Source organism: Lissotriton vulgaris, chromosome 7 (genome assembly GCF_964263255.1).
Source record: "Lissotriton vulgaris chromosome 7, aLisVul1.2, whole genome shotgun sequence".
Lineage (NCBI taxonomy): Eukaryota > Metazoa > Chordata > Amphibia > Caudata > Salamandridae > Lissotriton > Lissotriton vulgaris.
In genome coordinates this window covers 1,397,701,117-1,397,812,369 of record NC_141695.1, presented here as the reverse complement: position 1 = coordinate 1,397,812,369, position 111,253 = coordinate 1,397,701,117, and the positions used below count along the sequence as shown (strand labels likewise).

Genomic DNA, 111,253 nt, shown 5'->3' with positions numbered 1-111,253 from the left:
TTCTTGTTAGATATTCTTACTCTTAGTAGGAACGCCATTGACAAGAATAACTAAATGTTCATCCTCTACATTTTCTATACCAATTGTCTGTGTTTTAAGTAAATCAAGATTGTATTGAATGTTCTCTGTAGTGCTAGCGCTCTTGGTATCTAGTTGTGAACTGTATTTAGCGGAGAATTAATTAAAGGCACTTCTCAGGACACATAATGAAGTGAAATTTATATTAAAAGCTGAATTGAAGTTGTGAACTCCGCTGTCCATAATGTAGATCAAAAGTACTAATCGATACAAAGATTGATGAATGCTATTTTGTGTAGTTAACAGAATCTGAGGATAGAGTACAATTGTCTGTGCCTTAAATAAAGCAAGGTTAGATCCAATGGTGTCCTTAATGTAGGAGGAAAGCTGAATTGAAGTTGTGAACCCAGCTGTCTGCAACGTACATTTAAGGGTGGATTGTATCATCTGTAATCACGATTGAAATGAAAGATAGAAGATGTATGGAATACATTGTCAAAATATATATGTTTCAGAGACATAATAGTTCAAATTGTCACCTGTGCTATCTGCAGTGTAGAGTGCCATTCAGTGTTCTTTTGGACTTACAAGACAGATTTTGTCATTGTACTAAACCTATAACTGATATAAAACAAGTTCATGAAATTCAAGAATAATTGATAAGCCCAGCCAAGAAAGGCAACAAGTGTGCAAATTATTCACTGCCTTCGGCGAGAGTAGTGGTTAGTATATGAAATGATTTTTAACAATTTTAATGTATTAATATCTTTATTCTAGAATAATTGCTGAAATATTTGCTATCTTAAAAATAAGATTTTGTATAATTTTATGATGATGTATCTGTGCATTTATGATCATTTTTAACTTGATCGAATAAAGATTGAAATTGAATTAAATTGAATTGTTTCTCAGATGTTGCCGGTATCCCTGTTCATGTTGCGGCAAATCAAAATGATGGTGCTCTTTTACAGCTCTACTACCCACATTACAGTAGAGATTATGGCAACAGTCAAAGCCAGACCAAGGATGCAGATTGTACAACTGTTGCACATTGTCGCAGCGATCTCCTTCTTCTTAGGCGAGCTCATTTTCATCAGCAAACAGCAAAATAGATGATGCCCTAAGGTCCTGGGCAGGCGTTGGTTTCTTCACTAACGTTGAGATGAGTAGTCACTAATAGGCTACCCCTTGTTGTAGTCAGTCTTTAACCACCCAGGACAGTGGCTCAAACTGTCAAACAGTCTCTTTCTGCAATGAAATGTCTTTCTTCATGGAATGAAGCGGATATCTAGATGTACCAGGGATGGTGTGGTCTGGAAAGACTTCTTCAGGTAATTCAGGTGACGCAGTTCGCCCTTTCTCAGTAATCAGAATGTTGTGGTGATCAGTCAATGCAGCTGGGCTTATGAGGGCATGCAGCATGGAATCGCCAGGCCGCAGATCATGGCCTTCACCCTGCAACCTGTCTGGATGAACTTCCTGTACCTGCTGATAAATAGAAGGCAAGCTGTCAGTTAACTGGGACAGATAGTCACTCATCAGCACATGAGGTACATAATGTATAGGGTGAGGCTTAGTGATTCCCCAAATATTCATAGGCCTACCAAACACAACCTCATATAGGGTAAGGCCAGATCATGTATGTGGTATTAATCTGATAAAAACTAGAGCTAGGGGCAGGGCATCAGGCCATTTCAAAGATGTGGAAGCCTGTATTTTAGACAATTTCAATTTCACGATGGAGTTGTGACGCTCCACCAGGCCTGTTGATTGTGGATGAAAAGCGGCATGAAATTTCTGTTTAATCCCCAACCCTTTCATGACATATTCTACAACTTCCCAATGAGATGAGGTCCGTGGACCATTAGCAGGACCTCAAAAGGTGCAGTTGGTGTCGCAAACCCTCCTGTTGGAGTTTCCGTTCACTTTCCAGGATTATACTGGAGACAGACTATGTTTTTAGCAGTGCTGGCAATAACAGGATGATCCCAAATTTGCATAAGTTGTTTTGCTATTGAGGATGCACCAACATGTGCCATGTGAATCAAGGGATATAAATCGGCTGTGGGTAGCATCCATTTGGTCATATCTTTATTACCCCAACAGCCCTCATCATCCAGTGTTCCCTCCTAAGACCATTGATCTAGTTCATCAGCAGAGATTGTTTCATGTCCAGCACTTCCTGCCTGGCATCATGCCAACGTTCAGCTTGTGACTTCACCACATACATGGAGGTGGTACTTCGCTGCATTACAGTCTCACGGGCTGTGTGGTCTGCAAATGCATTTACTTGCTCCTATTTTATCAGTCACTTTCTTGTGTGCACTACATTTAACAATTGCTACTCTCTTAAGATATGTTAAGGCAATAAGAAGATGATTCACTAATTCTCCATGCACTATCTGTGTCCCATGTGAGGAGAGAAAACCCCTTTCTTTCCTCTCCTCACAGGTAGCCCCTGTATCAACCAGAAACCAATCAGTAGATCCCAAGACATTTGCATCAATATAAGGACCCATTTGATCTACTGGCACCTCAACCGGTTTCTTACCCCGTCCTATGCATCCCTATGCGTATTCGGAATCTGCAAGGGAATCAGCAGAATAATCAGACATTTGATATTTATTTTGGTTATCAAAAGTATTAGAGTAATTTGGTCCTTGTTCAACTGCTTCAAGTTTGGGGCGAGCTCCTGTACCTCCCCTATTTCCTAAATTCCCTGGGCGTCTTCTCCTACTACCCCTTCCCCGTTGGTACTGCTGACTTTCCAAAAGAGGGCACTCAGAACACCAATGCCCAGTCTTTTTACAATAAGCACACTGATCAGGGGACAAATTTGCTTGAGGGAGAGGGGGCACCCCAGGTGTATACATTGCATGTCCGCCTCTTCCACCCCCCTAAATGGTGGACCATATACTTAAGCCAACATAACTTTTGTCTTTAATTCTTTAACCTCCTTATCCTCCCTACCTTTCGCTTCCTGTTCCTGTTGCTCATAATATTGGTCCATAGTCAAAAGTGAAACTGGGGAAGACGTGGTTCAAGAACTCTCGCTGGCCTTTGAGCGACTAGCTATTTCCGGTAACATAGTAGCAACAAATTTATCAACAAAAAAATGCCTACCCGTATTATCGGCCAAGGACTAACCACTAAAATCATGGAATGTCTCTTCAAATCTTGAAAAGAAATCAGAAACTAACTCATCATTTTTCTGTTTACAGGACGCTAACGTAGTCCAATCTATTTTCTTAGGGGGTATGAGAGTCTTTAACTTAGTCACAATAGCTTTAGGAAGATCTAATATCTCCTTCTCTGGTTTCTTCGCAGGCTCCCTTTCTGCATCTATTTGTTCTAAATGTTCCCAGGTATCACCATATGCTACATTATCATCTATTTTACATATTGTTCTCCACATATCAGGGGGCAAAATAAGCCTAAAGAACTTATCAATATCTGGCAAGGTCATAGTGCAGGAGCTAATGGTCCCTTTCACCTCCTCAACAAAGGTGGCAGGATTTTTCCCGGGGGTCGGACAAAGCAGATTTAAGAGCCATCACATCAGCTCTTCTCCAAGGAGTGTAAACCCAATTATATATGAAATATCACTTTGCATCATCTGATGTTTTATCAACATGTGTTCCCGCACCCTTAGGAAGAACATAAAGGAGTGCAGCTTTACGCATAGGTTTTATAGCAACTGTACTACTAACAGGTGCAATCTCATCCACCGGAGCATCTACTTTCTGTTCTGGGGATTGAACTGTTTCTACACCTTTCTGTTTTCTAGCTAATTCTTGCTCCTTTCATAAACGTAATGTTGCATCTCGTAGTTTAAGCACTCGTCTAATCATATCAGATAAGGCCGAAAAAGGGAAAGTCCCATCTGTTAATCGTTTACAATCAGTATTTATATCCCTTGGCTCTAATTCCTGAGAAATTTGTCTATAGTCAAATATTACCTCCCCAACAATTTTTTTTCTTCAAAATAAAACTGTAGTTTTTCCACGGTTGAACCATAGTTACAATGAGCTATGCAGCCTGAGGCCAGCGAGCCGCCTCCCTAGCAGCAGTTTTTAATTTATCTTTTTCTATTCTAGTCAAAGTAGAGCAAGTCTGCCTACCGCCTGGCGTATCTTGATATTTATCCTCTGAAGAAGAATGCTTCTCGTCAGAAGCCTCATCCTCAGGGGCACTTGGAGTGGGAAATTTATACGGGATGGGGCGTTCTAATAGGATGCAGTCATCCTGAGCTTATTAAGAGGTCCATTAGGATGGCGGACGGACAGTCCGTCCGCCATCCTGTCAGAGGCCGGTACCGTCCGCCACAAGGGCGGAGAACCTGTGCCCCCAATTAGGATGCACCCGCCACAGTGGCGGGTTCATCCCGCAATTTTAACATTGCGGCGGACGGTGCTTAAAGCACCGGCCGCCGCAATGTGAAAAATGCTTGTTGTTGACAGGCACCGCGCGGTGCCTGCCAGGTTGTGCTGTGAAACACAGGGGGGTACCATAGGTACCCCCCATGTGCAACCCCCCTTTACCCTGGGGGCCCGCGACAGGCCCCCAAAGCAGGAACCGTATGCCTTTTTGTGGCGGCATTGCCGCCACGGAAAGCCATTCCTCCCAGGCCATCCTAATATGGCTGGAGGTGTATGATAGACACCGCCACCATATCAGGCCTTTTCCGCCGCGTACGCAAGGCAACTGCGGCGGAAAAGCGGCGGACGGTCTTCCCCTCCGCGACGGTCCCCTCGCCATTGTAATATGGTGGGGGGAAGAAAGGTGGCGGACGGGCAAGGATGGCGGACGGATCGCCACCGCCTGCATGGCGGTGGCGATCCATCCGCCATCCTAATGGACCCCTAAGTATGGGATAAAGAGGCCGCCTAATAGGGTACTGGCCATTTACCTCTAATCGACGTTCCCTTTCTTCTTTTTCTATTTTTTTTCCTTCTTTTTTTTTATTCTAGCGCTTTTTGATATATCGTTTTTCGTTGTTCTTTTTCTGCTATAGATTCCGCTCTTTTAACTCTCTCTCGCACTTCTTTCTCCTACATACGCACACAATCAAACATATCCTGTCTCCTTTTTCTTTTAAATAAACACTGCTCTACATATTGAACCTTTTTAAAATCAAATGACCCATTCACTGGCCATTATAGATCAGAATCTTTTTTGTGTATTTGTTCCACAGTGGACCGTACATTTTGGAAGAATTACCATATTTGACATACAATGTCTCTAATAGGTGTCCCCTCTGGGGAAGCTGGCTGAATTTTTTCGAAATGTTGTTTTGGTACCACCAGCAACAGCAACACCACCTATGGAGTGTGCTGTGAACAGGCATGCTTCAAAAATATATGTAAAATATTACTACTTCAAAATATTTCAAAAGGAGAAAAATCTCCACATTACCTGCCTTCAATCTTTGCAGCGATTAAATAACAAATTCAAACAAAAAACCCAGGCTTAACAAGTCAAGAGTGCCGCTTTAGCGACCTTACCAGACAGAAGACTCCAACTCCCACCTGCTGATCTCTGGTCGACCTAATGGTAACTCCAAAAGTGCACCAAAGAACACCCCAGTCGAGACCGGCCCCACCTGGAGGGTCAAATCAGGAAAAACTGAAAAGTCCCGTCGGCCTGCAAAGACAAAGGTCTCCTCATGCAGTGCGCTTCCTCAGTGAAATTCCAATCCACTGTCAAGACCCCTCCTTCGGGCGGCCGTGTCTCCGATGGGGTCCCACGACGGGCGCTAACTGTGGAAATGTACCCCTTTTTTGATGGTACACTGGTGCAGGGTCACTCTTTTGTCCACGGGTTCAAAAACCAACAAAGTAGCGATCAGCAGTGGAGTAGGAATAAATAACAAGTTTATTATTCACTAATGAGTGGGACCGCCACACAGCACTCTCAAGTGCTGCCTGAGGTAGTACACTGGCTTTCACAAACCAGTGCCCTCTTTATACAGATTTTGTACAGTGTAAGCACGTGAACAGAAATGGAAAGAACAGTTTTAGAAATAGTTACCAACAAACATGGGCAGATAAAAACTACATGGTCAGCAAAATGGGAGGGGAACAGAAATGTTTATGGCAGCAATAGATGATTGACAGTTAGCAGATGTATGGCAGCAACAACTCTCAGCACATACATTGCTTTTAGCTGAGTCAGAGTGTCAACTAAAATAGATAGCACAAGCTGAGGGAAAGGACGAAAGGATTATGAAGGAAACCTAAATGGATACCACAGCCAAAATGGCTGCAGCTTATGCCAAGTAAAATATTCCACGTTTTCCACAAGCATACCGCCAGTGCCTGTAGAAGCAAGGTCCTACATCCCCAAAGAAGTATTTAAGGATTTCCACAAAAATGAGGATATTGGTCAATGGTTTAGGGCTTATGAAGCAGATTGGGCGGCGCTGTTGTGGGGTCGCTTTGTTAGTGATGGGAGGGATACTTTGTTGGATTTGCCTACAGAGGAGCAGGTGTCCTATGCTCATATGAAGGGAGCCCCAATGTCCAGATATGGTTTGACCCCAGAGTTGTACAGGCAAAGGTTTAGAAATTGCAATAAACTGGAGTCTACCACGTGGGCAGAATATGAGTCTTTATTTTGCAGAGCATTGTATGGTTGGGTGAAGGGTAGCAAAGTAGATCATTTTGAGGCACTCTATGATTTGCTTGCATGGGAGCACTTGTACAATAATTGTTTTCCGAGCTACACCAGCACCTGATTGATAGTAAGCTGAGTAACCCTAGGAAGCTTGCTGAGGAGGCCGACCTCTCGGTGAGCACCTGGGTCCACAACGGTCATGTGGGAGACTTCGCCAAAGGTGGGCAGGGTCCCCAGCAGAGGGGTGGGGGGCAAGGGTAAACAGAGGGGGTTCTAGAAAGGGTCCCAAAGTAATCCCCAAGGGAACCAAGGGAAAGGTTCCCAGCCTCTCCCTGAGAAGAAGGCAGGGGCCGACAGATAAGCCTGTTCACAGGGAGCCCAAGACCTGTTTTAAGTGTGGTCCTGTGGGCCACTGTTCTTATGATGCTAGATGTCCCTTGTATGGGAAGACAGCATCCACTGGTGCACATCCCCGTCAGATGGCTAGTGTAGTCCTGGGGGAGGAGATGGGTGTCTGCCCAAAGTGTATTGGGTCCCTCAGAGATGTCCCTTGTCTCTTTAGGAGACTGTGAGGTGGTCCCCAGGACCCAGCTGCCTGATAACACTAAGAAGTACAGGCAGTGGGTGACCATCAACGGCCATAGGGTGGAAGCTCTTAGAGACACCGGAGCCAGTGTGACAGCTGTCAGTTATCGTCTGGTGTCTGAACAGCAGGTAATCCCCAATGTATTTCATCCAGTTGTTGCCGCTGACAACACAGAGCCACTGCAATGTTGCTCAGGTTCCCTCTGAGTGGGGGGGGGGGGTTCTCAGGGAATCTTCAAGTAACTGTGAGGCCATCCACGCCTTTTGATTGTCTGTTGGGTAACGATTTTGAGAGCTCCCCTTGGGATAAGGTGAAGTGAAGTGCTCATTTGGAGATGTTGGGTTTGCCATAGTGCGCATGCATGACCACTCAGTCTATGCTATGGCAGCCAGTAAGGGTGTTCAAGAGGACCTGGAGCCTGAAAGAGTGGCCCAGGAGCCTGCTTTAAAGAAATGAAGCGCGGAGATACTCCCCCGGGAGTGATTCTAGCGCTATATAAACACGCAAATTAAATTAAATGAGGCAGGGGGTGCAGGAAACCCACCACCCACAGTTCCCATGGTCTAGGAGGAGGCAGACCTTGAGGGGGATGCCCTGGAACCTACAGGGGAACAGGTAGCTGAACTGGGGGACATGCCTGAGCTGACCCAGTGGCAGCAGGAAGGAGGACACTCCAGGTAAGAGTTCTGTGAGGAGCAGAAGAAGTGCCCTTCTCTTGTGGGTTTGCGGCAACAGGCCACCAACCAGGCAACAGGTGATCAGTCTGGATCACATTGGATCTACTGATAAAATGGACTCCTGTATAGTGAGCCGAAGGTTGCTGAGCCTGGGTCAGCCAGTGAGCTGGTTGTACCCCAGCGCTTCAGAGCCTTCCTACTGGGGCTGGCTCATGATGTGCCTTTAGCAGGACATTTGGGGCAGGACAAGACCTTTGAAAGGCTTGTCACCCACCTTTAGTGGCCAAAAATGCTCAAGAGTTCAGGCACTCATTGCAGGACCTGTCAGACTTGCCAGGCAAGTGGAAAGAGTGGGAGAAAGCACACGGCTCCTCTCCAGCCATTCCCTGTGGTCAGCACCCCCTATGAGATGGTGGGCAATGACACTGTGGGGTCTCTGGATCCTGGGACAGCCATGGGCAACAGGTTCATCTTGGTCTTGGTGGACCATGCCACCCGGCCCCATGGTGGAACGTGCACTGATGGGGTTTTTCTCCTGCGTGGGGTTCCCCAGAGATGTGGTTTCAGACCAAGGTACAAACTTTATTTCCAAGTATATGAAGTCCCTGTGGCAGGAAGGTGGTGTAAAGTACAAGTTCATCACTCCATATCCCCCCCAAGGTAATGGGCTGGTTGAGAGATTTAACCGGACCCTCAGATGCATGATTATGGGTCTTGAGGAACCTATAAGGTGTAAGGGGGATGTCCTCTTACCATGCCTTCTCTTTGCTTAACGTGAGGTGCCACAGAAGTCCCTAATGTTCAGCCCATTTGAACTTCTCAGTGAGAGGACCTCTGAGTTTAGTCAAGGAAGGCTGGGTGCAATCTCCAAGGAAACCTCCCCAGGATGTATATAGCTACATGATGGCCTTCAGGAACCAGACTTGGTGATTCAGACAACTTGCTCAGGCGAATCTGGAAGCCAGACAGGAGGAGATGAAGGGGTGGTATGACCAGAATGCCACTCTAGTTGAGCTTTAGCCTGGTCAGAAAGTGTGGGTCATGGCCCAAGTGGAGCCCTGTGCGCTCCAGGATAAGCGGACTGGACCATTTGAGGTGGTGGTGCGCAAGAGTCCTGTTACCTACTTGATGGACTTGCAGTCTCCAAGGAACCCTTTGCGGGTCCTACATGTCAACCACCTGGTCCCACTTAGAGAGGTCCGAAGTGGACATGCTCCGAGCAACAGTTGCTGTAATGGAGGAGGAGACTGAGCCTCTTTCTGACCTCCTGGCTTCAACAGAGCAAGATGGGTCCGTGCACGGTGTGAACCTTTCTTCCACCCTGACCCCTGAGCAACAGAATGACTGTCACCAGTTGCTGGTACAGTTTTATGACCTGTTCTACCTGATTCCCAGTGTCACTGATTTGTGCGTCCATAAAGTAGACACTGGCAACAGTGCTTATGTTAAGCACAAAACTTACAGGGTGACTGACAGGGTGCTTGCATCAAGGAGGAGGTATCCCGGATGCTTGTGTTGGGGGCGATTGAGTCCTCTAATAGTCCTTGGGCCAGCCCAGTGGTCTTGGTCCCAATGGCTGCCGCAACTGGTGGCACGCTAGAACTGCGGTTCTGTGTGGACTACCGAGGACTCAATTCAGATACCAGAAATGATGCGCACCCCATCCACAGAGCTGATGAGCTCATTGATCAGTTAGGGGCTGCCCGGTACCTCAGCACTTTGATTTGACTTCTGGGTACTGGTAGATCGCTTTGACTGATGGGGCAAAGGAGAGGTCAGCATTCTCCACACCAGATGGGCACTAACAATTCCGGGTTATGCCCTTTGGGATGAGGAATGCCCCTGCCACCTTTCAGAGGTTGGTCAACCAGGTGTTGACTGTACTTGAAGAGTTCAGTGCCGCCTACCTGGATGATATTTCAGTGTTCAGCGGCAGTCGGGAAGAACATCTGTGCCACTTCTGGGAAGTGTTGATGACGCTGCAGAGAGCAGGCCTCGCGATCAAGGTGAGGAAGTGCCAGATCGGGCAGGGTTCCGTTGTGTACTAGGGACACCAGGTTGGGAGCGGCAAGGTGGTGCCGCTACTGCCCAAGATTGAAACCATCCTGGCTTTGGAACCCCCCAAGACCCAGACAGAAGTGAGAGCCTTTTTTAGGACTCAATAGCTACTACAAGAGGTTTGTCAAGGGGTATGGCAGCATTGTTGCACCCTTGAGAGAGCTGACTTCTAGGAAGCAGCCCAAGAAAGTGAACTGGACTGACACCTGCCAGAAAGCTTTTGATGCCCTGAAGACTGCCATGTGCACGGAGCCCGTGCTCCTGGCACCCAACTTCTCAAAAGAGTTTATTGTCCAAACAGACGCTTCAGAGCATGGTGTGGAGGCTGTTCTGTCACAGATGGATGAGGAGGGCCTAGGCCAACCTGTAGCCTTCATTAGTAGGAGGTTACTTCCTCGGGAACAGAGGTGGAGTGCGTTTGACCTTGAGTCATTTGCTGTGGTCAGGGCACTGAAGAAGTTGAGACCATACTTGTTTGGGACTCACCTCCGGGTTCAGACCACAGGCCCCTCAGATGGTTGATGCAGATAAGGGGTAAGAATCCAAAGCTGTTGATGTGGTCCATTTCCCTACAGGGGATGGACTTCACTGTGGAACACCGCCCTGGTACAGAACACACTAATGCTGATGGTCTGTCCAGATTTTTCCACCTTAGTGATGTGAACTCCCAAGAGGTAGGGTAGTTCTCCCCACATTTCACCTGGAGGGGACACGTGTAAGACCTGGCAACATTGGCGTGGGTCTCCCTTCCATTTTTTTGTTGTTGCCTCTTATGTTTTTGCTGGTTTAGAAAGATGCTTAGGGCACTGTGCCATTGCTATCCAGTGCCACAGTGCATTGCTCCACATGTTAAATTGATGTATGGATTAGTGACTCCATGATTGGCTTATTTGGTTTACTTGTCAGGCCCTAGTACAGTGCACTTCGGGTGCCCAGGGCTTGTAAATCAAATGCTGCTGGTGGACTTGCAGCACTGATTGTGCCACCCACCGGAGCAGCTTGTAAAGTGTGTCTCTGGCCTGCCATTGCAGAGCCTGCGTGCAGTCTGGTACTGCCATGTTGACTTGGCAGGTGCACTCACTTGTCAGTACCCAAACCTTCCCTTTTCCACATATCAGACACACCTAAGGTAGGCCCAAGGGCAGGGTGCATTGTAGGTAAAAGGTAGGACATGCCCTGATGTGTGTGCCATGTCCTAATAGTGAATTACAGCCATTTGTGTTTTTCACTATTGCAGGGCTAACTGCTCCCATAGGCCAGAATGGGCAGTTTGATTATAACAGCCTATAATCCTAACTGGAGGTTAAAATTAAAATAAGAAATACACCCTTACTTGGACTTCAGCAGTAGCTGCAGGTTAGAGCACAGCACGGAATAAACAAGAGCTTGCTGTCGACTGGCATCCTAAATAAAGCTGTCCACCTTAAGGGGTATAGCATGTGGTGCCCCAGCTGGTCGCTGCCACTCAAAACATATCACCCGAGCATGCACTAACCCTACCAATAACTAGCAAACTCTAAGAACATCTGCCCACTTAGAAAACGGACTCAGAATGTGCGACAAGCGATTCTAGTTAGATTCGTGCTTTTATTAGGCTCCACAAGGTACACAAATTCGGAATTGGGCCTTATTATCCAAGGATTTGGGTCTTCCTGTCCCAGTATGCAAGTTATTGTCTTTATGTATTAGCATTGGTGCTCATGTCTCTAGATCCCAGTCTTGAGCCAACAAATGTACCCGACATTAGAACTGTGTACTGAAGGGTGTCTGTAGAGTTTTGTCCCAGAGTCACTTTGTTTCCTGAAGCCTTGTTGGTGTATTCCCCATCCCTGAGTATGTTTTAATTTAAGACAGAATGCTGTGGGCGAATAAGTTATTGGTCACAAGCAATTTGAATGTCCGTCGATCGGGGTTATTACTGAAAGTGCCTTTTCTGTTAGTGGTGAGTCTAGGCACTCAGATTACTGATTGTGCATGCACTCATCCTTGTACTTCAAATGTATCCCCCTCGAACAGCGAAAGACAGTCACTCACGCCCTGGTTACCAGCAGACTCGACTACGGCAACGCACTCTACGCCGGAATAAACAAAAACCTCATCCGCAAGCTACAGAACATCCAGAACGCCGCCGCAAGACTGGTCCTCAACCTGCCAAAACACTGCCACATCTCCCAGCACCAGCGCACACTCCACTGGCTCCCCGTCGAGGCGAGAATCACCTTTAAGATGCTCACCCACGTACATAAGGCCCTCCACGGCACCGGACCAGCATACCTGAACAGCCGACTCAAATTCCACGCACCCCAAAGGACCCTACGATCAGTCCAGCTTTCCTACGCCGTGTTCCCCGCACCAGAAAGACCAGATCGGGAGGCCGCTCCTTCTCCTTCCTCGCGGCCAAAGCATGGAATGCCCTTCCGCTCCACCTGAGACAGACAGCATCGCTCCCCATCTTCGCAAGAAACCTCAAAACCTGGCTCTTCGACAGACCCCCTCCTTGATGAAATGAAACCTTCACCCCCCCCCCCACCCCTAGCGCCTTGAGACCCTTACGGGTGAGTAGTCGCGCTTTAACAAACTCCTGATTGATTGATTGTACTACTTCATCGCGCGCACTCAGACTCATTCTTCCATTTCCCCATGAACCCACCCACAGCAAAGCACACACACAGACTCAACAAACGTGCAAAATAAATTAAATGAATAAAAGTATAAACAAGCAATACATATTGCCGCTTGACTGAGGCAGGCATATGCTTGCAATAAGGTCAAGTAAAATAAAAAATTAAACAGCAGACGACAATCTTAAAATAGCGACGTGCATGGTGTACACGAGATTTAATGATAATCCACCCTTAAACACCTATGGGCTCTAATGCCTTTCACAATAAGTACTCCGGACTGCTGCATTTTGCATACATTTTCATAATAAACAGACAAGACGTACATCATCTACATACCTTTTACCAATCAGACCTATCACCATAACCAACTAGGTGCACCAGTACAGTTGGCAAAACAATACAGAACCTTGACCAGGACTAGCACAGCGCATATGAGGGTGGAGCCTAAAGCCCTCTCTCAGAACTGCTTCGTAAAGCTCTCATTTGTGTTTACAGTCCGGAGAGAGCTGTGCTGTCAAGCCAGAACTAATAACAAGCATTGGCATAGCCAATAGGTCTCGCCTTTGGGACCTGCTGCATAACTACATGCTTATAAGGTCCCAAAGGTGGGCGCTATTGGCTATGCCAATGCTTGTTTTGTTAGATTTTAGCTAAAGGTTTTGTTCTGCAGTGCCTGCCCAGCAGTGGATGTGTCTCCCCCAGATTCGCTTTCATTTCTTCAAAAAGACATGGGGCCTCATTTATGACTTTTTGCCGTAGGGAAGCGCAGCAGGCCTTCCTGCTGCGCTTCCCTACGGCAAAAGAAAAGGGCAGAAATGCGCCGTATCTATAAGATACGGCGCATTCCTGTCCTTTTCCCCTTCGCCGGCGCACAATGGGCTGCCTGCGCCAGCGCAGGCACCCTTGCACAATGGTGCAAGGGTGCCTGCGTTGCGGGGAAGATTTTTTTTGTACAGGAAGGGAAACCTTTCTGTACAAAAATAATCACAAGAGGCTTTTCCTCTTTCTATGTGTGCTATAGAATGCAGCACACATAGAAAAAGGAAATACGAGGAGAAATAAAGACATTTCTCCCTGTTGTGCCTCCCTTACGCCTCCCCTGGGGAGGCGTAAGCTTTTGGCACTGCTTCAGAGTTACGATTTCTCGTAAATCTGGGGCAGTGTCAAAAGGCCATGGATGTTGCTAGGAACGCCCCCAGCAACACCCATTGCACTCCCCTTTAACGCAGTACACTGCGTTAAAGGGACTGATATTTATCAGGCAGCAGTACGCCACAAAAACTGGCGTACTGCTGCCTGATAAATACCACGCTGACTTCTGCGCCACGGAATTTCATGAAAAGTGAAGTTCCGATGGCGCAAGGGGCCTCATAAATGAGGCCCATGGCGTTTGTGAAAGCGTTGGCTGTATTCATTTCTGTATTTCTGTAGTGTTACTTTTTACTGCATCCTCGAAATGTGATACTCTTTCTGTATGACATAAAAAACAGAGGCAGGAGAGTCAGTTGTGTGACCTTGTAGGCTTACACGATAGAAGACTTTAAAATAATGCTCTGGCCGCCCTGCTGCTATAAAGGCCATTTTTCTGGGTGGGATTGGTCTGCTGGTGTTGGGCGTTGCTTTCTGATATGGCTCCGACCTTTGTTCGTTTTACAGTTGGAGAGGTGCCAGGAAGGGATCGAAGTCAAAGTTCTCTGCTTCAACAAACCTGAATAAGGTGCAGAGACCGCTCAAGTCCCTGGCCTCCCTTTTAGCTCCTGGGATTCAGACTCCATCGTTGTGAAGGGGCAAGTAACCTAGTGTTAGGCGGCTGACCACCAACAGAGTATTTGGCCGAACAATTGGAGGACAATCTGCGGTGAAGCACACACTTCAGAGGTAGGTGTTGTTTTTTATCCCTGTGCCATAGTTGCTGCTTGCTGAAGTAAGCACCTCGAGACAGCATTCATTCCTTTCTTTCCTCATTTGACTTTTCCATCTTTCTGTGGTGGGCTGCAGCTGTCAGGCTGTGTGGACCTCCTGGTGGTTCCACTGATGGCACCTTTTAAAGGTGATCTCAGTACCTGATTTGTCTAGGGTTTTGAGAGACCTGTGAGGTGATGGAATGGACTATTGGCATGGATTCTTCAATGTCCATTTTGTGTTCTTGGCTGACAAGTGTTTGCATCTTGATTTGCAGTATGGAGAACATCGACCACTTATTGCGCCGGAAGCTGGTGCTGGTGCAGGGGGTGCCTATGCTTAGTTTTACAGCAGACAACTGGCCTGAGATAGAAGCAACCCAGGCCAGGACTGATGACCTGATCATCGCCACCTACCCCAAGGCAGGTGAGTCTCTATTGGGTCCCAAACTCTAAGAGGAGGGCAGCGTTGGCCATCTATTTCATAGCATGTAAGATTCACTTGTGCCGTCAAAGTCCACACAGTTATGCACTAAATGCTGCAGTGAGTCAAAAAACATCATTCTAGCTCCCAAAGCAGGACACACCAGAATCATTACAATAGCACCAACTCTGAGATTCAGCGGTACCGGTTAGCTATCCCATGGGCCATGCCTTGTCCTTACTGATCTGAAACACAACCCATTAGAAGTGAGTCCTGATAAGGGTATTTTTTTTTTGTTCCTAAGGGACTACCTGGATCAGTGAAATTGTGGACATGATCTACAACAACGGTGATACTGAAAAATGCAAACGCGGCTCCACCCATGTCCGTGTAGCCTTCATTGAAGCCACCTTTCCGGGACTCCCAACAGGTGAGGTTGCACGTGTATAGATCAGCTGGCGGAAGGAAGATGGCGGGGGATCTATGAAGATCCACAGTCTCAAAGAAAGGGCAATAGATGAGGTGTGGGAGTGTCCCAGATAACAAGTTGTACAGAAGCACTGGTTTTACATTACTTAAAGGGGAAGGGGTGGAAGAGATTGAAAGCATTTGGCAAGTTATTATGCCCCATCACCTGTTTCTATGCAGCAGGCCTCGCTTATTCTACCTGTTAGTCAGGGACTTACTTGTACATCTGGATGCATCTTCTCAACATCTTTTAAAATGGTCTTGTCTTAAATGGGAATACCCAAGCTGGATTTGGCTCGGAGATAAACTGTGGATCAACAGATGTTTAGTGTGAATTGCAGTTAGGAGTGCCTACACTCATGGCTGACAATGGCAGACCTAAATACAATTAAACTCGGTACAGCCCTGGGGTACCGTCCTTGCCTTCACATTTTCAGACTCTTAAGAAAACAAACTTTAGGATGACGTGGGGGTTAATGACAGGATTAAGGACATTGCCAGTGAATCCATGATTCTGTTTGAATTCAAGAATTTCAGCACTGACGTTTTCTTACGTGACCACATTTTTATTTTAGGGGTGCAGCAATTGAATGTTATGAAACCGCCACGCCTGGGGAAGACTCATCTTCCAGCCCAGCTCCTGCCAAAGTCCTTCTGGGACAAAAAGAGCAAGGTAACCCATGCCAGGGGTCAACAGTAGAATAGCAGAGCAAAAGTCAACAAGATGGGGTAACTGCTGGACAAGAGAGCAACATGGGTGGGCAGTGACTTAGATATTAGCATCACCCACAGAAAAAGAGCAGTGATAAAGTAGGCAACCAAGGGGGCATTTAGTGTGTTGGAGATAGGTATGGCCTGGCTAGATGGACCTAGGTGATAATTAAGCGTAGTAAAATAGGCTGGTGTGATATGTCTATTGTTCTTATCTGTAAAAAACTGGTCAGACTAGTTATTTGTAAAAAAAAAAAAAAAAAATGATGGGCACACTGAGTTGCGGTCTTGTAGCCTTATGTGCAAATAATTCGGCCGAATGAATGGTCCGGGATATTTTATCTCCTAGATAATGGGCAGATTGAATGACCTTTTCATGGGTAAGTGAATTCATTCTTTCCCTTCTCATCGGTAAATGGGGAGAGTGCAAGTGCCCCGTGGCGACTAATAAACAAAGTATTTGGTATATCATTTTCTATATGTAGAGGTTGATCACATGACATGAGATGGTATTTAATGTACAAGCTGGTCTTAACCATCTGTTCTACAAAAGGAGAGCGACTAGGAGGCTGGAATTTCTTATTGCTGGAAGTTGGGAGACCTAATTTGCGTAGTAATTTTGCAAACAAGCAGCATGCTATTTATGTAGTGATTGTAGTACATAGAATACGAAAAGATTTCTATTGAAGGGGCTGCAGGCGTGGCAGTATGAGCTATGTTTCAGCAGTTCTCCCTTACCGGCTTCTACTCCACATGCTCCTTCATTAAAGATATTATCTCTGTGCAGTGAGCTGCCAGCCTCACCACAAGGAACCCTTCCCTTCCCCGCAGAATGGCGATAATCAGGTAATCTGGGCCGCACAGGGTTTGTATAAATAGAGATTACAAAAAACAGTCAGTACAGCTAAATGATGATCTTGAATAAAGTTCCCCATTTTTTCTCAAATTGTCTAAATGTTGCCAGTGCTTAATTTGTGCTGGTGCTTTCCCGTGCTTAGCACCGGCTCTTAGTTATCAGGGCCAGGTCTACATAACACCACTTGTCTGCAATTCTGCACGTCATATGGTAATGTGAATGTGGCGTACGCGTAGCCGTATACTAGACAGTATATAATTAAATTACTTCACTGACTCGGCACATCACATACTGGTCCAGACCGTCCGACTTCTAATTTATTTATTGAATGAATGAATCCAATATGCAGATCAGATCAGATTGATTCAGTCATGAGTGACGGTCACGAGGTGCATTTTGAATTTGCTTCCTTTAGTTAGGCGGCGGCCCTTGCCTGTGGGCAGAACACTGATTTGGCAGGTGGCTGGATTTGGTTCTGCGGGTAAGGGCTGTGCTGCAGGAAGCACAAGTAGATTTTTTTCAAAATGCCACGCCCGGCACACCCGCACACACCGGTACCCGGCACAAGTCATCAGAGGTTGAGGCAGCACTGGATTGAGGGGGATAGCCCAGCCCGATGGCGTTGTAGTGCAGGCAGCAGTTGCAGCAGCCTGGCTAGGCCACCTATTGCATATAAAGGCAGGCAGGCCAGTACCCGGCCGCTCACCACCACCAGGGCAGTAACTGTAAGTAACAGCCATAATATAATAAGCCATTACCAACGCAGTTATTTTTTTGGTGGGTCGTGGTCTTGTGGGTGGGGTGAAGTGATGGTCACCGGCGTTGGCGTGATAACTCGGGTTCCTGCTCGGCTCCACATGAAATCCGGGTGTTAAGTAGGTTAAAGTGGCCGGGTGGCCCAGCAGGGCACCGAACCCTGCCCTCCTTCTTACGGCCTTCTCCTGTCCTGGCCCAGGCTGGGCAGTGGCATTGTACTGGTCAGATGCCCAGTGCTCGGTGCCGCAGGCATGATTTGCTCAGGGCAGGTCTTGGACTCGTCACTAACCCTGGGCAAAGCACTACGCTATGCTCGCTTAGTTTGCGAAGTTCCTGCTACTTCACAGTACGTGAACTGCACGTAGCACAGTGCAAACACGCGTAGCGTAGTGCAACTGTCATTTTTTGCTTGCTCGCGGTCCTCAACATCAAGTTTGTGACCGCGAGCAAGCAAAATGACATCCCGGCGAGACTTTTTCCTCGTTCGCGATCAGCAACATCAAGTTAGAGAAAATAAACCTCCCAGCGCGATTCTCAATGCAGGGCGGTCAGGTTTCTCATTGCGTGTGGTCGCGTATATTCACAACCGCTCGCAATGAGAAACTACCAGTCCGCGTTGAGAAAGCTGCCGCTCGCGTAAAAATCTACTCGAGTGGCAGAAAACTACAGCTCTCACTGTGCAAGATGCCATTTTCAATTATTGCACACTGCCGAATGCTTGTCCCCACTGTGCAATCATTGAAAACGGCATCTTGCACAGTGCGAACAGGGTACTACGCAGTTCGTGTAGTGCTACGCGTAGCTCGCATAGTGCGAAGTGTACTTTGTGTAGCTACGCGTAGCGCTACTTCGCGAACTATGCCCAGGGTTACTCGTCATTCGGTGGTTCACACACTTCACAGTTCACTTCATGTGCATGTAGTGAACTGTGAAGTGAGTGAACCACTAAGTGAGGAGTCCAAGGCCTGCCTTGAGCAATCATGCCTCCGGCGCCTGGCACCGTGTGCCAGTACATGCCACTGCCCGGCCCGGGCCAGAAGGAGAGGACTGTATGAAGGGTCAGTTTTCAATCTGTACCTCTTGTGTTTCCGGCCATCTCCAGGGTCTTTGACATAAATCCAACGTTTGGTTTTAAAGTAATGATCTTTTTGGAGTTACTCACTGGTCCAATGTCTGTGATTCTCCTATCCCGGATCGTCCAATGTCATTTAATCTCTCTTGGTTCCTTGTGGTTCATCTGCCCCAATTTCTAATTTGGTGCATTACATATATTGACCCTGTCCAACAATGCGCACCAGTAACATACGTAGCAGCTGACAGTGGCGGCTGGTGACATTTGAAAGTGGTGAGGTGTAACATTATTGTCGTACTGCACTGCGGACAATCTACAGGGGGTTTGGGGGTTCGCTGCCTCAATAAAATTTGGAAAAAAGAGTGGAAAAACAGTGCATTTTTAAGCACATTTGAGGAAGCAGTAAGGTTAATAAAGCAATTAGTGCTGGGCCTAATAAACATAAATCAGTCACTGCACCTCCCCTCCCCTCACTTCACACAGCTTTGCTCTTGTACCTTCACCCAGCGCCAAAGAGACCCTTGCTCACTCACAGGTGTACACACACTTCTCTACAGGGGATTGCCAAGTAGACAGACAAAATACACAACTAACAAGCAGACACATCTCAGTCTTGAAACTGTAAAGCAGAGACACCCAAACGGATCTAATAATATGAATTATAATACAGACAAATAGTCAGACACTCAGCCTCCTCCCCCCTTCCATCTCAAATGTTCAAGCTTGTACCTCTAAAACACCACGCTGCATTCTAAAAGTCAGGAAGTAGTCAGGGGTATGAGGCATTAAAATATGTTTAAATAAAAACAACCATTACTTTTCCATCAACATATTTCACTATTTATAAAATGGTGCACTGTTAAACAGTCAATACAGGTACAACCCCTTAAGTCTGCCTATTTCCTGCCCATTCTCTGCTACAGGGGTATACCAAATCACTCCACAAACACTGGCAAATATGAAACATTATGCGATTGTATCAGGATCACACCTTGTATCAATGGGGAACTGAGATGGTGTTGATGTACAACTTGTCAAAAATAGCAAACGTACTTTGTACAACAACACAGGTGCACAAAGTAAAAATCCTCTCACGGAACAAGGTTAGAGATTTTATAAGGGTAAGTACTGCAATGCTAAACCAGTTTAAAGCAGTGCAAGATAAAAGTGATAAAATAGGTGTTGTTAAACTGGTTTACTGAACAATCAATCACGACAGAATGGAAACCGAATGCGCAGAGCTCAAGCATGAGCACAGCAAAAACCCTCATCAATAATACATTAGCAAATATTTCACAGACCCTGGAACAAGACATTTGTTAAATGCCCTCATAAGGCAGCCTGCCTTTTATGAAGTGTTGCTTTTAAGTTAAAGAATCACGACTGCTCTGATTAGGTTAAAATGTCCGAGGCAGATGTGGAAATACAGACTCTGACCTCAGCACACCAGCTTGCATAAATCAATACCATCGGCGCAACGGATTGAAACCACAGGCAGCCGCTTTCAGGTACCAGTAGAAAAGGCAGCAGTACAATCTGTGCGACTGGTTTGTCTGAGTGTAAGCTGTGATCGCTCACTGATGCATTAGTGCACCCAACCCATTCTTACAGTCTGTGGAAGCAAACTTCACATGTCCAACCAAAAGAAAGGTAAGACGTAAGAGAAACTGATGCAAATGAAACTCTGCACATTGTTCATTCAAATATATATGATATGTATTTGGTAAGCGGTTGTGTGAGGGAGACACTGCTCCATCAGTGTGAGAATCAGTGTGAGAGTAAACGTTATGGGTATCTTTCACTCACTGGTCATATCTGTCTGCCCAGGCAGTCTGCCTACTTACCAACTCACACACCAGCATGGTCACTCCTCTGTTTATCCATCCATCCAACTACGCATCCATCCTTCAACCTAATCCCACAAACCCAACTATCTATCCTGCCACTCGCACCCTGTCCCTTCACCCACCCATCCATCTATAAGTCCGTCCACCCACCCATCCATCCACCAAGTAACCCCGTCCGTCCATCCATCCATCCATTAATCACCCATCCAGTAACCTCATCCGTTCGGACATCCGTTCGCCGGTCTATCCATCCATCCATCAACTCCATCCATTCGTCCGTCCAGCAACCCCGTCATCCACCCCTCCATCCAGCCATCCATCCATCCAGCAACACCGTCTATCAATTCATGCATCCAGTAAAACGATAAATCCATCCACTTGTATACATTAACCAGCCTGCCCTCCTTACTCAGTGACGATAATCTCAGCGGCATGCTTTGCAGAAAGTGGAAAGTGTAACTTTGAACGAAGTTTCACAGAGAATTCTCCTATCAGGGGGTCACCCTAACAACAAGCGGGCTAAAAAACAAAGGGGCATATTATCAAGGGGGTTTATCTCCGCTTTTTTGGCTTTAAAAGCCAAGAAAGCGGAGATAAAATTATCTCCCTATTACCTAGCTGCCGCTAACACCAGTTAGTGACAGCTAGTAGGAGATAGCGACCATCTTGGGCCCCACTTTGCATGTCAGTGATATTTATCACTAATGAGATGCAAAGTGGGCGTGCCAAGATGTTAGAGACTGAAAACAGTCGCTAACATCGCTATCTCCTATTACCAACTTTTGGAGATATTCGCGCTAAGCGGGAATATCTCCAAAAGCTAACACCTGCCCTGAGCAGTTCTTAGCCATGTTATCCAATGGGAGGTGGATAACATGGCTAAGAGCATTAGCTCGCTAATGCATGAATATCGCTAACTTTTCAGCGATATTCATGCTTTGCGTCGATTTTTACCGCATTTGCGTTAAACCTTGGTAATACCAAGGTTTATTTGCGGTAAAAATCGCCGCAGCGCTGCAGTAAATTTTTGTCTCTAACCAAGCAATAGCGATAATTATCGCTATTGCTTGGTAATATGCCCCATAGCTCCTCAAAACACCAGCACACTCCGTTGCTTCCATTTGTGACTTAATACAATCTATCTCAAAGTACACCAACAGTGTTTAATAAGCATGCAGCGCTGGCGTTCCTTTCACACTCCTCAATGTCCATCGCCGAAGGAGTATGTTACTGACACTCAGTGGCGTCACTAGGGGGGTGCGGGGGGGGGGTGCGGACCGCACCGGGTGACACCCTCACATGGGGTGACACCATCTGGTTACGCTGTGTATGAAACACAGCTCTGCAGCCTCGCCTCTGCTCTGATTTGCTTTATCATCAGGAGGAACCCTGGGCCTAATGAAACATTGTGCCTCTCTGACAAGCGCAGAGGCTGCTCTCCCAGGCTCCTTGACGTCATCAGGGAGTATCACCCACGCCCCTCTGCTGGTTAGATTAGCGCAGCCGCAGTCAGTTCCTGCAGCCACCAGCACGCAGTACACACTGTCACAGGTCAGGGTCAAAGGAAGTTGCCCGACTAGGCCTCAGAAGGACGCTTTAAGTGGATTTCTTCATGTGAGCCCCGTGCTGCGGCCTCTGGTTGAACTGTGAAGTGGAACAATAAAAGGGGTTCAGTGGGCCCCTCGGGCCTCTGGGCGCCCTCTGTTGTCTTAACTTTACCCCAGCACTTGCCAAAGACTTGTGTGCCGGTGGCTTTCGGCAGGTAAGAGCCAGTTGCCCCCCTGTCTCCGTGCCTGCCCCGCTCCATGCCTCAGATTGTGCCAGTCATGCCAGCTGTCGTCATCGAAAATGGCCTGTATGGGCAGCAGCTGTCACATGCCAGTGTACAAAGACCTGGCCGTGGCGTGGCACACTGCTGGACAAAACATCACCCCTGAATATGTTTGCCATCCCAGGCCTTCACATTCGGTGTCCGGTACCCACTGCACTCTGAGCCGGAGGAGAGAGAGGTCTGTACCCGGCATGGAGCTTCTCACGAGGCAGGTAAGGGCAGCTGGGTGGGGTCTGATTCTGAATGCTTGGACCCAGCTCTCGGTTGGACTCTTTGAAGTTTCACTTTCATTTTCTGCATCGTCCATTGGAATGCAAGTTTTCGGAGGTTATCCGAAATTTACAATAACCAACCATATTCCTTATGATCAAAGCGACTGGAAAATGTATTTGTGTATTAAGAAATTGGAAACATCTGTCCGTAGTTTGGATCTGCTGAGATCAGCCAAAATCAGTGGATTCTGAATTCTGGTAACAGCAGATCTGAGCTCGGTCTGTAATGTATAGGTTGGGTCAGGCTGGTTCAGAGGCCAGTCTGACAAGGTCAGAAGGGCTGGTGTGACAGGTCAGTGTGTGGGACGATGTTTGGGCTGCTTGTTGTGCTGTGTTGTGGTCTGGCGGGCTAGTGTATGCTAATAATATCCCAGATATTGCTACAAACGGTCTGCAGGAAGTGCTAACGCATACAGCCCCCCATGCAATACAAAACACCTGTACAACTTGTGTTTGTAATTCCCACACTGCCCGGATTTGCTATGAGATGTGCAGACGAGGCAACTTGATTTACTCATCTGGGTCGGTAATGCTGGCCACTTTTATTGTCGGTGTCCGGGCGGGCCTATTGTCAGGCGCAGACCGAACCTGGTTGGGGTAGTGTCGTTTAGAGCCCCCCCTGGAGACACAGGTGATAGAGACCCCCCCCTGTTGAAGATGTGCAAAGGTCACTGTTAGGTACCCTCAGGAGCATCAGTAAAGTTGCGCTTCTGGTCACTTTTCTGGCCAGATGGTCCTCAAAAATATAATAATCGTTGTACTTCTGGGGAAGTCGAGACTTGTCGGGGTTTGCACTGTTGCATGATTAAGCCGCATGTTGTACTTGGCGTGTGGTGATGTTTGTTGACAGTGCTGAGCCAACATGCATTTTAGTAATGCTCTGTAGTGCCTAATACGCCCTCAAGAGTATCTAGACACTTTACAAAGTTTGTAAAAAAACTGTTTTCCATACCAGATTTGGCATTGGTTCCATCGATCTCTGCGTCACGATAGGAGCCTCTTCTATTACAATTTAAATGTATGGCCTGACGAAAATGTCTGGCACCGGTGCAGTAACATACCAGACGATTTGACTGGCTTTCCAGTGCCCAATTACCGTAATTATATTTTTGTGTTCAAGGCTGCACGCCTCGCCAGGAGCTGCTTGTGCTTTTAAGCGCGCATCCAAATCCGTTGTGTAACACTGTAGATTTACGGTCCTAGGGCTTGTGCCACGCGCCTCTCTGTGATATGCAGAACATGAGTTAGGTTTAAGACATGGTCTGTCTGTCTCCCGGCCTTCCTCCTCGGAGTCCCCACAGTGGTCCGTAAAGGTAGCCCGCGCTCGACTCTCGGCCATGCTTATGTTACATTTCACGAGTGGGAGCCCCGTGCTGTCTGCCCACCCTGGACTCGGAGCCCCTCTAGCATGCTCGACAGACAACAAATGTCGCCGCAGAGCAAGCTTGTCGTTCCTGAGGTGAGAGCCGAGTGAGCAGCAATGCAAACACCTTACTCAGAATTATAATGCAAACTAAGTTTGACTTTTGGTTATTTAATAGGCTTCTCCTGTGTTTATATCCACTGCAAGGCGCACTATGTTTTTTGGTCAAGTTTTCTCTGTAAACCCCTCATTTTAGACGTTTTCTGCAAGCCCATCCTACTGGCTAGCCCCCCCCCCCCTGCTGCGCTCGAAGGTGAGGGCGAGTGTGTCTTCTGTGTCTATTTAAACTTATCCTTAGTGTCGCGTGCACGAATTCTAAGCACATTTTATGAGTTTATTTCAGTCACTTTGAGAAAAGCCGAGAACTGTGAGGGAGAAACCATGGGGGGGGGGAGAAGGCGACGAGGAAAGGGTGAAAAGAGCAGCAGGCGGGGGAGGGGGTGCAGGCGGAGTGGGGAGAAATGGTGCAGGCAGAGAGGGAGATGGTGCAGGCAGAGGGGGAGATGGTGCAGGCGGAGGGGGAGATGGTGCAGGCAGAGGGAGAGATGGTGCAGGCTGAGGGAGAGATGGTGCAGGCAGAGGAGAGATGGTGCAGGCAGAGGAGAGATGGTGCAGGCGGAGGGGAGATGGTGTGGACAAAGGGAGAGATGGTGCAGGCAGAGGGGAGATGGTGCAGACAGAGGGAGAGATGGTGCAGGCAGGGGGTGAGATGGTGCAGGCGGATGGGAGATGGTGCAGACAGAGGGAGAGATGGGGGGGTGGAGAAGGCGATGAGGAAATGATTAAAAGAGCAGCATGCGGGGGAGGGGTGCAGGCGGAGGGGGAGGAATGGTGCAGGCAGAGAGGGAGATGGTGCAGGCAGAGGGAGAGATGGTGCAGGTGGAGGGAGAGATGGTGCAGGCGGAGGGGAGATGGTGTGGACAAAGGGAGAGATGGTGTGGACAAAGGGAGAGATGTGCAGGCAGAGGGGAGATGGTGCAGGCAGAGGGGAGATGGTGCAGGCAGAGGGTGAGATGGTGCAGGCTGAGGGAGAGATGGTGCAGGCAGAGGGAGAGATGGTGCAGGCGGAGGGGAGATGGTGTGGACAAAGGGAGAGATGGTGTGGACAAAGGGAGAGATGTGCAGGCAGAGGGGAGATGGTGCAGGCAGAGGGGAGATGGTGCAGGCAGAGGGTGAGATGGTGCAGGCTGAGGGAGAGAGGCTGCGGACAGAGGGAGAGATGGTGCAGGCAGAGGGGACATGGTGCAGGCAGATGGTGAGTTGGTATATCCGGTAAGTTGTGAGGGGGTGACACCATGAGTTACCCGCACCGGGTGACACCAACCCTAGTGACGCCACTGCTGACACTACGCTGTACCCAGGCATTTTGGAAGGTCATGCTGCAAATAACAATCGCCTCAGCGTGTCTAGGACTCACCGGCCAAATCTCCAGTCAGAGCACGATACAAGCCAAGACGGACCCGAGCAGAAAGACTCTGCATCCTGCTGCGAAATGAGATTAATAAAAACAATTAGCTCCGAAGCACCAACACCGAAAACTGACCTGAAGGTGGAGAAACGCAAACTCCAGTTGTGGTTTCAAAAGCCTGCAATTGATACACAACCATGCTTTCTTTCGTAACACCCTCACCCCCCTTCCCCACCCACCTCCGCTTCATACGGGGTCAGTGCATTATCCCGCCTCTTCAAAATCAATTTAACACCCAAAGTGGTGTGTTGAAGTGGCTGTTTCGCATCAAACAATTCCATTGAAAACTTGAAGCATTTTGACAAATTGAGGCACATTTATAATTACTTGCACACTCCCAATTAACACCATATGACCTTTAACCCGATTATGTCACTAAGGGCCAGATGTAGGTAATTCCGATTTACCTACTCTAAAATACCGAATCATACTGATTCGGTATTTAAGACGGTACATTGGAAGTAAGCAGATGTAGGTAATTTTACTTTTTCAATTTACCGAATCGGTAAATACCGAATCGGTATTTCCCATTGATTCCTAAGGGCCTTGAAGCCCATAGGAATCTATGGGAAATATAGAATCGGTATTTACTGATTCAATAAATACCGAATCCTGGCAGGAGGAACGGGGTGTCACTTTGACACCCTGTAGCACCCCAATTGCAGGCTTGTGTGCCATGTGGCAAACATACATGCCCTAAGGGCATGTCTGTGTGTCACATGGCATAGGTGTACATGCACAGATGTGCATGTACACTGGAATTCGGTATTTTACCACCCAATAGGATTGGGTGGTAAATTAAGAATTCTTAAGGGCCTGTGGCACTGCAAACTGTGCCACCTACATATGGATTTACAGAATCGGTATATTTACCGATTCGGAAAAACACCGAAGCAGTAAATTTACTGAATCGGTAAATATACCGATTCTGTAAATTCAGACACCTACATGTCAAAAGCCAAATACCAGTCGGTAACGGCCGAAATAGGCCGTTACCGACTGGTATATTGGGTGACCTACATCGGGCCCATCGAGTTGAAATCATGTAACCTTTTACCATGCGGAAACCAGGCCAGGAAACAACACAGTGATGGCTGAAAAGTTACTGATAAAATCGCTAAACTAAGCAGGGGAAAAAAAAATGTTAAACTCCATACATAAATTGCTTCCCAAATCGTAAAACAACTCCTCTTACATCTGTTGCTTCTACCTGGCATTACAATTCGGTATAGGCCTGAAGGTAAACTACAGCTTTTAATATTGTTTCTACTGTTTACATGGTGTGAAGATTTATCAAATATCTACAGAAGCCTTCAGTGACAAGTGCAATGGCAAACAACCTGACACGCATGCCATCTTTGACAGGTCCTTACATAACACGTTCAGACATGCCCACCATCTCCTTGGGTAAACACTGGCAACTGTCATGAAGAAGCTGAAAAGTTGAACAAGTTTACTTAGTCCTTGGCAAGATTGTGGTGCTTCGTTGCAACATCAACTGAAGAGTTACATAACTCAGGCAGAAGTTAATACTGGGACTGGACTACACTGTGCACCAATTTGTTCAAATAAGTAGTTGTGCGAATTAGCAAGGCTGTTGCATTGATTCCTGAACTTGAGAACTGGAATTGCTCTTTGTGTCACCAGCAATCTATAGCTAACCACTGAATGTATATCTTTCGATTTCAATAGTAGGGACTGATGTCTTCATTTCATTTCAGTGAAAAGATCTGATTCAGTAGGTGCATCAATGTATTAATGTGAAATGGCTGCACTAAGGAACAAGGTCAAAGCAGAACTTTGCATTTCTGCTACACTTCCACTGTTAATATGAAAGAGAGAGCTAGTGTTGGCTGAATAAATTTTCAAGACTCTCATTATATAACTCACACAAATATACCCTCTGTCAGTCTCTTTTGTAGGGTACATGTCCCTAACACATTCATCTTGTTCAACTTCATCTTTAATTGGAATCAAAATACAACTTTTGTGCAGAGCATAATAAGGTGCGTGAACTACTGAAGGCTCGATCCGGTTCCTGGCTCTAGCTCAGCCTGAGGGCAGTTCTGGCTCACAATACTCGTGTGGGGGAGGGAGGGGTCACGCGGGGGTGGGGTCCGGGGTAAGTTTTAAAATAAACATTTTTAAAACTTACCGGGTCCGCGTCGCCTCTGCTCCGGGGTCCCGTTGCACCTACAGGAACTGTCGCGTCACTGCTGGCAACCCCTCTCAGCCAATACTGGCGCTGCTCCAGCAGTGCCAGGATTGGCTTAGCGGAGATACTCACCTCCCGCCTGTCCATTAGAAGACCGAGGTTTGAGCCTTTGATCAACCCTGGATCTCCTAATGCGCAGCAGCCAGCCTGAACAGACACCAGTGCGCATGACTGGGCTGGTCAGAAAAATTAGCCGAGCTTCAGCAGTCATGCGCACTTATGCTGCTGCCTGCCCCTGTTCTTCACTCTGACAATGCATGTCAGTCAACATGACACTGGACAGCCCACCTACTTCACCCTCTGAAAGGGGTGGGCGGTCCGATTTCATGCTGACTGACACGATTGTCAGTTCTCCCTCAGCGTCTCTGAACTTGAGTAAACAGAGTTTACTTAAATTTAGAGACGGAGAGGGAGCTGCGGGCGCAGGCGGCTTGTGAGGCAATGCCCCAGCGCCCTAATGGACACACCGCCACTGGCAGCTGATTCTATATGTGCTGCCTCACCACTCCAAGAGCATTCTTTAGCCATACTTGTAAAGATTATATGTATGGGGCATCCTCACCCAGCATATATTCTCCTGCCCTCATCTAGTTATTCCAAGATTACTTTTGGTAATCCTAGTTACTCCTAGCTCCGTAGCCCTTATCTCAGTTTTTTCGAATGAGTATTATCATTAAGCAATCTAGCCATTCCCAAGGCCTCTTACCCGTCGTTACTATCGGGCCTTGTCAAAAGACCCCACATTGACCCCACATTCTGACAGACCAAGGATCACACACAGCTGCAAATACTAGCGAATTCATTCCAGACACAAACGGAATTCTCCCAAGAAACTGCAAAGGACGGCAACACAAAGTCTAGAGACGAACGCCTCCCTTATCCAGAACCCGTACAGTTTAGAAGAATTGAGAATCGCCCATGTCGCTGCCATGCACATGTCAATGAAGGAAACTTCTTGCACGTTTTCTCTAGAAGCAAGATGCTCTTCCTTGAATTACCCCTCGTTAGGCAGGAGGGGGTGCAAGCCCAGCAGGAACCACCACGGCAGCACAGTTCCTGTCTGTCAAAGACATGAAGAATCCAGTAGGGATTGTAGATGGATGGATGAGCCACGTTCCCTACCCCCTTGGGGGGGAGGGGGCGGGGGAGGGGGGGAGGCAGGCCGAGCCTTTTTTTTCATAAGCAACCATGGCTCCTGTCCCGAAGATGTTCTAGGTCATTAGGAAGCTCTGCCAAGAGGAAAGGGGACTTAGGAGGTGGGAGGGGGAATTCCCTTCACCCAAATGACATTCACAGGTGGAAGGCTCTGCACCCACTTTATTCAGTGGACTCAATGTGTACACCCTTGTCTATCACACGACGTTACAATCAATCCTGCTCAAAGTAAAAACTGCAAATTCGAGAAACTGGGAAAACATGACCACGATCACACTCCAATGAAGAAATGTATTTTCCTAAAAGAAATTATGAACAAAAGGAGGCAATTCTTGATTTAATCCAAATACCTGCTAAGTATTCTGTACGTGTTTCATTCATGTTCTTTTGCTGTCTGTTTAGTGGTAGAACAATCGCACTCCTGGTTCAATTGAAGGATGAAATTTTGCTTAGATTCGGTAGGTGCTATTTGGTAATCCTTTGAGGGCTGAAGGAACAATTAATGCGTTGTGCAGCGCTATCCCAGACGTGGGTAACGTCACCAAATGCACTCAATAAATGAAATTTCAAAAACGTTGTTATGCGTTTGGTATCAATAAAGATTTATTGAAAAAAAGTTTTTGGGGTCTTGACTTTATATTCACATCATTAAGTTCATGGAAAAAGTCATTATTCAATTCTTATAATTCATTTGTGGTTTCCCAATGCATTTCGGGCCAAAGGCCCTTCATCAGGGGGTAACTGTACTGTTGATAAAGGATAATACACAAAAATTAATATATGTAGTAATTCATTCTAAAAGACTGTCATAATTAGCTATATCATCATGGTCTATGCATTTCTTGAAATCATTGCACAAAAGAAGTAAACATTTGAACTGAACATTATGACCCACGTGGTGGAACATTTTTCGAATCATTTCACACATTTAGCAATGCTCAAGAAAAAAGTGTAGGAGCTGGAAAGCGTCTCAAAGGTGTAAATTGGGAGGGTGCCCAGAGCGGTAATGTTAACGGGGGTAGCACGAATCATAAGAACAACGTGTAACAAAATTCAAATAAGTACCCATGATTTAATTGAAGTAGAGTGCGTCCTACCTTTAAGACGGTTGTGGGTAAGCTAAGAATTCCCCTTTTCAAATGATCGAGTCCTACGGAGCGAAAATGTAAAATTAATCTGGGGCGTGATGCGGCGCAAAGCGTGATCAGGGTATCAAGCCCCTGCTACTTAGCTGGTATTGAAAAGATCGTACCTTATTAACGTGGATCACACTCGATTTCACAGTATCAGATGCTTCTGTAAGGGAAAAAAATGTATACAATGTAACCGTCAGCGCTTTTAAAGCGTGTTGCCTAGCTAGTCTGGATCCTAGCCTAGGAGTGCTTCAGAGTTACTCACCGCGTTCATTGCGAGCGCTCAGCTCAAAGCGTTCGTTAGTGCTTAGTGCCTCGATTTCACTCTTTTTCGACCCACGCACGTTTGACTCAAAAAATGCTTTGAATCCCGCATTCCTTCCCGGGTGTGGATTGATCCACGTTTTTTTCTTATTTTTTCTTATCTTTTCAAACACACTCATTGCAATATACCATTCCCAGAACGTTCTGACCAGCTCGAGTCTGTCTTTCGTCCCACGCTAGGAGCGTGAAAATTTTTCTTCTCTATCTAAAGTCACGTGACGTTTTCTGTCATGTGACCTTTACTTCATACAGTCAGCCGGGAATTCCGTATTCCATCCCGCCACCGTACTGGGAACACTTTGAGCTGAGCGCTCACAATGAACGCGGTGAGTAACTCTGAAGCACTCCTAGGCTAGGATCCAGACCAGCTAGGCAACACGGTTTAAAAGCGCTGACGGTTACATTGTATACATTTTCTTCCCTTACCGAAGCATCTGATACCGTGGAATCGAGCGTGATCCACGTTAATAAGGTATGATCTTTTCAATACCACCTAAGTAGCAGGGGCTTGATACCCCGATCACGCTTTGCGCCGCATCACGCCCCAGATTAATTTTACATTTTCGCTCCGTAGGACTCGATCATTTGAAAAGGGTAATTCTTAGCTTACCCACAACCGTCTTAAAGGTAGGACGCACTCTACTTTACTTAAATCTTGGGTACTTATTTGAATTTTGTTACACGTTGTTCTTATGATTCGTGCTACCCCCGTTAACATTACCGCTCTGTGCACCCTCCCAATTTACACCTTTGAGACGCTTTCCAGCTCCTACACTTTTTTCTTGAGCATTGCTAAATGTGTGAAATGATTTGAAAAATGTTCCACCACGTGGGTCATAATGTTCAGTTAAAATGTTTACTTCTCTTGTGCAATGATTTCAAGAAATGCATAGACCATGATGATATTGCTAACTATGACAGTCTTTTAGAATGAATTACTACATATATTAATTTTTGTGTATTATCCTTTATCAACAGTACAGTTTATCCCCTGAGGAAGGGCCTTTGGCCCGAAATGCATTGGGAAACCACAAATGAATTATAAGAATTGAATAATGACTTTTTCCATGAACTTAATGATGTGAATATAACGTCAAGACCCCAAAAACTTTTTTTCAATAAATCTTTATTGATACCAAACGCATAACAACGTTTTTGAAATTTCATTTATTGAGTGCATTTGGTGACGTTATCCACGTCTGGGAAAGCGCTACACAACGCTTTTGCTGTCTGTGCCATTACTGAAGAGTGCTGACCATATGCAAATCAGTCTCATTACCACCCCAAGATATGACAGTCCGCTTCTAAATGAGAACACAAATATTCAAACATTTCATCCAGCATAGCCTTTCTAAGAGTCACGCTGAGGGGCAAGGGTGTGGCCCACACATGGACCCAAGCAACATCTCATCAATGTGGCCCAAAAGGGCGAAAATACGTTTGGGACTCCTTGATCTTTTCTAGAGGAGATGAGGCCTAGCAGCAGTGCTTAATTTGAACCAGTGGCTTCTGGTGCTCAGTCCTAGCACCAGTGCTTTTCACGAGCACCAGTTAAGGACACATTCATTTACAGGAGATTAGGTGGTCCCCCAGCTCTGAAGTCAGCAGCTCTGGCCATCACGGCACATCCTCTCCCCATTTTCTTGGTTAGTTGTTGTTTCTGTTTTAGGCAGCACTAACAGAAGAAATGGACTGGGGCTAGCTGCCTCCTGACGACAGCCCTGGTACTTATTTTTGTGCAAATTAACCACTGGTTGGCACGGATGCTATCAGTAATCCAGCGGGCCATGAGCCTCTCTGGTCTGATGGTCCCTTAACCTGTCAAGGTACCTTACAGACTCTGCTGATCATCAGCTCGCTACTAAGATCTAAGTGCAGGGGACTTTGCCTCATTTGACACACCTGCGGTAGAAGTGAGGCTGCAATGCACACCGCACAGTCAGCTCAGTTAAAGAGATTAGCAGTCAAAAGTCTAAAATAAGATGAAGGTTCTTACCCTCGAGAGTAAGTTTATTATTTCTTGCAGTAAAAAACAAATTAAAATTAGCAAAGCTAATGGGTTTTGTATTTGTAAGGTTTATACACACAGTGCAAACATCAAAGCTATTGTGTTTACCAATGCTTGTGTACCCAGCAGCTCTGTGGAGCAAGCGCAGAGAACGGGCGTGCATATCCAAATTGCATTTTTCAATGAACTTCATTTTGCTAACTTTAGTTGCCTCAAGGTGCCTCACAGTGCCTCAAAGTATTCGAATCAACATTGTCGGAGTCAGCCTTCTCTTAATGGTCACACTAGACCTTTTGCCTTTACCCTTCCTTTTTTGCTGAATTTCTTTTTGTTTTTGACATTAGATCCTTGTGCACTTAAATACTGCTAACCAGTGCTAAAGTGCTTGTACTCTCTCGTTTAAATAGGGTAAAACTGGCTTACAACCAATGGGCACATTTAATTTACTTAAAAGCCCCTAGTAAAAGAGTACTACATGTACCCTGGGCTTGAAAATGAAATGCTACTCGAGGGCCTGCAGCATTTATTGTGACATTCACTTAAGTTTAAACACGCCTCAAGCTCCCCCACTGCACCCTATCTGCAGTTTTTTTAATCTGCATATTAGACACAGCAAAATAACCCTTTTGCCAAGCTGAAAACTCTCTTTTTAAACAAATTAGGTCACCCTTAGTTTAGACCCTAAACAGCCCATAGGACCGGGTGCATGGTATTTAACACCTTCAGCGCGGCGCGAATTTTCGCTCGGTGCTGAAGTGCTCAATAACGGGCGTGGCCGTGACAGAACGGTTCCGTCATAAGCACAGCCCAACCGGCGCTCATGATGGAACCGTTCCGTCACAAGCATCGAAGGGGTTAAAAAAGTTGAAAATGTACTTTTAAGTTTTACTGCTGTGATGCCTACATCTTGAATAGGATAACATTGGGCTATCTTATTACATTTAAAAAGTGATAACTTTTGTTTAGGAGCACGAGGAAAGTACATGTTTGGTGCCCAAGGATTTATTTTACATCGTCTTTAATGGTAAAGTTAGATTTTAAGTCTCAATTCTGAAAATGCTACTTTTAGAGACTTGACATTTTCTTGTACTAACCATTTGGGGAGTGCAGTCTGTTTCCTGGGGCACATAACTAGGTGCAATTGGCCTGTGGGTATGCCTCCCGGGCAGTCACACAATAAATAGGCTAGGTGTTGACAGGATGGGCCATCCAAGCAGAATGACGGAGTGGAACTGTGCACAATCTCGCTTCAAAGACACTGCCTAAGCTCATACACAAAGAACTTCATATTAGCCTATTGTGATTGCAGACAGTCTGTGATCAGGGTAGGGAGGCAGGAAATTTTACGCACTTCTTTGGGGGTAAAAACTTCAGAAGTTACTTTTACTTTAACACAGGCATCGGGAATAAAATTAGGACCCTCTGACCCAATCTTCAGTTCACTTCTGGACCTTTGGAAGGACTCTCAAGGGACTGCCCTCCTGCCTGTGGCTTGTTATGTATGTCAAAGAACTGCCCTACTGCACCAATAGAACTGCCCTGTGGCCTGAAGCCTGTCCTGTACCCTTGGAGGCATGACCAGCTGCTTGAAACCAGTTTTACTGCTTGATCCCAAGATTTCTAGAGTGACTCCAAAGGGGAGTTGGCTAGCTTTCTGATCAGAGCCTCAGGAACAGAAAAGGCTCGAAGTGTCCTGAATCTGCAATGGACCAAGACGTGCCCTCCAGTCCAGGACCCTTGGAAGTGGTTCTGAAAGGTGCCCAGATAACCTAAATCCAAAACTTGAGCTTTAAAAAATGTTCAGCTAAAAAGTGCTATGAGAACCGAGAGGAGACAGGGACCCTAGCTGTTTGCCAATCCACCCAAGGTGCATCACTGCTTGTCATGACATCTTGGTAGTTCCCTCTATGTTCTTCTGCACAGCAGCAATTCCAGTTCAGCAGTTCCTCACATAAAGGGTATATGGCCTCATGGAGCCCTCATTATCCACAGCCTGCAGTTGTGTCCTATTGGAAATTTTTGACTTCCATAAAAAAAACAAGATATAGGGGTCTATATAAGCAAGTCATACAGCGCCTTGCTATACTGCGCTGCTTGACAGGGAAAGGGCAGGAATGTGGAATATTTAAAAGAATATAGCACATTCCTGCCTTTTCACTTGCTCTGGCACCATTTTAGCTGCCTAGTGCCAATGCAGGCACCCATGCAAAACAGTGGAAGGGTCCCTGCATTGTAATGAGGATTGTTTTTGTGCAGGAAGGGGCACCTTCCCACACTAAAACAATACTATGAGGCATTTTCCAAATGCAGCACACATAGAGGAAGTAATAAGCAGAAATAAAGATATTTCTCCATGTTACACCGCACCTTGGAGGGTGTAGTATTTTGGCACATTCCCACATTTACCACATTTTGTAAGTCTGTGAATGTGTCAAAATACATGGCTGTTACATGGGAACACCCTTGCAACACCCATGGAGAGCCTCCCTGGCACCGAGTAATCCAATGCAGTGATTTTTGCTGCACTGCATCACCCTGGATTTATAAAGTCCCTCAGGGCCATGCAAGTTAGCCTTGCATGGCTTCATATATCGCATTTTGAGCTTGGGTTGCGCATGCCCCTCGTTATGTGGTGCAAGCACAACACAACTCCACTCATAAATATGCCCCTAAGTCTAAACCTAGAATTCTTCACTGCAATGTCTTCCTGCAGCTACTCCACGATGATCCCTCCTCCTTGGACATAGGCAGCTGTCTTGACCCACTAAACTTTACCTTCACAGTCATTTTTATTGAAAAATTCTATTACGTCTAAAAGCAAATGGAGACCAAGCCCAGTCCACTTTGTGTATTTGAATTGCGCTCCATCACGGTCGACCATAACATTCGACTTTGCCCCGGTCTCCTGCTACTAACTGTCCGCAGTCGGTGATTTGATCTTTTAGGTGCTATTTTTACCTTTAGATTTTAAAAACGCATAAAGCTCTACTGATTGGAGTTATGTCATTTTGGTGTCAGATAATTTATTAAAATTTACTATATCTTTCTGAATTTGTGTCTGATTTTCTTGTCCCACTTCATTACTGTTTAAGTGCTACATAAATACTTTACACATAGCCATTTGAAATGTCATCAGTGATGTTATAAGTTATACATTTTTGTTATAAGTTTTTGAATTGGTGAAAATTACACAGTGACAAAAAGAAAATAACTTTTAAATAAGATAAGATTGACTATTTTGAAGCGGCGCCAATATAGGAGTGCCCTTATACATCAAACAGAATGGCCTTGAGGAAGCCCGAATAGGGCGAAACGCGCGTCGACTGTGGATCTTGGGCATTTGTGAAATAAAGTTGTTGATATGTCAACTTAACACGACTATTGGAATTGACTGAATTCATCCTCGAAAAAGAAGATTGATGGACACAAAGTGTATATTGGCACAAAGGATAAAAGAGACTGCATAGGATGTGCACTGGTGTATAAATTGTTTAGTATTGTGACATACTGCCTAAAAGTTATTTTGGGCAGGAGGTCTTTGTGGATGCATTAGGTGGATGGGCATCAATACACCATCGTTGCACTCAGAATCAAATGTGTTAAATGTCATTCATGGACAAAGGGAACTCGATAAGAGAACATTGATTGATGTGCAGATTACCATATAGCAAATCCACCCTTCCTTTTTTAGGTCTCGCTGAACCAACCCGCATGCGTTGTTCTGCAAGAGTATAGTAGGCAAAACAAACTTTTGAAACCAGAGCGGATTGTCCCCAATGCATGTGAGGTACTCAAGTGCGACGCTTCCAAAGCGCGCGCTTGGCCTCACTTCTCAATCACACCCCATATGGTGTTCCCTCCCACTCGCTCGCACATCAAAGGCTGTTGCTCCCCCGCCAATGCGCTCCTGCGCCGCTCCCCTACAGCAATGCCAAGAGCTTGTTTTGTGCCCTCGGCTTCAGGTTTCATTATTCAAGCCCCTTGAGCATTTAGGTCGAGCCAAAAGCTGAAACCTGACCCTCTCCGCCTTTAGAAAAGCCAGGACCGAGCTCCGACCTGCATGCTTATCAGCAACACAGCCACAGCCTGAACAAGCACTCTCTTGTGCTCGTGGTCACTTGTGCCCACTGCAAAGCTGTGTATCTTCCTCCATACCATCCATTTGTTCGCTTTTATGAACTAATATTCTGACTCTTTTACTTAAAAAAAAAATGTATAGGGCTTTTTTTGGACTGCGAATAACTCTACAGGACGCAAAGATATTCCTACCTAAACCTATTTTGGGCTCTGCTTAGCTTTACCATAACTGCCACGTTGCCTCTTGCTATGTCCGACACCCTCTGTTTGCCAGGTTGTTTTAGCCACGGAAGTTGCATTCTGGGAATTGTAGTTTCATTTATTTACGCTGTAAAAAAACAGTTTTCTCAAAAGTCCCAAAATGTGGTACGGGAATACAATACTGCCATTGACCCCAGAGCGAAGCACATAGAGGCAGCCTGATGTCATGGCCATTGTTTAAAACACTTTACTCTTACTGGCTGGCGCCAGGCCGTCACATGACCAGATTCCTCTGGCTTGCTCCAGCTGCTCTGTAACCGAGGAACGGGTCACAACCATTGGGCACGTTGCCCAAAACACAATTGGAGCCTCAGTTCGAGCATCTGCTGGCACAGGAAGGCTCCTAGGGCAGTGTGTCCCAGTACTGGGCTCCACGCAACGAGGGTTCTTCTGGGACAGAACAGGCTACCTCCGCAAAACAAACACAGACAAGGTTGATCAATATTCTGGTTTACTCTTCGTGTTTTTTTTAAGCTCAGTCATTCGCTCAGACTGTAAAAATGTCACCATTTATTTCATGTTCTTGGTGCTCCCAGACACAAAGATTGTAAATACAAAACTATTTGTATTGTGTGCACACCGGAGACCAGTCAGCCAGTAAACACAGCCCTGGTTGTATCATGCACGTCAGCAAAGCCACAGACGAGAGAAGGCGGTGCTACGCCCATGGACTTCCTGTTATGATAAAGGTTGCCTTTCAGGATTTCATGTTATCTAGCAAACTACCTTTCTTGCGAGAATATATCATATTTAAGTATTCGGTGATCAGGCCTGGTATAGATGATGAAGGGGAAGCCAGATCAGTGGGCAATCAAGAGCCCAGGAAGGGCTTTTAATTTCATTTCGCGGCCGCTTTTTTTTCTTCATGTTTCTCTCCCAGCCCTCCATTGACAACATTTCACGCTCTTATACTACACTACGGGCAATGCCGAGAGCATTTCCCAGCTGCTTTTAATTTCAATTCGCGGCTGCTTTTTTTTTCATGTTTCTCTCCCAGCCCTCCATTGACTATATTTCACGCACTTATACTACCGTAACCAGGCTATTTTGACACCTCTCTTACCAGCCTGCGGCATCTCTTTTATTCCCAGTCATCTTCTGCTAGGCATCACAGCATCACTCAGCACCACCACAGCACCACTCAGCACCACCACAGCATCACTCAGCACCACCACACCATCACTCAGCGCCACCCCAGCATCACTCAGTACCACCACAGCATCACTCAGCACCACCACAACTTCACTCAGCACCACCACAGCACCACTCAGCACCACCACAGCGTCACTCAGCACCACCACAGCATCACTCAGCACCACCACAGCACCACTCGGCACCACATCAGCATCACTCAGCACCACCACAGCACCACTCAGTGCCACCACAGCGTCACTCAGCACCACCACAGCATCACTCAGCACTGCCACATTATCACTCAGCACCACCACAGCACCACTCAGCACCACCACAGCATCACTCAGCACCACCACAGCATCACTCAGCACCACCACAGCACCACTCAGCACCACCAAAGCATCACTCAGCACCACCACAGCACCACTCAGCACCACCACATTATAACTCAGCACCACCACATCACCACTCAGCACCACCACAACATCAGTCAGCACACCCACAGCACCACTCAGCACCACCACAGCACCACTCAGCACCACCAAAGCACCACTCAGCACCACCACAGCAACACTCAGCACCACCACAGCATCACTCAGAACCACCACATTATCACTCAGCACAGCACCACTCAACACCACCACAGCACCACTCAGCACCATCACATTATCACTCTGCACCACCACATTATCACTCAGCACCACCACAGCACCACTCAGCACCACCACAGCATCACTCAGCACACCCACAGCACCACTCAGCACCACCACAGCACCACTCAGCACCACCACAACACCACTCAGCACCACCCCATTATCACTCAGCACCACTACAGCACCACTCAGCACCACCACAGCACCACTCAGCACCACCACAACACCACTCAGCACCACCACAGCAACACTCAGCACCACCACAGCATCACTCAGAACCACCACATTATCACTCAGCACCACCACATTATCACTCAGCACCACCACAGCACCACTCAGCACCACCACAGCACCACTCAGCATCACCACATTATCACTCAGCACCACCACAGCACCACTCAGCACCACCACAGCATCACTCAGCGCCACCTCAGCATCACTCAGCACCACCACAGCACAACTTGCACCACCACAGCACCACTCAACACAACCACAGCACCACTCAGCACCATCACATTATCACTCTGCACCACCACATTATCACTCAGCACCACCACAGCATCACTCAGCACCACCAACGCACCTTTCAGCACCACCACAGCAACACTCAGCACCACCACAGCATCACTCAGCACCACCACAGCACCACTCAGCACCCCCACATTATCACTCAGCACCACCACATTATCACTCAGCACCACCATAGCACCACTCAGCATCACCACAGCACCACTCAGCATCACCACAGCATCACTCAGCACCACCACAGCACCTCCACAGCACCACTCAGCACCACCACATTATCACTCAGCACCACCACATTATCACTCAGCACCACCACAGCACCACTCAGCACCACCACAGTATCACTCAGCACCACCACAGCACCATTCGGCACTACCACAGCACCAGTCAGCACGACCACATTATCACTCAGCACCACCGCATTATCACTCAGCACCACCACAGCACCACTCAGCACCACCACAACATCACTCAGCAGTGCACCACCACAGCCCCACTAAGCACCACCACAGCACCACTCAGCACCACCACATTCTCACTCAGCACCACCACATCACCACTCAGCACCACCACAGCATCACTCAGCACACCCACAGCACCACTCTGCACCACCACAACACCACTCAGCACCACCACAACATCACTCAGCACCACCACAGCACTACTCAGCACCACCACAGCACCACTCAGCACCACCACATTATCACTCAGCACCACCACATCACCACTCAGCACCATCACAGCATCAGTGGCCACACCCACAGCACCACTCAGCACCACCACAGCACCACTCAGCACCACCACAGCACCACTCAGCACCACCACAGCAACACTCAGCACCACCACAGCATCACTCAGCACCACCACATTATAACTCAGCACCACCACATCACCACTCAGCACCACCACAACATCAGTCAGCACACCCACAGCACCACTCAGCACCACCACAGCACCACTCAGCACCACCAAAGCACCACTCAGCACCACCACAGCAACACTCAGCACCACCACAGCATCACTCAGAACCACCACATTATCACTCAGCACCACCACATTATCACTCAGCACCATCACAGCACAACTCAGCACCACCACAGCACCACTCAGCATCACCACATTATCACTCAGCACCACCGCAGCACCACTCAGCACCACCACAGCATCACTCACCACCACCCCAGCATCACTCAGCACCACCACAGCACAACTCAGCACCACCACAGCACCACTCAACACCACCACAGCACCACTCAGTACCATCACATTATCACTCTGCACCACCACATTATCACTCAGCACCACCACAGCATCACTCAGCACCACCAACGCACCTTTCAGCACCACCACAGCAACACTCAGCACCACCACAGCATCACTCAGCACCACCACAGCACCACTCAGCACCACCACATTATCACTCAGCACCACCACATTATCACTCAGCACCACCACAGCACCACTCAGCACCACCACAGCATCACTCAGCACCACCACAGCACCACTCAGCACCTCCACAGCACCACTCAGCACCGCCACATTATCAGTCAGCACCACCCCATTATCACTCAGCACCACTACAGCACCACTCAGCAAAACCACAGCACCACTCTGCACCACCACAACACCACTCAGCACCACCACAGCAACACTCAGCACCACCACAGCATCACTCAGAACCACCACATTATCACTCAGCACCACCACATTATCACTCAGCACCACCACAGCACCACTCAGCACCACCACAGCACCACTCAGCATCACCACATTATCACTCAGCACCACCACAGCACCACTCAGCACCACCACAGCATCACTCAGCGCCACCTCAGCATCACTCAGCACCACCACAGCACAACTTGCACCACCACAGCACCACTCAACACGACCACAGCACCACTCAGCACCATCACATTATCACTCTGCACCACCACATTATCACTCAGCACCACCACAGCATCACTCAGCACCACCAACGCACCTTTCAGCACCACCACAGCAACACTCAGCACCACCACAGCATCACTCAGCACCACCTCAGCACCACTCAGCACCCCCACATTATCACTCAGCACCACCACATTATCACTCAGCACCACCAGAGCACCACTCAGCACCACCACAGCATCACTCAGCACCACCACAGCACCACTCAGCACCTCCACAGCACCACTCAGCACCACCACATTATCACTCAGCACCACCACATTATCACTCAGCACCACCACAGCACCACTCAGCACCACCACAGTATCACTCAGCACCACCACAGCACCATTCGGCACTACCACAGCACCAGTCAGCACGACCACATTATCACTCAGCACCACCGCATTATCACTCAGCACCACCACAGCACCACTCAGCACCACCACAACATCACTCAGCAGTGCACCACCACAGCCCCACTCAGCACCACCACAGCACCACTCAGCCCCACCACATTATCACTCAGCACCACCACATCACCACTCAGCACCACCACAGCATCACTCAGCACACCCACAGCACCACTCGGCACCACCACAGCACCACTCAGCACCACCACAACACCACTCAGCACCACCACAACATCACTCAGCAGTGCACCACCACAGCCCCACTCAGCACCACCACAGCACCACTCAGCCCCACCACATTATCACTCAGCACCACCACATCACCACTCAGCACCACCACAGCATCACTCAGCACACCCACAGCACCACTCGGCACCACCACAGCACCACTCAGCACCACCACAACACCACTCAGCACCACCGCAACATCACTCAGCAGTGCACCACCACAGCCCCACTCAGCACCACCACAGCACCACTCAGCACCACCACATTATCACTCAGCACCACCACATCACCACTCAGCACCACCACAGCATCACTCAGCACACCCACAGCACCACTCGGCACCACCACAGCACCACTCAGCACCTCCACAGCACCACTCAGCACCACCACAGCATCAGTCAGCACACCCACAGCACCACTCAGCACCACCACAGCACCACCACAGCACCACTCAGCACCACCACAGCAACACTCAGCACCACCACAGCATCACTCAGAACCACCACATTATCACTCAGCACCACCACAGCACCACTCAGCACCACCACAGCACCACTCAGCACCACCACATTATCACTCAGCACCACCACATCACCACTCAGCACCACCACAGCATCAGTCAGCACACCCACAGCACCACTCAGCACCACCACAGCACCACTCAGCACCACCACAGCATCACTCACCACCACCCCAGCATCACTCAGCACCACCACAGCACAACTCAGCACCACCACATCACCACTCAGCACCACCACAGCATCCCTCAGGGGCATCACAAAATCACTATGCGCTACCACAGCATCACTGAATGCCACAGCATCACTCGTCGCCACCACAACATCACTCTGCGCCATCACAGCATCAATCTGTGCAACCATTCAACAACAACTGGTTCAAATATGATCTCTCAATGTTTCAAGCTTTATTACAAATGTCACAAAAAGATGTTAATATTTCACTTCTTTTCTTGGATTTTCGTCACAATAAAATACACTGAACATAATCTTCACAAAAGTTATTTACAAAAGTTTAAGCTATTGCCATTATAAATTACAATCACTTTTAGTTTAAGTATTAATTATTTAAAAAAATTAAAAGCCATTGTTATTTGTAATATCAATACATCTAAGTCAGGTAAATACTATACATGTTGCATTACAAATGCTATAGGTGTCACTTTTGCGAAAGTTATAACTATTGGCATTGTAAATGACAAAGCTATTAATTTAGCTATTTTCAAAACCAACACATAAATAAAAAAAATTCATTTACAAGACCAATAGCTCAAAGTTTCCTAATGCAAGACCTATTGCATTGCAAATGCTTGTTTTTTATAGTTACATGTACAGTCGAGACAAAACAAAAAGACATATACGTAAGTAAAAAAGCAGGCAAGGGGAGAGATTCAGGGGAGGGGGTAGGAGCAGGGGAAGAAGACAGAGAATGGAGGAGGAAAGAGGAGGGGAGGGTGAGAGACACAGCATGGAAAGAGGAAGGGGAGGGTGATGGGAACACAAACCGGTGGACGAGTCAAAGCTGCGTCTAAAGTTCAGTAAGCTGTGATCCCTGGGGAGGTGGTATCATTTTCCCATTCCTGTTGCGAGAGGTTCCCTATAGGCAGTGGACTCTCTCAGAGGGGTCTCTGAGACTCCAAAGCCTACATACAGGATCCTTCCCCAAAAAGGGGAGAGGGAGTGCTTTGGCAAGGGGTGCCATACCATCCCTTTAATGTGAACGGGTCCCTTGGCTCTTTGGACTCTCTCAGAGTATAAATATTGGATCTTTCCCCAACAAGGGAAGAAGGAGTGCTTAGTCAAAGGGCAAAGAAGGACAGGGGGCTAGACGGTGTGGCGGGCAAGGGGAAAGACTCAGGTGAGAGGGGATAGGAGCAGAGGAAGTAGACAAAGAAAGAAAGAGTGCTAAATGGGAACAGACAGCATCAGTTAGGGGGCTCTTGCACTATTTACATGCTCAAAAGTTCTAGTTGCTGGGGATTTTATAAACCTCTTCAGAATAATCCCAGGATGGCGCTAATTGAGGAAATAAGAACAAACATTGAGATTGCACCAAGTCTCTGTAGCAAGAGCTCAACTCACTGGCCTACCTTACTAATACTTGCTGATGATTGTAGGCTCCCGCCAAAAGTAGGTTGTGTCGGGCACCCCCAGGGGTCAGAGACCGCAAATATGAAACAGGGGGCGGACGATGCCTCCCCCCCTCCGATCCCCGATTGCTTCTGGGTGGTGGAAGACTGCTAGTGCCTAGGTCCAGCGTGGGTCACCATTTTAAGGCGAGGCATAGTCTAGGGTTTATGGAGCATCTGGGTGCATGTACGGATGCGTCGGCACCTCTCTGGCAGCCTACCTCCTCAGGGTTATCAGAGTGCTCCGGTCGAGGGCTGCAACATTCCACTCTCTCAGAATCAGCCGCGAAGTCCAGCAGGTGCCATTTTGGAGTCAGGTATCTGTGAGCAATCAATGGCGCCAGAAACCAGGTTAGTGGTATCACCAGTTCCCCTTGCCCGCTGATCTCAGGCGGGAAGATGGCTCCACAATGCCGCGCCGTCAGGCTATAGGGGCCAATTTACGGAAGCCAGTCCGGCTCTGCTCTTACCCGTAGGCATTGTGACTCGCTCCGTAATTGCTGACGGTAGGTCCGCTCCCTCACCGGTCGATCCATTACCTCACCGCTTCTCAGGGGAGAGTCTTTCTCCCCATAAAGTGTGCTGTGGGAGCCTTGCGATTAGTCGCGGGCTCCGCAGATCGGGACCAGGCTCTGGTGATGGACAGCTGCCATCTTGTTTCTAGGGCCGTGACCGATAGCCATGAATGGCGAGTTAAATACACCCATGCCCCAGGCCCATCCTCCTATGCCACCAGCTCCCATGTGCAGCTGCTCCTCAGGGCGTCTTTTTCTCCTAACTCGCTGATCCTCAGCCACTTAACGCATCGGTGGGAAATGGGTCCCAATCTTAGACGGCCATCATAGCTACGAACGACCCCATTCCTGGGTGCACCCAGCCGTCGGCCCGGCACGCACCCCGGGTCTCCTCTCTCCTCAGGCCACTGTTTGGGGGCAGTGAGTTCCGCCCAGGGCTAAATCACGGGCCCGCCAGCAATCACCGTAGGCTCCAGTTTTCTGGCTGAAGTAGAGGGGCCGAGTGCCCCCTCCCCTAAAAAAAAAGCCAAAGGAGATGAGGTACAAAGGGCCCTAAGTGGCAAGGGAAGAGGGCCGTGCCCCACCTTTACGTATTAAAAAAATAGGCTCCCCTTTCCAATAACTAAAATAAGACGAATGTTCCCGTTGGGCACCAGGACAACAAAATGAATAATTAATGAGCGGCAGGAGCAACTCATTTATTATTCACTGATTTTTCTTGAACCACCCTATAATGCCTTATAACAGCTTTTTTGTTTATTATTTGTTAAGCTTAGTGGGGCCCCTTGACTAGGGAGAGCACTAATTTGTGTTTCTTTAATGTTGTGGGGGGCTGCAGGCAGTAAAGCAGCCCCCCAGCAACATAAAAAAAACAGTAAGTCTCCTGGGTCTTTAAGCCATGACCTCATGAGAGCTTACCATATTCTTTTAAATCACTCCTAGTTGGATCTTTATGCTCTCTAGATGGATTGCAGAGCCCTCTTGTGGTAGTTTTTTTGATTGCATTTTATGGGCTAAAAAATGTTAAAAGAAAGACTTAGAGACATGTTGATTTTTTTTTTAAACCAAAAAACAATATGTACACAATAAGTTTATAACACACATCCAAGGTTCAAGCTTGTTACCAAAACCTATTACTCATTGGTCGCATCTCACCCCACACTCAGCTGACCATGACCTACAAATGGAGTCGCTACTTACTCGGCCATCAGAAACTGCTTTGGGCATTGCAAGTGTTTGGAAAGCATTATGTAATTTGATCTCACAAACCAAACATCTTTTAAAGAGGTATCATACATCAGTGATAGGGTTTAAGGCCTTCTTGAAGTCTTACAGGCCCTGGTATGTCAGGAAAAGTCTCCAACCCCACTATTCTAGCAATCCCTGTGTTTTACTAATCAAGGGGCATATTAATAAGGGTTGGTGTTAGAAATGGGACCCTGGCTGGCCAAGACTCGCGTCGAGGTCAGTCAGGGATCACCATTCCTAAGGTCAGGGCAAGGGAGTTACACGCCAAGATAACCCCTACTCGCCCTCTAGGTAACGTGGCGCGAGCAGCAAGGCTAAACTTGGAGGCGATATGAGTTAAGTATTTGCGCACGCACCCCAGCAACAACACCCAAAGGCCCACCACAAAGGAAACTCCACACAAGGTTATATAAAAAATAGCCTTTGTATTACACCAAAACACATTAGATAAAACACACACTTTACAATGTGCCAGAGGCACGGGCAGAATTTACAAGGGATATGTACAAGACAGGGCCACCTGGACCACTGTCAGGAATCAGAAGTAGCACTTTCAGAAATAGCACTTAGAAGGTAAAATATAAATTTACTTTAGCACAAAATAGCACACAACCAGTAACTACTGGTAACAGGACCTCACTAGCACCACCTGCACTAGGGAGAAAACAACCACCTATGTATCACAATACCTGTAGGGGTGTAAGAACATACACATGATGCAATGCATGACATTCATTCAGAGGTGTAAAAACAATATCAATTGCGCCAATCTCACAAGTCACCACCTGTGACTGTCCATGTGTCCCCAATGTCAGGGCCTAAACGTGGCAGTTGCCCACAAAGTGCTGGGCAACTGGGTAGCACAATGATGGGGCCAATGTTGGAGCCTTGCAGGCTCTGCAGAAATCACTTGTGCCCCCTAAGCCCCTCCGGGTTCCAAAGCAACAATGGGGCCAATGTGGGAGCCTCGCTGGGCTCTCAAGAAATAAATTGGCCCTCTGAGCCTCTCAGGGCTCCAAGTAAATCAATGCAACCCCTCTGGGCTCTGAAAGCACAGATGCAGCCTCACTGGGCTGTGGGGGTCCATTACGGGGGACCCGGGAACACTGGGGGTGCCTCGAGCCTCTCACTAGGTTCAACGAACAACCAAATGTCCTTCTTGAGCCTCTCTGGGCTCAAACCACAATAGTGGGGCTCACGAGCCTCTCTGGGCTCTTCACAACAAGTGATGCCCCCGGGGCACCTCGTGGCTCCAAGGAAAATACCCCTGAGCCTCGCAGGCTCCAACAACCAAATGCCGCCTTTTCGAGCCTCTCTGGGCTCTGGGACACTGGGGGTGCTGTAAGCGGGAGTCCCCCTCCCGGGGACTCCCAAGGCAATGGTGCGCCCTGAGCCTCTTGGGGCTCAAGACACAAAGCGCGAGGTCGCGCTACCGAGGGGGGGGGGGGGCGGACACCGACAGTGTGTCCCGGCGCCCCTCCCGTGTCTGGTGCACTCACCGGCTTCTTTATATGCTCCCTCGGTCTGGGGAGTAGCGCGTTTCCTCTGCCCGGCGGCTCCTCTTCTCCCCGGGGCTCTCCCTGCAGGTAGCAGCTTCCGCCTGCCTCTCTCCTGCTCCCGGCCTGCCTGACTTCCAGGTCGCGGCTGCGGGGCGGGACTTCCGCTCAGGCCGCTCACTGATTGGCCGGCCGGAAAACCACATCCGGGTCGCACTTGGCAGCGGCCCGGCAACGTTTTAAAAACACTCCGGGCTGCGGCGGTGACTCCACATGAAAATGCGGCGTGGGCAGCCGCTCAACGGGGAAAATAAACAATAACTCGAGGTGGGCACTCGAGGGGCTCAGCACTCCTGAGCAAATGCCGGGTGGGCACCGGCTGGGCAATTACGCGCTCCCAAGCGCTCCAGCCAGAATAAAGCGCTGTTAGGCGCTAGAAGGAAAACGAAGCGCTCCCAGGCGCTAGGAACCTCAGAAAGCGCTCACCAGCGCTAGCAATAGATAAAGGTCCACAAAATCTCCTTCAGCAAGGCAGGGGGGGGCAAGGCTGGGCCCAGAGCCAGCACACTGGGTCTCCAGGCAGGGAGACACCCCAAGTGGCGGTCCTCTGGCCCAGCAGCAGCAACAGCCCCCTCAGGATCCTGGAAGAGAACAACCTCAGTGGGGACACAGCCCCATTTTTATACACCATTTCCCTTTGTCTGAGGGTGCAGAGTGGGGGCGGAACCAGTCGCAGCTGGTTCTTGAGTACTCTGTTTACCTCAACCACCCTCTCTATTCACTGGCAGGGCTTGGGTCATTAGACGCACCACAGGGGGGCGGAGCCAGCATTGTGTGGGGAAAACCCAGCCCCTCCAGGACACAGGTACACTCCTCCCACACATCACTCATGCTAATCTCCCACTCACCACCGGGCAGACCCATCCAGACTTCCTGGAGCCTGGCATGCCGGCCAGCTCCAGCCAATCACACGCCAGCACCCTCACAGCACACGTACAGCCATGTCTAGAAATGGCGCTTCCCTACTAGACACATACATGCCGCAGACACCATCTCGCAGCATTCACTCTCACGAGTTTATACATACTAAACTCGAGCCTGTACTTCCCACGCATCAGGAACTACCAGGGACACACACATTCCCCATGCATTCCTATGGGAGGGCAGGCCAGCCATACTTCACGCACGCACTTTCACTCTGGGACCCAGGGAAAAGTGCGCAGAGACCCAAAAATCACTAACACATGGTCACAAATAAGGCAAAAAGTCTAGGGGTGAACCTGCCCTGCGGGCCAAGTCCAACACAACCCCCTTCCAGCCAAAACGCAGGGGAGAACAATCACCACCGTGATGGACTTCCCTGCTTGGGGCGATAGAACACGGACGCAGGCCCGCCACTGCCGGGACACCCTCCTGTTCTATGCCACGGTGAACCCCTAGGGTTCCTTCTAAAGCTACTGTAAGGACCAACTGAGCTACCCCACTGGTACTCCTCAGCTGTCCGCGGCCAGGACCAGGCCCTGGGCCACCCAGGTGCCACCGGTCCTTGCCAATTCGCAGAGCGGGGGGTAGTAACCCCTTGCACATAGTATCCATTCTCCACTCTCCCTGTCTGCAAGACAGGACTAGACTGCCACTGGTTCACCAGCCTTTGGTCTACAACCTCAGGCGGACCAGGAGTCTCAGGGAAGGCTCTCCTCCCCCTACCTCTTCTTCTAGGGTTCCTCCTCCTCCTGCGAGGGGTACCCTTACAACGCCACTCCAACCCAGGGTTTAACCCCTCAGGCTGCACCGGGGTCAGAGGTGGGCTCTCCCACCCTCTGCACCCCCTTCCAGAGGTCTGCCCTCTCCCAACTGGAGAAGTTCCTCTGGAAGAAGAACCGGTCAGGACACTGGTTACAGTCGTCCTACCCTTCAGGTCAGGCTGATCCTGAACCTGGCCTTCCAACCGCTGGTCTAAAACCTTCGGTGGAACAATTGCCTGGCACTCCAGGACTTCTGGGGATTCACACACCATCCCCCTGAGGCTAACAAATGACACATATGTTGTGTGACTGTCTGCCTGGCGCAGATCTCCCGCCTCCTGTCCACCTGACAGTGCGCAAAGATCCCCCAGCACAGAAGTGGTGTCACCATGGTCACTACACGGGATCCTAGCCCAACTGGGTAGTCCCTGACCCACTGGTTCTTCCACTGGGGAATTCCCCCAATCACTCCTCACGCTGGACTCCTGTACCCTCCCTACCGGAGCGGTACTGCCAGACTCTAGAACCACAGGAGCTCTGGTTACAGACGCTCCAGGTCCTCTACTCACTAGGAGATCTTCCTCAAATGGACTAACAGGACAGCCTAGGTCCCCAACCTGGTGTTCCCTACAGAAACCATCCAAGTCCTGAGGCAGGGCTTCGGGCGTCTGGGGAACCTCGGTCTCCCCCTCACTCCTGCTCCACTGAGCCAGGCAGTGAGCCCCTACACTCTCCTCGCTATCCTGGGACCTAGCTGGGCTACACTGAGCCTCCTCCACCACGCTGGGCTGGAGGATACCTGAACCACTACTTTTGGAGTCACTCACCAATGACTCTAGAGAACCTCTAGCACTTTCCCAGCGCTCTGCTTCCTCAGCAAGCGCCCAAGGACTAAAGTGCTCAGACTTCAACAGGTGCTGGCGCAACTCTGGACAAACAACACTGAGCAACTGCTCTTTGAGGAACATATTCAGTACTCCGTCCCTCTCCTCATCCGAGCTAGCCTCCAGCCACTCCCACATTGCATCAGAACAGTCATCCACAAAATACTTCCACTCCTGGTGGGGTGGTTTCCTAAGGTTCCTGAACTTCAACCTGTTCTCCTCCTCTTGGGAACAAGGTACCTTACGTTGGGGACGTGGACTGGGACTTCCTGCACTGAAGTCTATATAGCTGCCACCACTGGACTCAACCCTCCCTGGGGAATCCAGACAATCAACACTGCGCGCAGTGGATAGTCTACCTCCCAGAGCTACTTTGCCTCTGGTGGAGGCCCTCTCAGCCTCCTCCATCCTTTCCTGCGCTAAGACCCTCTCAGTCTCTAGCTGTTGCTTCTTAAGCTCCAGCTGCGCCATAGCCTGGGCATGCTCTAACCTGAGCTTCTCTAAGGCCAGCTGGTGCTCCCTTTCTCTCCTCCTATCTTCCAGCTCCTCTGGGGACAGGGAAAGGGATGAGGCGCTGCCTCCTGCGCTGGACCCAGCAAGGGACTCCCTATCTATGGGGTCCTCACTATCTGCTGGCGTCCCTGTGCTATCATTTTCTTCCTCCTCTTCTGAATCTTCAGGGCTCCCCACAGACCCACCACCCTCCTGGTGTGAGGCCCGGGCCCTTTCCTCACTGCGCTCAAGATCCCTTTGTTCCTTACACCATCGGACCAGGTAGCTCCTAAGTTCGTACTTAGTATCTGACCCATCCACCCCTATGTCTCTCTCTCTACAGAACCCTTCCAACTCCTGCGTATTATACCAAACTAGATCACTGAGATCAAACACAAGCTCCATCTTGGCAGGACGTTCTAGAGACAAGATCACACAGCGAACCTAAGGGTCTGAGCTTAAGACAGGAGTACAAAATTCACAAAGGTTCAGCAAGTTCCCTCTCCCAGAGAACTCACACTCACTTGCCTAGTGCCACACACCATTCATTCACACACAACTCCCCCCTCGGACTGGTAAGGCAGTTTCTACCACCTCTGATTCCTCAACCTGACCACACGTGACACAGGTACCAAACTCTGGGCGCGGGGCAGGGGAACAAATGTACTGGACACAATTGCACAATGATACCTTCCGGAGAAGAAAATAATGGAACTTCAAAAACAATAATCCCCTAAATGTGGTCATCTAAAATGCAGAGTTTTGTAGTGTGGCCAGTTGCCACTGTGGTACAACGCAAGCACAAATTCTCATCCTCACCGCTTGCCGCCAATGTTAGAAATGGGACCCTGGCTGGCCAAGACTCGCGTCGAGGTCAGTCAGGGATCACCATTCCTAAGGTCAGGGCAAGGGAGTTACACGCCAAGATAACCCCTACTCGCCCTCTAGGTAACGTGGCGCGAGCAGCAAGGCTAAACTTGGAGGCGATATGAGTTAAGTATTTGCGCACGCACCCCAGCAACAACACCCAAAGGCCCACCACAAAGGAAACTCCACACAAGGTTATATAAAAAATAGCCTTTGTATTACACCAAAACACATTAGATAAAACACACACTTTACAATGTGCCAGAGGCACGGGCAGAATTTACAAGGGATATGTACAAGACAGGGCCACCTGGACCACTGTCAGGAATCAGAAGTAGCACTTTCAGAAATAGCACTTAGAAGGTAAAATATAAATTTACTTTAGCACAAAATAGCACACAACCAGTAACTACTGGTAACAGGACCTCACTAGCACCACCTGCACTAGGGAGAAAACAACCACCTATGTATCACAATACCTGTAGGGGTGTAAGAACATACACATGATGCAATGCATGACATTCATTCAGAGGTGTAAAAACAATATCAATTGCGCCAATCTCACAAGTCACCACCTGTGACTGTCCATGTGTCCCCAATGTCAGGGCCTAAACGTGGCAGTTGCCCACAAAGTGCTGGGCAACTGGGTAGCACAATGATGGGGCCAATGTTGGAGCCTTGCAGGCTCTGCAGAAATCACTTGTGCCCCCTAAGCCCCTCCGGGCTCCAAAGCAACAATGGGGCCAATGTGGGAGCCTCGCTGGGCTCTCAAGAAATAAATTGGCCCTCTGAGCCTCTCAGGGCTCCAAGTAAATCAATGCAACCCCTCTGGGCTCTGAAAGCACAGATGCAGCCTCACTGGGCTGTGGGGGTCCATTACGGGGGACCCGGGAACACTGGGGGTGCCTCGAGCCTCTCACTAGGTTCAACGAACAACCAAATGTCCTTCTTGAGCCTCTCTGGGCTCAAAACACAATAGTGGGGCTCACGAGCCTCTCTGGGCTCTTCACAACAAGTGATGCCCCCGGGGCACCTCGTGGCTCCAAGGAAAATACCCCTGAGCCTCGCAGGCTCCAACAACCAAATGCCGCCTTTTCGAGCCTCTCTGGGCTCTGGGACACTGGGGGTGCTGTAAGCGGGAGTCCCCCTCCCGGGGACTCCCAAGGCAATGGTGCGCCCTGAGCCTCTTGGGGCTCAAGACACAAAGCGCGAGGTCGCGCTACCGAGGGGGGGCGGACACCGACAGTGTGTCCCGGCGCCCCTCCCGTGTCTGGTACACTCACCGGCTTCTTTAGATGCTCCCTCGGTCTGGGGAATAGCGCGTTTCCTCTGCCCGGCGGCTCCTCTTCTCCCCGGGGCTCTCCCTGCAGGTAGCAGCTTCCGCCTGCCTCTCTCCTGCTCCCGGCCTGCCTGACTTCCAGGTCGCGGCTGCGGGGCGGGACTTCCGCTCAGGCCGCTCACTGATTGGCCGGCCGGAAAACCACATCCGGGTCGCACTTGGCAGCGGCCCGGCAACGTTTTAAAAACACTCCGGGCTGCGGCGGTGACTCCACATGAAAATGCGGCGTGGGCAGCCGCTCAACGGGGAAAATAAACAATAACTCGAGGTGGGCACTCGAGGGGCTCAGCACTCCTGAGCAAATGCCGGGTGGGCACCGGCTGGGCAATTACGCGCTCCCAAGCGCTCCAGCCAGAATAAAGCGCTGTTAGGCGCTAGAAGGAAAACGAAGCGCTCCCAGGCGCTAGGAACCTCAGAAAGCGCTCACCAGCGCTAGCAATAGATAAAGGTCCACAAAATCTCCTTCAGCAAGGCAGGGGGGGGCAAGGCTGGGCCCAGAGCCAGCACACTGGGTCTCCAGGCAGGGAGACACCCCAAGTGGCGGTCCTCTGGCCCAGCAGCAGCAACAGCCCCCTCAGGATCCTGGAAGAGAACAACCTCAGTGGGGACACAGCCCCATTTTTATACACCATTTCCCTTTGTCTGAGGGTGCAGAGTGGGGGCGGAACCAGTCGCAGCTGGTTCTTGAGTACTCTGTTTACCTCAACCACCCTCTCTATTCACTGGCAGGGCTTGGGTCATTAGACGCACCACAGGGGGGCGGAGCCAGCATTGTGTGGGGAAAACCCAGCCCCTCCAGGACACAGGTACACTCCTCCCACACATCACTCATGCTAATCTCCCACTCACCACCGGGCAGACCCATCCAGACTTCCTGGAGCCTGGCATGCCAGCCAGCTCCAGCCAATCACACGCCAGCACCCTCACAGCACACGTACAGCCATGTCTAGAAATGGCGCTTCCCTACTAGACACATACATGCCGCAGACACCATCTCGCAGCATTCACTCTCACGAGTTTATACATACTAAACGCGAGCCTGTACTCCCCACGCATCAGGAACTACCAGGGACACACACATTCCCCATGCATTCCTATGGGAGGGCAGGCCAGCCATACTTCACGCACGCACTTTCACTCTGGGACCCAGGGAAAAGTGCGCAGAGACCCAAAAATCACTAACACATGGTCACAATAAGGCAAAAAGTCTAGGGGTGAACCTGCCCTGCGGGCCAAGTCCAACAGTTGGCAATATAATTATCGCCGCTTTAGTGTCCGTTTTCGGGCGATAAACGGAGATAATTATATCGCAATATCATCAAGGGCACGCTAGTGCATGTTTCTTTGATGTAGAGCCCGTTTTTTCACAGCCTCGCATCGCTAATGAGATGCAACGAAGGCGTGGCTGTGAAAACAACACATGAAAATATCACGAAGGCAGCTTTGTGATATTAACAAGGAGGTAAAGCGATAAAAAAGATTGCGCTACATCGGCCTTAAGGCTGGCATTTAACGTCTGTTAAATTCCAGACTAAGGTATAGTAATAATGGTAGGTGTATTATGCTGATACAACCACAGGGTCGTATCAGCAATGTTATCGCTGTTTTCCATGGAACATAGATGGAAAACCAGCGATGTTCAATGGTAAACACCGCTATTGCTGAAATATTATCGCCTTAGCGTTATGTATTGTTAATATAGCGTTATCATGGTGATCATTTTCAGCGATAGCCGGCGATAATATTTCTACCGCTGTTTGGGGCCAGCAATATTTATCGCTGGCCCTTGTTAATATGCCCCCATATGCTTACTCTAGTTCCTAGGACTAAGCATTACAAACTAGCAGGTCACTCCTACTCTTACCTTGATTTCAAGATTTGGAATCTTCTGCCTAGTTCTATTCATCTATTCACCTACTTTCAGAACTTCCAAAAACACCTTAAAAAGTGCTCCTTCAACAGTGATAGACATTCTTTAACTCTTTTCTGCAGGATTCATCAGGACTGTTTGTACTCAAAATAAAACACAAATTCAATAAAATGAATAAAAAAATACAATTCATAATGGTTGAGCTATAGGCCAGCAAATAATGGTAGTTATAATGAAAATGATCCCTACCTTCCAGTATGGGAAACAACATTAATGGAAGTATTAAATAACAGACAGGACACAATCACTTCAACCTGTCTTCAGAGTCTCTTTCATATGCGACAAGAAGATAATACACTTCTACATGCTTTTAGATTAGATCAGTGGTTCTTATCCTGTATTCACACAATACAATAGACAAGAGTGTGAGCCTTCACTAGCTCTCCCTAATAAGACTGTAGACCTCACAATAATAGATGCAAAGTGAACAGCTGCTTGTTGAAGACAGCTAGAAAAAAGGATACTGTCCAGTTAAGTATAAAATGAGTAAAAAAGGGAAATAACAGAAGGAAAGCAAATACCAATAAACCCCCAAACCTTTTGAAAATGTCCTAGAGGTTTCTTAAGACTGCCCTCACCCACTAGGCAGTGGCATGCTTCATCACTGGGCAGCTGATAACACCCTGGTGCAGACCAACACTCAGGGTGGAGCGCTTGTTCCAAAGGAGGGATCCCTAATACAGAAAGTATTTTTTTTATTAAAACTGCCTATGTGGGTAAGTACCTGTATACTTATTTATTAATGATCCTACTTGACAGGGTTAATAGTAAGTAACTCTACTCTGTACCACTATATGCCAATGCACTCTATGCCACTCTAATCTACTATGCACCAATTCACTCAATGCTTCTCTACTCTACTCGGAACCACTCAACTCTATACCTGTGCACTCCACACCACTCTACTATGCACCACTGCACTCTACATCACTGCATTCAAAACCACTCCACACAACTCCACTCTGCAACACTGCACTCTACACCAATGCACTCTATGCCTCTACTCTATACCGCACCACTCTACCCCACTCTATGCCACTTAACTCTACTCTGAAACAATCTACTCTATGCCACTGCACTGTGTCACTGCACTTTATGCCACAGCGCCACTCCATTCTACGCCATTGAAATCAGTGCTGTGCCATTCTACTCGATGCCCCTCTATTCAATGCTACTGTACTATATGCCGCTGTGCTCTATGCCACTACTATATGCTACTGCACTTTACCCTTCACAACTATACTATGCCCTGCCCCACTCCACTTCAATATAGTCTGAAACAATCTACTCTACACCACTCCACTCTATTCCACTGCAGTCAATGCCACTCTGCATCACTCCACTCTACTCAACTTTATTGCACTGTATGCCACTAAACTCTAAGCTGTGCCACACTATGTCACTGTACTACATGCTAAGCTACTCTACTCTAAACCACTGCACTCTACGCCAATTCACTCTACACTTTACTCAAAACCAATGCGTCCTATACCACTGTACTTATGCCAACTATTTTGCACCACTGCATTTTACATCACTATATTGTACAACATTCTACTCTATGCCACTGCACTCTATGTCACTGCATGTTAGATCACTCTAATCTACTCTGCACCACTGTACTCTATGTCACTGCTCTCTGCACCACTCTACTCTGCACCACTCTTGACACCACACTCTGTGAGGCTCACCTCTGCATGACTACGCTCTACACCACTACACGTTATGCCACTGAGCCACTCAACTTTGTGCCAATGCACTCTACACCACTCTACTCTGCATCATTCCACTCTTATGCTACTGCATTCTCATTCTACCTTGCACCACTGCGCTCTAGCCTGCACCACTGCACTCTATGCCACTTCACTCGACCCTGCGTCACTCAATGTCATTCTACTCTGCAACACTGATCTCACTCCCACTGAACTCCACGCCACTCTACTCTGCATCTCTCCACTCTACTCCACTGTAAACCAATTTACTCTAAGCCACTCTAACCTACTCTGCACTGTACGCCACTCTATTTCTCTCTGTGCCAATCCCATCTAGGCCACTCTCCTCTGCACCCTTCAATTTTATACTGCTGTACTCTATGCCACTGCACTCTACACTAATGCTCTCTACAGCACTTTACTTAAAACCAGTATACTCGATGCCACTGCACTGTATACCAATCTACTCTGCACCACTGCACTGCACTGCACTCTATGACACTGCACTCAATTCAATTCAATTCAAATGATCTTTATTCGGATTTTTAGTACATCCATAGAAGTACATACAGAATGAAAATACATTTAAAACAGATTAAAAACATGTATAAAAGATTAAAAACAGATTATCCAGTAGGGTTTAAGCAGCATGTATAACGTAAAGTGCAATAGACATAGTATAAAGTGCAAAATACAAAATAGAGGGAGAAACATTAATCTATTAGTGTACTTAATCACAGAATTCAATTTATATACTCCCGCAATGATTGTTTAAATCAAAACACATATACAATTAAATCTGTAATCAATTTGTAACGGAATAATAAAGTGCACAATATGCATAGAATGGCATAGTACTATTATCCATTATCCATGTTCCATGCTTGCCCTCGATCTCACACAAACCTTTATGAAGCAGCTTACAGTATATATAACTTCATCTATGTGCAGCATTTGCAGAAATTTTAATGCAAGATTGAAGTCTCTAAGGTTGTATTTACGAAGAATCGGCCTTAAATATTGACAGGTGTACAGTTTGTAATGGCCACAAAAGAACAAATAGTGCAATAAACCTTGTTTTCCGCCCTGAGAACAGGGACAGTCCAACTCTTCAAGTTTTTTATTATAGCCAAGGGGGAAGCTAAGCAAATTAACTATGCTTCCATCCCGAAACCTGAATAAGAGGCTCCGATTCCATCTTCCTATAGGGATTGACAGATATCTTAAAAGATTGTTCAAATTATCGCTGCCTGGGTCAATAATGCGCAGATATCTGATAACAACAGGTTTAGTGGATTCAGATCTCATCCGTTCCTCTTTATATGAGTCAAGCAGTGCCCGTTTAATAATATTCTTATGAGCGGGTACAATAGAATTAGGGGAACTAAATAAAGAACCGTGGACCCAGGCTCTGCAGACTATTCTTGACTGCATTTAACCACGGTATGTGATGAGATCTATCACTTAACAGACAGTCAGATATTATACTGCGCGTTAAGGATGCTGCTGGATTTAACCATATTTTAATCCAGAAAAGCGCAGGCCTAGACCTGATAAAATCAACAATGTATGGCAGCCTTAGTTCATTGTGACAAATAAATGTAGGGGCACAGAGAACTCCCCCCAGCACCCTCCTACAGAATCTATTTTCCTCCAACTGGAGAGCCATGCTGTTACCGTAACCCCACACTTCAGCTCCATATGTCCCAGTTGGCTGGCATTGAGTGCGATAGATGTTAAGAAGGGGGGTAACGACATCAGCCAATTTTGGTTGTCGGAGAGATAAAATTGAATTGATTGACTTGCCAATTTTATTTCTCGCATAGGCGGCGTGTGGCTGCCATGAGCCTGAGTTGGAAAATAACAACCCTAAGTAGGGGAAAGTGCTGGTGCATTTTAAAGTGTTGTTACCGGATTTAATTGATGCAATATTGTACTTTTTTGGTCCGCAATTCATAATAAAAGATTTTTTAAAATTGGTATTTAGACCAAGATCGGACATAAAAGCAACAAACCCAGAGATTAAAATGCGTAAAGCATTCGGTGTATGCCCCATTAATACTGCGTCGTCCGCATAAAGTAGGGTAGTAATGGGGGAACCATTTATAGTTGGAACGTCCTTAGTGATCTTACTCAGAGTGCTACTCAACCCGTTGATATATAAGATAAAAAGCAGTGGGGCGAGTACGCAGCCCTGTCTGACTCCTCTGCTAATAGGGACGTCATTGGATAAATCACCATCATTATTAATTCGTACTCTTGCTTTTAAGTCCCTATGTAAATAAGAAAGAAAATACACCAGTGAGTCATCCAAACCATAATCAAGCAAAAGTGACCACAACCTAGAACGATTAACAAAATCAAACGCGGAACTCAGATCCATGAAACCTAAATAAAGAGGGGATTTTTTAACAATGATGTATTTGGCCATAATCAAATTTAAATTTAGACATTGTTCGACAGTGCCTACTTGGCTTCTAAAACCCAGTTGACTACAATGAAGAACATTGTTGTCCTCAGCCCAATTCCTTATACGTTTGAAGATTACCCTTCCAAGGATTTTTAACGTATTATCGATCAGTGAGATCGGGCGGTAACAGGCGGGGTCCGACCTGTCACCTTTTTTGAATATCGGTACGATGACACTGTTCGACCAGGATTTGGGAATTGAGCTGTCACTCAGGTTATTAAATAAGTTGCATAGTAGAGGGGCCCAAAAATTAATTTCTGATTTAATCTGGTCAATTGAAAGACCGTCCGGGCCGGGGGCTTTATTGCTAGCGCTATCAGATATAGCATCCTCGACCTCCAATAATGAAAACGTAAGAGGTTCAGCGCTATTAGGTAGAGAAACAGTATCTAGGGGAGTGGCTGATATGGCATAAATTTGGGAGAAGTGCTCTACCCACGCCTCACCCGTTATATTACTATTAATTGGATTGATGTTGGAACCAAAAGATCTTAAATACTTAACTTCTCTCCAGAAACCTGTTGTGTCCTTTAATGTGGCAGTGCATGTGAGAGATTCCCAGTGATTAATCACTAAAGCCTCGGATCTAGTTCGAAGGGCAATTTTATATTTTGATCTTAAATCTCTCACGAGTGGAGCATCCCTTGGGTTGGTGTTTAAGGCTCCCCTCAGGTCCCTATTGGCCTTAGAGCAAGAAGAATCAAACCAGCGGGGACCCTGAGATATATTCTGCCTAGCTGGTTTGGAGGATTCTATTTTAATGGCCCCACATAAATTGCCAAAGGCATCAACCACATCACTACCAGGACTTGTATATGACAGGCAAATCTCTACTGTCTCAGGATGTTTTTTAATTACTCTGGCTAGGATGTCTTTGTTGTCCACTCCTTTCCATACCAGTCTTAATCTATCTGTGGATAGTGCCAGATTTTGTGGCCCAGTCTCTAACTTTGCTGCAACCTTCACGGTCTGTGGATTGTGTAAATATATTCTAAGCGGATAGTGGTCACTGTAAGCGGAACAGATGACTTCTGCTTTTAAAATTATATCGCTTAAAATTGGGCATGTAAATATGTAATCTATCGTAGAGGCACAGCCCTGACCTATAAAAGTAGAGGTTGTTATATTATTTGCACTAGTACCTGCAGTTTCCATTACATTTACTAGGTCACAGGAGGCTAGATGGTTTTTCAGCTCCTCACCGTTTTTACATAGGGGGCTATTGCGATACATATGGGCATTAAAGTCCCCTCCAATGCAAATGCCATCAAAGGACCCAAACTTTTGCCCTCCCATAATTTCATCAATAAAAGTAAACAATAACATAAAATTACCATTAGGACGGGTAACAAAATCATTTTATATAAAAATTAATAACGCATAATTTCATTCTGTTGGTGTACTTAATAGCCATAAAACAATTACCCGGTGTGGGGATCAATTAAGTTTGCATCCCGGATTTTATTTTGGACCAGATAAATAGACCCCCACTGGGCCGTCCCATATGAGAAGGTGAAGCCTTCAGATTATAACAACAAAAACCCTCCATTGTTAGTGACATTGTGCACCAAGTTTCTTGTAGCATCAATATATCGCAGTTATTATCAACCCAATTTAGCCATTCTTTAATTTTCAGTTTGGATTTTAGTCCTGCTATATTCCAGCTAACAAGAGATAATTCGGAATCCAGGGGCAATTGGTTGTGGATCGGGGGTTTTTGACTCAAAACATTCTGAGGCAGAGGCTGTGAGACAATCTGGGGTTCAGGTATTGGTGTCAAGGATGATTCAACAGAGATAGTCAGAGGTGGTCAATCTTGCATATCCAGGTCCGAAAGAGGTGCAAATCTATTGAACATCTTAAATGGGAATGGGGGAGGTTGGAATTGCATAGGTGGTGGCCGAAAATGCATAGGTGGTGGTTGGAAATGCATTAATGGTGGTTGGAATTGCATAAAAGGAGGACGAGGTTGTATTGCCATTTGTCTGTAGAAATAGCTTAAAGGTAACATAGTTGCAACAGTAGAAATGGTAGAACAGTTGCTATTTCTGTTCAGGAGGTTTCTTACAGTCCCTGGGTCTTTAAAATTAAGAACTATGCAGTCACCTTCCTTGTCTTTGAATAAGGGCCCGACCCACGATACCCTGCGGGCCGATAGGATCTCTCTTGAAATATCAAAACCAACGCCTTTGTGCTTAGTCAGCCAGTCTATGCATTTATTCCGCAATTGCACCCATGATTCCCCCTGGTCCTCCCTCAACACCGGTACACCTGCTAGGACCAGGACAAAAGGACAAGCATCCGGTGGCAAATGTAAAGCGGGCCCTTGATGTTTAAAAGGTTTTCTTGTCCCTTGTGGGCCAGTACCATCATTGTTGTTAGCAGCAGTTGGTCTTGATGCTGTTGTGGGTTGGGTTGGACCATTGTTGCGGTTAGAAACAGAATTGTTAATGGTAGGGGGGGTGGTAGATTTCCTAGGGGCAGGTGTGGGGGTCAGTTTGGTAGGTAAATTGGATTTTGTCAAATTTGACCCTCCATTGGTGGATCGGGGTCGAATTGTAGGTGGTACAATAGGTGGAGGAAATGATCCAGAGTTGCTCAAAGCCCCACCCAAAGAGATAGTAGTTTCCTGTTTCTTTGATGACAATGTGTTATTTGCAGTTTCCAATTCTTTTAAAAGGCGGTCAGCTCTGATTTGGTCCAGGATGACAGACCCCTTCCTTTTTATTTCTCCATTCTTGACCAGGTTATCTAATCTATCCAGTCTTTTAAAAACATTATTAAACTGATTGATCATTTGCTTTTCTAGACGGTGAAAAATAGTGTCCACTATGGTTTCTATGAGGTTCCCATTCTGTTTTGAGAGATTATAATTATCTCCCATTAATGCTGTTTGGGTCCAAATAGTATTAGAGTTCCCACTAGAGTGAGTAGTAGTTGCGACAGAAATGCTGTCCATGTCTGCTAAATCTTTGTCTTCCGTAAGGACAATTGGTACCCCTGAAGATTTATTTTTGTTCCACAAACTTTGGGGTGTGGGCTGATTCTTGTGGATTAAAGGTTGTTTCCTTTTATTAGCACTTTGCTTAGTTGTGCCTCTTTTGCGTTTTTCCCCTCCTGGTTTATTACTACTAGAATCAATACTATCCAGGGTAATGGCATCGTCCTGGGAAGCTATTGTAATAGTAGATACACTTTCTGTCAGCAGGGGTACTGGGGGTGTTGGTATCAGTACCGGCTTAGAGATGACAACAGCTGGTATTGAAGAGGCGAAGTCAGGTGCTACATAAGTGACAGCATTTTCATCATCCAGTATAATGGGCACATTAACAGGAGGAAGTGATGGTTTCACCACAGTAACTTCAGGGGTTATATGTGTATTTCCTTTTGTAGAACTTGTACTACATTTGACACTCGATTTGTTATTGGCGGTAAGGGAACCCATGGAGAACCTCCTCTCAGTCTCCACAATCTCATTAAAAGCAGTTTCTATCAGTGTCTCAAACGATGTGATGAGGGCGACGGAGGTATCAGCGCCCTGGGTTAATACATCGATATTGTTACTGGTAGCCGTACCATCACCCATTTTGTTATCCAAGTAAGATGCTCACCTTTGAGAAGAATGTTAGGGGGGTGGCCCGCCCGACCACTGACGGCCACAGACGGCCCGCCCTCTGCCCGGGCTCCGCCCGGCGCTGCCCGCGCACGTCCCGCGACGCGGGAGGAAGGGCTCGATGAAATACGCCTCCCGGCGGAAGCCCCAGCTGGCAGTCGGCGTCCCCGCAGAGCAGGGGACGCTGGGAGTGTAGTTTTCGCCTGCTCGCCCCTCTCGGCGGCCGCGTGTGTCCTGCGGCGGCAGAGGCAAGCAGGGAGGCTGGAAGTGCGGCGTGCAGCAAGCGTGCAGCAAGCGATGCCCCTGGCGCGGTGATTCAGATCCCAGACACTCTATACTACTGTTCACCATTTCACTCTGCCACGTTACTCTGCACCATCTCACCCACTTAACTCTACACCAATGCATTCTTTGCCACTCTACTCTACACTACTGCACTCTACAACACTCTACTCTGCAGCACTGCACTCTTTGCCACTGAACTCTATGCCACTCTACTCTGCGCCACTTTACTCTACTCTGCACCACTCTATGCTACTCTACTGCGCTCTATGACAATGGACTCCAATCCACTCTAATTTACTGTACTCAATGACACTGCACTCCTCACCACTACAGTCTAGGACACTCCACTCTGCAACACTGCACTGTATGCTAATGCACTCTAGACCACTACTCCACTATACCCTGCACAACGTCAGAGCTATCCAGCATCACTCCACTCCTTCACTGTACTATGAAACAATCTGTGTGACTGAACTCTATGCCACTGCACTCTACTCCACTCTACGCCACTGCGGTCAATGCTATGCATCTGTACTCGTAACCATGCAACTCAACACCAAAGCTCTCTACACCACTTTACTCAAGACTAAGGGTGGGCATCAAATTGCGTTCCGCTCATGGAATTTGGGATATTTTTACATTTCCGCATTCCGGGGAGACTGCGGAAATGTCAAAATTTCAGCGATCCACGGCTTAGCGAAGATTTTTTTCATGTTTGCGCTTTGAAAATGCATGCTCGCGTGTGCGCTCCCCTTACCGGGATCCCTGCATTCACCAGCAAGTTTTCTGATCCGTTTGCGTGCTCCACGAGATGTTGGTAGCCAGTCGCGCTATCCCGCGAGAGATCGCGATCACGTCATTCGCCTCACCATCAGACACTGCGAGAGTCTGAGATCGCGAACACATCATTCTCCACTTCTAGAGGCAGCTTGAGATCGTGAACACGTCATTTTCCACCGCGAGTGAAAAACAACATGGCCGCTCCCATTAGCGACCGCATGGGCAAGTTGTTGACACATTGCCAACGCGATCACGCAAAACACATCGGGAACAGGCGGGGCAAGTAATTTCACATCTTCGTGGTATTTACGCATGTTTGCAGAGATTTTTGGCGCTTTCGCAGAGATTTGCGTAACGGAATTACGTAAATTCTGCCCACCGCTACTCAAGAACAATGCACCATATGCCACTGCACCTGCATCAACTACTTTGCAGCACTGCACTTTAAGCCACAATACTCTACAACCAACATTCTACTCTATGCCACTGCATGCTACGTCACTCTAGACCACTGCGGTCTACACCACTCTATTCTACTCTGCATCACTGTACTCTACATAACCGCTCTCTGCACTACTCTACTCTGTAACAATCTATGGACATGCACTCTATTACCCTGCACTCAATGACCCTGCCCTTCATGACCCTTCACTCTACAACCCTGAACTCTGATACTCTACTCTGCATGACTGCACTCTATGCCACTGTACTCTACTCTGCAACACTCAACTCCTCGCTACTACATTGAACTCAACACCACTGCACTCTATGCCACTGCACCCTACGTCACTGAACTCTGCACTACTGCACTCTACACCACTCTACTCTACTCTGTGCCATTCTATGACACTACTCCACTCTACAAATGGCTACCCAACTTCCTCAATATCACTGCATGCCACTTTACTGTACTCTATTTTGTGATACACTACTCCACTCTATGCCATTCCACTCTATGTCAATCTACTCTGCTGTATGCCTCTCTACAACACTCTACTTCACTCTATGCAGTTCCCACTATGCCACTCCACTCTGCTCTACACTGGTTGTATGACGGTACCATGCATGCAATTAGCATGCAAGCCTTTACCATGCTGTCTATACTACACATGTATCAGTACCACGCATGCTTTTACAACTAATATTTTGAGAACGCATGTGTCTTTACCATGAAAAGTTTGGTGTTAAGGCATGGTTGTTCAAGACATGTGCATGGTCAAAATGTAAAATTGGTAAGTATAATCACCATATTGTTTACCTCCTCTCTAACGTTCGATTGTATGATTGTATGGGCTGTGGTACAATGGTACTGAGTGAGTTTCTCGTATATAAAGTATATCCTATATTCGGTCCTGGTATCTGCTATGAACATTATTTTTTTTTCTTATACAATTTTATTGGCCCTTTGTTGGATGTTTTAGTCTTTAACCAATGTTTAAATAGAGTATATTAGTTAATTATGTATGCCATGTTTGCATTTTTCCTTTCCAACCCGAGTACTGTGGATTTTCCTACCTCATCATTTGCCTGTGACCGTTCTTTAGCTTTGTCATTTCTCTATCTAGTGGCTGTTTTTTCAATAGTTGCTATGAGATAATTTTACATATTTTCAAAACCCGTTAAAGATACATTTCTTCTAATCGAAAAACACCCATACCTACCCTTTTCCCTAAAAAAAACATTTTTATTTATAAAACCACCCCCAAACTCTAAATCATGCTGCCAATCCTAAACGCTAAACACCAAAGCATAGCACGAGCACACCATGGAAAACCAACCCTAAACATTAAAGCATAGCGGCAACTCTAAACACTATCATAGGGCGATCACGCCATCGAAAACCAACCCTAAACACTAAAGCATAGCACCAACCCTAAAGACCAAAGCATAGAGCGAGCAGGCCTTTACACCACATGTGCCTCCATCATTCATTCCTTTACCACAACATTTGTTGTAATGGCTGTTTCCCCTCGACACCACTCCACGACACTCTGTGCCACTCCACTCTACAACACTCTACTCAACTCTGACTCTTTATGCCACTCACATCTACGCCTTCCACTCTATGACACTATACTCACTCCACGAGACTCCACAACACTGTGAGGTATTCCATGACACTCTTCTTCACTCCTCTCCTCACCACTTCTCTCTTCTCCACTCAACCCCACTGTACATCACTCCATTCCACTCTACACTACTCCATAGCACTGCATTCCACTGCACTATATGACACTCCACTGCACACAATTCTCCTTTACGGTACTAACTTCTAGTTGTGCTGAACAGCAGCCCCTTTGGTGTACAACATTGCTAAAAACGTATTAGCAAAGCCAATATCCCTTAGATGAGCAAGACCTATTGGCTTTGCCAATGCCTGCTATATCTACCACTGCATACATTTGAGGGGATTGGAATCACAAAGCTACATAGAGATGCAAAATGTAGACTTTGCCATATTGCACAGGAAATATTAGAGAATGTCGGGCAAATGTACGATCCTTTCAGTTAGCGCCTCGCAATTTGCGACTCATTGCGAGTCTCAAATCAGGGAAATTTTGCAGATGCACATCTGCTTTCGACTACCACTAAATGGTAAAAAAAATCTAGCTCTTCTCCAGGTGCCTATTATGATAGTTTGGCTGCCTCAGCACAGAGCTGGGTGCTTTCAGTGCGGAAACTTAATTCCTTTAACCTAATTTTTTTCAGAGTTAGGCCTTGCCTCTCTCTGTTTCAGAGCTGTGCATCTAAAAAAGTGCACCCACTCAGAGGAATACTGGGTTAAATTAACTAGCTTTATGAACTGCAAGAGCAGAAAAATAGGTGATGTACCCTCCACTGAGCCAGCGGATACCATCATGATATGGCCCCATGTCCTTGCACTCTGTATTCCTTTAGCCATTTCCCATTCTCCTGCCTCCTCCACTTCATCACTCTGCACTCTTTGGAAGATGGCGCAGTCCATCTGCGTCATAGCAATGAAATAGAATAGTAGCTAATTCTGCCAGAGCTAGGAATGCCTCTGGAGGACATGCTAAGCAGGTTTACTAAGAACTCTTGAATTCACAAGTTGCTGAGGCGTTTGCTAGGCAGGGCTTGGCTCTTTCTGTTTCTTAGCTGTGCTGTCCAAAAAAGTGCACTAACTCTGAGAAATATTGGGTTAAATTAATTCACTTTATGCACTGCAGAAGCATACAAACAGGCACTCTACTCTGCACTGGGCCTACAGATGCCATCATAATATGGCCCCCAGGTCCTTGAACACTGAATTTCTTTAGCCACTCCCGGCCACATACTGGCTTCTTATGTGAAAAAGGCAACATTATTGAAGACAGATGAAAATCACATAAAATTCTCCCTTTGGCTTCGCCTCACAAAACTAGACCTCACTATATAGTACTTCCTTTAATTCCCCCTACTCCAACCTCCAAATTGTCCACCCCCTTGACATCCTTATCTTGCAACTGCAACTCCTACCCTTGTATTGGCTATCAATCTTTACATCAATAAACACTTTAACCTACATCTATTATTATATGACTAAGTATCCTAACACTTAACTTTTCCTTTCTTTCCTCCAGGTTTAGCTTTATTACCAACCCCCACTGTCCTGCTTCCCCTATTTTCACAATCGTCATCTTAATGAAAAACCTTGGCAACCGAAATTCCCACAGTTTGCACCTGGTCCAAGCGACAAACAAGTACAAAATCCCCTTTTTCGTACCTGCGTTCAACCAAAACTGCCTAACACTCTTCCAAATACTACCCCCCCTTAACTAACCCAGAAACGTTTTTTTCCTTGGGAAAGGTGGATGGGAAAAATGCTACTAACTAAGTACTTACGGGCACTGTGTCACCTACAAAATGGTGATTAGCCCTATAAATTGGGCTGTTATATAGTTGGCAACTGAACTGTACACCATCACTCAGAAAAGGCCTACCCTCCCACCTCCTGTAAAGGCCTTAAGATACCAATAAATAATTTTCACCTAAATAGAACACTTGAATGTCAGAACATCTGTGCCTCCTCAGTAGCTGATTCAAGCAATGCAAAAGTTCTTGCCATCTCATACCACATTTTCCATGCCACTTAACTGTAAAAAGCTGCTCATCCAGTCCGAGGTTACAGCCTTCTCCCTTAGAGATTTCATCACTTTTGGCCCATTTAATAAATGAATGTCCCATGATCCAAATCAACAAATCAATTGCGCTGCTCGAGTACAGGACGCAGGCGCTTTTTGACCTGTAGATACATCGGGAATCTTAGGTAGAGCTTACCTGCACTATAATTGTTGGGCACCCGCCCTTTGCGGGACAGAGGGATATCTAGGGCGGGCTGGGTCCGCTTCGCGCCGTTTCGGCCGCCATATTGGGTGTGGGTTTCCAGGAGGTGACAACTCCTAGGCGCCATCTTGGCTGAGGGGCCAGCGGCTTGCCCTCACAGGACTTCCGCGATCTACGGTACTTAAGATGGGCACCTCCCAAGCGCGCAGCGTAGGCGCGCAGCGGGCGCGACGTAGGCGCGCCAGAGGTAAGCCCGTTTGCGCCCGTTCGCGCACAGGGTGCGCCCGGCGCGGGGAATGATGCCTCACGGCCACTTACTCATTTTACTTACTCGAGAGATGAGCTCATAAGTATGGACCCCCGTTCTATACCGAGTGGTCAGCCTCACACCATTGCTAGCCGTCGGGAGCCCCTGTCCTGTGGCTTGCTCAACGTCAGATCTCTTAGCAAGCAGCACGTGGAAATTGCATTACTCATTGAGTCTTACGAGTTAGATGTGCTTTTCATGACAGAGACATGGACCAGAGCGGATAGTGCTGTGGAAATGGGCCTTGCCTGCCCCCGGGCTACAAAATTAGACACAACCCGCGTGTAGGGACTAGAGGAGGTGGCTTAGGTTTCATTTTTAGGGAAGCATTGGATATCTCCCAGCTGGAGACTAAGGAAATCCCGGGTTGTGAACTAATGGGTTTCTCCTTAAAAGGACAAGGAGGCGTCTTGTATTCCGGGCTGTTGTGCTATAGACCCCGGCTAATGCTCTGTCAGCCGTGCCTGAGCTGGTAGATCTGATTTACGATCTTTACAACTCCCATGCCAGGACTATGGTTCTGGGAGACTTTAATCTGTGGCCGGATGGGTCTACAGACCTAGCTTACAAAGATCTGGTCCAGGCCTGTTGCAATATCCATCTGCAGCAGCTGGTACTCTCCCAGACTCATTTAAAGGGTCACGTCCTGGACTTGATCTTTGCAGACGCTAGTCGGGTGACTGTACGGAATATCATTCCTCAATGCTGGATGGACCATGCTCTTGTCCACTTCTCTCTCCTACTCCTACTCCTACTCTCCTTCTCTCTCCTACAGGATAGGGACCCTGCTCGCACTTCTGATTATTTTTCCATATATAATTAATACAGGAAGACCTGCAACCTGAAGTAAAAACGGGCCAAAGAAAGATAACTACCAACGAGAGTGATGTAGGTCAGAGGGAGTCTTTAAAGTTGACCTAGGGCAGCTTCAGAATTTAGGAAGGAATGTCTGGGTTTGTAATTTTCTGGCTTCTATTAATGCACTGGAGAATTTTTCAGAGTCTGCTCCTAACCTTATGCTCTTTTCCTCTCTCATAATGCCACAGATAATCTATGTGGCACGCAACGCCAAGGATTCAGCTGTGTCCTACTTCCATTTCTACAAGATGGCGAAGGCGCATCCAGAGCCTGGCACATGGCCAGAGTACCTGGAAACGTTTATGGCTGGAGATGGTGAGAAGCGAAGCAAGGGACAGTGTGGCAGGATCTTAGCTTTCGCACATATAATCTATTGATGTTAGCATTTACTGTCACCAGCAGTATAGTAAGGAAGTACTTTTTGACTATGTTGTCATAAACTGAACACTTGGTATAGCCTAATATCCCGCTCCACGTATGTAAAAGGGCTGAACATGTAATGCAAGACTTCCATTACTGCTTATGTATCGCAGACATTCCCCATCACTTCCGCCATTTACTAATGGTGCCTCTGAATGCCTCTACCCCCAGCAGCCCATGTAACACCCCTGCGCTACCGGCTGGCACCGCCACTGTTGCCTACATACCAATAAACTGTAGCAGCCTGACCCCTCTCTTCACACACACATGCTGCCCGTGTGCGATAAACTGCCCCCTCCCCCCGTGCCACCCTTGTAATAACTATATATCATAGGAAAAACCTAAAACCTTTGGCTGTGGTGGGCATACAATACTAGTCGATGCATCTCTCTGCTTTTGACCTTACCGTTTCCGTTCTCATACAGGGCACTCGCTGCAGACTGACCTTTTCCACTGTTCTTTATGTGCTGTCCATGTGCCATAATCTGACCTCTTCTGCTGCTGCCAGTGTGCTTCCCACATCCTGTCAGGTGATTAATGATGTGCTAATTGGATGGGCACCTCCACCATCACCAATGTGGCAGGTGTATCCAGCATCACCTTCCTGTTTTCCATATCTCTCACTACAGGGCATGAACGGTGCGAGTTGAAATCCCCTACACAACTCCGTCGATTGCATTTTCCATATTCCACTTTAAAAAATATGGAGGCAGCTGAACTCACCTGAAAAGGTCCCATCATGTCCCACATCAACACGGCAACTTCTGGAGGTGACAGGCACACTCTTATATTTAGGATCAGATGGCAGGTTTTGACAACGTAGTCTGTAGGCTCCAGGAATACTCAGAAGGCAATTAACGAGTCGGTCTTATACCTAATTACTTTTTAAATGCCCTTGTTTAGGTGAGGAACCGAAAAACAGAAAAACCTTTCTACTTTGAAAATCTTTGGTGGCTAACATGAAAATCCAGGGGCAGTCATGTTGATATTTAGGGCCATATGTAGGTAGCCCCATTGCGATCGCAAATGCTGAAATTCGCTGAATTTTTGCTATGTAGCACACAAAAAGCCACGCGCAAAATAAGGAATCGCAAAATTTGCAATTCCTTATTTTGCGATTGCATTTAAGGATTTGCAAATTGCGATTCCTTAAGTGCAATGTAGGAAGCACCCAAGCTGTGCGAATTGTGGCTTTAGGAATCGCAAAATACCACCAACTTCAGGTTGGTGGTAAATTGCGATTTCTTTGAAAAATGCACTTTTTGGCATTTTTCAAAGTCCCATGTGGGTCACATGGGCCACATGTGCACACATGTTAATTTCAGGGGTGCAACAGGGTGTCCTATTGACACCTTTGCAACCCTGAAATTGCATCCTCAATTTGCGATTCTCTAATCGCAAATTGAGAATGTCTTCCAATTCATTCCTATGGGCCTTCTAGCCCATAGGAATGAATGAGAAGGTATTGATTATTTGCGAATCTCAATTTGCGATTCGCAAATAAGGAATAATTGGGATTCGCAAAAAAATTTGCTAATCCTACCTACATTTAGTTTTGCGATTCTCTAATTGCGATTCCCAAAAAAACGCAATTTGAGAATCGCAAAACAAACATTACCTACATATGGCCCTTAGTCGTGGTGCCAATATGAGGCTTTGCATGTGTGTAAGCAAATTATTTGAAGTCACATTTGAGTTAAGGTAGTCTAGGAATAATAATAGGGTCCCCCATTTTCAGTCAAGTGTATCCATTCCAAGTAGCTCTAAAATCGATGAAAACCTCATAGACGTTGGGCTAGTTGTATTCATATTCAAGGACCAGTAGAATCACAATGTCACCCTTTAAGAGCACTTCTGCCTTGCCTTATATTTGCATATTTCTTGTCTGCTTACATTCCCGTGCTTCATGTTTCTTCTTTGGCTTTGCCTGATTTGTGTTGCCACTTTACCATAATAGCTCCAGTTTGTCTCTGCCTGCCCCTCATGATCTGTATCCTGAATGGCGAGTTACTCCTGCGGCTGCTGGTACATGGGTAGTGGGTGTGTTCAGTTTCTTTACAGAGGGCATTGCCTAGAAGATGTATTTACAACCGCCTGAAACTTACAAAAAGGTGTGCAGAATTAGATCAGATTCTCTACGGTCTAACATTAGTATGAGTAAAAGGAGGACTTAGACCTGCAAGGCTGTTAGAAGGGCTGGCCAGTTGGGTGTTTAGTAAAAACCCCTAAAGCCTGGCCTGCCTTTGTTACATTCTTTATTGTGTTTCATCTTCACCCCAAATGTAATTATGAGTTGTTGTCACTGTCTTGTGTTCTTATTGTATGCTTTTTTTGTGCTAGTGATTCTGTTGTTAATTTTCTAACAGTCACCTCCCCTTAAAACCTAGTGGCATTTGGCTCCTGGTACGACCATGTGAAAGGCTGGTGGGAGAAGGCCCGGGACCACCCCATACTCTACCTGTTCTATGAGGATATGAAGGAGGTGAGTGCTCCAGGATAGAAGCTGCCATCTTGAATCCTACTTATGACACCAGTGAGATTTTAATGCAGAGGTTTTCTGTCTCATTAACGGAAATAAGGGAGACTTTTTTGGTATATTAGAACATAGTTTTGATGCAATGAAAGAAACACATGAACAGTGTCAACTAGAACAGGTCAACTAGAAATTGTGATATTTCCCAACACCAGCCCTAGTGCCACTGAAGAATGGAGAGCGCCTGGCATCTGACAGATCTTGTTCCAGTCATTTATGGAACTCAATCCCAGTTGTCCAGCCGGGCACGCCCACTTTCTTATGATGAACAAACGAGCCAGCATGACATGACCATCAATTCCAACCCATAGGAAAAAATAGATGGCAACTTTCATCCTCTCTGGCGGCACAAAGGACTCAGTCTATCGCCCCAGCTGGACAACAGAAGGGCACAACAGGACCTCTGAACTTACATAGATCGTGTCTTTATTTATTTATTTATTTTATTTTTATTTATGCATTTTTATATAGCGCGGACTTTACCCGAGGGCGTCAGAGCGCTTCACATTAGGAACAGAAATGAAACATAATGAGAAACATTATAAAAGAGCAGGTTACAAAAGCATACGTTACGTTACATAAGGTAATAGTGACAATTGTGAGCAAACAAAAACATGAGGTAGTAAAAAATTGTGAGCAACCAAAAATACATGAGGTAGTAAAGGTAATAATGACGATCGTGAGCAAACAAAATACTTGAGGTAGTAAAAATTGTGAACAACAAAAAAATACATGAGGTAGTCAAAAGTGCATAAGAGGAAAAGTGACAAGAGTGCAGTTAAAAGAGAAAACAGAGTATAATTTGAGGTATAATACTGCAATAAGTGAAAAACATGTGATAGGTAGCAACCGTGTGTTATAAGGGCAAAGTGTTATGTGCACGTTACAAAAGGGCACCGAACACAAGTACATGGAGAATACTGCAAAAAGGCAGACACTCCCACCACAGGAAAACACTGGGAAGGCACTCCCATGGTCATGGAAAGTAGAAAATATCAGTAGTGGGAAGTCTTCCTCCGAATAGCAAGAGGACGTGAATTACTTTTGGAGGTGTCTCTGGAGGAGGAGAACTTTGAGGTCCCTTTTGAAGGCCTGGGAGGAGGCGGTGGTCCGGAGCTCAGGCGGAAACGAGTTCCAGATTCTCACTGCGTTGCCTGAAAAGGATTGGGCCATTGTTCTTTCCTTCTTGAAAGTGGGAGGTTCAAGCAGTAGATTCTCGGCATTGCGTGAAGGTCTAGAGCCTCCAGAGAGTTTCAGTTTATTCACCAGGTAGCGGGGAGAGGAGGAGTGCAGGGCTTTGTGGGTGATACAAGCGGTCTTGTAGATAGCTCTAGCCTCAAAGGGAAGCCAGCGGAGGGTGGATAACAACGGTGTGATGTGATCGCTTCTTTTGGCCCCATAGATGAAACGAGCTGCTGAATGGAAGACAGACTTAAGTGGGGACAGGTGAGATTTGGGGAGGCCAGTAAGAAGAGAATTGCAGTAGTCTAGTCTGGAGAGGACCAGCGATTGCACCAGGGTTATAAGGTCCTGCTCCGGGAAGAAGCGACGGATTCCCCAAAGAAGGCGCAGTTGGTAGCGAGCAGATTTTGCAATAGAATTGATGTGGGGAGTTAGATTGAGTTTTTTGTCTAGAATGACACCAAGAGATTTTGCGCTGTCGACAATGATGGGTTTGTTGTTTAGTAGATTCATCTGATCCATCCATGATTGAACCGGGGGAGGAGAGAGTGAGGAGGAGAAGAGGAGGAATTCAGTTTTGGAGGGATTCAGAATTAATTGATGAGATGACATCCAGTTTTGAATGGAGTCAAGCGTAGATCTTAGGATGGAGAGATCATGAGTGGAGGCAACCTTGAGGTAGAGTTGAGTGTCATCTGCATAGAGATGATAGTGAATCCCGGATTTGCTTAGGAGGTTTCCCAGTGGTTCTAAGTAGAGATTAAACAATGTGGGTGCAAGTATAGAGCCTTGGGGAACACCTTGACCCACCGCCACAGGAGAAGAAAGACTGTTCGCTATTTTGATCATTTGAGATCTGTCAGAGAGGAAGGATGCAAACCATTTAAGCACAGTGCCCTCCATGCCCATTCTCTGTTGAAGAATATTGAGGAGGGTGTTGTGATTAACAGTGTCGAAGGCTGCGGAGAGGTCAAGGAGAATTAGCAGACAGGACCCCCCTGAGTCGAGTATCCTCAGCGCATCATCAACCCCTTGCAGTAGGGCTGTTTCAGTGCTGCAGTTTTGGATGAAGCCGGACTGACAATTGTCAAGAAGATCATTGTCCTTGATATGACGAGAGAGTTGTTTGGCTACACATCTTTCCGTTATCTTTGCAAGAAAGGGAAGGTTAGTGATGGGGCGGAAGTTGTTGAGGTCATTCGCATCAGCAGTGGGCTTTTTCAGCAGAGGGGTGACCTGCCCAGTTTTGAAGGGGACGGGAAGGGAGCCTTGCCAGAGGGAGAGGTTGATCAGAGTGGTCCAATAGGAGAGGGAATGGGTATAGAAGTCAAGGGCAATGGCACTGGGGATAGGGTCAAGCGAATGGTTGGAGGGCTTTGTTTCGCGTATGCATTTGAGAAGGGCATCTTCAGATATGGGGTCAAAGCTCTGCCATATGGCTAAGGATTTGCGCTCCTCTGGAGGTGTAGGATGAGCAACCTGACCTACAAGTGATTTCACCTTTCCATCGAAGAAAGTAGCGAAATCCGCTGCTCTCTTTGTAGAATCCTCCACCTTGGAGGTTGGGGGAGAGCAGCTCGGAGTCTTGATGAGATCGAATAGTTTTTTGGGTCTATTTTTGGCGGAATCAAGGAGGGTTTTGAAGTGCGTCGCTTTCTCAAGGAAGATGTGTTTGTGGTATTTGGATCTTGCTGTGTGAAGCAAGGCTAAATTGTCAGTGGAAGGCAATTGCCTCCATTGCTTCTCGCGGAATCTTAGCTGCTACCTTTCCTCATAAAGGGATTTGTTGAACCAAGGTGCTGAGGGAGTGGGCCTTATCCTTTTGCTTTTGAGTGGAGCGACATTATTAATTTCAGCTTCAAGAACTGTGAGGCATTTGGAGGTGAGATCGTCAACAGCTATGTTCGGGTCTAGCCTTGGAAGTGAAAGCAAAGCTGATTCACAGAGGGGACCGACATCAATGTTTTTGGCATCACGGAACCAGGAGATGGCCCTCTTGGGTTGGCCAAGAGTTATAGAGTGTGAAAGTTGAAGAGAGAATGGGATGAGGCGGTGGTCAGACCAGTCTACATGAATAGGGGTAGTAGTAGAAAGCATGCCTGCTTTAGAAATAACAAGGTCCAGGATTGCGCCCTTAGAGTGGGTTGGTTCAGTGCAGTGTTGGATAAGATCATTTGCCGAGAGGAAGGTGGCCAGTGAGTTCGCAGAGGAGTCTTGCGGTGCGCCCCAGTGGAGATTGAGGTCACCTACGATGGTCTGATTGTCACTTTGAGAGTATTGGTCGCTGATGAAGTCTTTGAGATCTTCTATAAACGAAGAGCTACTGCTGCGAGGCGGGCGGTAAATGATATGGAATCTGAGCGGTGAACGGTGCTGCAATTGAAGCTCAAGAGAAAGGCATTCAAAGGTGTGGGAGGAGCTGCTAGGAGACGCCTTCAGTTGGAGGGCGTTTCTGAAGATGACTGCAACACCTCCCCCCGTGTTTTCAGTTCTGTCATTCCTAAATATGGAATAACCTGTGGGTAATAGGAGATCAAATATAGAGTGCGAGGTATCTTTGAACCAGGTCTCTGTGAGGAAGAGCATGTCAAGTTTGTGAAAGGTGATGGTGTCGGAGATTTCAAGTTTGTGTTTTACTGCAGATCTGCAGTTGTGAAGCATACAGCGCAGCTCTGTCAAGACTGTTTTGGTGACGGGGGCACTTGGGCTCTGAAGGGTGATCGGGATATTGTACATTTGCGGAGGTGCTCGGGAGGGTTTAGGTGGACGCTTTGTTCTGACAGAGGTGATTGTCGGAATAGTGTAGACAGTGGGGTTGCTGGGGTATGCCTGTTGAAGAGGGGTGGCGCTCAAAGGCTTGTGTGAGTTAACGACGCTTGCAGACGAAGGGTTGAGCTTGGCTGTTTTGGGGTGAGGGGGCGAGGTGCATCTCTGGGGAAGTTGGGGGGGGGTAGAGGTGCATGGAGGGGTGGGGATCTTAGAGCATAGAAGTGAGATGGCAGCTGTCAGCTGAGAGATGGAGGTGATCAGAGAGCCTAACGTATTTTCCAGTGAGAGAGAGGCAGAGCACGGAAGGTTGGGTGGCTCGATTGAAATAGGGGGGGGTGGAATTGGTGGTGGACGGCAGGGAGAGGTGAGGGGACAGGGGGTGTGTTGGGGGGTGGGGTTCACAGGTGGGGAAAGGTGGAGGTTGGGAGCGGAGGTAAATGAATTGGGGGTTAAGGGAGAGTTGTCATTGTTGGTGTTGCAAGAGGGAGCGGAATTAGGGACAAATTTGGAGGGAGAAATGTGCGGAACACGTCGGCATGGAAGTAGGAGGGGGGAGGCCTGTGTGGCGTCATGGGAGTGTAGGAGGTTTGGGCGGAAAAGAGGTGCATTAGTTGCGGAGGTCCTGTCAGTTAGGAGAGGTAGTAGCGAGGGAACGGTCATCTGGCAGAGTGAGGGGGGTTGAGAGAAAGGGAAGTTGAGGAGGGGAAGTGGTTCTGCTGGGCCCGAGGGAGGGAGAAGGAAGGTGTTCCTAGGAGGGGAAAGGGGGTAGTGCGGCAGTACTGGAGGAGTAGGAGGGAGGAGTGAGATGCAGTGGGAATGTGGCAAACACAGGGTGAATGACGAGGGAGTGAAGGGGTGGAGAGGAGGGACGGAAGGAGGGCTAAGGGGAGCATAGAGACAGTTAATTGGGGAAGAGTGTTGGAGGAGAGGTGGACTAAAGAAGGGGGTTATGGGAAGAAGTATGGGGGAGGAGAATAGATTGGAGTATCGTGATAGTGCAGATGGGACGAGGAGCGTGTTAGCTAGTGGTAAGGCTGAAGTAATGCGGGAGGGGACATACTGTGGGGGGGGAGGAATAGGAGATGAGGTAAGTTGGGGGGGAAGGGAAAAGGGCCGACCTGCGCTTCTCGAGAGTGCAGCCAATTGGGGTGGGGTGGGGTCAGCGGGGGAGAAAGGGAGTAATGGGTGGAGCTGGAAGGAGAGTCAGGGGGAAACCCGGTTGCAGAGACGGGGAGTAAGGTGGGGAAGAGGTGGTCAAAGAGCGAGAGGCAGGAGTCTTTGCCTTGGATCATGACAGTACCGTTGTTATAGAGTGAGATAGTGAGGTAGCCATTGAAGCACCCAGAGGGGGAAATTTTTAGTTGTTTCCCATAAGGGATAGAGGAGGAGGAGACGACGTTCAGGGAATTGTAAAAACTGTTGGACCAAGAGGGGATGTCGCGAGTGAAGAAGATGAGATCGTTTTTGAGCCTCCCAAGACGACCATTGAAAAATTGATCCACAAAAAGGGAGTCCGGGAAACGTTCAATAGTGTTATGCTTCAGTCGTTTTATTGTAGCTTTAGTCTGTTCAGGAGGATAAATGATTTTGTAGCAATTGGCTCCAGTCTTCACTCGAGAGGTGGCCATGTTGGGAAGCTGAGGCGAAGGAGGGTGGGGGAGAGATGAGAGGGGTGTTGCTGGGAGAGCGGTAGTGAGGAGAAAAAAGAGGGCAAAAAGGGGGCGCATAATCCAAACGGTTATGGTGGAAAAACCGGGTTAATGTGCCGTCAGGCTGTAAAAAGGCCTAAACGATGCAGCTGGCACTGCTTGCTGCGCAGCTGTCAAAGGGCCTAAACGGTGCAGCTGGCATTACTTGCTGCGCAGCTGTAAAAGTCCTAAACGGTGCAGCTGGGAATCAAAAGTGACATTAGTGAGCAATCAAAATATATGAGTTTACAAAGTACAAAGTGGCACTAGTGTTCAACCAGCATAACCACAATATAAGAGGTAGCTGTTGGTGTAGTTCATGAATAAAAAGTGAAATGGGTGCAGCTTACAGGATAGAAAGAGATGGGCGCAGCTTACACAAAGTGTATATAGATATGAGAGGTAGCGATCAGTGCAGTACAGGGATAAAAATTGAGATGGGTGTAGCTTATACTAATGTCTATAAATATGTGAGGTAGCGTGAATGCAATGCAATACATGAGTAAAAAAGTGCGATGGGTGCAGCTTATAATACTGTACAGAAAACACATAAAAATATAATATTAAAGGTATAACGGTCCAAAATACTGGTGCAAACAAAAGGCAGCATTAGTCAAAAAATGACAAAAGTGAGCAGCGAGAAATAAATGAGGTAGCAATCGGTGCATTGAATACAAGTATAAGTATAGTACTGCCATAAGTGGCAGACACTCGGTAGTTGAGATAAGTCTAAAGAGGCCAGTTCATTGGTATGGTCATATATTGAGCAGGACTAGTTCATGATGGCCGCCACAGAGAGAGCGAGACCACTCTAAAATGGCCGCCAGAATAGGGGAGATAGAAACGTTAGTCCTCTGTTAGTTGCTGTTGCTTTAGGAACAGGAAAGGGCAGAGTCAGTTTCTATTTGAGCAATCCCAGTTCCTATCTTGCTGGGAGGGAGTCTTATCTCTATTATGGTTGTCTTGTGTGGAGGAGTCAGGCCGGGGAGCCTCGTGGGCCTCGTGGATACAGGAGGGGATTTATTGCTACAGTTTTATGGCCCCAGCCATTTTGAACAAAGGAAAAAGGAATGCGGACAAGCTGATCAGGGTGGATAAATACCTTCTTGTAGTTCTGCTCATCCAGTGCTTTGATGTTGCCAGCAAAGTGATGCATTTAGCACAGTCAATCATATTTCTTAAGGGTGATGAAAACGCTATCTGAGGATCGACATTTCTGGAAAAGTCTTGTCAGCTCAGCCAAAAACTTAGCTGTGATTTCAGCTCAGTGGATATGCAGATTCTGAAGTTGAGAGAAATGCAAACCTCGAGGCTTTTGTCAGAATGTGTACATCGATTTCTGACCAGGCTCTGATGCTTACGAGCTTTGTCTTTCTGCCTCTCCAGGTTCTGGTGCTTGCGAGCTCTGTCTTTCTGCCTCTCCAGGCTCTGATGCTTACGAGCTCTGACTTTCTGCCTCTCCAGGTTCTGGTGCTTGCGAGCTCTGACTTTCTGCCTCTCTGGGCTCTGACGTCTGGAGAGCAGTATTTTTGCCTCTCTGCGCTCTGACGTTTTTAGCGTAGTATTTCTGCCTCTCCAGGCTCTGACGCTTAGGCGCTAAGTCCTTCTGTCGCTCCAGGTTCAGAAGCTTAGGCGCTACGTCCTTCTGTCTGTCCAGGTTCTGATGCTGAGGCACAGCGTCCTTCTGTCTCTCCAGGCTCTGACGTGTAGTATCTCTCTAAACTCCGGTGCTGACGAGCTCAGACTTTCTGCCCCAGGCTCTGGGGACCTCTGTGCTTCTGTCCCACCAGCCTCTGAGCCTTTAGCGCTGTGGTCTCTGCACCGCGATCGGATGCTGTGGGACCCCGGCTTCCTATCCCAGGCGCTAGCACTGTGGAACTCGCGCTCCGTTCCCTTCCCGGCTCCGATGCCGTGAAACCCCGAGCCCCGCTGTCTGGGACCTGTGTCTTCCTCCCCTGGGCTCGGATGCCAAGGCGCCCCCTCGGTTCCTCCTGCCCCGATGCTCTGTCTGGTACCCCCGGTCTCCGCTGCTGTGGGGCGCTCAGGTCCTGCCTGATGCTACAGCTATTCTCAGCAAAGTGACATTTATGTCTTTATCGATGCGTCGATAGCCGCTTACCGCATAGGGTGTACACCTGCGAGCGTCCACGATAAAAAGCACTCCTCGCGGGGTCATTGTAGGTTGTTTCCCAGCTTCGCAGGTTTGCGTTCCACTGCGGCGGCCATTTTTTGTTATTGCGTGGTTTAGTGGAACGCACGCCGTGTCTGTTGTTTTTCTTCCTTGTTAGTCAGATACTCGGCGCTTGTCACCCCTACGGGCATCCACTTGCTCTCCAGGTATCCACCGTCCGGTCCGGTGCAGGGAGGAGGGTGAAATTTTTAAATCAACTTCATTGTAATTTTCTTTTAAATGTCTTTGGCGTATGACCCCACGTGTTCGAAAGCTTACTTTGTGAGACTGTCACATGGAACATACCTATGGACATTGTCTTGTAAAGTAGCATTGTTGTAGCTGTTCTCTCTATACCAACAAACACTTCCTCCCACTAAAATCCGGTCTGTCTGCCTCAATCAGATGCATCAAGCGAAAGTGCTACCTGTAGCACCTGATGAAACCTGTTGCATCATTTCCTCAGTAGGACCTGTTATAGGTCCTGTCCCTGCTGGATGGTACACACTCTCCTAATGCTGGTGGCACTCAGGTGCAGATCCCAGTTTTCTGCATCCAATGGCTGGAGCTGAAGATTCAGGGCTGAATAGATTAAGAGGGGAAAGGCAGGACAGCTGCTGTTCTTATAGCATCCATTTCAGGACATCCTCATTCCTCACTTCTCATCCCTACTTCTTATCCCTATTTGTCATCCATCATCCGTATTTCTCATCCACAATTTCTACTTCTCTCCCATTATCCCTACTTCTCATCCATCATCACTACTTCTCATCCATCATCCCTACTTCTCATCCCTTCATCGCATCAATTATCCCTACTTCTCTTCCACCATCCCTACTTCTCATCCTCATCCTTGATTCTCATGCCTACTTCTAAACCATCATGCCTACTTGTTATCCATTATCCCTATTTCTCTTTGATCATCCCTACTTCTCATCCCTCACCACTGCGTCTTGCCCCTACTTCTCATCCACCATCCCTACTTCTCAGCCATCATCTCTACTTTTCAGGAGCGTGGCTTGAGCGCTGATGTGAGTAGCAATGGACCTCTGTGGCCGCCCTCTAAAATCATTAATCCTGTGCCTTAAACGGGGGCCCCATTAAGGCAACTGATTGCAGAACAGCGGGCGCCTACCTGGCGACGAGGTGGGACGCTTACACGGATGGAAAGGGGCACAAAACGAGGGGTTTTTCACTCCTGCTGACGTCTGCCTGACTATGGCACAAAATGGCGGCTGCGCGGTGGAGCTGACATGGGGCGAAGAGATCTGCAATTACTGTGAGTGAGTGCCCCTGGACTGCTGCTGTTTGAGTGCGCTAGCGGCTGGAAGGTGATAGCGCTCTTCCTGGGCGTCAGTTGCGGCTGGGAGCAGTTGGAGAGAGCACCCAATACTTGGCCAGTCGGCAGCGATTGCCTGAATTTAAGATGGCGGCAGGCGGGAAAATGCACACAATATGAAAAGGCCCTCTATATTCGAGTCTAGCAGTATGCAGGCCCAGCGGAGCTAACTGGAGATGATAGCGGTACTGTGAGGCTAGGCAAATGGTGCCCGGTGACAATACCGTGAAGGAGCTGAGGTGGGCCAGGTGAGAGGTGCTGTGGCTGAGTGATTCCCCTGCGAGGAGGAAAGAACACAAAGCGCGCGAAAGGCCTGGAGTCTGGTGATGGTCTCTGAAGGACCTGGTGCTGCTGAGGAGAGGACTTCTGGGGTCTGGTATGGCCCTCATGAATGCTGAGAGACATGGCACAGGGGGGCTGCAGGTGGACACTGGACATGCCACGCCTGGGTTCCTCTGGCCTGCATGCTACCTGGGAGAGCGCATTGCTGTTTAGATGCGGAGGCCTGCGTGGGGGTCTGCACTACTGACAGTGTGAAGGCCTAGCGCTGCAAAAGTGAAGACCCGGGCTGGGCTGCAGCTGAGGTGGAGGTATTCACAACTCCAGGTACATAGGAGTGTCCTGATGACATGACCGAGCACGCTCTGCGCCACTGAGGCGAACACAGAGTCCTGCCCGCACGCGGAAAGGTCGAGTTAGGCCTTTGACTGCGCTGTTTCTGTATACCGACGGGGGTGGTTGCACTGGAAGGGCCTGCTCCCCGTTAATTTGAGACTTTGAGGGACTCTGCAGGACTACACTTGGAACTATCGCAAGGAGAGGTCAGTGGATCAATGGATTACTGGTGAGACCTAGGTGGCCCTGCCTTGGTGGTGGGAGTGCAGATACTACGCCGCCTATTTGGGGAAGGAGAGTCCCGTCAGCCCCCTTTCTGCTGCTGGCTTCTGCCGATCACAGACTCTGAGATGGGCAGGGTGTCCAGAAAAAAGGGTATTGAGGTCCTGCGGATGGAGGAGACAGAACAACATACAGACGACGAAGATACTGCCACTAGGGGGGTGAGGGCCTGGACAACCCGTAGACTTGGAGATATTATGCAGGCCCTTGTCGCTTTGTGAGAGGCGCTGGAGGCGAGGATGGCTGCCATTGGATCGGATCTCACTTTATCGAAAGACGATCATCGAAGGCTCAAAGAGAGAGTGGCGACCAATGATATTAACATGAAAGAGGTACCGGACGCGGTAGCCAACCTTCAAGCCTCACTGAAGGAAGTGGTGACTAGGGTCAAAGTAGTGGAAATGAGAGCGGGGGACAGTGAAGGGCGTTCACGGCGCAACAACCTCTGAATCATGGGAGTCCCGGAGCGTGAGGAGGGACCTGACGCGGTTCAATTTTTGGAAACCTGGCTGAAAACGGAGGTGGCACCAGAGGGTTTATCACCCTTTTATGCATTGGAACGTGCACACAGGGTTCCGGCTTGTGTGCCGAAACCAGGCGCTCCGCCCCGCCCTTTGGTGGTGAGGCTACTGCACTACAGGGATCGAGACTATATACTACAGAGAGCCCGAGACCTCCAGAATCTGCAGATTGGGAATAGTAGGGTGATGATATTCCTGGATTACACTCGGGAAGTGCAGCAACAGAGGGCTTCTTTCATAGCAGTCAAGCGAAAGTTGCGCCAGCTGCATCTTTCTTATGCCATGCTGTTCCCAGCTCACCTCAGTGTCACTGCGGGCTCGGATGTGAACTTCTTTCTCACTCCGCAGGCTGCATGGGACTGGTTGGAGGTCCGAGGCGGCGAGGGAGCGTGCTCATCAAGGCCCACTTCCCCTCAGGCTCGGTTGATTGTTCGGCGGCGCTGCAGAGACTCATCTCCCCGTTGAGCGTCAGTAGGAACGTGACAAAGCGGTGCGGGCGGTGGCGCACATCAGCCAAGGTGAAGTCAGTCCGGGCAGCATTGGCACGGATAATAAACGGGCTGGGGTGGAGAGCTCAGGATCGAGCAGTGTGCTGGGACTTTCTGATACCGAGCTACTGGATGTTACTCCACAGACAGCGGATGGGTTGTTTGGGTGAGTGGTCTGCAGGGGGGTAGGAGCCTCAAGATGATAAGCTGTTAACTGTGACATTGAACCTCTGATAGCAGCTATACCTAGCTGGGTGTAGCTGACCCCCCGGGCACCGATATGTGCTGAATCAGCTCTAAGTTTTCTGTTTCTCAGGTACCAAGTTTATAAGGATATATGTTCCAAATAAAACAGTTAATCCATTGTTCATATGTGTTTCATTTATTCTTCATGAAATTATTTTCAAGAAATTGTTTTCAATTATTTCACATGAAAATCCAATGCATTTCGGCAGTGTATTCCTGCCTTCATCAGGGAAATAGTAAATCTACAATTCAAAGAAACATGATTTTAACCTTATGTACATTTCGGTATATTACATCTAATTTAACTCAACTATTCAATATTTGCAATCATATCGTTTTAACTAAATCAGCGGGCTTTCTGTCTCAAATTAATAGTAACTTTAGGTTCTCATTAAACTTATGTAGAAATATAAAGAACTAGGGGCCCGATGTAGGTAAACGCGATTTTCCGATTTAAAAATACCGAGGCGGGCCGAATCGGTATTCTGAAATCGGAAAACGAGATGTAGGAAAAATAAACCGAATGAATACCGATTCGGTCGGCATCGGTAATGAGATTCGGTACGTTCCGATTCTGCTCGGTCCGAATCGGAAAGTACCGAATCGGCCAACAACGACTCGGAAATCACCGAATCGGCTACCACCGAATCGGATATTCCCGAATCGGCGAATACCGATTCGGTAATAGCCGATTCGGTAAAATCCGATTCGGCAATCATAGATTCGTAGCCATGAAAACAGACCCATGGCGAAAAAGCCCATAGGAATGCATTGAATGAACCGATTCGGCTTTTACCGATTCGGATAATACCGAATCGGATTTTACCGATTCGGATAATACCGATTCGGTAAAAGCCGATTCGGCAATAGGCGATTCAGCCAATGAGGTGGCTCCCCCTCCCCCACCCAAACAGGGAGTGGCAACCCTGGCAGGTGCAGCTAATTAAGAAGTTTCTGGAAAGCCTGCCTGAGCCCAACACACACAGTTAGCAGCAGTTGGAGAAGGAGGTTGCAAACTGTACAGGAGAAAATGGCAGATCAGTCAGGAAGCCAGAAGTCCTCCCAGAAGAGGAAGCCCAAGTTCACCACCACCGAACTTCAGGTGCTGGTTGAGGAGGTGGTGAGGGTGCACCGCCAGCTCTTTGGCAAGCTGTCCCTCAACGTGCCAGACAGCACCAAGAGGAGAATCTGGGCCGACATCGCCCAGAAGGTGAATGCTGCGGGTGTCACCCCCAGGTCCATAGAGGAACTGAAAAAAAGGTTTTACGACATCCGCAGCCTCACGAAGAGGAAGCTGGCTGACATTCAAAGGGAGGCTGGACACACTGGAGGAGGCCAGAACCCGGCGCCACCCCTCACCGAGCTGGAGGAAATTGTCTCCAGCACCATCGAGAGGGAGAGTATCGTAGGAATCGGGACCCTGGACAGCTCTGCGAGAGCCACAGCTACAGGTAAGAAGCATGCGCATCATGACACACCCTACCAGACACCTCCCCATTAGACACAATGCATAGACAAACACCAGCACTGTACTGTCACCAACATACAAGAGACAAGCATCATGGTACATGTAGTCAGCAGAAGTTAGCCAAATATGTCAGTGCAGAATCACAAGACAGGAAACAGGGTGACACGGTGTAAGGAGATGCAAGGACATGTGGAATGCCATAATTGTACTGACTGTAATACATCGGCACTCAGTTTACAAATGCTTCTTTGTACCTAGGGGCCCCATCAGGCGGAACAACTGTGACAGCAGAGGGAGCAGCAACGTCCAACACTGCAGTCGCAGGGCCGAGCACCAGCCAGGCTGGCCAGGAGGAGGAGGAGGATGAGGAAGGAGACACCCCGGGGCTAGGAATGGAGGGAGTCCTGGTCATTGACTTCCAAGCAGTGCACTCCCCAGTACTGGGCAGCACACCCCCCTTGCAATTCTCACCAGACAACTCCCCTACAAGGCAGACCATTCCGCCTACACCAGCTCCTGCCACAACCGTGGCCTTGCCACCTGTCCAACCAGTCCTGGGAGCAGGGGCTCAGGGACCGGCCAGCACCACACCCCCACCAGTGGCACCCCAGCCCACTCAGCAGGCCGGAAGCAGCAGTGCCCGACGCCGTGCCACCACCACCACTGCTGCACCAGCACGGGAGGGCAGTGTGTTCCTGGGCCTGGAGGGACAGATGGTTAAAATCCAGCGCCAACAGGCCAGATCCACCATGGCCTGCCAACGCCAGCTCCTGCAGCACAACATGCAGATGGGGGAGTTGGTGAAGGGTTTCCAGGCTGTTGTGGACAGCAACAAGGAGGTGGCAGCAGGGATAGGCAGGCTGACCACTGCCATCACCCACTCATCTGCCAGACAGGAGGAGCATGAGGTTGCGCGCAGGAGGGATGCCCGGGTGCTCAACCGGGCCATGGCCCGCCTTGCAGCGGCGACCGCACAACTGTGCCATCGCAGCTCCAATCAAGAATCTGTGCTCAGTCAGCATACGGCTGAGCTGACTAGGGGGATGGCCAGGATCACCACGGCCATGGAGGCCATGATAATATCAAACACCGCCTCCAATCCTGCCCTGGACCTGGGTGATGCTGGAGACAGCAGCAGCCGCAGCAGCCCGGCCAGCGCTGCATCAGAGCCACGGAGGAGCACCAGGCGATCCGCTGATGCTGCTGGGCATTCGGAGGGGGCCGAGGGACACCCCAGTGGGTCTGGCAAGCGGGCCAAAAAATAGCCTGGCAAGGGGGGATGAGCAAACCAGAACCCTGGACTTTATTTGATTTTACAATCTCCATTTTTTGATGCACAATAGTGCTGTAACTGTGGTGCATCACTATTAAAATTATTTTTTTTCCAAGCAACATTTAGCTGTCTTTGCATCTGTACTCAGTCAGAAATAGTTCTCAGTGATCTCCTCACGTCTGTATCTGCCATCACTTGGCGTACACACCCCAGCTGGCTGTGTCAGTGGCACAGCTTCGTCGTCGTCATAGTCCTCGTAGTCAGACAACTCCACCTCAGTGCCCTTCTTGACCGCAAGGTTGTGTAACATTGCACATACAGCTATGATCTTGCAGCAGGTGATGGGGGTATACTGCCTTGCACCTCCACTCTTGTGCAGGCATCTGAATCTACTTTTCCAGATGCCAAAGGTCCGTTCAACAACATTCCTTGTGCGTATGTGGGCCCGGTTATACCTCCTTTGGCTGGGTGCGGAGGGGTTGAGGTAGGGGGTGAGTATGAATGAGCGGAGGGCATATGCACTGTCGCCTGGAAGAGAAAGGGGTCAAATCAGACACATGCATACATGTATTCCACCTACCTACTATGTGTTATGGGGGTCTGATGATGTGTCTCACCTAGGAGGTATCCTTCTCCAAATTCGCCTGCCATCAGCCGTGCATATATGCCGCTCTGTTGGAATATATAGGAGTCATGGGTACTCCCTGGAAATTTTGCTACCAGGTCTGTGATGGTGCACTTGGCATTGCAGATCACCTGCACGTTGATGGTGTGTGTAGATTTCCGATTGCGGTATATGTATTCGGTGTCCGCTGGTGGGCAAATCGGAATGTGTGTGCCATCTATGCAACCGATGATTTGGGGAAATTGTGCCATCTGGTAGAAGTCAGCTTTAGTTTGTAGCAGTTCTGCGTGGGTTGCAGGGAAAGAGATGTATTGGTCCATCCTGTCTATCATGGCGTCAAGGAATATGTGGAAGAACCTTGACAGGCTGCTCTGGCTCACCCCTCCTGCTGCTGCTACTCCACTTTGATAGCTGCCAGACGCTACCAGGTGTAGGCTGCATAGCACCTGGACGTGCGCAGGGATGGCGTGTGCCCTTGGGGTGTGGTGGTCCAAGTATGGCTTAAGGTCCCTGATGAGCTCAAGTATGGTGTCAGAGTCCAGCCTGTATCTCTGTAGGATCTCAGCCTCAGTGAGCATGAACAGGGTTATCCTCTGTCTGTAGACCTGTTCATTTCTTAGCCATTCCCTCTGTCCTTCCTGCTGTAGCCGTAGCCGCCTCGCAATGACATAGAAAGCTGCCATCCTGCAAGTTGCAATGCATTTTGGGACTGTTTATATGGGTTGGAGTTGGTTACCACCTGATTGCAATCCATGGTAAATACCGAGTGAATTCTACCGATTTTGAGCCGATTTCGGTGTTTCTGTGCCTCCCTACATCTCCCCAACTGTCGGAATCGGGGAATTTCCCGATCGGAGATTCATACGAATCGGCATGTTTTCCGATTCGGCTCATGTCCGAATCGGTATTTGTACCGATTCGGTACATGGACCGAATCGGTGATTTTCCGATTCGGTGTCACTAACGATTCGGTAATGGGACCGAATCGGTGATTTTCCGATTCGGTGTCACTAACGATTCGGTAATGGGACCGAATCGGTGATTTTCCGATTCGGTGTCACTAACGATTCGGTAATGGGACCGAATCGGTGATTTTCCGAATCGGTGTCACTAACGATTCGGTAATTGGACCGAATCGGTGATTTTCCGAATCGGTGTCACTAACGATTCGGTACATGGACCGAATCGGTATTTGCATCCGAATCGGTGTTTTTCCGATTCGTTACATATCCGATTTTCGGTATGTACGTATCGGATTCTTTCCCATTCGGTACTCATTCCGATTCGGTTTACTGTCCGATTATTTCTGTTTTTGGTTCCCTACATCTGGATGGCTGTTTACCGATCGGTAAGGGCCAAAAATCGGTATTTTCGGCCGTTACCGATCGGTAACGCACTACCTACATCGGGCCCCTAGATCCTTCTAAATGTCACACTGTTTCTTAAGACAATTACGTTCACCCAACTCGGTTTCTAACTGTTGTTTCCTGCCATCTTTAAAGCGGTTAAAAAGTGAGAGCCTCGCATTACGCGCTGGCGGTGTTGATTTAAACGAAACCGAATATTAAACTATGTGCGTTACAAATGCGCGTTATCAGATGTATTAAACTTGCTGTTACTTAGAAGGGTATAGTTTCTGATATCATTCTTATCTTACGCGCTTAAACAGCCTGACTGTTTGTTTGCTTACCTCGGCGTTTCTGCTTCTCACGCCATTCCTCTACGGACTGATCCTGCTTTCCTCCGGTGTTACGCCCCTCGCGCCTGCGCACTATTTAACTCCCGCTGACCCGTTTTTTTGTGTGTATATGTTCGCGCTAACTTTATTAAGTTCCTATTGTAGGGGATCTATACCAGTGCTCGCTACCACTATGTATTTGTGCTGCTACTGTGCTAGCACGATGTTAGTGTAGACTGTGGGTGTTATATTCAAAGGTATCAACGCAATAAGAATGCTTTACTCATTGTGAATAACTCAAATCATTATAAATAACAAAGAAATTCTGTTCTTTCATTAAGTCCTCCGGGCTTCAAACTGCCCAGATTATAAATCCAGTAATTCTCCTGTTTCAGTAGCCTAGTTTTGTTCATGGTACCTTCCATTCTGGGCAGTGTTTCAAGTACACATACTCGTAGTTGGCTGACATTATGTTGCATCTGCGTGAAATGTTCCGCCACACTGGTTTTCTTGGATTTAAGTCTGATGGTACTTTTATGTTTGTTTATGCGGATTTTTAATTTGCGTTCAGTGTGTCCCACATAAACGTCTCCACAAGGACATTTAATCATGTAGATTAGGTTGCTTGAGTCACATGTTGCATTCACTTTTAATGATATGGGATAACCCTTTTGTGGGTGTGTTATACTTGATCCTTTGATGATGTTGTTACATGTGTTGCAATTGTAACACGGGATCGTACCCCGGAATGATGTTTCAATGGGTTTTTCAACCTGTGGTTTTAGGAAGTCTGCTAAATTTTTAGCACGGGTATGTGCAAAAATTGGTTCCTCTGAAAAAATTCCTTTGAAGTCTGGTTCCATTGTGAGCATTGGCCAATGTTTTTTGATAATTTGTTTGAATTGGGTACTGACTGTGGAGAATTTGCTCACGCATGTGATGCGGTTGCTAGATAAAGGTGTTTTCCGGATTAATAGCTCTTGTCTGGATTTTTGTTGAGCTCGTATTAGTGCGGTTTGAGTGATGTCTGAAGGATATCCCCTTTCAATGAATCTTTGTTTCATTTCGTTCATTTGTTCTCTACATTTTGAAGCCTCTGAGACCACTCTCTTCACCCGTAGCATCTGAGAATATGGGAGGTGTTTCTTGAGGGCTGGAGGATGGTGACTGTTGAATTGCAACAGGTTGTTTCTGTCTGTTTGCTTACGATATAGATTTGTGGAAAATTCATCCTCTTCTTTGGTTATCTCAACGTCAAGATATTGTATTCTAGATTCGTGGATATTCCATGTAAATCCAATTTGATCTATTTTCGAATCCATAATTTGTAATTGTTGTCCAAGTAGGTTATGAGAACCTTTCCATATCAAAAAAATGTCGTCTATGAATCGTACATACATGACGATATTGTTGTTCCAAATCGTATCTTGAAATACGCGTGCTTCCTCAAATGCTGCCATAAACAAATTTGCGTACGCCGGGGCGGCGCAATTTCCCATGGATGTCCCACTTTGTTGCATAAACCATTTCTTGTCTTGTTCAAAATAACTGTGTTGTAATGTAAACTGCATTAGTTCTAAAAGAAATACTTGCTGTTCCTGTGGGTATTCACTTTCTAGAAGGGCGCTTTCAATAGCTTCCAATCCCTGCTGATGCGGTATTGAGGTATAGAGGGCTTTTACATCAATAGTGGCCATGATCATGCTTTCGTCCGGTTGAATGGTAGACAGTTTTAAAAGGAAGTCTGTGGTATCTTTCAAATATGATCTGGTTTTCAATACTAATGGTTGCAGATATCTGTCCAGATATTTCCCTACTGGTTCGTGGATGCTTTGTTTAGTTGACACGATTGGTCTGCATGGTGGTTTCAATAGGTCTTTGTGAACCTTAGGGACTAGGTAAATAGTTGGTGTTCTTTGGTGTTCTTGTGTGAGATATTTGAGTGTTTTTTTCCGTGATAGTTCCTTGGTCATGCGCTTTCTGAACGATAGTCTGCAAAACTTTTTTGATTTCTGTCGTAGGATTGGTTTCTATCTCCATGTATAAATTCGTGTCTCTTAGGTGTTCATTCATGGTATTTTGATAATATGTTTTGTTGAGGATAACCGTTGCACCTCCTTTATCTGCCTTTTGACATATGATATTTTGATTCTTGGCTATAGATCTGAGAATTCCAAATTCCTTCTTGGTAGTGTTCATTTTGTGCGGTTTTTGTTTGGTGCTTAATTGTTTTAGGTCTTTGCTGCATCCTGGACTCCTCCCTCGCCATGACCAGGCAAGTCAACAGCGTCTCCTCGGCGTGCTTCAACATCCTACGCATGCTACGGAAGATCTTCTGGTGGATCCCCACAGAGACCAGGAAGACCGTCACCCAGGCCCTCGTCACCAGCCGACTGGACTACGGCAACGCCCTCTACGCCGGGACCACCGTCAAGCTCCAGAAGAGACTCCAGCGGATCCAAAACGCCTCAGCCAGACTAATCCTCGACATCCCACGATCCAGCCACATCTCCGGACACCTGAGAGACCTTCACTGGCTCCCCGTCAACAAGAGAATCACCTTCCGCCTCCTCACCCACGCACACAAAGCCCTACACGACCAAGGCCCGAGCTACCTCAACAGCCGAGTCAACTTCTACGCTCCCAAACGCCACCTCCGATCAGCCAACCACGCCCTCGCCGCCGTCCCCCGCATCCGAAGAGCGACCACAGGAGGAAGGTCCTTCTCCTACCTGGCCGCCAAGACCTGGAACTCCCTCCCGTCCGACCTGCGCCTGACCCAAGACCACCTCTCCTTCAGGAAGAAGCTGAAGACCTGGCTGTTCGAGCAGTAGCGGCACCCCCCCCCCCCCCCCAGCGCCTTGAGACCCTACGGGTATGTAGCGCGCTTAATAAGTGTCACTGATTGATTGATTGATTGATTGATAGTTGTTCATATAGGTCTATCGTCTTGTGGCTTATGGGGGGCATATATGTACTTCTGGTTTTTAATCCCCTTAATTCACCTGTCTCCGTTGTAGGCTGTTTTTCCACAATATTTTCAAAGAAATGTCTGAGGCGCAATTTTCTTGTGAGTTTGAATAAACTTACTTCTAACTCTAAAGTGTTGGTGTGGGCTGTCGGGACAAAAGATAATCCTTTTTGTAGTGTCGCTATTTGAATTTCGCTGAAGGTGTAATCCGATATATTCAACACTAAGCTTTGTTGGTCTGTTGTTGCTTCTTCTTCTCTTTCTTGGTTAGTGTGGACCGTGTTTGCGGTTGATTGGATCCTGTTTCTTTTTCTGCGTCCCCTCCGGAGTCTTCTGTTTCTATCCGGCCTTCCTCTAAAAAAGGTACTGCTGTGGATGTAGAAGCTTGTTCTTTTGACTGTGAATCTTTTTGAAGTTTGCTTTTTGTCTGGGTTGTTCTTTCACTGTCCGTGGAAGATGTGTCAGTATGAGATGTGTACCCTTTGGATTGTCTTTTTCTCGCATATACCTCGGCCCATGTATAGACTTCTTGTAATTTATAATCCAACGTGTCCCGCTTATACTTGCGTAACTTGCGCTCATTGATTTCTTGGGTATGTTTTATTAATTGAGTATTTATGTCTTCTAAGGTTGCAGCTAGTTCTTCAGGTGTGCTTAGTTTGGCGATTTCTGTTTTGGTTTGTTCAATTTCAAGAGTGAGTTCTTCTAATATTAGGGCCAATTCTTCTATGATCAATAGGATAAGGTCTAAACTGCACTTATTCAGAATAGCGAACCATTTTTCTGTGAAATTTTTGGAATTTTTACACAAACTGGGTTTGAGGGCAATCCTGAGGCCTCTGGGTATCCTTTGGGCTTTGTGGTATTTAATCATGGTGGATGCGTGCATTCTCTGGTTGATCTCCTTACGAGTTAAATATAGTAGGTGTAGTAGTAGGCCCCCCATAAGCCACAAGACGATAGACCTATATGAACAACTATGCAGCAAAGACCTAAAACAATTAAGCACCAAACAAAAACCGCACAAAATGAACACTACCAAGAAGGAATTTGGAATTCTCAGATCTATAGCCAAGAATCAAAATATCATATGTCAAAAGGCAGATAAAGGAGGTGCAACGGTTATCCTCAACAAAACATATTATCAAAATACCATGAATGAACACCTAAGAGAAACGAATTTATACATGGAGATAGAAACCAATCCTACGACAGAAATCAAAAAAGTTTTGCAGACTATCGTTCAGAAAGCGCATGACCAAGGAACTATCACGGAAAAAACACTCAAATATCTCACACAAGAACACCAAAGAACACCAACTATTTACCTAGTCCCTAAGGTTCACAAAGACCTATTGAAACCACCATGCAGACCAATCGTGTCAACTAAACAAAGCATCCACGAACCAGTAGGGAAATATCTGGACAGATATCTGCAACCATTAGTATTGAAAACCAGATCATATTTGAAAGATACCACAGACTTCCTTTTAAAACTGTCTACCATTCAACCGGACGAAAGCATGATCATGGCCACTATTGATGTAAAAGCCCTCTATACCTCAATACCGCATCAGCAGGGATTGGAAGCTATTGAAAGCGCCCTTCTAGAAAGTGAATACCCACAGGAACAGCAAGTATTTCTTTTAGAACTAATGCAGTTTACATTACAACACAGTTATTTTGAACAAGACAAGAAATGGTTTATGCAACAAAGTGGGACATCCATGGGAAATTGCGCTGCCCCGGCGTACGCAAATTTGTTTATGGCAGCATTTGAGGAAGCACACGTATTTCAAGATACGATTTGGAACAACAATATCGTCATGTATGTACGATTCATAGACGACATTTTTTTGATATGGAAAGGTTCTCATAACCTACTTGGACAACAATTACAAATTATGGATTCGAAAATAGATCAAATTGGATTTACATGGAATATCCACGAATCTAGAATACAATATCTTGACGTTGAGATAACCAAAGAAGAGGATGAATTTTCCACAAATCTATATCGTAAGCAAACAGACAGAAACAACCTGTTGCAATTCAACAGTCACCATCCTCCAGCCCTCAAGAAACACCTCCCATATTCTCAGATGCTACGGGTGAAGAGAGTGGTCTCAGAGGCTTCAAAATGTAGAGAACAAATGAACGAAATGAAACAAAGATTCATTGAAAGGGGATATCCTTCAGACATCACTCAAACCGCACTAATACGAGCTCAACAAAAATCCAGACAAGAGCTATTAATCCGGAAAACACCTTTATCTAGCAACCGCATCACATGCGTGAGCAAATTCTCCACAGTCAGTACCCAATTCAAACAAATTATCAAAAAACATTGGCCAATGCTCACAATGGAACCAGACTTCAAAGGAATTTTTTCAGAGGAACCAATTTTTGCACATACCCGTGCTAAAAATTTAGCAGACTTCCTAAAACCACAGGTTGAAAAACCCATTGAAACATCATTCCGGGGTACGATCCTGTGTTACAATTGCAACACATGTAACAACATCATCAAAGGATCAAGTATAACACACCCACAAAAGGGTTATCCCATATCATTAAAAGTGAATGCAACATGTGACTCAAGCAACCTAATCTACATGATTAAATGTCCTTGTGGAGACGTTTATGTGGGACACACTGAACGCAAATTAAAAATCCGCATAAACGAACATAAAAGTACCATCAGACTTAAAACCAAGAAAACCAGTGTGGCGGAACATTTCACGCAGATGCAACATAATGTCAGCCAACTACGAGTATGTGTACTTGAAACACTGCCCAGAATGGAAGGTTCCATGAACAAAACTAGGCTACTGAAACAGGAGAATAACTGGATTTATAATCTGGGCAGTTTGAAGCCCGGAGGACTTAATGAAAGAACAGAATTTCTTTGTTATTTATAATGATTTGAGTTATTCACAATGAGTAAAGCATTCTTATTGCGTTGATACCTTTGAATATAACACCCACAGTCTACACTAACATCGTGCTAGCACAGTAGCAGCACAAATACATAGTGGTAGCGAGCACTGGTATAGATCCCCTACAATAGGAACTTAATAAAGTTAGCGCGAACATATACACACAAAAAAACGGGTCAGCGGGAGTTAAATAGTGCGCAGGCGCGAGGGGCGTAACACCGGAGGAAAGCAGGATCAGTCCGTAGAGGAATGGCGTGAGAAGCAGAAACGCCGAGGTAAGCAAACAAACAGTCAGGCTGTTTAAGCGCGTAAGATAAGAATGATATCAGAAACTATACCCTTCTAAGTAACAGCAAGTTTAATACATCTGATAACGCGCATTTGTAACGCACATAGTTTAATATTCGGTTTCGTTTAAATCAACACCGCCAGCGCGTAATGCGAGGCTCTCACTTTTTAACCGCTTTAAAGATGGCAGGAAACAACAGTTAGAAACCGAGTTGGGTGAACGTAATTGTCTTAAGAAACAGTGTGACATTTAGAAGGATCTAGTTCTTTATATTTCTACATAAGTTTAATGAGAACCTAAAGTTACTATTAATTTGAGACAGAAAGCCCGCTGATTTAGTTAAAACGATATGATTGCAAATATTGAATAGTTGAGTTAAATTAGATGTAATATACCGAAATGTACATAAGGTTAAAATCATGTTTCTTTGAATTGTAGATTTACTATTTCCCTGATGAAGGCAGGAATACACTGCCGAAATGCATTGGATTTTCATGTGAAATAATTGAAAACAATTTCTTGAAAATAATTTCATGAAGAATAAATGAAACACATATGAACAATGGATTAACTGTTTTATTTGGAACATATATCCTTATAAACTTGGTACCTGAGAAACAGAAAACTTAGAGCTGATTCAGCACATATCGGTGCCCGGGGGGTCAGCTACACCCAGCTAGGTATAGCTGCTATCAGAGGTTCTAATTATATCTCTCCAGACGGGGAGAGAGCCCCGGAGGCACGAAAACAACGCAAATCTTTCAGTTTGAACAGCGGTGCTCTACCCTACACTTTCAGTATATAACTGTGACATTGAAACATAAGGGCCCGATTGCTGCACTACAAAGGAAATCCACACCAGATGCGGGGACCTGATGGGTACTTTAGTCATAAGGGGGGGGCCCGGGGAGGGCTCGGAGGCCATTGGATGCCGGTTACACGCCACCTTCTTTCTTTGGTTCTTTGTATGATTCTCTTGGTTTGGATCGGGACCTGTTCTTGTGTGCCTGTCCTGGGGTTTGAGAGTTGGGAAAAGTTTGCTGTTAGGGATGGGGGGGTCAGACATGTCACTATGGGGGCCATTGGGGGTCAGGAACTGGACTTAGAGCCATGGGTACCTTCGTAGGAATAAAAATGATGTCCTGGAACGTACGGGGAATGCACACCATGGGACGGCGGCACAAAATTCATGCCTACCTGAAGAGGAGAGGGGTAAAAATTGCTCTTCTCCAGGAAACCCATTGAAGAAATCAGAAGGAGTGGCGCTACAGCGTCGCTGGAGAGGGCAGGTGTTTCACACCACATATTCGGCCTATGCAAGAGGGACCTTGGTGTGGGTGCGGGCGGGGGTACCATTTCAATGTGTTAGGCAGATTATAGATCCCGATGGCCGATTCACTGTAAAATGTAAATTGATACTTGTATAGCGCACTACTCACCCGCAAGGGTCTCAAGGCGCTTGTACGAATACCGCTGTGGAACCCATCCTGGCTTTCCCTGTGAGGCGTACACTCCTGGGCACCCCCAAGGTGGAGGCCAGGCATCCTTAGCGTTGTGGGGGCCGTTGTCGAGATTAAGCAAGCTATTGCCCAGAGTTGCAGAGTGGGACTCCATGATTGGAATAGGCACAGAGGCGAGAATTATCAGGTCCGTGGAATTTTTGAGCCCAAGACCCGCCGAGGCGGTGAATTGTACCTTGGTCCCGGGCCAGACCTCTGCATCAGGGTCTGCCACTCTAACCATTGAGCCGCACTAGTCACGGGCGGCTTGATGGCCTGGATGTCACGTTGGGAAGCATATATGCTCCTAATATTGAACAACCAGCTTTCTTGGTGCAGTTATCGCAGAAATTGGCGATGGTGCTGTCGGGCCCCATACTCCTGGGGGAGACTTCAATTGCATCACCGATATAGCCTTAGATCGCTCTCACCCTCCGCTCCCTGACGCATCTACCCATAGAATTGCTGAAGCCCGACGGGACTGGCAAAGGCGCTGGGGTCTGACTGACACTTGGCGGGCCCATCACCCGTGGGAACGAGACTACTTATTTTTTAGCTATGCATGAGTTGCACGTCCGCTTGGATGCTATCCTTTGCTCCCCTGATGTGCATATGATGATTGTGTTGAGTGAGTACTTGGCAAGGACGACATCTGATCACAACCCGTTACTAGTGTCCTTGAATAGGGTTCAGGTACGGTCCACCATCCCTAGCTGGCGTCTCCGCTCGGAGGCACTGGAAGACCAGGTCTTCAGAACTACCATAGGTACTGCTATTGAGGAATAATTTCAACACAATGCCAACACGTCCAGTAGTCTGCACAATGAGTGGGATGCATTCAAAGCTGTGATTTAGGGGCGTTGTATTGGGGAAGCGGTGGGAGTACGAAAAACCCTTCTGAGCAATGTAGAGAGGGCGGAGCAACGGTTAAGAGATATCGAAAAGGAACGACCTGGGCGAGAGGACAAGCAGGAGGAACTTCTGACAGCTAGAGAGGAGGTAGTGATGCAGAGGGATAAATCTGGGGCATTATTGGCTTGGCTGGCTAATCCAGAGCGCAGAGGGACACCGATCCTAGAGCTGCGCGGCGAGGAAGGCATGGGCTATTATTACCAACAGACCATCAACGCACAGTTTTTGGAATACTATACTACTCTATACCAAAGTCGGCTAGATCCAGGAGTTCTGGAGGAGGGGGGATTCCTAGACATCGAACTGCCGCAGATTGAGGAGGAGGATGCAGAGAACTTAGGCCGGCCAGTGGAGTTGGGAGAGATCAGTGGGGCCATAAAGCGCATGGCCAGGAACAAAACACCGGGCACTGATGGGCTGCCATCAGATTTTTATGCCACTCATGTGGATCTGTTGGTCCCCGGCTGTTAGCACTCTACAATCAGTTGAGGAAAGATGGTTATCTGCCTAGCTCAACAAGGGAGGTAGTAATTGTGCCCCTCCTCAAGCCGCACAAGCCGGCATGGGACCGCACAGCCTATCGCCCGCTCGCGATGCTTAATCTAGACTATAAGATCTTGAGTAGGGTTCTAGCTCATCGACTGATGGCACACATGACAGCGCTTGTGCACGAGGACCAGGCTGGGTTTATTCCTTCACGGAATACGGCCATGAACATACGGAGGCTGTGCCAACTGGTACATGGCTCGATGGATGAGGGGGGAGAGGCATGTGTGCTATCAATTGACATTGAAAAGGCCTTCGATAGTCTTGAGTGACCATATCTGCTTAGGGTCTTAAGGGCTTTTGGCCTGGGTGAGGTGTTCGTGGCCTGGACGAAGATTTCATATAGCCGCTCCACGGCTAGGGTCCGAACGCGGGCGTGATTACTGAAGCATTGCGGGGTGGGCAGGGGGACGAGGCAGGGATGTCTGCTGGCTGCCCTCCAGTTCGCCCTGGCCGTCCAGCTGTTGGCTGTTCAGGCCCGGTCGGGACGGTACTATGGGGGTTTGGGCGGGATGGGTCAGACCCATTACATTGCTTTTTATGCAGGTGATCTTTTAATGTTCCTCGCCAATGCTGCTGGGGAGTTACAGGGTGCCCATGAATTGCTGGCTAGACTAGGACGGATGGCGGGGCTCAAATTTAACTGGAACTGGACATGCCTTTTTCCGGTGCGTGTAGGCAGAACTGACCCGCTAGATGGGTTGGTTGTGAGATGGGAAAGCAGTTGCTTGCCTTATTTAGGAGTCAAAATTTATCATGAGCCCTCTGACTTATTTGAGGGCATTGTTAGGCGCGCATTGAGAACCACCAGAAGTAATTTGGATTTTTGGGGAACCTTGCCTTTGTCAGTAATGGGGAGAGTGGCATTGTTAAAAATGGTCACCCTGCCCCGTCTACTCTACTATTTTGGAGCGTTACCGCTTTGGATCCCCGGAAAATACTTTACCCAGCTGAATACGATGGTTACGGGTTTTTTGTGGGGCTCATGGCGGCGCAGAGTGGCACTGAGCACTATGATGCACCCTAGACGGGAGGGGGGTTAGCGGCTCCCGATTTTGAGGCATATTATAACACGGCCCAATTTCAATGGTACGCACAGTGGATGACAGGGAAGCTGAGGGTGGAGGAGATCCAGAGGGGTATGGACCCGAACCTTTGCCAGCTCGCTCGGACTCTCCTTCAGCTGTCACTTCATGAGGGAGAGGTACAGAGGGACCTGTGGGTGGTGCACCAATGCTGGAATTGCACCAATAGAAGACTTGGGGTGAGGCCATCATGCGCACCTGAGATCCCATTGTGGCTGTGTGAGGTGCTACCACACCGAGGGGATTGGCAACGGTTGCAAGACTGGGAAGAACTGGGGATTTCCAGTCTTGGGGACCTCTATGAAGAGGGAACCCTCATACCGTTTCAGGATCTCATTAAAAGACATGACATTCCCAGGCAGGACTTTCTCCTACATGTGGCATTGACGGCAGCCATTCACAAGCACTGGAAGAGAGGGCTGGAGGAGCCACAGGCCTTTCTTCCCTGTCAGTATGTGGTCACTTCAGCTGGGAGGGTTAAGGCGGTCACCTGCCTATAAAAGAGACTTACGCAGGGATCCAGGACTCCTTTAGAGGGACTGCGCGCTAAATGGGAAGCAGATCTGGGGACACCCATAGAGGAGAAGACATTGGAGATGTTGATGGAACGGGCATGGAAATGCTCCAGGAACGCGAGATTTCAACTAATACAGTTTTATGTGTTCCACCGAGCGTACCTGACTCCTTTTAAACTTAATGAGTTTTTTGGATCCCGCAAAGCCTGCCTGCGGTGTAAGCTGTAAAATGCCGCATTTCTCCACATGCTCTGGGAATGACCCCTGTTACACGGGTATTGGGGGGAGGTCATGGCCAAGCTACAAGAGGTAACGGAAAGTGATTGGCAGCTGACGCCGGGAGTTTGCCTGCTACATTGGTTTCCCCACACTGCCCGTAATAAGCTCACCAGTAAATTCATAGACTTAGGGTTAGTCCTAGCTACACAAGAGATTACTAGCCACTGGAAAGCGGTCACTAGGCCCAATGCAGCAAGATGGTTGAGGGAACTAATAAAATGGGCGGACTGTGAGGGGATCTTCCGACTACAGATGGCTTGGAGAACCAATAATGGCAAATTGCTTGAGGTGGCTAGGGCCTGGGTAGCGATGGTGGACCTGCTCAAAAGTCCGGCTGACGGGGTGACTGACCTTCTGAAAGGGTAGACTTCTCCTACTGCTATGGAGCATGACCTTTGTAGTGTGGGTGGGAGTGTTGCCAGGTAAGGTGATTGTCCTGGGTGCATCCTTCTCGTTGAGACCCTGATCACTGGCACAGTGCTTTGAAGTAGATGGCAGGCGTACAGGCTGTACGGCATAAGAGTTGAAGGAGGGGAGCGATATGTCTGACGGGTGGGGAGGGAGTGGGCCTGAGGGGGGAGGAGGGAAGGGAGGGAGTTTGTTGTGGGTTTATAGTTGCTTATATGATGTGAGGAGTAATTAGACTGTGCGCAATCCTAGAGCAATATGGACTTAACTTCCAGGTCAGCATTGCAGGTTGTAATGGCATAGACAATTCTACTGCATAGACAGCATACACGAAGAAATGAGTGCTGAGGGACAAGAGGGAGATAGATGGGGTATGGAACAGATATGAATATGATAGGGGCAACGTTTATTAACCATTGTATGATGGAATGTACTGTATAACTGAAGTATAAAAGTCTAATTGATTGAAAACTTGAATAAATGTTGTTTAAAAAAAAATCGTCCCCCAGCACTCCCATTGGCCTCCCCGCTCCTGCCTCCCAGCTACCCCGCTCTCCTAAGCCTCCTCTTATGCAGACCGAGAAGCGTCCAGAGGCGTGTCTTTAGAGTGCGATGGCAGACCGTGTTGAAGGCGGCCGACAGGTCCAGGAGGATGAGGGCTGATGTTTCGCCATTGTCTAGTTGGCGTCTGATGTCGTCTGTGGTGGAGATGAGGGCTGTCTCGGTGCTGTGGTTTTGTCTGAATCCGGACTGGGACGGGTCCAGGATGTTGTTGTCTACCAGGTGGCGGGTCAGTTGCATGTTGACGATTTTCTCGATGACTTTAGCTGGGAATGGGAACAGGGAGATGGGCCGGAAGTTCTTGAGTTCCTTGGGGTCTGCTTTGGTCTTCTTGAGGAGGGCGTTGATTTCGGCGTGCTTGCAGCTTTCCGGGAATGTCGCAGTTTCAAAGGAGATGTTGATGACCTTCCGCAGTTGGGGTGCGATGGCTGCGTCTGCTTTGTTGAATACGTGGTGTGGGCACGGGTCAGACGGAGATCCTGAGTGGATGAAGTTCATGAGCTTACGTGTCTCGTCGTCGTTGACGTTGGACCAGGAGGTCAGGTGGTTGGTGCTGGTGGTGTTCACAGGGGAGGTGGGGTCTGGCGTAGTCGGGGCGGTCGTGGTGTTGAAGCTGTCATGGATGTCAGCGATCTTGCGGTGGAAGAAGATGGCCAGTGAGTTGCACAGTTCTTGTGAGGGTGGGATGTCGTTGGTGTTAGCGCTGGGGTTGGAGAGTTCTTTTACGATGCTGAAGAGTTCTTTGCTGTCGTGTGCGTTATTATTCAAGCGGTCTTTGAAGGAGGATCTCTTGATTAATCTGATGAGGTGGTGATGTCTGCGGCTAGCGTCCTTGTAGGCTGCGTGGTTGTCTGTTGTGCGTTCGTGGAGCCATGTCTTCTCCATTTTTCGGCATGCGCGTTTGGAGGCCTGGAGCTCGTTGGTGAACCATGTGGCTCTCTTACTGGTGTGGTTGTTGGGGGTTTTCTTGAGCGGGGTGAGGGTGTTGGCGCAGTTGTCGATCCAATGTCTGAGGTTGAGGGCTGCAGCGTCAGAGTTGGTGGGGTCGGTGGGTGGGTTCTTGGCGAGGGAGGCGAGTAGCTGGTCTTCGGTGACTTTGCTCCAGCAGCGGCGAGGCAGCTGTTAAGTGTGGTGGTGCATGGTTGGTTTCTTGAAGGTGAAGTGGATGCAGAAGGGGTCGGTCCAGTGGAGTTAGGTGGTGTGATTGAAGGCGACGTGGGAGTCTGTGGAGAAGATAGGATCAAGCGTGTGGCCGGCGGTGTGGGTGGGTGTGGTGACGAGTTGTCTGAGGCCGAGGTTGGCAAGGTTGGCGATCAGGGTGGTGGAGTTGGCGTCGTTGTTGTTGTCGAGGTGGAAGTTCAGGTCCCCGAGGAGGATGTAGTCCCTGGAGGCGAGTGCCTGGGTGCTGGCGAGGTCAGCGATGGAGTCGCTGAATGGAGCCTGGGGATCCAGGGGGTCTGTATATGAGTGTTCCTCTGTGGGTGATGTTGGGGTCGGTGTGTATACGGAAGTGCAGGTGTTCGGCGGTGTTGAGGGTGTCATCTGCGTGGGTGGTGACCTTGCGTGTGGACTTGTGGCCGATGGCTATTCCTCCTCTAATTCCGTTGGCGTGATCCCTACGGGTGATCTTGTAGCCGTCCGGGATGGCTATGGCGATGTCGGGCGCTGAGGAGTCGTTCCACCAGGTCCCGGTCAGGAAGGCCACGTCTGGGGCGGAGGTGTCGAGCAGGTCCCAGAGCTCGACGGCGTGTATGCGTGCGGAGCAGGTGTTGAGGAGTATACAGCGGAGGTGGTTGGGTCCAGTCCTTGGAGGTTTGGTGGTTCTGTCGCAGGTGAAGCTGCAGGTGTGGTAGGAGAAGAGTCCGTGGGTCCGTTTCGGGGCAGCCTGGAAGCAGGCGTTGTTTTGGCCAGCATTGAGTGCGTGGAAGCTGCTGGCGTCGTAGTGGAGTCTGGTGTTGTGGCGTTCGTAGGGTCCAGGGGTTCTGGCGCTGGGCGCGGTCCAGGCACAGATGGGCACAGATGGGCTTGCCTTAGGCGCGCCTTTGACACACCAGGGGCGCACCCGCTGCGCGCGGCTGCTTCTCGGGCTGCATAAGAGGAGGCTTGGGAGGAAGGAGCAGCTGGGAGGCGGGAGCAGAGAGGCCAATGGGAGTGCTGGGGGGCGGGGCCGCAGGGAGGCAGCGGCGGGAAGGCCGGGTAGGGTGCGGTGGGGGGCAGGGGGAAGGCGGTGGCAGAGGGGGCACCAGGAAGAAGCAATCAGCCAGTCTGCAGGCGACGAGTGGCGGTGTGGGGGCGACCTGCCTGCAAGCAAGGTGTAAGGTTGCTCCCGAACACCGTCGCTCGGCCTGTATTTAGAGGAGGCCTGGGAGGGAGGAGCAACTGGGAGGCGGGAGCAGGGAGGCCAATGGGAGTGCTGGGGGGCGGGGCCGCAGGGAGGCAGCGGCGGGTAGGGGGCGGTGGGGGGCGGGGGGAAGACAGCAGCAGAAGGGGCACCAGGAAGCAGCAAATAGTGGGTCTTCAGGTGACGAGTGGCGGTGTGGGGGCGACCTGCCTAGCACCTCCCCCTAGCAGGAACAGCAACCCTTGGCGGTGAGTCTCAAATGCTGTCACCTTGTGATTTGCTGATTTGGCAGCTCCAACTTGTAGAGATGCCCACCCCGCTGTCCAGACCCCATTTTTGGCGGTAGGACAGGTGTGAAAATTAGTAATCAAAGTAGGAGTGTCCACCTCAGCCTGGCACACCCCTAGGGTCTCCAGGACCAGAGGTGAACCCCTCTCTTAGAAATTCTCAACCTTGAATTGGAGAATTAGGCCCAATTGGAACAGGGATGTGCCCCTCTTCACAAAGGAAGGTAGCACCCAAAGGGTGTGGTCATCCTAAGGGACACTAGCTCTTTGGCTGCTGCCCCTTGACCTCAGTAATGTTCTAGATTTGGTATTTAAGGGCTCCCCTGAACTTTGTTCCTCAGATTCAGTGGACCAAAGAAGACGATGGAATAATACCACTGTCGGACTAGGAACAGAATCGCTGCACACAGAACCTGGCAAGAACCCCGCCACCTTTAGCCAGCTCAACATCTGGGCCTGCTGTCCTTCCTGAAACCCTGCCAGGACTCCAAGAAACCCCGGAGACATCCCAGCCTTCAACCAATCTACAAGAACCTCCCTTTGAGCTATAGGCTCTAGTCCCTGGCGTCCATCGATACAAGAACCGCAGTATATGAGGACCGACACTGGTGTCAACATGACTCAATACTGCTAAAAGAACTGCACGATCGCAGCAGTAGTGAACAGACACTTATGTGAATGTGATTCTGCCCTGCCAGAAGAAAGCACCCCTGCCGGACGGCCCCCACAACCTAGAGGGATCCTCTTGGCCCAACGACCCAAGCTGATCACAGCTCTATTCCCGAGATCCAGTACCCCCTCTAGGCGGGCCTGTCAGCCTCCTGCTCAACTGCCACCTCTCCAAGGTGAGCCCACCTCAGCGGAACTTCTCAAACTTGTGCGCATCTCCATTCCCAAGACCGTGACTGCTGGGCTGGTGGTGCCTTCCTACAGCCTACAGTAACTCGCTGACGAAGACTGCAACGGTCCCAGCATTGGTGGCTTACTGACTCCCATCTACCCCTATTGCTCTCTGCCAACTGTGAAAGGAGGACAACATTGCCAGTATCGACTGCCGCAGCTTAGATATTGAACTATGCACCTTTTCGGATACCCCCAGTCTCCATTGACTATTCTTAGGCTCAGCAAACTCTGCACCCGGCTGCCCAAGTGCAACTGATTGTGCAGTGCCTAACTTAAACTGACCCTTGCCTAGGTCCGGCCTAAAAAAAAAACAAAGACTGAAAAAGTAAGTAGTGCACTTACCTGCTTATGCATAACCCTGTTTCCCTTCTTTAGGATTGCATTGCAATTTCTGGATTAGCTACAACTGTCTATCTTGTGCCAGTACTATCTGATACTATTTCGGATTGACAATAACAAAAGTATTTCCAAGACAATAAAATAGTCCTACTGCCTTTTTTAAAGTACTACTTACCTGTAACTGAGTTCAACTTGGTTCCTAAAATAAAAGTAACTAAAGTAATATTGTTGCAAAACAGTGGTTTGGTGTTAGTCATTGACCGCGTGTTCCCCTCCTCTATGAGTGTGTACAACAAGTACATTCGCACTACCCTTTGATAGGCTTTACTTCTCAGCATAGCTACCACTAAATTGAGAGTAAGGTGTTATTCACTTTATCCTCTGCCATAGCATTGGGGACTCAGTGGACTCTGCGCACACTATACCTCTTTTTGGTATAGTATATACAGAGCCGGCTTCCTGAAAAAACACTTAAATAAAAATGAAATTATGTACACCCTTGAATTCAATGGAACCATCTGCATAATGTTCAATGAGAAGGCAGTTTTTTTCCACAGCTAGAACAAAATAATGCAGCCCTCTCTTAAGTCTGATTGGCTGGTGCCAATCAATCAGTGTGAAGGTGTGCTTCACAACATTGAAAGTGTGATGGGGTGACTAAGGGATGAGGAATGAGAAATAGGGATGGAGTATGATGTATGAGAAGTAGGGATGAGACATAAGGATGATGTATGAGAAGTAGGAATGAAGGTTGATTCATAAAAGGTAGGAATAAGAGATAGGGATGATGAGTGATGGATGAGAAGTTTGAGTGATGAATGAGAAGTAAGGATGATGTATGAGAAGTAGGGATGATGAATGATGGGTGTGAAGTAGGGTTAATGGATGATGCATGTAAAGTAAGGAAGATGGATAGGAAGTAGATATGAGAAGTAGGGATGATGGATGAGAAGTAGGGATGAGGTATGATAGATGGGAAGTATGGACTATGGATGAGAAGTAGGGGTGATGGACAAGAAGTTTGGATGGGAAGTAAGAATGATGCAGTAGATGTACCATGAGTAGGTGACCATTCACTACCCATACTCTAATACGCTGATGAGACGGTTCTGCGGTTCTGCTTGCCCACACACCCATAAGCTTCCAGAAACTGCTTGGTTATTTTTAATGGGTTTATGGAGGGACAGGGTCTTAAAATAAAGCAGTCTAAATCCTATACAAAGATTTTCGGACCCTGAAACATTAAATCCAGATTTTTTGCATGGGGGTCCACGCCCCGTTTTTAATTATCTGGGGATTACTTTTAGTTCTAACTGAAGCTGGAAGGTACATATTCAAATAAAAAATCAACAAACGGGAATAAATATAGAAGCCATTTTCCTTTTTTTCAGGGATACAAAAAACATTGCCAGAGATGATCACTTCGTGTAAAACAAAATGCATCTCTGCTGCTATTTATGGACGGGAATATGGGCATATTGAAAACAGCTTCATACACAGGATGCTGGCATCCCATAAAATGTAGCACATTTCTGTCATTAAGAAGAAGTGGGCTTTTCATTTTTAGAGGACCAGATAAAAGTGGCGCCACTTTGATTTGGTTGAAATGTTGGCTTATTCCTGAGACAGGTTTGACAAGACAGTGTATATCTGATTGTTTGTATCTCCAAAACATGTCCACGATACCATGGTTGACATATGTAAAAACATGGTTTGATAATTTAGGCCTCCAGGAAATGTTCACTTAATCTTCATTAATTAAAGGGCATGCAAAAGACACAGTGAAGTTGCGCTTTCAGGAACTTTATGTCAACGAAAGATTATGTAAGATATTGAACATGAAGACTGAGAAAGCTGAAATCCCATTGTGCCAGTTAAAAACCTTGAACCATACTTGTGCTGGATTGAAAACCCTTTTAATAATTTGCTTTTAACTCTTTTTAGACTTAATCTTATACATCCAAAGTGGCCTTCCCCATTCAATGTACCTGGAACCTCGATTTGCCACCCTGTCATTGAAATTATGTATCCAAACAATGCACATTTCACTTTATCCTGTTTTATCACCTGTATGTATGCCCAGGATCTGTTTTCTTAAATCCTTTACTACACCAAGCTGGTTTTAAAAATGATTTGTCCACTATGACATTTTTACAAAGGCTATCCTCTTTCGAGATATGCACTGGAATATTGAATTTTATTAAGGGTGCCTTTGAAAATAAGAAACCGTAATGAACAGCAAACTTTTAAAACAGATCCTTTTAGCTTTATGCACCAGTTTCTATTGCTCTGTTTTTTAAGATTGTAATGAGATGTAGTTTTAAAATATTTTGACATTTTATTGCATTTTTCCTACGTATGCACGTATTCTATCAATGTAAACTTTAGTGACGTTTTTAAGTGTTGAATAAAGATTTGATTGGAGTGAGAAGTAGGGATGATGGATGAGAAGTATTAATGAGAAGTGGGGATCATGGATGAGAAGTATTGATGAAAAGCAGGGATGATGGATGAGAAGTATTGATGAGAAGCAGGGATGAAAAGTAGGGATGATGGAAGAAAAGTAGGAATGATGGATAAAAAGTAGGTATGAGTAGTGAGAAATGAGGATGTCCTAAAACGGAGGCTGTGTGTGTTCTACACATCATGTGCGCTGACTGCTGCCCAAATTCCAAATCTCTTTCAGACTACAGAACTAGAGTAGTGGTGAATTTCCTTTTCAGGTCATTTGTGATCAATAAATAATTTGGTTATGAATGCTAGCATTGTACGCTTGCATGCAAATAGGGTGTCATAATAAAAAAAGACTAGCTGCATGCCTAACTGCAAATTGACATTGTTGTCTTTTTGGTGGTGCAGATTTGGCCACAAAGTCAGCAGCAGTTATCAAAGCCTAGAATGGACTATATTTATGGTTATTGATTTTTTACCAGCTTATGATTTTTAAAGCAGTAGTAAATATGTTGTCCAAGGCTTCCCTTCCCACTTCTTCTTAAGGTAAAGGGAAAGATTTAGCAGGATGAGCGACACTTTAATCTATTTCTTGCTTTTTAGCCAACTTCCTCATAGGCACGGTCCTACAGATAAACTAAAAAACCCCAGAATGCAAAGTTGCTGTTGTCTAACTAAAACGCCAGCACCAGCTGGTAGTTCCACCCATTGAGGTGGCTTGCCAGCTATGCAGGATGGCAGTTCATCTGCATTGTCATGACCTAACACTGCTTCACCAGTAGCCAATATTAATTTTCAACTTCCTGCAGAACAAGTGGGTTTTTACTAGTTCTGACAAATCCTTAGATCTGTATATGAGGGCAACATTCATTTTACTGGAGACACAGTTTTCAAATTCTTATAAGATTAGCTAAAAGGTTGGGGGAACACCATTCATTCTTTGTTCATAATTCAAGTCGTATACTCCCTTGCACGAATATATGTTTGGGAGTGGCCGAAGAGGCTGCATATAAACCCACGATTAAGCTGGCTAGTGGATGTGTCTTTTGTGATTGAAACTTTTGATCAGTCTGTCTTTTTAGACAACAACCCTTTGTAGTGTTGGACTTGTTGTTCCTATTGGATGAACTGACAGTTACCACCTGACCGTACAGTTGGCCGCCAGATTTATTACGCGTGATCACTTTCGTCCTATTAGCATCACTAAAGATAAACATGTTTCCAAGGCTGTACTGTACATTACACCTTTTCTGCTGCAGCTGTTCCCCACCAATCACCAGTGTAAATGTAATGAACCATGTGTCAGACTTGTGCTGACTGGGCCATCCATTCATATCATATGTAAATAACACTGTTTATCACGTGATCGCACTAAGATTGAACATCTGGCTGCATTAGTGCATTTCATTAGGAGAAGTATTTTTAAATACTGTAAAAGCACTTTGAGAATACGCAATAAGACGTAAAAAAGATGTATGCACGTTAAAATTAAAATCTGTGGTTTATTATTTTAGTGTCCCTCGATTTAAAGTCTTTATGTCATTTCAAAACTGTAGTCTATTTTGTTTCTGATTTAAGCTGAACAAGAACAATGCTGTAAGTTTCAGAACAAGCATAATAGAAAGCATTTTTCCCACATTACACCTAAAATGGATGACTAAATTTACTGACGACCATGATTTTTTTCTCCAGTTTCTGGTGATTAATCTCCCAGGAATATTTTAGCATGCTTTGCTGAATAACACAATTTCCGTGCCTGCTTCTCAGGATCCAAGACGTGAGGTCCTGAAAGTGCTGCGCTTCCTGGAGCGGGAAGTCTCAGATGAAGTTCTGGAGAAAATTTTGCACCACACATCCTTCCAAGAGATGAAGAACAACCCCATGGCAAACTATAGAGCCATACCGAACGAACTGATGGACCAAAATGTGTCTCCTTTCATGAGAAAAGGTAAGACAATTCAATGTCTAACCCAACCTCAAAGCAGCAGAGCAAAAAAGATGTACTGACCCACGGTTACCAGTAAATCTGGGAAGTGGGCTTACCGGGCCATTCTGAGGTAGTCAAACCGAAATGATGAATAACAGGAGTTTCTGAGCTTATTCTCACCTGTTTTTCCTCATTCCTGCACATTCCACCTGTTTCTAGCAGTTGATAAGTCTATGGGAAAAATGGGATTTGTGGTTTCTCCGAAACCTAGTATTTCCCATTTTCAGCCCATAACTCCTTTTAGCTGGGCTATGTGGAACTTTGAACAACACAGAAAGAAGTTGTATGTCAGAATATCTGTGTCAATGTTAGTTCATGATGTCAATCTTGTGCCCTAAATATCCTTTACAAAAATATAGCCCCATTGGAGAAAGATAATATTAGAAAATCTATTATATTTACGATGTATATATGATACAACATTTCCATCAGGCAATATTCTGGTAGCATACCCCGAATAATGGCCAAAAAGTTGTTATTCTAGTGAACCCCCTATTGTCCTAGAATAACATATGAATATAACTTAATTGCCTCTTGCGTCACCAAGTATGTGAGGAAGCCCTGTCAAATAACTTCATTGAACGCATAACTGGAAGTCATGCACTGCTAAGACCATATGTGTGATGTTCTGGTGCATAAGATGGATGCAATGCATACAAACCAAAATGGGAAGCAGGCGTGGGCTGTGTTACAGAAGGATTGGGGGATTTTATTTGCATAATATAAAATATTCTCTAGGTATGTCCCATGTTTAGGTGGAGAGCTGCTCCTGCTTATGGAGTGCATATAAAACACCACAACACTTTTTGCAAGTTTATGGTCCCTCTTAGAGGATGCTCGGACTGGCCTATAAGATGACCCGGCAGTGCCTTAAGGGCTGGTCTAACAAGTCAGTATGTGGACAGTTTATTTTACTTTGCTGTTTGTGGGCCTGGTTTATGGTCTGGTGGGCTGGTATTTACTGTCAATTTCCCTGATATTAGCACAAGCATTGCCTGCTGCAATCTCAATATAGTATCTTGTATATGCATTTATGCTTTTCCCATGTTGCTTTGCCCTTAGTTGCTCAGCCAGTTTGAATGTGCTGCATGGAATGTTGGAGTGGTGATGATGAATGGAATGTTTGGGTGCCTGTGAGATGAAGTGTGACAGTTGCAGTATGGCCCGAGCAGCAAGCCGACTGCTCCTGGTGGGGCTGCTGTTCATGGATTTACCACCTTGCAACTGAGACTGAATAAATAAGCTAAAGCAACACTTCGGCTACTTGATCTTCATAACAACACTCAAACGCATGCAGTTTCCCATACCTAGCAAAACATCTATGCAATGCATCTGTACAAGTCCTGGACTGCCCTGACATGCAAATGTGAGCCAATCTTTTATCTATCTGATTCCCTAATAAGTGTCACTTTTATTTTGGTGCCCGAGCTTATTTTTGTCCCAGTCCAACCCTGTCTTAGAGCATTGCAAAAATACGCAGAAGCCTTTGGAACAGGGCGTACAAAGTAACGTTGTATTGTCCATTGACTGTCTTTCCACACAGGGATTTCCGGAGACTGGAAGAACATGTTCACGGTTGCCCAGAATGAGACGTTTGATGAAGATTATGAGCTGAAAATGGCAGGGAGCACGCTGCGATTCCGGACAGAGATATGAGGGCCACATGCAGCGCTCCTCCAACCATATTTTGAGTAGATATTGATTCAGGGACTTGTAACATTTTTAGCTTAAATCCGAAAGAAGAATAAAACAGTTCTCTTATTAAATGTCTAATCTCCCTCCTAGTTACTGTTTACCTCATATACATTTCTTTCCATTTCCCCTGGTCTTTATCAACATTATGCCAAAGGAGATGTTCTTTTCACACAAGAAACCCATTTGCAGATACATTTCATTTTTGAGTTAAAGGTGCCAGGTATCCGATTTACTGCTGTAGAAAATTACCAAACAGTAATATTTTGATTTCCTTTTTACATGTGCCCTGACAGTGCAGTTGTGGAACTTATTTTCTGTTATCACTTTTTAAAATATACATAGAGTAGGTTTTGGCTCCACCCACAGTATTATTTCCCTCCTAACTCATCATGTTGGAGTTCTTGCTTTGCAATGTGGGGAACAATTTTTTCACTGAGAGTGGGACTCGTGATGCCCCCCCCCCCCCCCCCCAAAGGTTGCTCCCCAGAGCTGCATGCAGGGTCCTTTGTTGCACCCCTGCATGTGTGCCCTCTGGTGCAGACCTAGCCTGGCTCCGTGTCTCCTGCCAATAATAAGAACTTACTGTACCCAAATATTATGAAGGAGTCCCCTTGTCATAAGCCAGCATATGATGTTTTTGGCTCAACATGAATGTAGTCGGATATATTTATTCTTAAGATCTATGAAATTTGAAAAAAGAGTGTGGGGAGAGCAGAATTGTGTTGTGTGTTGGTTAGTTTATAGTTCCCCTGGTCGACTCCCCCCTGTTTAGTATACAGGCCAGGGCCCTCTTATTGTGGTTGGGTTCGAACAACTTCAACCAGAACCTAGGAGAGAAATGTGATCCGAAAGAGTGAGAGAAGAAGGGTGGTTATGAGGGAATGCTGCTGGCAATGAAACAGTGCAAACAAAGGAAACTAACATTAATTTTTGGAGTAATGTACTGGTACTTAGGTGATCTAAATAGTTGTACTACTGAACATCGAGCCCAAGAATATCGACATACAAGAATATCGTGGCCAGAATATCGAGGGATAAAATATCAAATCTAAGTGCATACGGAAATTATAGATTGATTATTCCTAACCTCAAAGCAGCATGCCTCGATATCTTGGATTCGATATTCAGTGTGCACACTGTTCTAAATGACACAATATTGCACCTTTCTAAAAAAAAAGAATTCTGCCAAACCCCACAACTAGAAGTGTTTTTATAAATAATTTTTGAGACTCCGTTTGTACTGTGCACTTGTGTACACCTTCATGGAAGCCATGGTTCAGCATATCCTCAAACCCTCCCCTCAGAGGACTACATTC

General features: G+C 47.4%; 1 protein-coding gene and 1 long non-coding RNA gene across 3 annotated transcripts; one reads left to right on the top strand and one right to left on the bottom strand.

Moving 5' to 3' along the window:
• Positions 1–235: 235 nt before the first annotated feature.
• Positions 236–30,592, bottom strand: LOC147705713 (uncharacterized). 2 transcript variants are annotated; one of them, XR_015297602.1, is made up of 4 exons: positions 30,376–30,592; positions 30,230–30,273; positions 30,075–30,127; positions 236–1,506 (listed from the first exon to the last, which is right to left on the bottom strand). It is a non-coding gene; the product is annotated as an uncharacterized LOC147705713 (long non-coding RNA). The 2 variants fall into 2 exon arrangements; XR_015297601.1 differs by lacking the exon at positions 236–1,506 and adding an exon at positions 29,334–29,723.
• Positions 14,237–110,008, top strand: LOC147705712 (sulfotransferase 1 family member D1-like). Its single transcript, XM_086932140.1, has 8 exons — positions 14,237–14,456; positions 14,758–14,906; positions 15,208–15,333; positions 15,947–16,044; positions 68,822–68,948; positions 71,441–71,535; positions 108,023–108,203; positions 109,786–110,008. Exons 2-8 carry the CDS (start codon positions 14,759–14,761, stop codon positions 109,896–109,898), a joined length of 888 nt encoding a protein of 295 aa, XP_086788266.1. The 5' UTR covers positions 14,237–14,456; position 14,758; the 3' UTR covers positions 109,899–110,008.
• The last annotated feature ends 1,245 nt before the right edge of the window (positions 110,009–111,253 follow it).

Coding starts and splice junctions, on each gene's coding strand:
- LOC147705712 (XM_086932140.1), top strand. CDS start 14,759: ATGGAGAACATCGACCACTTATTGCGCCGGAAGCTGGTGCTGGTGCAG. Junction 14,907..15,207: donor CGCCACCTACCCCAAGGCAG/GTGAGTCTCTAT, acceptor TTTGTTCCTAAG/GGACTACCTGGATCAGTGAA. Junction 68,949..71,440: donor AACGTTTATGGCTGGAGATG/GTGAGAAGCGAA, acceptor CTTAAAACCTAG/TGGCATTTGGCTCCTGGTAC.